The sequence below is a fragment of the Columba livia genome, chromosome 4 (assembly GCF_036013475.1).
Source record: "Columba livia isolate bColLiv1 breed racing homer chromosome 4, bColLiv1.pat.W.v2, whole genome shotgun sequence".
NCBI classification, from domain to species: domain Eukaryota; kingdom Metazoa; phylum Chordata; class Aves; order Columbiformes; family Columbidae; genus Columba; species Columba livia.
In genome coordinates, this window is record NC_088605.1 from 74,206,661 (window position 1) to 74,328,556 (window position 121,896).

General features: G+C 44.8%; 7 protein-coding genes across 9 annotated transcripts; 5 read left to right on the top strand and 2 right to left on the bottom strand.

Moving 5' to 3' along the window:
• Positions 1 to 18,565: 18,565 nt before the first annotated feature.
• C4H4orf54 (chromosome 4 C4orf54 homolog) lies at positions 18,566 to 32,271 on the top strand. The gene is made up of 2 exons (XM_021282982.2): positions 18,566 to 22,981; positions 28,098 to 32,271. Exon 1 carries the CDS (start codon positions 18,566 to 18,568, stop codon positions 22,970 to 22,972), a length of 4,407 nt encoding a protein of 1,468 aa, XP_021138657.2. The 3' UTR covers positions 22,973 to 22,981; positions 28,098 to 32,271.
• Positions 32,272 to 36,726: 4,455 nt separating this feature from the next.
• On the bottom strand, positions 36,727 to 68,192 carry MTTP (microsomal triglyceride transfer protein). The gene is made up of 19 exons (XM_065062360.1): positions 68,072 to 68,192; positions 63,184 to 63,292; positions 57,738 to 57,925; positions 57,058 to 57,201; positions 55,068 to 55,175; positions 54,451 to 54,567; positions 53,622 to 53,761; positions 52,706 to 52,856; positions 49,352 to 49,509; positions 48,297 to 48,465; positions 47,783 to 47,890; positions 46,602 to 46,814; positions 45,742 to 45,953; positions 45,012 to 45,109; positions 44,789 to 44,910; positions 43,846 to 44,073; positions 39,765 to 39,889; positions 39,307 to 39,477; positions 36,727 to 38,380 (listed from the first exon to the last, which is right to left on the bottom strand). The coding sequence occupies exons 2-19, from the start codon at positions 63,242 to 63,244 to the stop codon at positions 38,212 to 38,214; spliced, it is 2,682 nt and encodes an 893-aa protein (XP_064918432.1). The 5' UTR covers positions 63,245 to 63,292; positions 68,072 to 68,192; the 3' UTR covers positions 36,727 to 38,211.
• Positions 68,186 to 81,641, top strand: TRMT10A (tRNA methyltransferase 10A). 3 transcript variants are annotated; one of them, XM_065062363.1, is made up of 8 exons: positions 68,186 to 68,323; positions 69,947 to 70,244; positions 71,212 to 71,374; positions 73,262 to 73,333; positions 73,810 to 73,884; positions 74,849 to 74,998; positions 76,181 to 76,286; positions 80,011 to 81,641. In XM_065062363.1, exons 2-8 carry the CDS (start codon positions 70,024 to 70,026, stop codon positions 80,187 to 80,189), a joined length of 966 nt encoding a protein of 321 aa, XP_064918435.1. In that variant the 5' UTR covers positions 68,186 to 68,323; positions 69,947 to 70,023; the 3' UTR covers positions 80,190 to 81,641. The 3 variants fall into 3 exon arrangements, with proteins under 3 accessions (XP_064918435.1, XP_013226949.1, XP_064918436.1); XM_013371495.3 differs by having other exon boundaries at positions 68,288 to 68,484; XM_065062364.1 differs by having other exon boundaries at positions 68,304 to 69,327.
• A 3,262-nt stretch (positions 81,642 to 84,903) lies between these two features.
• LOC106146047 (uncharacterized) lies at positions 84,904 to 91,830 on the bottom strand. The gene is made up of 7 exons (XM_021283093.2): positions 91,610 to 91,830; positions 89,876 to 90,082; positions 89,250 to 89,302; positions 86,859 to 86,940; positions 86,340 to 86,496; positions 85,993 to 86,035; positions 84,904 to 85,096 (listed from the first exon to the last, which is right to left on the bottom strand). The coding sequence occupies exons 1-7, from the start codon at positions 91,734 to 91,736 to the stop codon at positions 85,061 to 85,063; spliced, it is 705 nt and encodes a 234-aa protein (XP_021138768.2). The 5' UTR covers positions 91,737 to 91,830; the 3' UTR covers positions 84,904 to 85,060.
• Positions 91,831 to 93,910: 2,080 nt separating this feature from the next.
• On the top strand, positions 93,911 to 100,859 carry LOC102098088 (alcohol dehydrogenase 1-like). Its single transcript, XM_065062365.1, is given in 6 exon segments — positions 93,911 to 94,036; positions 95,993 to 96,086; positions 97,174 to 97,434; positions 97,909 to 98,044; positions 99,144 to 99,282; positions 100,482 to 100,859. Coding segments are annotated over 5 exon segments (660 nt in total). The 5' UTR covers positions 93,911 to 94,036; positions 95,993 to 95,996; the 3' UTR covers positions 100,516 to 100,859.
• A 1,530-nt stretch (positions 100,860 to 102,389) lies between these two features.
• LOC102098269 (alcohol dehydrogenase 1-like) lies at positions 102,390 to 107,678 on the top strand. The gene is made up of 9 exons (XM_065062362.1): positions 102,390 to 102,720; positions 103,456 to 103,557; positions 103,761 to 103,902; positions 104,205 to 104,292; positions 105,249 to 105,468; positions 105,584 to 105,844; positions 106,158 to 106,293; positions 106,844 to 106,982; positions 107,452 to 107,678. Exons 1-9 carry the CDS (start codon positions 102,703 to 102,705, stop codon positions 107,474 to 107,476), a joined length of 1,131 nt encoding a protein of 376 aa, XP_064918434.1. The 5' UTR covers positions 102,390 to 102,702; the 3' UTR covers positions 107,477 to 107,678.
• A 6,147-nt stretch (positions 107,679 to 113,825) lies between these two features.
• Positions 113,826 to 119,085, top strand: LOC135579406 (alcohol dehydrogenase 1). Its single transcript, XM_065062361.1, has 9 exons — positions 113,826 to 114,130; positions 114,867 to 114,968; positions 115,165 to 115,306; positions 115,602 to 115,689; positions 116,657 to 116,876; positions 116,992 to 117,252; positions 117,566 to 117,701; positions 118,251 to 118,389; positions 118,859 to 119,085. Exons 1-9 carry the CDS (start codon positions 114,113 to 114,115, stop codon positions 118,881 to 118,883), a joined length of 1,131 nt encoding a protein of 376 aa, XP_064918433.1. The 5' UTR covers positions 113,826 to 114,112; the 3' UTR covers positions 118,884 to 119,085.
• The last annotated feature ends 2,811 nt before the right edge of the window (positions 119,086 to 121,896 follow it).

Genomic DNA, 121,896 nt, shown 5'->3' on the forward strand with positions numbered 1-121,896 from the left:
AGGGCACTGATGGTGTAGGGGAGGCAAAGGGCGGACACAAGAGGTTACAATGGGAGGGCGCAAAAGAAGCTGGTGAGACCCTCCTCAGCACTCGGTACCCCGAGCATCCCCGCACGCTGGAGAATTCCACTGCGGGTGGGTGTGAGGATGCACAGCAGCACCAGCACAGAGATCCTTGCCCTGCAAGGAGAAAGTGAGGCTCGGTGTTTGGAGGAACCACCTCTCTCTGTGGGTCATTTCAACCCAACAACTGCCCGGTCTGTGCGTGCATCCATCCTCCCAGATGCCTCTGAGGTCCCCAAGGATGGGGCTCGTGTGATATTTAGAGAGCGACATATCGCCTTTCCTCAGAGCTCGGGCTGGCAAGGCACAGGAGGTGATCTAGCAGAGGAATTTCAGCCTCCAAGGTCTGTCTGCCCCGTGGGGGTATTTCTGTTTGCATGAACTGCCATGCAGAAGGGTAATATTAAGTGCTGGCAGGTGTGTATGTTAAAACACCCTAAGAAAGCTGAAGTCCGAAGGGGTCCCTGGAGATCATCTACTCCAAAATTCATCCATAAGGCTGTTGCCAACCATCTGTGCAGCTATCAAGGGCTCTTGTATGAGTTTTTCGAAAGTTTTTGTCAGTGCAGTAATTGCATCGTAATTATCTCATTATGTAGGTATAAAAAGCAAGGGTGATGATAAAAATTGGGAGGAATGAGAAGACAAAATTACATCAGAGCTCTAAACTCTTAATCCCCAGCAACACTTGAGTTAAACCATGGCTTGGAATGCTTAATGCCAGCCACTGATATGCGCAGGTTTACAACTAATCTTTTGATTAAGCATTAAAAATACATTATGTATACAAAACTAGTTATGTAGTCAGAAAGCGTGTTGCCTTGATGAGTTAAATCACTCAGTCACACTGGATTTGCAGACCTTATTTTCCAAATAGTGAAGAGGATGTGGAAAAATGCTACTTTTTCTTGTGTGTGTGTGAGAATAGTGAAAGCACAACCTTGCACCGTGAATAACATGATTATTTTAGGAAACAACTGAGGGTCAAACAGCCTTTTAAGACAGGAAATGTGAGACAATGGATAACCAGTACTGTCCATAGGACATGACACAAGAAGAAGGAGAAAACATTAAGGAAGTCTTGCAGAAACTTATTTATTTCAGCATAACCCTTCTCTGTTTTTATACACATATATTCACACATCCTTTTCTAAGAAACCTGTGTTTGCTGAGTAGTACAAGCTTTGTTGCTGATATAGGAAAAGTTGGGGTTTTGTTAATGGTCCAGGAGTGAATAATGTTGCAGGGTTGAATGCAGATGTTAGTGCAGTGACAAGCCAGAGCCCAGCAGCTGGAGCAGAAGGGGGCTCAGCACAGTGTGGTTCTGAGAGCAGATTGGGAAAAAAAAGCCTCAGAAAAAATAACCTGAGCCACAACCAGACGTAATTCGGACAACCCAGTGCAGACATTTGTGCCCTTCCAGTAGCTAATGCATTACGGAGGATAATGAGAGCTGCCTGCTGCACAACTACCCAGAAATGCCATGGCAGGATTGAGCATCCGTCCACCTAAATCCCCAATACTCCTGAATCCCCCCTGTTGCATTATGTGTTTTAATAGCCCTGAGGCCAGCACATAGATCCCCTTCCCTTCTGCACAGCACTATTCACCCAACAGGAGAAATGTTAAACATTATTATTGTTGTTGTTGTTGTTGTCATTGTTATTGTTAATAATAATAATCATCATCATCACACTCTATCAGGGAGCACAAAGTACTCCTCAGTGAGCCGAAAGTGCAGCATGGAAAGGTGCTGAGGAGGAAAGGGTGGCACCCTCGCTCTCCCATATTCTCTCTTCCCTGTCCAGTGAGCATTTTGCTCACTGAGAAAGCAGGTAGTTGGAGGTGTAAATTAAATTTTGGATACCTAATAGCACATCCTAGCTCACCATGTGGCAAGGAAAAATATAGCCCCAGGTTCGGGTAGCTAGCCATTCGAGACAGCACTGTAGTGAGCTCTGCGATGGTACCAGCAGGTAGCTCTGATTTATGTGTGACATAACCAGTGTGGTTTCTTCCCAGAGGGGTATCTGGATCTAAAATTAAACATGGCACAGTTTGTGTTTTTGGCAAGATGGCACAAATACTTTTCAAATTACTCTGTTCGCTAGAAAACAATTGCGCTTCGTCCTCTGACGAGCGCCAGCACCTGCTGCCTTCTGAAGTTTATTTGCAGCGTGAATCATCAGCGAGGCCTTGAAGTGCCATCGGTCCATGTTAGGCTCTGGAGACCCAGGATGCACGAAGGGCTGGCCTTTTATGGACTCCACCTGGAAGCCCATCTTCTGCTGTAGCATCTGAATCTCTGTTTTGTTCCTCGTCCTGTGTCCCTCCCATGGGAAGGGAATAGAATCTGTATATCCAAACGATGGAGCACATGGTGCTGCCATTGCAGTTCCTGTTCACTGAAGGGCAGTGGGAGCTTCATAGGGCTCTACCCGTCTGGGTGCGGAGGATACAGCTTTCCAGCTTGTCATCTCGCCAAGCACCAAGCAATCCTTGCCACCCTGTGGTCTGCAGAGGAAATGAATGAAACGTGATCACATCCATGCTCTAAAAGAGCAGTGAAAGGATATTTCTGTACAAAGACACGTAAGATTTTCTTATCGAAAATGTGGAAAAGGCTCTTCTGTCCTGTTACTTTCAGAGGATGTGTATGTTTTACATTATTCCCCAAACTGCCAGTGGCTTTACACCCATAATCTGGTCTTTATTTCTGCATGCATTTCACCATCTTCAAAAACTATTTACAACATAGAGCTGTAAGCATCATAAATGTCTCTAACCTGGAGCTACAGAAACTTAATACGCCTAAATGCCCTTTGATGTGAACAATGCTGCACAAGAGGCACTAAATGTTATTGTAGTAGCAGTTATTCAGCTAGGCTAGCCTGTTGAACGAGGGGCATGCTAAGAAATATATTGGCACTATGAGTTCCTTAGGAAAGGGTGTGGAAGGCAACTCATGATGTGGCACGTTTTCCCAGGCTGTGGGGAGAAAAGCTGCATAAGTTCCCCGTGCTTGTGTGCCTGTCTGTGGCTGTTTGCACTGGCATTAAATTCCAGGTTTCCTGTGAGTGAAGAGCACACGTGCAAGGGAGCAGGGTGTTGAGATACTAAAGTTAACACCAGATAAGCTAATTCTGGAGTCAGAAGCAATATAGCCACCGCACCAAAGCCCTGTGCTGGAGGTGACTGCCTTGGCCGAGATGCAGGTGGTTGCAGCCCAATATGGTCCTTGCTTCTGGGGTCTGTGCTGCTGTCCGTGTGCGAGGTGTAGATATCTGTAAGGATCAACGGGTTGGTCTCATTCTGCCCTGCCTTGCACAGTGTGGGCACGTTCTGGGTGTCCTTGCATATGTCTCGTTACACATACTGCTCCTGTGTCCAAAGCTGGAGCTTCTCAAATAGCCCCCGAGAGCCGTGCACACACCTTGTGCTCCTGAACCGAGACAGACAGCTGCAATTCGTCTCTCTTCCCCTTTGCCACCTATGGCAGCGAGGCACGGCTGGCAAGGGTTTAGCTCTCCTTAAAATTCCCAAATGTCTTCTGCCTTGAATGAATGTGACCCATGTAGACCTTGATTAGACATCTGCCGCCCCCGATCCTCTCATGCGCGGCATTTCAATATGATTGACTTAAACCCTGAGGGCTTCGAACCTGCTCTTCCTGACATGGATTAGTGCTGCTAAAATATGGGCACAACAGATGTCTCTTCTATCCCACAGGTGCCAATCTGCCCCTTAGGTGCCTCTAAGTGCATCTCTATATGGCATCAAGGGACTCTGCAAGGTCCCTGCAAGACACTGGCCCTGTCTTAGAGAACTACTAAAGCTACATAATTAGGCATTAGCTTGTTTAAAGTGTCATTGCACCATGTGGCATTGCAAGCACTTGCCTGTAAAAGGCAAACACCTAAACTGAACGTAAGCCGTAAGGTACAGCTGGGAGACAAGAAGGTGTTAGAGAAATCTGCAACAACCTGAATTTCTCCGGGAGTTCCCTATGAGGGTATCGGACCAGTCTGAAAAAGTTCAAATAAAGCACATTGCTGTCCTTACCCGGCAAAAGCAAAAGGAGCCTGGCTTTGCTAAAAGTAGCCACGCTTTTGGGCAGCGGTCACTTCTAATCCCTCAGTGGGACGCGGCACCTTCTGTCTCTTTGTACCATATGGAAAGTGTTAATGTAATTGAGCAAAGGACTCTAATTTAGGGCCAGCACAGCAGAAGGGTTGCGACCGGCTGATGAAGGATGCTGAAGCCTCACTGGGACCTCCTAGATGGAGACATTTCATCTCCCTTCTTCTATGACCACACGAAGGACCCAAGCGTGGCCTGGTCATGTTCAGGTGGGAGAGCAAGACTCACAGCCTTGAAATGCAAAAACAGGGGTAATTATGCTGATCACCGGAACAGGTCCTGCTGCTGTTTACAGATGTGGATGTGTCTTTCTGGATGAAATGATGGAAATATGCAGGAAGCTTCAGAATCTGAGAAAATTGTATTTTGCCTGAGCACAACATACACTATTGCAGCCTGCTGCTCAAACCAGCAGAAAAAGCTTATTTTCTTCGAGTGGTTTAAACAAAACTGTGTTTCTTTTTTTCTTATAGGCTGAATTGAAAATGACAAAGGGAGGAACTGTGTCAGACAGATTAAAGCCAAATTTAAAATAAAATGTCCTCAGAGCTGCCTGTTAGATGCCTGCAGTCCAGCAGGACATTTGCCGGGTTTACTCCGATCATTTTCTCTCCTCACCAACTCCATCTCAGCCCTCAGAGCATTTTCTGGAGCTCTTCTGTGAGGTTTGGACTCTGGTTTTACAGCACCTGGCCTGGCTGAGACCCTGTACTGAACAGAGTCTCTGGCAAGGACCACACTATGGGCAAGGACCACACTATGGGCAAGGACCACACTATGGGCAAGGACAACACTATGGGCAAGGACAACTTGCAGCAGAGCACCCGTTCTGCTTGAAACAGCGAAGATGCTTCATTTCAGAGGTCTGCCAACTTGCCAGTTGCTCATCTAATGTGCAGCAATACTACATGGATTTGATGAGCTGCCATTCAGGTTAATAACTTGTAACAAAAAGGAACAGAAAATCGTATACGGTGTTTTGCAAAACGCCAAGTCTGCGTTTTAGGCATCACAAACTCAGAACTATTTGGACCCTGTCTAATGACAGAATATTCTTTTTGGTGGTTATCTGTGCTGCTCGTCAGATGTAATGAGAGAGAAGTGAAAGCACAGGCTCTGTTCTGCTCCACGTGCTAAACTGAGAGTGGTTAAGGTATTGTAACAGATATTACCCCCCATCTGGCAGCTCTGAGATCATGATTTCTATGGAGAGCTCCCTTTCCACATGGAAAGGTCACCTGAACTTCACACTTACTAGGTTGTATTAGCCAATTTTTGACATCCTTCCTGATGTCTCTGCCGCATGGCTGGCTTGAATTCCTCATCCTTCATTAGCAGTGATAATTATGTTCACTTTCACTCTTTGCTCCCAGTTACTACGAAAAACCCTTGACCCTGTAGATGCCTGGTGACTGCTCAGCCTGCATTACTTACACCTGCGTGCAAACATGGTGCATATGCTTAACCTGTGGATTAAAGCTCTCTGAAATAACTTACAGCTTAGACAGTTCACCCTGGAGATTAGGTGTCTGTAGCACCCATAAACAGGTCTGGGTAAAATAAATCCAACCTCAAAGATAAAATCAATAATCTCGCTTTTATACTGACTTTGATGAAACTTGCCCTGGGAGTATTTTGCAGTCAGATTCTCGCTGGAATGTGCCTTATTTTCAAAGGGATACTTCGTATTTTGTACTTGGTGTGCATTTAAACAAAACCCCACAGCTTCATTGTAACTTTGCGGTGAATCAGTGTTGTATTTCAGTTTATGGGTTATTTTTCAGTTTCAGCTTTTATTTAAAAAATTACCTCTGATTTAATAGAATCTGAGAGTGACCACTGGAGGCTCCAAATCAGTACATCCATCTACACTGTTTTCAAAAATCTGATTACTTTTGAATTTTCAATGCTTGGGATTGGCAATACGATTGGTTTTTATTCTAGTGCCACTAATTTAACATGTGCCGTGTCATTATGAATTACTGACAGCTTTATGACCTTTGGCAGCTTTTACCACACTTTGATGTTTTAAATTGATACTGATCAAAGACAGACGCTGCCCGCTGCATTTGGACTTAAACAGTAATTAGCCTTAAGATTGGTAGAAAACCTCAATAATTCAGGGCTTTTATTTTGAGTTTCTGCATTATAGTTTTTTCTAATGCTCCGACTTCTCTAATGGATTTTTTTGCAAGTAACCATTGAAGTATGCAGCTGTTCTGAAAACATCTGTTGATCTTCATACCTCTTTATGCCTCTATAAATGGCCAGTGCAGCTATTGCATCCTCACCTTAATGCTTATGTCAGTATTAATATGACAAAAAATAGTGTCTGTGGATGATACCAGGTTCCTAAGGCAGAAAAATTCAGATGACTGACTTCACCTTCCTGTCTCCTACTGAGACACATTTTAGTCCTGTCCAGTTGACAAGGGATGATGGGGATTATTGCTATGGTGCATTGCACTTAAAATTAGGATGAGGAAAGCTGTTAATATGTTTGATCAATACAAGCCCAGCGTGGCATGTTGCCATGCTCTTTTGTTTAGAAACTTGAAATCCTCTTCTGCTTTTGCGGGGAATGTCTATATGGGAGGAAATCTCCATCTTGTGGCTGGTGAAGGTGCTGGAGCAGCACTGTAGGTTGTTCAGCAGGTAGAGCGAGCCTTTGATTCTGCTTTCATGCTGGTGTAAATACGGAGATACGCTGTAAAGTCAACAGGCCAGCCGCTCCCCTGGCCAAAATGGGAGAAGGTTCACCTTGTACTGATGTGTCAGTGGCACCCAGTCAATGGGAAGTGGCCAGATATGAGCTCAGGACCTGGGTTTATTTCTCTAGTTTCGCAAATAAAAAATTGGGCAAAGTTCTTGTCAAAAGGATGTTGCCTCCTCTCTGTGTGTTTTACTTCTAAATACTCAACTAATTGCGTGTTATTTTAAACACTAATTTTTATTAACAAGTCCGCTATTTTGTTCTGCCTCGCTGACCGGCGGTACAGCCATAAAGTACTGACAACGGCTATGTGTTAGAGAAGATCAGATAATCTGTATTCTGGTAGGTCAGCGGATTGGTCAGGAAAGTACAGCCTTGTTCTCTCGGGTGTTATTGATATTCATATCCACATGAACAGCAGCAAGGTTATACAATTGCAGAGAAAATGGTAAAGCATTACCAGGAATATTAATAGCTCTGCCAACTTTCTTATTGCTAATGGTGAGGAGTGTTGCCCCTTAAACAAAGCCACAGTATTCGACTTAAGCCATATCCAATATGATCTTACTAAGTGTTTGTTCACTGCTTCCACCAAAATTGATAAACGCAATGTCTGAAAATAAGACGTATGCAGAATGCAGTAGAGGACAAATACATGTTCATCTCTTGCAGCAGGGTACTGCGACAGTATTGAATTTTCAGCTACCCAACCATTTCCTGAGTAACAAAGCTTGGGTACCAAATTAATTTGTTAAAAATGAGAATGTAATGGACTTCCTCCACACTCGTACTCAGAGACCCAGCTCTCTGCGAAAACCCAGTGTGACTTGTCTTCAGAGGACATTGACGCGTGTGGGGGCGAGAATGATTTTGTACGTGTATCTATGTCTTGTCTGTTTGGCTTTTGTGCCAACTTCAAAGCCATCTGCTCTGGGGTGGAAAAGCCTGCCTAACAGACGAAGGCAGCTGCCATGAAAGTTTTAGCGTGCTGATCTCTCAGCTACTTCTCCCGTAACCTTGGATGACCATCTTTTCTAGGTAAAGAGAGAGAACATGAACCTCTGGGTTGGGATCTGATAAATCGTGCCTTTCCCCTAAACATTTGTGATTAGTTATATCGCTCCTGGTAAGCAACAGACTAAATCATGTAACTTGAGAGCCTGGCCGCATACGTTAGGGATTGGCATTGGTCTGCTCAGCTCGATCTATGTGCTATACTCTCTGCATCACCACACAGATCTTCTCAGGTTGCCACCATATCCCTGTAACTGTTTTTTGCTATATCTGACCACTAAAAACAACTGTGTAGCCCAAACAGGATATGTGTTAACTAGGGCTTTATCGTCAAGTGGTGCCTGACTTTAGCCCTGATTGCTTTAAGTGCCCACCCTCTTCAACATATTCCCAGCAGGAGTTATGGAGGTTTCAGCTGAGAGCAGTTATGTGTCCAAAGAGATCAGCATGTGCTTCCTTTTATTAGCCAGCAAAAGAAAATCATTGCTCTGTGTTCTCTGCCTGCTTTATGTTCACTCCATATGATTTACTGCATGGAAAATCGAGTGGCTTGGACTGCTGATGTACCAAAATAAGACCTTCATGGACTCCTCTTTTTCCAGCATGGAGATGAACGTGCACTAGTTGAACACACTTGAACCAGGGCTCAGGAGTTCATTTAAGCTAAATATATCATTGCAGTGCTGTTCAAGGTGTCAGGCACTAAGCTTATATATAGATTATTTTTCCATACAGACTCACTTGAATGGTTCCCTACTCTTCCCAAAACCAGCCCAAAGCACAAACTGGTTTTCATTTGCTTTCCCTTTCATCAGATAGGCTCAGCAAGACCACTGATCCCAGTTCAGGTGGAGCTACCCACCTCACAGATCTTTTTATTGAAACCCAGCAGTGGGTTTCTAGCACATCACATACCTTTCAGAGTCCCTAAAAAAGACTTGGGGCAGCGATCCCTCTGGAAACCCCACTTGCTTTTCCTCGTAAATGGGAAGCAAGGCAGTTCTGTTGTGGCCAGATGGGGAAGTTTGTGCTAAAATACAAGCCTTTATGAACCAAAGTGACTCACCCGAATTAAGAAGCTAATTAGTGTAGGCTGATGACAGACTGACTGGGACTTTTGGTGGGTTGGATTCCCTCTTTGCTGGCTCTACAAGGAGCCTGTGCTCCCAATCTGAGCAGCCTGACTGAGTTCCTGGTGTGAAGTGAGATGAATTACAGACCGGTGAACCTGATCCTTTGACCAGAGAGGCACTAAAGTGGAGGAGTCTCCCTGGAGTCTTTTCAGCCTCAAAAATTGAGCTCGGAGATTTCTTAGGACATGATAATTGTTTGTTTTGAATCAGCTGATTTTGGATTTAAGGGTTGGAGAAGTGGTTGTTGTTTTTGTCTTTGTTTTCTGTTCTTCAGGTTTTGGGGAAGAGCCTTATGCTAGAAGCATTTTCTCCCATGAAAATACGCACAGTAATTGTAAAGGGATAAAACTCAGAAAAAGTTTTGGCTTTCCAGTCTTTTAAAACAAAGAGCAGCAGGGGAGAAACAGGTGTTGTGAAAAAAGTCTAGGCGCTTTTTTTCCCCCCGTCTTTTTCATATCACAAACGCTAAAACAAACAAATAAAAGCACTCTGATAAGGAGGATGTTCTTGGGTTTGACCCTTGAGTGCCTTTGCTGTTGCAGAAGGGACTGCAATGTGGTAATGAGACAAAAAATCCCACAGAGGTACCTAAAGGTAAAATGTCCCAGCCCAACTTAACCTCTGTGCTTTTGCAGATGAATGAATGGCCAGTATCTCAGCTAGCTAATTTAAAGCTAGCTCAAGTATCTCTGTGCTACATGGTACCCTGCAGCTAATATAGTTGTTACTCATGTCACTGCTTAGCAATCTTTGGTGTCATCTAGGCTTGTACTAATAGTATAGGAAAGAAAACAATTCTACTAGAGTGTGGCCAAATGAAATTTCCAGCTGGTTGCTTGTTTACTGAAGGTTTCAGACCTATTTATTAATTCAGGTTAAATTCAGCAAACAGTTTAAGTTGGAAAAAGAGGAGGACAAAAAGTGGTTAGTGTTAAAATTTTCTGAAAGGGATGGTCTTCTGGATTTGTTTTCTCAATCTCCATTCACAGTGAGGCTTGGAAACCATTCACAGACAGGAGGGGGAAGCCTTTCCCTCTGATTTCTCTCAACCTAGAGACTCACCCAAAGCAGAAGACAATCCGTGCTCATTTGTTTGATTTCTTGGGCACAGTGTGCCACTGTGGGCAGAGGGGTAGGAGGCTGGGGAGATGTGGTGAGTGTCTGCATGGCACAGGGATCTGAATCGCAGGGATTTCAGAGAGCCGGGGATCTGAATCGCAGGGATTTCAGAGAGCAGGGATTTCAGAGAGCTGGGGATCTGAATCGCAGGGATTTCAGAGAGCTCATCGCTTCCCAGGAAGCGCTCAACACCTCGCAGGACCCGGACCGCGGGCTCGGTGCACAGAGCCCTCCTAAACCCAGCTGAAACACCACCCGCGCTTTCGACATACTGCGGCAAAGGGAAACAGTAGCCTGAGTCAGAGAACCTTGGGCTGCTTGGAGAAAAGAGAACAGACAGTTTTTACATTGAAAATATTCCTATTATTCCTAAATCACTGTCCATTAAAGGAACTGTAGGAAACATGGAACTATATAAGCAAAACCCTAGCATAGCTATTGATAGATAGCTATAGATATATACTATGCTATAACGTATCTATAGCTCTGTAAAACACAGCTACTGTATGTTTTGAAGCTGAAGCTTGGAACTGCAGTTTAATGAAAATGGCATTATGCTTTGGCATGACAAGAACTGCCTGGCTGATGAAGGATGTGTCCAAGGGCTTTTTACAGTCTCCTATAGGCTGAATTAACTCATTGCACAAAGATTAGGACACAGTCAAAAAGAACCCAAACTGGACATTGACGCTGCTTTTTGAAGAAACAGTATTAAGATGAGAAAGATTATTCCGTTGCAAACGAAGAACTACTTTTGCTCTGGTTAGATACACAAGTGTCTGTTCTTAGCGTGCGCAGCTAAAGTTGTGCAGGTTATGTTTGTATGCATCTCTGTTAAAAGGGTACATTTGGCTATAAACCCTTTTGGACAGGCTGTCCTCTCGTACTGCAACAGAGAAATGCAGTTTCTCTAAGTTAAAACTGAGTTAAAGTTTGTGTAACAACCCTTACTATTTCTGTTTCTGAGGCTATCTATTAAGAATTGATGATTCATTATTTTTTTGTGAAGTATAGACACTGAAAAATTCATATAACCTTTCAATTATCTATACTGCAGAAAAACATGTGAAAACTTTGGAAGATAAGATTACAGAATAATGCCTCACATAAATAACCTTTTCTTGCCTCAGTTGTTCAGCTGAATGTGGGAGGCTACTTACACAAGTAAGGATTTCTTATCTCAGTGAGATTTGGCAGGATCAAGGACAAAATTAAAATTAAAAAAAAAAAAAAGTCCAATTTAAATAAATCCCTTGCTCTAGTATTACTTCAGCTGAGCTATCATCTTCCAACCTCATAAAACTGTCATGTCATTAGCGTTTTGGGATGGTCTCCTTATAAACCTGACCTTTACAATGGATTTTACACCTGGTGTAAAAATCTCATTCTTACTCACCCCTGCAGTTGCCTCTTGTACGGACTAAAGGGTTTGTCGGACGGGGGCTGCTTGGATTTATAACTCATAACGTAGCCAGCTTCTCACCTGGAATTGTTTAATTTGTAAGCCAAGCAAGAAACATATACAAAAGTATGTATGTGACCTTAATTCTGGGCAGGCGTATCACTTGTGGTTCATAATGGTGTTTATTGAGCTCCCCTATATATAGAAACCCCAGGTCGAGAGAGGCTTCGCTCCGAGGGCTGCTTGATCCTCCTTTTCATCGCCATGCGGTGGGAGGCACTTTAGCTGCCTTTTACTGTAAGCCCGGGGAGAAATACCCACAAGACATCTGCCGCGGGAACTTCTGGGTGACCAAACATAGGCCCCACGGTGGGGGGACGCGCATAACCAGCAGGGATCGCTTTTCACTGGGCCCTCTCAGCGTTACTTATCGAACGCCGCGAGCAAATCAATGCCAATCCAGCGCTGGCTCCTCTCCAGAGCACGGCGATTTCACCTGACAGCCTCGCCGGACCATACTTGCAATTTACTGCCTGGGCAGGCGTTTGTCTGTAAGAGAATTTCTACATCAAGAAATTGTTGCCAGAATCCAAAACCCCTCTACAAAGCAGGTGATTGCATAAAGAGATGGCATTATCCAATATAAAACCCAGCCTGGCTGTTTGTGTTTCTAATCCTAAAGTAAGTGAAAAGCAATGGTACCACTTTATGTTTTAATGTGGTGGTCCCCGGACGGTTAAAAATACATTCTTTTTAAATAGATTAAAACAATAAAAATAATGGCATGAAATCTATTAATAAAAATAATACAGTAATAAAATAGTAAACTCTGAAAAAATAATCAAAATTATTACATATAAATAATAAAATCTGTTTTAAAATATAATACAAAACATAATAAAAATGCAACAAAATATAATCCAGTCATATTCACATTACTTCAAGAGAGACTTCATTTTTTTTTCATGTGCAAATACCCTGAACTATGAAGAAGACAGGTTTTGAGCCTGAACCTTTCAGCTCAAGTCTTCCTCTATAAATAATCAGTTTCATGTAATTTTCATGAATGGTCATAAATCAGCTCTCTTGTCCCCCTACCAGCTTGGCTGATAACACCTCAAGGAAAGGTCATGGTTTCGGGTTTTGTGGCAATCATGTCCACAGTTCCAATAATCAGATACATCTGCAGTTCTCAGGTTACCTGATAATACTGTACAAAGAATGGGGTCACTGCAGAAAGTTCATTTCCAAAGGCAGGCCCGTCATGGGAGACTTGAGCAGACCCAGTGACCTGGGAGAAGGTGGTCCTGGGCAAGAGGGACCTCGAGAGACCTGGGGGAAGGAGCAGCAAGTTGAGATCAGTTGGCATAACTTCAGTTCCTGGGGAAATACTGGCATAAACGTCCAATCTGTAGGCCCTCAAAAGGTAATATATAAATAACGGGCAATGTGATTTGGGTGAAGTTTGTTCTTGATGAGTCCCTCTAACTTTCTTCTAAAAGAAGGCAATGGTATTTGTAGTGAATTCATGGCAGTCAACACTTGCTTTTGTTCGGTATTTTCGTTAAGAACTGGAGGATGAATCGAAAACATGCTCACAGTAGGGCTGGAACTGAAGGACATGGTCATGCCAATGACAGCAGATGGTACTCAGGGGTGTATGAGCAGGACACAGTCATCTCTCCCCTTTTCTCACCAGGGGTGAGGTTCCACCTTGTGTCTTGTGGTCAATTCTTTGTGCCACACACAGAGACTTGCCAAAGAAAGTCTGAAGAGCAGCAATGGGAGATCTAGCAGGCATGTCCCACAGGTGAAGTGAATTAGGGCTATTACACCTAATGAAAAGATGGAGAGTGCGGGAAAAACATTAGTCACCCTTAAATATGCAAAATCTCACAGCATGGAGAGCGGGAATCATCTCTTCTTCCAACCTGTGGCAGAAATAATGGCTTTACAGCAAGAAGGACTCAAAAAGACCTGAGAAAGCCTCTTCTAATGGTATATGGATAACCGGGTACCAGGGAGGTGGCCTGGGGAACCTGTGAAGTCTCTGCAAGCAGACATTTGTCAGGACAGGCTGGACAAGCACCTGCCAGGATGTTCATGAAGGCAATAAAGTGTTTATAAATAGTCTTATTCAACATGTTCCTGCAGTTTCCATGTGCTATTGCTGTCTACATGTAACAGCCACCAGAATATTCTCTTGTATCAGTGACATTGTAGACACTGTTTAACCTGACATATGCAAAATTCAGCAAGTATTTAATTTATTCAGTCTGAGTAGCAGACTCCCCATATAAATACACTAACTCATATTTAGACTGTATTTACAGCACGACTGAAAAGTACCAAAGAAATCTAAGCTCGTTCTGGGATTACATTCACGCCTGTTTGTTTTGGCATGAAATTTTGGGGTCTGGAAGAGAAGGATGGGTAGCGAGGGGGAGGATCTGTTTTAAAAATATATGCATCTTCTGCAGACCTTGTAAGGCGTCCAGCGGGAGCTGCTTAAAGCGGGGCCGGAGGGAGCTGCGGGCTTGGGTTTTTTTTGTCATTTAACAAGCACTTGAGCCACCGATTCTCACAGGGGCTCAGTTACACAGGAGCTCACTGCAGAGCATAAGGCAATGGCCAGAACATGATCCCATCTCATCCTGGAAGGAAAAGTGGCCTCCCATTCGGAGCGCCGTGCCAAGGCCTTTGACTCCCGCAAGCTCAAACACTCGGGTTGAGGTCCCAAAATCCACTCAGCTCCAGAGTTTCTTTCCTTTGAAAGGTCTGACTTTCACCAAAACAGGTCTGCTAAGAAGGAGCCCACATATGGTTTACATTTGCAGTTTGAGGGTTTAGAAGAGCCCCTCAACCTCCCCAGCAGGCTCAGGGTGGAAAAGGAAAGATCCCCTGGGCTGGTGTAGTCTTCTCTGTGCAGGGAGGGATTGACCTCTCCAGGTGTTGGGTTTCACTTAGGACTTTGTCAGCCAGGCCCTTGCTAAATCCCAGAAGAGATACTGGGTTAGTGCAACCTCTGAAAACCTCATTTTGTTTCTACTTGGGCTCGTTAGAAAGTTTCCGTACCATAGCGCATTCGTGGGTATTATATTTTCTTTCAGTATGTCTGGTAGCACTCAGAGATTTATAATGTGTGCTGGGCTTTGCTGTTTATTGCTAAACCATGAGTGCTATTCTCCTTTACCAAGGTGGGTTTTGCTCCCCAATTCTCAAGCACTATTCCTGAGAGCAAACCAGGGTGCTGGTTATGATTTTCATTTCTCCTTAACACACGCATCTAAAATCTTGCCAAGTTTTTATTTGCTTTGATTTCAAAGACAATGTCTGTCACAAAGCTCACTTTGACAATGCGTATTATCAGAAAACCACTGACAGAGAAACTGAATCCAGCAGTATTCAAATATTATTCAAAGGAGACTAATTGGCCAAAATTAAAGCTTCTTCCTATGACTGTATCAGTCTTCATCTCTCTCTGAACCTATAGCAAAATGAAGCCTTTTGCTGTGTGCGCAGAATGCAGCAGAACCCTTCTGCTGCTTCCTTATTTTCTGCAAAAGTCATCATTTCTTTCCATGCAAAAAGCTTAACCTCTCCAGCAGCCCGTTTTAGTTATTGGAACCATGTCTGTCTTCTCTGTGCAAATAATATTTCAATTTTCTTTCTCTATTGGCCTGATTTTATTAACTTCTTTGTGATTTTTTTTTCCCAACTTCAGTGTTTAAAAACTGTGACCCAGCACCGTAAGAACTGCAATGTGTATCGTGGTGCTAATGTTCGTTAATGTTAATTAACAAATTAATAATTTCCCTTTCCCTAGTCAGAGAAAGCTCAACTAAATCCTTCCCCTCCTGGTATTCCTCTACCAGTTATTCACTTTTCTGTCCACATCCTAGGTAAAGGAAAAAACTCTTATGCCTTCTTCTGCATGGTTTCCTATGCAGACTATAGTTACAGTCTCCTTAACCTCAACCTTAAGGTCTTTATTCTGCTTTTAAGTCCTTCTTCTCAAATCACTTTTAAATCCCACTTCCCTGCTGCTTCCTTTGAGTGATGTATTTTAAGGTGCACAGATAATGCAGTCTGTCTGAATTTTTCCCATCACCTTTACCTGTCTGATCTAACCTTATGTTAGCAAAAGGCAGAATGTGGTTAAACAGTGTGTTGTCATTTTTAATAGTAAGAGTTTACAAGTAGAGTTCCTGTTATGTTATGGAAGGTATTCAACATACAGATTTTATACGGTTGTCAGGACAGCTTCAGTTACACTTTGTGACAGATTTGAATGCAGAAATCATAGACATCAGTGGCTTTAATGAGAGAGATTTAAAGGTGGAAAACACAAAAAATTAACTGCTGTTAATGAATGCCTCAATGGAATATTACTAGGAGCATAAGGATGACATGCATTTGTTACCGATTTCCAACATTATTAAGTAAAATGATATTGATCTGATTATTAATCAGAGATGCTTTGCTGGAGTAGAGCAAGAAATGGCTATTTTGAAGAATGTGTGATGAAGCCACAGTTTTCCTGTGTACTTTTGGTTGGGAGCAAACAGGTCTGTCCCTACTATTGTTTGCTGTAGGGTTTGTCTGGCAACAGTAATAGATGTAGAAAAAGAAGCATCCACACCTTTGCAAAGCTGTTGGAGAACTCCGATCCGTCGCGGGCAGCTCAAGCTTTGAATACGATATATGGAGGTTATTAGGCACCTCTGAAACAGGCTCAACAAAAGCTGACACTAAGGTAGCTAAGAGGAAAGGCTGAGGAGAAGGAATTAAGGCTAAACCCCGGTGGAATTTTACACTTCGCACTGGGCCAGACTCGCAGCAAAGCATCTCTGACAGGCTGGCACCACGTCAGGGCAGAAATTTCTGATTAAAAAAAGAGGAGGCAATCCGTCTCGTTTTTTTCCCCCTTCTCCAACACGCGTGCAGTGATTATTAGAGCACTCAAGCTGGATATTCCAGGTTCACTGTTTTCAATGGGCGTTAGGATTTGGGTGGCTCTGTGCACCGTGGTGACATCTCAGTGCCGTGGGAAACATGCTGATGTGACTGCCTAAGGCAGGCAAGGCCTCTGGGGCCAGCTGTAACTGAAGTGGAGAAGAGATGTGATTTTCTGTATGTATTATTCTCATCATACACATAAATTCCCTGTGGTGAGGATATAGATGTGATATAAACATAAATTTATGAGTGCTGCCAAGGAAAAAACATCTCTGGAGTATAGCGGGAAACTAGATAATGGAAATAACTAAAGAGTTAAGTTTCAGTGCTCGTTTTGGTGGGGATCTTGTTGGGGATCTTGGCAGGAATATGTGGACAACTGTTACAACTTTTAAAAAAAAAGCACAACACTTAATTGTCGGGTTTCATGAGCAAAGATCTGATTTATTGTGTTATTAATGCAGGAAAACCAAATACTATAGAGGAGAGTATGTAATGAGAGACTTGACACCTGAGACCCTGGTTTGGTGGATCAGAGGGTGGGGGCAGTGAAAGTGTGGGGTGGAGATCTTGTTTGGGAGGAGGCGTCTGGTAGAAGAGAAGCAGTGCAGAAGGCAGGGATGCTCCTGCTGCTGGCACTCACAAGGTTATCCAAGTAAAATGAATGATCAGGGTTTAAAATCTAATATGTCTCTGCATCCCAAGTGTTTGGAAAGGACTGTATTTGAGGATCTAATCTTGTCCCATTGCCAATTAAAACCAAGATCTCTCTTTCATAAGGCATTAAAAATATTGTCTTTTTCCAATAATGGCCTGTTTTTGTTATGGATGCTTGGGACAGAGGGGCAAGTCTAAAATGTGTGACACAAAACTTGGTGAAGTTGTGTTTAGGGAACGCTGGTGCCATTTATCACAGCCCCAGGGAGGACTGCACAGTTGCTGCGTGTACAGGGAGAGTAGAAGCTACGTTGAACTTGAGCTAAGGAATTATTAAGGCCGGGTAGGCTTAGTACTCCCAAGAGCTGGTACCTAGTTTCTCATTAAAAGCATGCTGGATGTAGGACAGCCCCAGCAGCTGCAAATTTAGGCTGTTACCTGCATTGTATACCTGATTGCTGCTCCTCAGCATTGGTTGCTTCTCTCTGTTTCTCCTCCTTGGTGCCTAACAGTTCAACTTTTCCTCCTGTGGCTCTGGGGCAGTGTTTGGTGTGTCATCTTGGAGATTGCTCAGTAAAGCCCTTGGCCACCAAAGGTCAGGTGTGCCATAGAAATGCCTGTTAACAGGTCTTAGGTGCTGGTTATGCTTAAAACGGTGTTTCCTGGAAAAAGGCAGCTTGGGTCTGCTGGCTGGTGTTTTCTGGGCTGTAGCAAAAGCATGGGGTGCCCCCCTGCACCGCACCTCTTGCGAGAGGGGACATGGGGCTGACGGGGAGTGGTTTAAGGAAGAAACAAGCTGCTTAGCCACTGCTGCGTGTAAGAGAAGGGTGCATTTGATGTAGGCAAGCCTGCATGTCAGCCTTGGGAGCTGCCTCTTCCAGACGGTGCCGCTGGCCGGCAGCGGCGTTTTTGCGGGCAGGGACGGCTCTCCCCTTCCAAGGGGCGGCCGGGCGCCTTTATTCCGGCAAACACAGACGTTTAAAATAGGATTTTGTTCAACCGGCCTAAGTGACGCCGTCTCTATGAATAGTTCGTGCCTGGGGCCGGCCAAGTGACGTCGCTTCGGCTTTTTCCGAGAAGGGCCAGGGACCCTCTGCTGGGCGACTGGCCACCCCCCTCCTGGCGACCAAGCGGGCGGCCGCAGTCCCGGGGCCGGCTGCGGGGCGGGAGGAGCCGAGCCCAGCACAGCCCGACCCCTCCGCCCCCCGGCGGTGATGCCCGCCCGGGCCGGGCGGAGGAGGGGAGGGAAGGGGAGGGCAGGGGGTGGGCGGCCCGCTGCCCCCCCGTCCCCGCAGCGCTGCCCGGCCCGGCCGGCACGTGCCTGCCCGCCCCCTCGGGCCACTGCCGCGCCCCGACGGCTCCGGCATGGACGCGCCCGCTCGGCCGCCCGCCGGCCCCCGAACCGGCCCCGAGGGCGCGGCGGCGGAACGGGGCCCGAGCCCGGAGGCGGCCATCGAGGAGGAGAAAGCGGCGTACGTGGAGATCCGTGGCTCGCCGCAGGGGCCGGAGGAGAGCCGCCAGCCCTCCGAGCTGGCCCCGGCTAGCGGCGCGGAGCAAACGGCCGGTCCCGCACCGGAGAGCGGAGCCGGCGGGACCGGGGATGTTGGCGGCTCAGAGAGCGGCGGGCCGCCGGGCGAGACCGCGGGATCAGCATCCTCGGACGGCGGGCGGGATCGCCCGCCCTCCCCGGGCGCGGCGGCGGGATGCGGCGCTGGCTCTGGCCCCGGCTCCCGGGGGGCAGCGGGGAGCGGCGAGCCACCGGAGCCGGGGGGCTGCCCAGAGTCCTCTTCCTCCTCCTGCCCTTCGCCGGTGAGCAAGGCGGGCGCCTTTCCCGCAATGGGCGACCCGGTATCGACAGAGGGCAAAACTTCCTCATCCTCCTTCGGCTACGAAAGTGAGGAGGACGAGGACGCGAGGCGCAAGGCGGCCCCCCCCGGTGCCCCCACGGGCATCCTCCCCGGCGGCGGCCGCGACGAGGCGCACTATATCAGCACGCAGGAGATCCAGTTGAGCGAGGTGGACCACGACATGGACTTTGACGCCGGGCTGGCCGCCCGCTGGGACTTCGAGGATAACAACGTGATCTATTCCTTCGTGGACTACGCCTCTTTCGGGAGCGACGAGACCCTGGGGGACACGCCGACGGAGGAGGAGGAGGAGAATAGCTGCTACCTCAGCACTACCACCAGCGACCCGAACAACCAGACGGACAGCATCGACAACACCAGCAGCACCGAGATCGTCAGCGTTACCTCCGAACACGACACCCCCGGCGGGGACAAGCGCGCCAGCTCGGGAGAAAGCCGGTCCAAGCAGCCCGGCCGCCCCGGCGGGAGCCCGGCCGCCCAGCTTCTCCTATCAATCAAAGCCTCTTCCCGGGCTATAAATGAGTCTAGCAACGTGCGCGGAAAGCAAAACACTATTTACCCTGCCAAGCATGAAGGCGACATGAGCCTCCGTGCACCCGCGGCTCCTGAACGCAATGAGAGTTTAAAACCGGACGCGGTCCGCGACCACGCGAAAAAATTCATCGCGGTCCCCGCGCGGCTGCAGACGCGGTGCGGGGCCGCCAGGGCGGGGGAGCACTCGAGCGGCGCCTCCAGCGCCGTCAGCGAGCTGGACGATGCCGACAAAGAAGTGCGAAACCTGACGGCCAGGGCTTTCCGCAGCCTGGCGTACCCCTATTTCGACACACTGCACCCCGGCTCCCGCGCCTCCTCCGCCTCCCTGCCCGACAATGCCCTGGGCATCAACCGCTGGTCCACCTACCTGGACCTTAAGTGCGGCAGCCTGGGGCCGAGAGCAGAGCCCAGCCTGCTGCGCTCCGGCCGGTCGCAGAGCAAAGCCCTCGAGTTCGTGGTCAGCAAGCTCGACGGGGAGATCGCCCACATCGAGGCGCCGCGGCGGCTGCGGGCAGGCTCCCGGGTGGTGACGCTGCTGGACCTCGGCGATGCCCCCGAGGCCGGGCAGCCCCCCGAGGCGGGCGGCAAGGAGCCGCCGCCGGCGGAAGGCGCTGGAGGGAGGTCCAGCAAGATGTCCAAATTCGCCTCCAGCCTCCTCAAAAATGTCATCTCCAAGAAGATGCAGCTGGAGCACGAGTTCAAGATGGAGCGGGGCGAGATCACCGACACCACCTTCACGGGGCTAAGCACCGCCCGGGAGCCGGAGCCCGCCGGCGGCCGGGAGCGGCTGCGGGAGGGCGGCGGTGTGCAGCGGCAGAGCTCCCGGCACTCGGAAGGCGGCTCGGACAGCACCGCGGCCACGGCGGAGGAGGCGGGCGAGGGTGGCCGGTCGCCGGCCTCCAAGGCGTCGACGCCCCGCGAAGGGAGCCGCAGCCTGGACCAAGCGCTGTCGGAGGAGATGTGCGAGGTGAAGCGCAGCGCCTCAGAGGCTATCAAGGCCACCTTCCTCCGCAGCCAGAACAGCGCCTTCAGGTCCTGGAAGGAGCGGGAGGCGGAGAGGAAGGAGGAGAGGGCGCCCATCGGCAAGCTGAAGCTCTCCCCCAGGCACGACTGGCGGGCCAACCTGGGCGAGATCTCTGCCGGCAAGTCCACCAAGATGTCCCGCCTGTTTGTCCCCGCCATCCAACACACTCCTCGGGAAAAGGAGCCGGGCAAGCAGGCGACGAAGTGCTCCGCCGCCGCCTCCTCGTCGTCCTCGCCCCCCACCGCCAAGCCCAAAGCCCCCGAGATCAAGATCAGCCTGGGCAGCCTGCAGCAGCCCCGGGACGCCGCCTTCAGCATCGCCCAGCTGCTGACACCGCAGATCGCGGCCCGGCCGCCCGAGGAGAGCAGGGGCCAGCAACCCAAGCCGCTCAAAGCCGGCGACGGCCCTGACAAGGTGCCGCAGTTTCTGGTACGCGACGTGAGGGAGGGCAAGCACAGAGCTCAGGGGCCGCTCCACCAGGTGCGGGACGTGCGGAAGCTCATCAAAAGCTCCTACAGCTGCGACTCGGGAGATAACAGCAGCGACAAGGGCAGTGTCGCCTCCGACCAGGGCGGCCCCGAGCAGAAGCCGCGGCAGCAGCTCGTCATCGCCGGCGTTCCCAGGTCCCTCTCCCCCGTGGTCATCACCTGCCAGGCGGTCGGCCAAGCCAGCACCAAGCCTATCGAGGCGGGGGCCAAGGCGGCGGGCAGGGCACCGGCCTGCCCCCCGGAGGGCACCGTCCTGGTGCACCGCACCTCGGGCAGGCTGCCAGTGGCCACCATCGCCCCCAACAAGAGTGACCCGCGCCAGCCCGCCGTGCTGAAGATAGTTTCCAAATCCGCCGCGCCCTGGCGGCACCAGCCCCCGCCGCCGCCCGCCGAGAGGGGCCGGGGGCCCGAGGAGGACCCGCGGGAGGAGGGCAAGGCGGCGCCCGTGCAAAACGCGCTGGAGAAGCTGACGGCGGCGGTGCGGAGCATGGAGGAGCTGTACAGCTTCAACAAGCGCGAGTGGAAGCGCAAGAGCGACCCGCTGCCCATCACCGACAGCCACGTCCTCTCCCTCATCGCCAGCCAGGAGCGGGGCGTCGGGCCCCGGCCGACCCTGCCCGCCACCGCCGCCGCTCCACCCCCGCCGCCGCCTGCGGATAAGGCGGAGGAGCCGTCGGGCAAGGGGCCAAGCAACGAGAGGCTGCCCCGTCGCCCCTCGAACAACGCCGCCGATAAGGTCTCGGCCAAGGCGGCCGCCTTCGAGAGCCTAGCCCGGCAGCGGCAGCGCGGCCCGCCCCCCCGCACCGAGCCCGCCGCTGCCCCCCGCGCCCTCCTCACTCTCCGAGGAGCCGGAGGAGCCGGAGCTGGAGCCTCCGCGCCGGCCAAGGCCGCCTCCGAGGGCGGCCTGCGGAGTCAGGCGGCGCCGCGCTCCTCCCGGCTGCCTGCGGGTGGCAGCGATGCGGAGCGCGGCCCGGACTGCGGGAACTACCTGGCCCTGCCCCTGAAGGCGGCCGCCGAGCCCGGCTCTCCCCCCTCCCCGGTGCCGGCGTCGGGGGCGGCCGGCGGCGTCCGCCCCAGCCAGGTGTCGGCAGCAGCGGCGGCGGCGGCGCTGTGCAGCCTGCAGCCCTTCGGTACTTCCAAGCGTCCCGGCAGCCCCGGACCCCCGCCCGGACCCCAGCCCGCCGAGGAGCCACCCGCCGCTGCCCCGCCGCCCACCGAGGGTCCACCCGCCGCTCTGTACCGCCCGCCGCTGCCCTTCGCCGCCCTGCCCGGCACCGCACCGCCGCTCTTCTGCTTCTCGCCCTCCGTGTCCGCCACGGCCACAGCGGCCGAGCCCTTCCCGCAGACGCAGCGCAAGGTGCTGCTGGACGTGAGCACTGGGCAGTACTACCTGGTGGACACGCCGGTGCAGCAGCCCCTTAAGCGGCGCCTCTTCGACCCTGAGACCGGACAGTACGTGGAGGTGCCGGTGCCCCAGCAGCAAGCCATTGCCTCTGTCCCACTGCCTCTCTCACCCCTGGCCCTCAACGCTGGAGCTTATGGCACCACGTACATGCTCTATCCCGGCCTCCTGCCCGCTGCTGCCATGCTGCCTGCCAGTGCCCTGCCACGGCCGCTGTCCCACCCGGGGAGCGATGCCAGTGCCCCAGCTGAGCCCAGCAGCCCCGCAGCAGCAGAGGCGGCCTTCACCGAGAGCCCCTACTACGTGGCCACTGGCAAGGGCCCACCGCCACCGGGACGTGGGGCAGCCGAGGCGAAGCCGGTCATCAGCATCACGGCGCCAGCCACTGGCCCACGGATCGTCGCGCCGCCCTCCTTCGATGGCACCACCATGCGCTTCGTGGTAGAGCACCGGTGAAGAGCGTGGGTGAGTGAGTGCGGGCTGTTAGGCGTGCCGGTCGCCGGTGACGGTTAAGGGCCAACCAGGTTACCTGCCAATTTAGAGCTATGCCACAGCTTCTCCTTGAGGGGGGTAAGTAATGGGACTGGGGGCCACAGGTGGGCCCTCACCAGGACTTAAAATATAGATGTAAGAAATGCAAACGTTACACAGACCTATTGGTGCAGTTTGGTATCCTGTGGAGCAGGTAAATAACCTGTTTTTTTAACTAGGAGCTGGTTTCAGTAGAAGCACATTTTAGTTCCTTGTCATGCAGCCTGTATTTGCACAGCCCTGTCTCACAGAATGTCAGGGATCGGAAGGGACCCGGAAAGCTCATCCAGTGCAATCCCCCCATGGAGCAGGAACACCCAGATGAGGTTACACAGGAAGGTGTCCAGGCGGGTTGGAATGTCTGCAGAGAAGGAGACTCCACAACCCCCTGGGCAGCCTGGGCCAGGCTCTGCCACCCTCATCATAAAGAAGTTTCTTCTCATATTTAACTGGAACCTCCTGTGTTCCAGTTTGTATCCATTACCCCTTGTCCTATCATTGGTTGTCACTGAGAAGAGCCTGGCTTCATCCTCCTGACACTCACCCTTTACATATTTATAAACATTAATGAGGTGACCCCTCACTCTCCTGCAAGCTAAAGAGACCCAGCTCCCTCAGCCTTTTGAGTGCAGCCAGGAACCTCCTCTGGACGCACCTTGCAAGCCATGAGCCAGTTTCTCCACCTTGGCAGCACATCCCCTCTTCCTCACCTCTCATCTCTTCCCTGCAAGGGGAGGTAAGCACCCATCTTTTTGCTCTGAGCCCCTCTTTCTCCTCATCCTTGGTAAGAGCAGGAGAGGGCTCTGATGGAGGCAAACCCTTATTTTGGATACTTCTTGTTGGTGGGAAGAGGGAGCAGGTTGCCATCAGGTAGACCCCGGCATGTTCCCCCAATGCCGTGGGGCTGTGAGCAGGGGCGCCCGCAGCTGCCTGCGCCGCAGGAGGGTTGCAGTGCAGCCTGCGGGCACCACTGCAAATCGCGATTTCGCACGGCTGCTCTGAGCTTGGCCCGCTGCAGTCTCGCCAGTGTCTGGTTACCCAGGGCTGGAGCCTGGGGCTGGCCTCCAAATTTGGGGATGCGTGTGTGGGGGCATTGAGTGCTTGGTCTGGAGCAAGGAGGAGGGCATGGTGCTGGGTGCATGGCACGGATCAAAACCGGGGTGCAGAACGTCTTGCGAAAATTAACCAAGGAACAATGATATTTCATTTAAAAATACCTGAAATTAAGAAAGCATCTTCAGGATCGGTGTTGCAGCTCCTTTTGCCTCTTGCATTAAAACACGTCTCCTCTTTATCAAGAGCAGTAATGCATAGAGCTACTAAGATCTTTCATGGCTTACCAAAGGCTCATGGAGTTTGTTCTTGGTGTGTATCAAGAGGTGAAGAGGAACAGCAGTGACAGTTGGAGGTCTGGGTTTGTCACCAGTTTGCGCTGAGTTTAGTTCCATTGCGTGCTTGAGGGTAAATATTTTCTTCCAGCGTTTGGGTTGTCTTTCTTTGCTTCTGCAGTTCTTCCAATTTGTATCATCTACGAGCCATAGTAGATTATTTATTCATTGAAACCTTACTGAAATGATTTGTGCACTCACTTCTTCTCTGTTTGTAAATATTTTCTCTTGAAAGTGCTATTCTTTTACCACGGATATAAATGAACTTGTTTTCATTGCCCCTTATGGGGTCACTCAGGACAGGCAAAGTATCAATTAAGTTGAGCTCTGCTGTGCTACTCAAGTTGATTTTGTCAGTAAAGGCTTCAAAACAGAAGACTAAAGAGAACAGAATCTAGATAAAATGGCAAAAGCTGTTTGATTTTTCCGTTCGCCCTCAAGGCCGGATTCAGACTGCTAGTACAAGGAATCAGTCCTTTGTGAGATTCAGTTAGGCACTTACCCTTTTAAAAAAGGATATTTCTATCTTACAGCAACTATTTAAACAAAAAGACCTAGTTTCTCAATCTTATTGCACTCTTTAAAAGTGAAAACCATCATATTTCCCGGTGTGATTTGCCCCTCGTTTCCCAGGGGTTCATCCTGCCGTGGCGCACACCCAGCTCTCCTGCAGTGCCTGGTGTCGCTCTGGGGCTGGTGACGCTCTTGGCAAATCGCTCTTTCTTATCGGTGACATTAATAACTGCATCGGTGCTCTGCTGCTTTTTGCATTATGTCAGAGCTCTACTGTTGCTCGCAGGTGCGAAAGCTGCCGCAAAATATCGGCGATGCAGAAACTTTTATACTCGCTACAGAAGGTCATTCAGCAGTTTGAAGACTTTAATCTTTTACCATTCTTGATGCCAAGATGCACGTTGTCTGATATGGACAGGGGTGCCCCCTCCCTGCCACCTCAGACCTGCTGCGGTGGGTCCTGCGGTACATGATGGATGCGGGGCAGGGGTTTGTTTCTCGAGCTGTTCTGAAAGTCAGTGAAATAATAAATCATTTTAACTGTGTGCTGCAGGATGCATTTAGCTTCTTAGCGGACTTGGGTTATTTATACAGTTCGCAGTGGAAAATAAGGTGTATGCCAGAGGTGAATCACACCTGCAGCCTTCTTAGAATCATAGTCACTTTGGTTGGAAGAGACCCTCGGGATCATTGAGTCCAACCATAACCCAACCGAACTCCAGCACTAACCCACATCCCTAAGAACCTCATCTAAACGCCTTTTAAACCCCTCCAGGGATGGTGACTCCACCACTGCCCTGGGCAGCCTGTTCCAATGCCCGACAACCCTTTCCATGAATAATTTTTCCCTAATATCCAATCTAAACCTCCCGTGGCACAACTTGAGGCCATTTCCTCTTGTCCCATCACTTGCTACTTGGGAGCAGAGCCCAACCCCCTCCATGCTCCAAGCTCCTTTCAGGCAGTTGCAGACAGCGATCAGGTCTCCCCTCAGCTCCTGTTCTCAGGCTGAACAGCCCCAGCTCCCTCAGCCGCTCCTCATCACACTTGTGCTCCAGCCCCTCACCAGCTCCGTTCCCTCCTCTGCACTCTCTCCAGCACCTCAGTGTCCTTCGTGTGATGAGGGGCCCAAAACATCCTCTTATCCTGTTCTGTCCGTGTACCTACTCAGCATTTTCATTCCTCTACATAACATTCATGTCCCTGTGGATAATTTTTTCTCCTTTTGTTATCTGCTTTTGTTGTGTATTTTCTCTTCTTTTCCTGTATCTCTTATATCTTTCTTTTCCTAATTAAATGCATCTACTTGGGATAGCTTTTTATCCCCTAAGTAGGACTGGAATATAATTTCATACACATTGGAGGGTGAACTACTGGTCATTTTCCATTCTAGTTGCTTTCAGATCAGTTTTTTTTGTTGTGATTGCAGCAATGCTATGCAGATCCTAAAATGGATTGTAAAATGGCAAGATTTCATCACATTAGCACAAGTTTTGAATAAAATACTGTCCTTTTCAGGTCCCATTTTCTCACTTGCCAAAGTAAACTGAGTGAACGCTCTTTCTTTCCACTCCTGTACTTCTTTACATACGGCACATAGGCCCCCACTTCTCCTCTCCCAGCGCTTCTTTTTGTGGCTGGTTCTCTCTTCTGCATAATCAATGAGATAAAATGGATAAATGAGTTAAAATGGACCATATCAATTTGGGTTCTGGCAAAATCCAAGGTGTGATTTCTGAGCAATTCTTAAATTTTTGATACGCAGCAAATAGTAGAGAATGAGAGATAACACGAGGTCGCTGGTGAGCTTTTAGCAATGCAGTTCTTGCCTGCTGCTCTTCTTCCTTCATATGGAAAGAAAAAATGATGGTAATTTTCATTTTTAGTAAACTTGCTAATCTGCCTGCATGCAAACCTGGGCAGCACCAATCTGTAGTGAGCAGAATGACTGAAAATGTTGGGTTTTCTAGACTTTTGTATCTATTTCCATGTTATACTCTAGGGAGACTGAGGGGTGACCTCATTGATGTTTATAAATATCTAAAGGGTGAGTGTCAGGAGGATGGAGCCAGGCTCTTCTCGGTGGCAACCAGTGATAGGACAAGGGGCAGTGGGTTCAAACTGGAACACAGGAGGTTCCAGTTAAATATGAGAAGAAATTTCTTCATGATGAGGGTGGCAGAGCCTGGCCCAGGCTGCCCAGGGAGGTTGTGGAGTCTCCTTCTGTGCAGACATTCCAACCCGCCTGGACACCTTCCTGTGTAACCTCATCTGGGTGTTCCTGCTCCATGGGGGGATTGCACTGCATGAGCTTTCCAGGTCCCTTCCCATCCCTGACATTCTGTGATTCTGTGATTTCTGCCTTGTGTTAGGTAAAGAAATTAAAAATAACATGTAGCCAAGTCGAAAGTAACCGTAATACATTGCACTGCCAGTCCTAGAAGGATATGTTTCCTTGCTCTGTTCAAATGTGTGCCTAAATGCCACCTTATAGCTACAGGAATAAGTGGGCCATTTATTTTTAAGTAGGCTAATTCAAATATGAGCAATTCTGTCACTAAAGTATGCAAAAATACTTACTGGTTGTGTTTCTTCCTACCTGTTCAAATCCATAGTTACTTAGGAAACGATTACAGTGCTCAACCTTATACCAGTGAAAGTTAAGTGTGAGCTTAATTACTCTTCTTGCTGAGGATGCTTTGCTGGGCCAGTGTTTAACCCCACAAATCTTGGAGCACGTGGTTACGGGTTGTTTTCCTTCCCTTGGTAAGTGAAGTGCTCAGGTCTTTCACTTCTGCATGGATCGCTTAAATCCCGGATGGATCGCTTAAATCCCAGATGGAACACTTTGCCCTTTTTCTACCTGTGTGCGTGGGGTTCCCCAGGACCAGTTTGGGGTTGTAAGGCACCGCACATTTCGCACCTTAAGCAGCAAGGATCGATTCTGTTCAAAACACAAGGCTGCCCAACCACTGACTCGGTTTTAAAAGTCCGGTGCTATTGTTTCATTCTTGGCAGTAGCTTAGGAAATTAATAGCAAGAATAGTGTCATAATGAAGGAGAGATGCTACACGTTTCCCTGGACTAATAAAGATTGCTCTCTAAGTATCTACTTTGTATTAATGATGCTTTTCTGTCTGTTTTCACAGGGGTACAGAAGAAGAATCGCACTGTAATCTGAAATACACTCGGTAACTCTAAACATTCATCCTAAAAACTGCTTCTACAGCTTTTTTTCGTTTCTTTTTGCTTCATCCTACAAAACAAGTGTGTAAGTTTCTCGTTTTCTCCTGCGCACCCCCCAGTTTTGGAGCACGCACACTCCTCACCGTGCCAGCCACGCTGAACCACTGCTGTATTTTCTGCCAAGCTGGTTTTGTGTTGAAGCTTTGGGTGACGGTGGCTGCGGTCTGTAAAATCGCAGGAAAGGAGGGTCTTCCCCATCAGTTTCGGTGCCAATTTTGCGGTCAGGTGTCTATTTTGTACGAGATCTGTCGCGCCAGGGTTATCTTCGGTGTTTAATTCTTGGCGTGGTTCAAAACAGATCGTGTACATGTTGGGAAGCGCATTCGATTGCTTTCATTTTCCGTTTGCTTCTCTGTACTGTGTTGAACATCACAAGTTGCCTTAACTATGGCCGTGTTTAAATACCGAAAGGCCAGAAATTGAATGTAATATTTTAAGATCCTGGTTCTAAAGGAGAGGACAGCGTTTATTTTTCTTTGAGATGGCAGACTGTTCTTCCTTAAAGTGCAAACATTGCTCAAAACATACTCTTAGTGATTCCCATGTGAGAGGAGTTTTTCAATGTTACAGCCCCAATTACATATAGTAATTTCTGTAGTCTGTTGTTTGGCAGGTTTATCTGAGGGCAACATCTGTATTTTCTAAGAAAATATTTCTCTTTTGAACAAGAAAATATAATATTATTCAAAATGCCGTGATATATACATCCAACTCTACTTAAACTGATTCTTTTGTTGCCAGCAACCGGTTTGTCTCAGCAAAATAAAATTGTTATCATGACAGTAAAACTAAACTACAATCGTTTATTCCCTGCCCAAAATTTCAGCTCAGTGTGGAACTTTGGGCAGCTAATAAATGTAAGATCAAGCCTAAATTATTTAGCATAAAACTTTAAATGCAAAACTCCAAAGTCTGTACTTAACCATTTGCTTGCAAGCAGGATTTTCCCCTGTCTGTTCTCAAGGTTTCTAGCTGCTAAGGAAGTTTCGGGGCTTTCCATTCATAAAGAAAGCCCCAAGTCTTCATTTCCATTAGTAACTCCCAAGATAAAGAAACCTCAGCTGCAACTGTCTTGAACCATACATGTGACGTTGTGTTTCAGCGCAATTTATGTGTTTTACAGGCACAAATTGACATTGTTCTCAGGATGAAATGTGCTGCAGGTGTACAGATAGCGAGGGATTTATGTCTTCTCATTTATCTTCATCATTGTGGAAAAACAATGGAAAAATGCTATTCTAACCCTTTTAAAAGAGCTCGGCTCGCCCAGCTAGAGCATATAGCATGTAAAATCAATGCTCTTCGGTTGCACAGTCTACACTTACAAGCTTTATGTTCTTACCAGGATTCAGGCTGAATGCCTCTTAAAGAAAACTAATGCTTCTTCACCATTTTCATGATTGATGAGTCTGTAGACATCACGACTAGAGTATCAGCGTTAAACAAGACGCTGTTTTGGACTGCAGGACAGTGCAGGTACCAGAGTAGCTCATCCCTGTGACATACGCATGTATGATACATACAGTATAATACTAGCATCCACGATTAACAATGTTCCTGTCCTACCTTCTCCTATATCGGTGCTCGGAGCGCAGTTTCACGTTGCAGTTTACAAGATATAGGTTTGCACACACAAACTCAGGGTTTACAGTTTCACCCGCTGTACTTGAAAGGGAAAAAAAAACGCGTAGGAAACAAGTGCCCAATGTTTCAACATTTATTTTTTGGAGGAAAAAATTGCAGGGTTTTTATTTAAACTGCCTGTGGAGATGAAAGCAATGAAGCGAGGCAATACCAACAGCTCTTTATTTGCTCAGGGGAGATTTCTTGAACGTGTCCCTTCTCATGTCAAACAGTGGTTGCTTCATTTTGTCTATTACTAACGAGCCCCCGTGTTCGCATCAAGGGGTCGGTTTCAGAGCTTCACTTCACAGACCCAGCCCAGCAAAGCCCTTGTGTGCATCTCTAACTGCAAATACCGGAGGGGGTGCAGTTTCTTTTGCTTTGTTTGGGGTTTTTCTCTTTTTTCTTTTTTCTCCTTTTTGTCTCTCCTTCCTTCCTTCCTGTCTGCCTGCCTTCCTTCTTGCCTTCCTGCCTTCCTTCCTTCCTCCCTCCTTCCTTCCTTCCCTCCCTCCTTCCTTCCCTCCCTCCTTCCTTCCCTCCCTCCTTCCTTCCCTCCCTCCTTCCTTCCCTCCCTCCTTCCTTCCCTCCTTCCTTCCCTCCCTCCTTCCTTCCCTCCCTCCTTCCTTCCCTCCTTCCTTCCTTCCTTCCCTCCTTCCTTCCCTCCCTCCTTCCTTCCCTCCCTCCTTCCTTCCCTCCCTCCTTCCTTCCCTCCCTCCTTCCTTCCCTCCCTCCTTCCTTCCCTCCCTACTTCCTTCCCTCTCTCCTTCCTTCCCTCCCTCCTTCCTTCCCTCCCTCCTTCCTTCCCTCCCTCCTTCCTTCCCTCCCTCCTTCCTTCCCTCCCTCCTTCCTTCCCTCCCTCCTTCCTTCCCTCCCTCCTTCCTTCCCTCCTTCCTTCCTTCCCTCCTTCCTTCCTTCCCTCCTTCCTTCCTTCCCTCCTTCCTTCCTTCCCTCCTTCCTTCCCTCCTTCCTTCCTTCCCTCCTTCCTTCCCTCCTTCCTTCCCTTCTTTCCTTCCCTCCTTCTTTTCCTTCCCTCCCTCCTTCCTCTCCCTCCTTCCTCTCCCTCCTTCCTCTCCTTCCTCTCCCTCCTTCCTTCCTTCCTTCCTCCTTTTCTCTTTTTCTTTATTTTCTTCTTTTTTTTTCTTCTTTTCTTTCACCCATCAACACAAGGTTTTGCTGAACTTGGCCCAGAGCGCTGCCTGCCTTGCAGACATGAGTCCCGAGTTCTTCACTTTATATATATATATATATATACATATACATATATATATATATATACACATAACCCAGAGCTCAGGGCTCAAGCCTAGCTGGACCCAGCAGACAGCACCACAAAAGGTCTCCAGAAAAAACCCCAGTTATATGGTGCTCCTCCATGTATACCCAGCGGTGAATTTCTCCAGCTGACGGGGTGATGTGTAACCACGTATCTTGGATCAGAGTCAAGCCCTCCGTATCGGGGTGCACAAGCTGCTAGTATTATATGTTTCGCTATAGGGCACAAGCCTACGCAGCACTCGAGTTCCCTCCCAGCCCTGCCATTGGGTTTTGGGGTCTGCAGCAGCCAGCCCGTGCATTTGAGGTCAGGATGCACTTAGAAGTGTGAACAGGACCGGAGTGATGCACAAACGTCATCCTGGGCTTTCGCAGCAGGGTCGGTTTCGCTTAGTTAAATTTAATCTTTGGTTGATTCACTTGATGAATGATTTAAAATGTATTTATGGGTTGTGTGGTGGTTTGTTGTTTCTTTTTTTCTTGTCTGCATTCAAAGCTGCCTTTACTCTCTAGTGTTGATGGCCAAAGTGTCATTCCTTATGCTTATAAACTACGATTAACTTGTGGCTACCTGAACACATACACTACTTTGAAAAGGCTTGTGTTTTTTTCCCCTTTTTCTGGTTGTTTTTTTCTCCTTTCTTTTTTCTCCCTTTTTTAAAGGGACGGCTTATCAGTGTAAAGATATTTAAAACTGCAAATGTGAAGTAAGAATAATGATTGTTAAGAGGATGTGGGTGGTGTGTCTGATGAGAGAGCGGTGGGCTATGAGGCAAAAGGGAAAATGCCGCGAATGCATTGTGGCGATGACTGTGGTGGGGGGGGGAAACTAATTAAAAAGACATATAACTGGAGAAAAATGAACTCTTGGAGCTGCTCTCAATGTAGACGACGCTGTGGCAAGCGCGGAGCCGAGGCCCAAGGTGACCCCGCTGCGGGATGCGGGGACGTGGAAGGGCAGCACTGGAATTGCACTAGCAGCGTGTTGCACGTCGGGAACGCTCCGGCGCGTCACGGCCACACGGGAACGGACTGTCCGACACCGCTGAGTACCAAAGTTCGTAGCTGAATAAGTTAGCATTTGTATTACGTTGAGTTTTCTTCGTTTTGTTGGGGTTTTTTCTTTTGAATGTTATGATAAATAAAATATGTATTTTTCAGTAAAAGACACACTGCAAGTTACGCCTGCCGTTCCCTGCTTGTCGTGTGTTTACGAACTTCCCTTCACTGTTGTGCAGAACAAGTGGTGACGTTACTTGGTTCAATGTGTTAAGCTAACAGAAGAAATCACCAGAGCTCAGATCCAAAGCCCCGCAGGGTCTCCCCGAGTTTGTCCCAGTGTTTAAGTCTCTTTCTGACCTGATCTCACTGTTTATTCCACCCTCTTAGGGGCATCTTTGGGGGCATCGCTTCGTTTGACTCTCTTTCATTAGTATTTTTTTTAAATGAAAAAAGAACTCCTCAGTTCCAGTGGACTGACTTTGCTATATGGGTTTGGGTATCTAAAGAACTGCGTCTATATCTGTTGCAATGTGTTCAGAGAGAGCAATCGATGGGGTGAATAACTTCTTTTCTGCTCATTCTCTATGTTATTTTCATTGTCTAATATTTTGATACAGCCAAAAAGAGGATTACTTCATTAGTGGTTAGCGGTATTTCTTGAATTATTGCTAAGAAAAACCTTTTGCTGCTTTCACGTGTTCCTTCTACCCTAATGGAGCTTGAGTAACTTTCTGAGGTTAAGTCAGGTCTAAATGCTTGAAAAAGCACAAGTCAGACAGCAAAAACTCACAAAATGGATTTAAAAACTGAAATATTAATATTGCAGTTTGAAAGAACTTTTACTTCTCAGTCTTCAGTACGCAAGGGGCGCATTATAGTGCTCTTCCTTTTAATCACATGCCCTAGGTGCTTAAAGGAAAAGAGATTCTCACCTCATTATTTATCTGCAAGTAATACGATCTGAAGACTTGTACTGTGAATTTACTGTACCACTCCAAGACATGGTTACACCGTTCTGGATCCTTTGAAATCTGTCCTCTAGCATTGCATTTAGGACATATCATGAGTGACAATGTATAGTTAGTGATTTCTATACAGAGATACAGATTAATTGGCAGACCCCAAAGCCTTGAAAGAGGAGTGAGAATAGATGTTGAAGGGAAGAACTGGGGAAAGGGGGGGATGAACTGGGGAGAGCACGGCTATACAGGCTTAGCATTGATGTTTTCTCATGGCAGATGGACCTTTGAAGCCGAAACCTCTGCAAAAGAGAGGCCGAATGTAAAGACGCTGAGATGGAACTGTAACCTTTCCCTAAGGGTCCCGCTCTTGCAGCCAGTGTTTGTCCAACAGCAACGAGCCTCGTGCAACGTGGATCCGCTGAAATGGAAAGGAGGGCGTTTCTTATGATACCGTAAATTAAACTCAGAAGTCAGGTGAAATACATCTGGGATTTTCAAGGGCTGGTGGAGAAAATCTTATGAGTTTCTCAATAGTCTTTAAAACATCATTGGTAGAAATGATGAGACCAAAAGGAAGAAATGCAGCATTTTTTGTCAGAAGGTGTGGGAACAAAGGAAATGAGAAGCAGATGCCAGATCTAAGCAAGCTATGCAGGATGAAAGAGCACTTTGTTCTCCTTTTTCCTTTTCCGTTTTTCTCCTCCTTCTCCTTCTCCTTCTCCTTCTCCTTCTCCTTCTCCTTCTCCTTCTCCTTCTCCTTCTCCTTCTCCTTTCTCCTTCTCCTTCTCCTTCTCCTTCTCCTTCTCCTTCTCCTTCTCCTTCTCCTTCTCCTTCTCCTTCTCCTTCTCCTTCTCCTTCTCCTTCTCCTTCTCCTTCTCCTTCCTTCTCCTTCTCCTTCTCCTTCTCCTTCTCCTTCTCCTTCTCCTTCTCCTTCTCCTTCTCCTTCTCCTTCTCCTTCTCCTTCTCCTTCTTTCTCCTTCTCCTTCTCCTTCTCCTTCTCCTTCTCCTTCTCCTTCTCCTTCTCCTTCTCCTTCTCCTTCTCCTTCTCCTTCTCCTTCTCCTTCTCCTTCTCCTTCTCCTTCTCCTTCTCCTTCTCCTTCTCCTTCTTTCTCCTTCTCCTTCTCCTTTCTCCTCCTCCTCCTCCTTCTTTCCTTTTCATTTTTCTCTTTCTTCTTTCTCTTTCTTCTTTCTCTTTCTTCTTTCTCTTTCTTCTTTCTCTTTCTTCTTTCTCTTTTTATTTATTTTTTAAAGAGATGCCTATTTTAGAATCACTGTCATCTTGCATTGTTGCTATTGAGAACAAATAATCTGCTTGCCAAACCCAAACCGTACCCTTAGTCTATCCAGCTGTTTTATTTTTGAGGTCCTTATCGTCTGGTTACCAAACCAGAACCCGATGCCTCAGAACGGCGCCAGCCCAGCTCTGCCACTGCCCCGCTTTCCATTGACCTCTGCTGGACGAGTCGCACGGTTTGAGTTGAAAATGGGCCTAAAAACCTTGCTCAACCAGGACTTCTGTTGATTTTGCTATTTTGAACAAATCCTCCTGTGTTCTAAGGTACAATTGCGGCATGTGTTACATGGGCTCGTGGCTCCCAAATGTAGCCGTACTCAAGCACTGCAGTTCCTTCTGTGCTGTGTGGCCAGATATTCCCTCTCAGATACTCCCAATAAGTCAGAGTTGAGTTTATAAGTGACTTTTTCACTGGAAACCTGGGCTAAGTATTTTACAAGTTGTTGCATGTGTGTCAACCCTAGAACGTTCCACCAAGTATCGGTTCATTTTATTAAAAGAATTAAAATTATGATTTTTTCCCACCAACAAAAGGAAGGGAGATGCTGTCAGCATGATATCAGGCTGTTCTGAGCTCACGCTGATTCACACCCATGCAGCTCCAGTTTGTATCTGTTATTGGTAGGGAAGAATGCATTTACACTGATTATTTATGCAGCAGTTATTTATAGTCAAGTGTTACAAAAATAATGATGTTTAGTCCCCATATCTGCTAACCTATACTGCATGCATGGCTTAATTCGTAACCTGATGAGAATCTCTGCCTTCCACACCATTGATCTTTATATTCCCCTGTGCTTTCTGCACCAGAATATGCTTAGGAGTGGGGTGAGAAAATGAGTCCTGTAATTTGAATATTTTTTGAGGAGTATATTAAAAATACTTTGTAAAATTAGCACGCCTTGAAAGTTTAAGGCAAAAGTTTCAAAATCTCATTTGCAAGTGGGGTGCTTTTTGGACTCGGCTGAATTATCATTGTACTGCTCTTTCTGTGGCTTTCAATTAGAAACAACTGAGCATTTGTTTGCTCCTTTACACTTCATGTATGAAATATTGTTTAATTGCTACCATTGCTGATTATTTAAGTCTGCATAATAGCCATTTTTCAAGACGTATGTTGCGTATTTCATGGATCATGGAATCAAAGAATGGTTTGGGTTGGAGGGGACCTTAAAGACCATCTCATTCCAGCCCCTCTGATTGATCCGCACTGATTTGATAAACGCCCATAGTGTTTGCTTTGGTTGTAACCCCACGTGTGTTTTCATTTCAAACGCAGGCTTAAGTAATGTATTAATTTCACCTTATTTTTAGAAGATTGTTGGTCTTGTTGTTTCCGTAGCTATGGAGCCCACACAAGGAAGCCGTGGCCTTCCATTGCCCAGCTGTTGTACTTAACCCCTCCTGGAATCCCCATTATGTCCAGCTGTTGGGGACATATATCGCTTCTGAAGGAGCAACACAGGGGCTCCATTTGATTTAGTTTCCAGGGATGTTGTCAAAGCCCCAAAATTACCCTTACAGGCTGGTTGTCCTGGTCTGAAAGACCAGTTTTCAGTAGTGCAGATATGTATGTGATTTTACTTAATGAGCTGTGCCAGGGCTTGACGAGTAAATCAAAAAGCAAATTGCACAGAGCAGTATCTCTGTGAGACTTGACGTATTTATATTAAAAAGACCTGCGCGTTTCACGTGAAAGAGAAGCACACCTGGTGTCGTTGGCCAGATACTTGGCAATAGCCAGATTATCTTTCATAATTGGAAAATATTTTATGTTATACATTTTAAGAAGTGAGCACTGATGTTACGTTGGTTTTATGTACCAAAGGGCCCCGTTTTACAGGTGCACATCCTGCAGGTTTTTAGATTTGCTAAACTTGAGAAGGGTAACCCTTGCAGCGGGTCTGCTGGTATCAGACACAGATCATAAGGATACAAACTGCGTTGTCTAGAACCTTTTCATTCTGATTTTGGGTTGTGAAGTCAGAGCCTGGCACACTGTTGATGCTGTTAGGATGTGGAGTTGACGTCGTCACCCGTTGATATCTCCACCACCAGGTGAAACAGCGATAGCAGCTGTTTCTTTGTGCCACTCTTTGTCCACCTTCTATCTCAAGAGTGTCAGATCACTACAAGAGGAGATTCCCTATTTCTACGTGTGTGAATACTTTACTCTGACCTTATTTTTGTTACGGCTTGCAGACTAGAGGAGGAGCCCAGGCCAAATGAGTGTCCAGTTATTGGTTATTGGTTATTGGTTCCTACGTGTTGGTGAATTAAATGGTTCTTCTTGCCCCTATCAATACCATTCCTTCCCCAACAAGAGGTTTTCCCAACTCAGAAGGTAAAGGACAAAAACCAAGACCAAAAACAAACCAGTTTTTTCCCCACTGTATTTTCACCTGTTTATTTGTGCTTTGACTAGAAGTGTGTCAGCATTTTCAGGTAAAACAAGAAGAGTGTTTCATCCCATTGATAGTTTGATTTTTGCAGATTTCTGCGCTCTTGTTTTTTAATAACACAAAATAATTTGGAATTAGTTTATTCTTGTAATACATTTTTTTTTTTTCCTTGATAATCTATGAGGTTTTCCTGCCTGGTGTTTTTTAAAAACAAAACAAAAGAAAACCCCACCAATTATTCCTGGCTTTTTATTTTACTTGTTTGTGACCAGCACTCACCCACCTTGTCTTATAAAAATTAAATCAGATCACGTCAGAGATCAGCTGAGCCAGGATGAGGTATATTCTTTCTTAATCTGCAATGCTGTTGTAAATATAAAATGTATATTTTTCTTTACAGTTACTATGAAGATACTGCTTGAACAAGCAGAAGGGTATAAGTCATTTTAATTGGAGGACTTGTATGAGTAGTGATTACTTTTTTGCCTTGAAGTATGTGCCTAACGTACCTAAAGGAAAATGTTTGGGCTCTGCACAGGCTTTGCTAGGCTGTGCATTCAACGTGGGTTTATTTCAGGACCTTTTCCTTTATCGTGGTTCAGAATTGCCCTAGTGGGTGCTCATTTATAGAAATACACCTGCCTTGATGACACACAAAGACACAGATTTTCAGGAGGCAACGTTGAAGAGCAACCAGTGTTGGCTTAACACTACTCTTGGTGATAACTACAGAAATTATACCATTGATTTCAATGGGAACAGAATTAAGGCAACTGTAAGTACTTCTGGAAGTGTCACCCTGCTTTTTTAATTAATCATATTTAACTATAGCAGTTAATAAAAAACCCCAAAAGATAAATAATAAAAATAGTCACACTCTGACTGCTTAAAAAAGGGGAAAATCCTTTAAAATCATGTAAAATAAAACCTGCTTTTTGTAAACAGGCAATACTGAGTAAGCAGGAATTCATGGTCCTATTTAGATGTTAACTGTACTGGAATATTTGAATGAGGATTGATCATAGGCCTAAAATATGCAAATACTTCAAAATATATTCATAAATAATCATTATTTATACATCATAATTGTTCTTACTGCATGTCAAAAACATGGACTTCTGTACTCCCCAAGAAAGAAAAACGAGGGATTATTTTTGCTTTTGGCACAAAAAAGCAAAAATAAAGAGCTGGCACCACCCTTAAGGGAGTGCGTGGAATCCTACCAAATTGGTCTTTACTTGCCTTATCTTTATTTCACTTTTTTACAAAAGTCTTAAATATAGGTTAATATGTAAACACTGTGCACGCACTGAGAGTTTGATCCTGGCCTGTTGAAATCAATGGCAAATTTCCCATCAACCGCAGTAGTGCAAGATCAAGCTCCCCGTTAGGATGGTACCTACAAGCCTCGAGTCATTGAGGGAGCCTCGGATTCAGGAAAACGAAAGCTCAGGTGCTTCTTTTAAAACCAGTTGCTGGACGAATCAGACTTTGCGCCGAAAACCTTCCTGCACATGTCGGAGTTTTCTTGATGGAGAGGGTATTCGTTACCCGCCAACAGTTCTGCTTTGCCCCTCCGCGCGGTGTAACGTCTGCCGGACCGCAGGCTTTCGTACTTGGTCACGTAGTGCCTGCAACAACACAATGTGGGGGTCTGGTGTTAACAAATTTATGCAAAATTTGTCCCCTGTGTGTGGGACTAGAGAGAAACGCTTCACATACAGATGAGGTTACACTTCCACAATGTGTAGGTATAATCAGAAGGCGGTTTAGTATCTGCAGAATAACAGATGCTGTTTTCCTAGGATTTCCTGGAGATCCTAGAGCTCTTTAAATCCCCTCAGACTTTGCATCTTTTGGAGCAGAAAAGCCTGAACAGAAATCTGGCACAGGCTCTGCAAATGTTATCACCCTTAGGTCTTAGCAAATAGGGATCAGAAGGGGCTAGTAAATCTGGCTTCTCACACAGCAATGCGATTACTGCTCTTTGCCTACCAGAAAGCATCTTTTTAACCTTATTTGCACCTTGTTTAAACCTTGTTTAGCTTTCAGGAAAGTTGGTGCCTTAATAAAATATGATAGAACATGATGTTGCAAGAACTTTACACACCAAGTACTTTTGTTGACACTAGTAAATAGCAGATGAAGAAAACTTTCAACTTCAGCTGGTTTATGTCTACAAACTTCCTCTCGCGAGAGGGTAAGAGAGAACTACAGCTGGCAAAGGTTCAGGTCGCCATCAGAACTGACCATACACAAGAGGACCGGTGTCTTGCCACTTCAGTTAGTTTAGTTGCAAAGCCGAATTAGAAAATTGGACTAAAGTGCACATTCGGAGCAAGTTGTGATCTTCAAAAAGGTTCTTCTGACCCTCGGGGGTGAGGGACAGAGAAGAATGGGTTAGCAGAGAGTTTGGTGTGTCTAACAGCCTATGCCGCACCTGACAGTGTTAGCCTGAAATTTGTTGTTAATTTCTCATGGCTGTGAACACCACAAGTTCCAGATTCAGCAGCCAGCAGGAAGGACACATCATAAATTGTATGTTCTTATATCTTACCTGAATGGAGACTCAGCTCTGTCCATCTGCATACAGACTAGAAATGGGTACTGTGAAAACTGCACCGTGGAGATGAAGTCTAATGTCGTTTCTACTTCCAAAGTGGTTTCCATACCAGTTTTCACAAAGAAGGAATCCACCTCAGTGTTGCCAACTGTAAACATAGCTACCCTGCAAATAAATGCAAGCATTACAATTAATTCAAAGCACATTAAGAGGAAAATAAATTACAGTCATACCATCCGTATATAAAAGCTGCCGTGTTCTTCAAGTAAATGTATATAAATTCAGATGAGATCAGTGGGATCTGGTATTAGCCAGGTAGAAAGGAAAAGAGAAGTACAATGTTCTCCAATGTACGTTAGCTGTTATCTAAGGTCTTTAACATTCAAATTCTTCTCATTGGGACTGCTGGGGCTCAGGAGCCTGAGCTATAGCACACGCTGGGAGTATCTCACCGGTTCTTGATGTTGGTTTTGGATTCCCTGTACCACAGGCTGAACTCCATCCCTCCCGAGATGTCGATGGCCAGGCCACCCAGGAACTCCGTGCTGGCCCTCGGCCCAGACTGCAGCTGGATCTCCTGGAGCCATCAGAAAGCACAGGTAACCCCGTTACTGACCGCACACCTTGGGGGTTTCCTTACCCCCCCTTGCGCTGCCGCCACGCCACTTGTCATTTTGCAGAAACAAAAAGGAATAGAGGGCTTTTCTCAAAGTCAGATTAAACTCCTTAATTGAGCAATGTGGGCCAAACCCATAAGCTAATACACCTTAATTGCCACTGTGAAGTTGCATTTAATGCATTTTATATCAACCATCAAGTGTGCTCGCAGTTTCTTGAAACCTTTGCGGCTGGACTGGAAACGCACCATGTGGAGTCTGTTTCGGAAGTGATAATGTAGCTCAGGGTCATGGCAGCTCGTTGCTTTTGACACACAGCCAAGATTTTAAGGTTCACTCAGCTTGGCAATCTAACTCACTTTATATAGTTGTCCTGCTTGCCTAAGAGCTAGCGGATTACTTCATTCTTTTAAAAGAACCATTAATTTGGGGAAAGTGTATTTTTATCATGTCCCTTGTGTATGGGATGCTCCCTCCTCTTTCTCAGGGGGTTTTCTCCCCCCTCCCGAGTTTCTGTGACTGTGGTGTTCTCGGCACCTGTAATGCTGCAGGCATTTGTAGGACACATGAATACCCCATTTCCTCCCCCATTTTTGGTGTCTAGGCACCTTAAAAGCACAGTGGTTCCAGCTAATGCTGTCGCAAGATTTAAGAAAGAAGCAAGCAGAGGCAGTCTGGTTTCCTAATCCCTATGGCAAGGAGCAACATTTGGGGAGGTTTTTACTCAAAGCATTAAAGTTATCCTGCCGTAATTGAAGACCTGGATAATTACGGTGGCTGTATATGATTACTTCATCTTTTAGGGTAAAGAAACGATCTGTGAAACAATCTCTTTGGAAGAACCAATTTGGTAGTCAGTTGCTGCTGAAGAGGGCTTGAGATTTAACGTAAGAATGCAGTGGGCTGGCTGTGGCTTGTAAATCCAGCAGGCCTGCAGCAAGTGGGGTTAAATTGTGCTCTGGTTTCTTATTTTCACTCAAGTAAAAATCGTGTGTTGGAATTGCGGTCTTTCTGAAATCAAAGGAAGTTTTTCTACTGACTGCAATGAGGCAAGGAATACTTTCCTTGTTGGCCTGTTTAGGTGTGGAGATAAAGCTTGTTTTACTTTCTTTTACTTTGCTTTTAATTGGGACTGCCTTGGTGGGTAGCTGTTAACAAGCGAGAAGGTAACAGTATACGTTCTGGCAGAGACATGTACATGCAACCAGAGGAGCAGATATTTTTAGATGCATTGTCAAATTGCACCTAATAATATTAGAGTAGGCTTGGTTTCCAACGGCTGCACAGCTCAAGGATTTAAAGGCTACCTAGAACTAAAGCAGGTTGGTCACATAAACCAGCAGAGAAGCTAAGGAGCACTTGTCTTGTGTTTTACTAGCTCATCTATTTCCTTATTTAGCGCTCAGTCCTGTCCTTGGCCTCGTGTGCAAATCCAGTGCAGGCTGATGGGAGGTGTAAATCACAGCCACCCAGCCTCCTCAGGAGCAGTATTTTGCTTTCCCTTCCTATTTTAAGCTTTGTGTGTCACCTGCAGTGGCAAATGTGATCTGAAAGTTCAGAATGGGTAGTTTTGTCAATGTTTAAAATGCTGAAACATGCTGTAAGTAAAAAGAGTTTCTTTATGTACTGCACTGACAGTACTACTGTAATGTAACACAGAGACAGCTGAACCAGGAACTTCTTTGGGAACTGGCCATCTTCCACTGGGCTCTGGCTTTCAAATGCTTTCTCTGAACTATTAATACAGTATTTGACTTCTCTGTGCTTCTGGCAGGTGTGTTGCCTAGGAGAAATATTAACACTGCTGAACTTTAATGCAGGTGATTTAGCAGTCTCCAAAACGGTTTCATGAGAGCTGTTTATTTTACAGAGGGAATTGTAATGTCTGGACAGTTATTCTTAGCCCTCAAACACCACTTTGAGAACTGGCAATGGCTGTAAAATACACTCTGATTTCGGTTTGTGGAGTTATGCAAGAAAATAATTACACGTGGTGGGCAGGAGCTTAAGCTTTGGAGGCAATATTATTAACTTGGAAACTACTTCTTGAAAATGTGGCTATTGTGATTACTGCAGTTGTTAATGAAAGGAAGCTGTTTTCAAGGGGGGGCCAGATTTGACAGCACTTTGAGTGTAACTCAGCTTTGATTTCTCTGTGCAAAATGATCCTTTCAAACAACAATAGGAGAGCGGAACTTTTCTAGTATTTAAGAATCACTTTTCTCAAAATTGGGCTGTGCCAATGCAAAAATTGCAACTCAAATATTTCATAAGCTCTTTGCTGACAATTCATTTGCCCCGTTTTTAAGCTCCAGTCTTGGCTTCCAAGCCATCCTTTCGGTGTTGGATCTCAGCTGCGCTGTGCGTATCTCATGTTTGGTTTTCGCCTGGTATCACAGAATGGGCACTGTTTCCCATGCCTGCTTTTCTTCTTTGACAGAAGATAAATCCACGTTTAGCTTGGTTGTCTACGCTATGAATTTGTAAAGGGGCTTATGTTCTGGGAAAGGCCGGTGCATGCTGGCCAGGGAAACTGGAGGTAGTACTCAGCTACTGAGAAGCTTGATTAATTATGGCTCTCTTGCACTGTTTTTACTCAGTTCCAGTGTTACGCCATTCACACTTCCATTCTAACAGCTTTCTGGTAGAGTTTGAATCACAATTCAAGAACTTGACAAGTGAAAGCATCTCTAATGACGCTTAACTGGGTTATGTGGAAGTGCCCAAACCATGCTGATGTTGCTGTTGACCTGGAACGTAGCAGTAAAACCATTCTTAGAAAGATGTGATGTGTTTAAAAGGCAGCTCTGCCTGAAGCCGTGCTCAACAGCGCTTTAAACAATTTTTTGCCTTTCTGGGGTGTAGAACAAGTGTCTTTTTGGTTGTGAATAGACACTTCTAGTCGTGTCCACTGCTTGAGGCCCAAGGAGCTTCGCCAGTTTGTACGCTACATGGGAAGCCCTCTAGGCTTATATACCATTATAAAGGGGCTGAGTTGGGTTCAGGATGGGGACAGCTGTCATGTGCAGAGAGTCTTTCTGTGTAATTTTGATCAGAGTGGATTTTCTCATCATCTGCTATTGGCGTTTTCTTTCGCCAGGAATTAAAAAGGAAAAGTAAAAAGTAAAGTTTGAGCCTGCAGATGTTTCATGACCTGACTGCTGCTGTTAAACCCACTATTTCTGAGGAGATCCCTGCTTGGGAAGAACAAAATATCAAACCAAATGCTGGCCCTGCACTTTCAGAGAGACATCTAGATTTTTAGTCCTCCAATAATACATTATGTAGCTGTTTATATTTGTATATGAGTCTATATTTAAGCATAAAATTAACAGGCCATTTGGGGTGACAGTTGCATATAAACTGCGTAATCCTAATTATAATTCCTGGTTCTGCCTAGCAACAATCATTTGAAATTTGGAGCTCTTAGCATTGTTCCTTGAAGGTCAGTTATCTGGGAAAGCTTGAGTACCCTGTGATTCATTCATTCACTACCTGACAGTTATTGCCTAATTGGATGTAAGGTCTCTGGACAACTTGTGGAGAAGAAAACTTAGGTGGTCGCATGGGACAATACTGCATTACAAGAAACTGTGGGAGGGGAGGCCACGGCTGATAGCAATATGAGTTTTCTGTAGGAAACTCAGTTGGATTTGCCTTTATTCAGTGTTACCTAGTTTTCTACAATAATATCTGTTCTCATCTTTGTTCTAGATTACTTTTCATGTAATTTCATTCTGTTGTTTGATACCTGTGACATTCTATTGCTCCCACAGTATGAGAAGCCTGCGTGACATTGGTCAGGCTTATCAGTATTGAAAAGAAAGAAAATAAGATATCCTACAATACTGGTGTGGGGGAGGGAGCATCTGTGGTTAAGAGACAGAAAAAGAAGCAAACAGTGTGCTATTAGTACCTGTGAGTAATCTGTCAGGAGGATAAGTCCTTTCACCACGCTAATGAGATCTCCAGTTGCTGAGAACATTTTAGACATTAAATCACCGTACCCTTCGAAAAATGTAACTGGCCTGAGCTGGACATCAAACAGAATGGCTGACATGCCAGCAAAGGAGTCCAGGTTTTCCTCGCCTTCATCAGGAGTCGCCGCTATTATGGACTCTAGACCTTGAGCTTCAATCACCACCTGAGAGGCAACAGTGATACAGAATCAATTAAAAAACTCTGCCTGATCCAGGCTGTTAACAACCCGACACATTTTCTTAATGTCTAAGAGTCTAATTTATTAAGTTGTAGATGAAAAAGCATGAGGTTAAGACTTAAGGGAACTAGGTAGAGCAGCTAGAAAAAGGGAAACTAAAATAATCTCACAACGTTTTTCTTCCTTTTAGATGCAGGCAGAATTTGCCCATGCGCAGCTCACAATCCTGAGCCTACTTCAGACAAATTTTCCTTTATTCATATGACTATTTTCCACAGACATTTGGGAAGAAAACCCAAAGACGTTCCACTGTGCAGTTTTTGTCCTGCAGAAACTTAGGAGGGTTATAATATTGAAGGTATCTGCGTACATTTGATCCTTTTATTTCCATACTATGTTATACCTGAAACACAGGACTTTATTTTACAAACTCACATAGCTTTTACTGCTTACATCAGATAAACAGGATAGGCTTTAGCCAGAGACAGAACTTGATAGGTGATATGGAAATAAGCACCTGTGTTTTCGGTGAGGGCAAACGTGAGCCTCACTGGCTGTTGTGGATTTCTTTTTCCCATTATTGGCTTGTTCTCTGCCCAGTGCAGCAAACCTTATGGTCTTAAGCACTAGTTGAATTGATTTAGAAGCTGTAAGAAGAGGAGCACATACTGGCTTAATTTTTGTACCATGGGGCAGTTACCTGGATGGCATGAAGTTCAGAATTTCTGTCAAAAATATGGATGTTCATGTTACTTCTTCTTAAAATGCCAGAGCCTGAATAGAGGATGTCAAGGCCGTATGTGGATGATACATCAGGACCACCTTAATTAAGAAAGAAAGAAGGTACCTGTGACTAAACTAGTGGATTAATCAAATGTTTGGGAACACAAACGGGGTTAAAAGGCAGTTTCATGGTTACATACGTGTAATATAGCCAGAGTAGGCAGAGGAGGAGCCTGGCTTGGAGAAGCGTTCATAGTTATGAGCACGCATGTCCTTCAGAACTTGCCGAACTATTTTGCTGTAGTATTTCAAAACAAACAAACAAATGAAAACACAGAGACACAAAAGCATTACAGTACTAAATGTATTACTGGTCTGTAGAACTGCTGAATTTGAGAGAGGGTGAATGTCCCAGTACAAAAGGTGGTCTTCAAAAACCCTCACGTTTTCCCACTTGAAATCTGCCCTAACCATGAGTCTTTTTTCCAGCTTCAGCTACTGCCTGGAGTCGTAGGTAGAAAGGCAAGCAAAGGTCTTGCTTGAAAATTAGTGGTGTTGAGAAGAGATATTTTCATTATTTTTATTCTAGTCCTGTGATGTTTAAAATTTTTCTGGTTCACTAGTTCTTAAAATATAAAAGCAAGGGCCCCACTGAGAGAATTAAAACCAACAGATGACATTTAGTGCAGTAATGCAAGTTAAATACCTAATTCTTATTTGTACCTCTGAAGATGTGACTATTAAATGAATGCCATTGAAATGCAGAGGTTTATTCTCAAATATCAGCACTTCAAAGTGACACAAAAGTCAGGCATCCTTTTATACTCTCCTTAAACTCTACAGTAGTATTTCATGAGAACTTGTGTATCCTTTGGGTTTCTGCAAAGGAGTAAGGATGAGCTGTATTTATTTATACTGAATTTAATGTACCTTGAAGGCATTTCGAACTGAAGTATATCTTGGATCATGGAGAGCATGTACTTGGTCATTTCCAGAGGCAGTTCACCTATGGAGAGCAGGATGTTTTTCACCTCCATGTGGGATGGGTTACTGTTTAGGATGACAGCAGCTGCAGCAGTTCGCACTGTCTTCTCATGGATTTTACGACTCTGGTGGTATATCCTGTTCATTGTTTCCTTCACCTGGTCAGGAAACAGACTATTCAGTCAGTGCTCACACAGATGACTGGGCAAAGTACAGATTGGAATCTTGTTTATAATATCAGCTTAAGCGAGCTCCATAGCTAAGGCTCATACATAAGGATATATTTTCAGCACCCTGTTTTTCATGGTCCTTTTGGAATGTACAAGACATGTATATCTCAGTGACCACATGAGCAAGTGGGGCATCTGTTATGTTCTCTCAGTCACAGTCCAAATACAGCCTTCCACACTGATTTTCACAGTGGGGCTGGAAATAAGTGGGAGCACTATGATCAAAATACTGTGGCAGTGATAAGATCAAGAGTGAGATTTTCTTCACTGCTAAGGGAAGATATATATAAAAAACCCAATAAATCTTGCAATTTTAATTTTCTAGATAGTGCCTGTGGTGGCATCATGTCCCTGAGAAGGTTGTGATGCATCTTTGTTACAGATAAGTCCATGGAGACCGTGTGGCCCCAGTGACAGAATGGCCTCCAGCATGTTCACAGCAGGACCTCATGTTCCACTGGTTTGTATGTGTGCTCTTACTCTTCTAGCAGCCTCTTTAAAAAGACTGGGACGGACAAATCAACTCTATGAATTTATACTTTATGTTTAATACAGTCTCTGCACTCATTTTCTTACCTCTTTGGTGAGAAAAGAAGGATCGTATCTCTGTAAGGCGGTGACAGCAGCAGTGCTGATGGGCCCTTCTTCTGACTCCGCATACTTCAGAAGCACTGGAATTGCTTCAGGAAGGAGGGCGTTCTTCAGTGCCAGCAGGTACATCCTCACGTTGTCATCTTTCTTTGCCTTCTCCAGTCTACTTAGAATCAGTCTTTTGGCTTCCGTAACAGCCTAAAGAAAATCAAGAGCATGTTTAAATGGTGATCATAAACCCATCTTTTGCCCTTGCGGAAGCAGGAGGGGCAGAGCTGCGTTGCAGCATGGTTTTGTTTCAAAGAATCGTTGCACAGGGTTAGCAAAAACTGTCATTTGTAAACTGTATGTCACTGGCTTCCTTCAAGCATAACCAAAGTGGCTACAGGCACAGTAACACTTGGTCCATAGATCTATCATTTGATAACTCCTCCTGCCCTGAGTCAAGGACTTCAGAGGTCTTACTTGTGGAGCCAACATGTCCCCACTAAAAATGACAAGCGAAGTGTTCTTCAGTGCTTCACAACATAATGTTATGAATGTCTGGTAATTAACGGGGGAAGGAAAAAGGGATTCCTAAGGGCCCTGCAGGTGTTCTTTGTCTTTTCAGTAGTGTGCTGCAAGCCTGAACAGCACAGATCCAGCAAGCAGCAGTGCCTTGTCTGATCATCCTCATCCTCTGTCACCAGTCAGTCCATGATGAAGGTGATAGCCCTCCTCCTATGCACATTTGGGGCAGAATTGAGTACTTGGACCAATTAATTTTCTTCACAGAGCTGAAATAACCTAAGGTGATTGCAGATATTAAATAGATCCTGAGTCTTTCAGTGTTTCTCTGAGGACATGCAAAGCTTTTGGACAGGTGAGCACAAGTCCTGCTTCCACTGACAGATCAGGCAGTGAGAAAAAGTTCTGTCAAATGAGGGAAAATCAGGAGAAATCCACAGATTAAAAGCCTAGATTAAAGCCTAAAGCTGACAAAGTAGATGTCATTATTATTATTCAAGAAAAATCCTCTCCCTATCAAACGTAGGAGTTTATGTGCTTACTTTAAGAAGGGGGAATATGCTGCCCGTGTCTCTCACACTCTCCCAGTAACATCAGCAGGGATCCCTCCCGTGTGTTGTGGCCCAGAACTTGGCCAGCAGCGCACAGCAGATACTCACTGGAAGCTTGCAGCCTCCTCTGTCACACAGCTTTCTGATGAGCGCTCCCATGACAATGACAACAGTTTCTCTGATTTCTTCGTTTGCGATATCACCCTTGAACTTATCCTGTTATGCAAAAGCAACGCTGTTAGTCTCTCTGTCTAAATATGACGAGCCACAGTCTGTAAGGGGCTGAATACCCTCCCTCATTTGTTGTGACCATCGGTGCATTGCAAAGGCAGTGATGACCCCACTCAGGCCCAGCAGAGCATTGCTCTGTCATTAAATATCAAAATCAGTCGCTGTTTTCCCCTTGAGTTACATTCGGCGTTTCAAACGGTAGACTCATTTTGAAGCTATATATATATTTTTTTATGGTTACAGGACTTTGATAAGGCTTTTCATCCTCAAATTGTTTTGCTAACGCTCAGAATGCTGTTTGTTTTCTCAGTAGTAGATTTCTTTCCTCCCTTGACAGGGATGAGGCTCAAGAGTATTAAGTCCATTGTATTTATCTTGTCCTTTGACTTACAGTTAAGGATTTCAGGAGCATTTCACTGGGGTGAGAAGCAAATCCACAGGCATACAGGAATCGCTCCTGCAGGACAGAAGTGCTTGCATCCTTGAAGTCAAGAAAATCCAGTATGGCCTCGAGCGATGCCGGGGTCTGAGCGGAGGTTACAGCATCCACTATCTGCGGACTACAAAGAAGTGGAAATGAACATATCGTTGTAATGAGCTAGAAAATATTGGAAAGGCTTTGCTGCATATAGAAAGAAAGTAGCTAATGTGCTGAAAGAGCTGTTCGTTGCAGGTAAGAGACAGAAATTATTACTCTCGTTGGAAAAAACTGTGCCCCTGAATTCTTCTGCTTCAAAATGGTAGATGAAACTGCAGAAATTAATCATATCCATGGATAGTAATATTTGAATTTATGTAAATATAGGACAAAAATATATTAAAAAGCAGAATTAATCCAGAATGTCTTATAATTTACAGGACAAGGTTGTAAATGGAAAGAAGTGTTTTATTTCTACATACACAATGGCAACTAGAGAACAGGCTTTTATACTACCTGAGTTACTCTCGGTTTTATCCCTATTGTTAACAACTGCTATAATTTATTTGAAAGGTCCTGATTCTGAAATGCTTTCCAAGCCTAGGCGTGAATGCTGTTCATATCCAAACTATAACATTAGGACAATATCCAGGGATGAACCATGCGCCGCTTTGCTGTGTTTCCATTTGAAGGAAACAAATGGGCAAGTCAAGAACAAGTTAAAGAGGCTTTCAAAACAAGCAACGGGGATGAGAACCTTTGGGTAAGCTACAAACCATGTTTGCCTTGCACTGCAGATACAACCTTGGTGGCTGAACAATGTGCTGCAAATATATGACACTACAAAAAGAAACACAGCTTTACCAAAAGAAAAAAGAATGAAAAATGCTTTTCCTGTAGACAACACTGAATACTGGCTTTGCATTGCTAGGACATCACCAGAAGAACTTAATCTGTTTCCATGCAATTTGCCCTTCTGCAGCTTTAAGTAACTTAAACCTTTTGAAAGCTTGTTCACGATGACTTACAGAAGCTCTTTATTTTCACTTCTAATAATCTGCAGTATCTCCTCTTTCGTAGCTTTTCTGATGCTCTGAATAAAAGACAAAAAGCTTCTTGCCGCTTCAGCTTTGGAAAGTTTTTCAGGGTTCATATGTTCTCTGATGCTCTTCCAGTGTTCAGAAAGCTGCGGAATAATGCACATTATGTCAAATCTCTCAGATTGTGGCTTCGGTTCTCAAAATCAGACTTAATAAATACAGGTATGGGGGGCAGCTATTGCTTAAATTAGCTGAAATCCAACAGATTGCTGATCCTTTAGCTAAGTATTATTTAATTTATGATATCCCAGCACAAATATCTTTGAAACTTTTCTATAGCTGTCTCTCTTCAAACACTTCAGTATTTTCCTACTAATGTACATTATCTTAAATGCAAACTATTTTTTAACAAAACATGGTTATTTATACTGTAACTTGAATAAGGTGAATTCTCTTCTCTAGCAAATTTACTGTGCTTTTCTGGTGAATATGGTGTTTGCCTTCTGTTCTGATTTTCTCCTAATTCAGTTTCTTTTAAAGTGGGAGGTGCACAATCTCCAATTCACAGTTTCATCCTGTTTTCTTAAAAGATGGTAATTTTTAAGCAGTTAGTGTGGAACAGTCATAAATGTCCGACAAGCAATTTCCATTTCTTATCCACAAACCTGCATAAGACGGAGAGGGATTTGCGAGTATTGTACCAAAGACAGGTAAGATGGTATTAGAACAGGTGTCGGCTTCTTCCTGTGTTGTTGCTGTATTTATTTAGCACATCACATTTGTGACCTGACTGAGCCAACATGGTACCAAAGCACATTTATCTGTCCTTCCAGCTACACTCCCATAAGAAACTGCTGCAGGTATTTTGACCTTTTGTCTCTCACTTGCCTTTGCCTCTATTATCTCAAATTATCAAGAACATTCCTTGGTGAAAACTCAGCTGTTCTTTGCAGCAGTGTTTACTGCAGTTTTCCTGAGTGGGAAATAACACTAGCACCCATTTGACCTTTAGGAAAATACTTCCCCTCTGCATGGGTTTTGTATTAGGCAATCACACTTGAACCTGCTGGCAAATAGAAGTATCATTCAGCAGTACAGAGGGCAACTTCCATCAACTGTAACAAACAATAATTAGGCAACAATGATTGAGACATAGGATATTTCCTGAGGATTAATGACCAGCTGGGAGGAGCTGGTGTTCTGAGGCACAGATGGGTCTGTTAACCTCAACTGGTGATTAGTACTTAGCACCAAGGTCAGCGTGGCTATTATAAGCTGAAATTGGATAAACATATGGGGCACTTTCTATTCCCCCTGTTGAAGTTGCGCCATAGCCTTGCAAAAATCTCTAACCTCATTCATCCTGTATTTTGCCCTGTGCAGAGCCCAGCTGTGTGGGCTCAGCTTAGAGATGAGCAAGGTGGGAGATATGAGCTGGAGCCACCTCAAGCAAAAGAGACCTAGTCTTCTTCTTTCGGGGGTGCTCCAGCCATTCCACTGCCGCAAGGAGCAGCTGCCATCTCCTGCAGTGACCGTGACTTTGGATAACAGCATTCACAGCTGACTTTTGTGAGGGGCCTCGTTCTCCCGATGTGGATGTCAGGCAGTTTGGACTGAATACCCCAAGGATTCAGGCACAGACACATGCATTTCCACACGGCAACTCAGAAACAAATCTCTCTCTGACAGAGAGATCAGACCTGAGGTCTCATGGGCACGCTAGGAAAATTCAAGCCAAATCAAGAGGTCCTAAACCAAGCAGGAGTTGGTTTTGAGTGTCAGTGCCTGACAGCTGCTCTACCAGCCCACAAAGGTTGGCTGCACAAGGCAGAACAAACCCACCTCCATTTCAGAAGGGGCAAGAAACCGTTCCTGTGGGAACCATGAGCAAAACAAAATGTAAGAACCGCGAGCTCTTCTGAAAAGAGCATCCGTTATGGTATCTACACACAGAAATCTAGGTCTAAATTTAAGTGTAAGTGTTGGCCATAACCTCACAGGAGCTGCCATCTGTGAGGTGGAGATAGTAATGGTTATTTTAGCAAATTCATAAAGATAGAGATAAGACCTGTTATGATTTTTAAAGGGTTTTGAAAATGTAAAACTGCAGGGTATACCATGTCAGCATGGCATTAATGTATACCATGATATATAAGCACCAAATGTTATGTTGCTGCTTTGGATACAGTGTTCTGTTTATAGACCCCATCTTTTCATAGCAGTTACTGTAAAATACAGTGAAAAAGCAGGACTTCATTCTCATCGTGCCATTAGGTTTATAATGACATAGCTCAGTCCCCAGGCGGTGCTATGGAATCATACCCTATGTTTATTATCTTGGTCTGGAAATTATAACTATTAAGACTTTTTTTTTCCCTCTTCTCTGCAGCTCAATAAGCATTAGACAAGATAAGTTATTACAGTGCAATGCTACTTCCAAGTAACTAGCACAAGTTCTAATATAGTAAGGTATTTCTGCTCATAAGGAGTATCTCTGGAGGATTAAAATCATGTGTGCTGAATAGAAGCCTATCTTGCTTATCAAAAACTGACACAGAATAATAATCTTTAAATTAATGTTCCCATTCTCTGCTAAATTCATTCCACAATGGTAATAGCATTAAAACTGTTTGCTAACAATCACTGTAGCAATTTATATTAGTTTATGATGAACAGTATCACTAAAACAAAAGATGGTGCGTTTACAGTACCAAGCTCTTAGTAGTCTTTAGGTGTCTTAAATATAAAAAACAAGGTTTTGTTGTTGGTTTTGGTTTTGTTTTTTTTTCAGGGCGAAAATGAGAACAGTAGTGGACTTGGCAAGAAGACTGAATTCCCATTTTATACTTATAAAATACCTATAAGGTATTTTAAATAAAATACTGCTTTCAGGCTCAGGCAGTAAGAAGAGGCTAGATATATTACTAACAAATGTTTAGGAATGGCTAACCACCTTTAATTTCTCCTCTATGACAGAATTGTTCATAAACGCTGGCCAGACATCTTCAAGTCATTTCCCACTCCATCACCCAGAAGAAATAAGCTCCTGCCAACTCAAGGTTGGCAAAGATGAGATATAACAAAAGTGTGTTGTATTTTCTAGTGGTCTTGAGAAATACTGCACTGAAACTTTGAAAGGGAGCAAAAACGTTGGTACTTTCAGAGGTAGATTTTCAAACACCCTTGTGTGGTGGAGCACCTTTGCATCACTACCATGTTCCCCAGAGCATATTATATTGCTATGTTAGACCTCTCCTAGTGGGCTGCTCGGACAGAAACCTCTTCCACACTTGTTCTGTTCAACTAAGCGTCCCGAAGTCCAAGGAGCCCACGCTTACTCACCGAAGGACACTTCTTGCATTTGGATTCGACTGGCTCTGCTACCAGTGACATGGCAACGTAACTGGAGTCCAAGTTCTTCACAACGTTGGCTGCTTGCTTCTCAGCGATCAGCCCTGGGCCAGCTTGTACTGACTTGAGTTCCAGTCTCTGCCTGTGTGACCATACAGGGAAGACGTGGTCAGCAAAACCAGAGAACACAGACTTATCGAAGTCTTACTTCAAAATGTTCAGAACATGGCAAGTCTATGTCTTTTTTAAGGTAACAGCAGAATTGCTGCTAAGAGGTATGTGGTATAAAATACCTAAATAATAGACTTTCTAAAGTTTTATAGTACCTGCTAAACGGCCTTCAGTAACCATATATGTTCTGAAAGGTTTCATATATTTGTTCATAAGATCTGGAAAGTGAGATTTGAATGTACAGTTTTTAAATATCATAATACTAAGGAGGTGCCTGAATCATTTATCTTGTATGAGTATCTCCAGACTTTCAGTGGTTTAGCGTCTGGAGTCTAACACAGATCTAGGCTTCATGGTTCTTTCCTTTCTGCGTAGCAGATTTTGTATTCTATACTTCCGAACTTTCATATACTAGAAATGGAGATCCATTTGAAGTACTGAGAAGTGAAAAGACACAGAAATGGAACACCTGAAAAAGTAATGTGTTGCTTAAAATATTTTGGCCAATTCCAGCTGTTTCTATTTAATTTCTTATGAATGTCATTATTTATTATTCGCAGTATGGTAGAGACCTTAATCAAAATCGGACTAGGTACCATATGGATACAAAAGACACCTCAATCCTTACCTGGAGAGTTTAGAGCCTTAGATCTTGATGGTATAAGACATACGTATTTGACCTGACTTGAACCACTAGTCCTGCTACTACCAAAGACATCCAAATTACCCAACTTACTTTGAAACTATTTTGGAACTTGTTTTTCGTCGGTAATTCAGAAGCAAAACGATATTTTCTTCTGCCTTAATGGATTTAATGAAACTGTCTTCCAGCACATAAATTGTGGCAGATGTGGCTTTTGTACTGACATCTAAAATCTGAAAATAATTTAAAAATAAAGCAGAAAAAGGACCGATCAATAACAACAGAATAGGAAAAGAGCTCACATTGGGGCAAAACTCGTAGTGAAACAGAGCCAGATAAGCAAAGTGCATGTGGGTTGGCAACACCTCAAGCTAAGCCTACAAAGCACTTAGAAGAGCATTTAGTAGTAGTGATGGACCACAAAGGGCTTTGACCTTCCAGGCAAGCCTGACAGGGCTCCGTTCAGGTATCAGCATCTCGCCCAGTGTTTATTGTGTACACTAAATGCTGTGACCTAGGAGCTGGGAAGAAGGTGACAATTGTCACTATGACTGTGATTGTATATAGTGTTTTCCTCCAAAAAAATAAGCAGCCTTGCATTGATTAAAAATTCGGTACAGCCAGGATAAAAGTGCTGTAAATCTGCATAGAAATTAAAATATATTATGGATGAGACTCAAAAATGATGAGAATTGGTGTGCTGCACTTAATGTCAGCTGAGCCAAGGTGGTTTGCACAAGAGGAGAATCCATTCCGTGTTCTCCGCATGGGTACTCCATATCAAACTTCTGCTAGTAATACTACAGAATGCCCATGCAAAATTTGCTTTCTGTAATGCAAGAAAGGAGAAAATTAGTAATAGCTACTAAGGATATATCTTTAAATAGGCAGGACGGATTTTATTTTGTTACAGAAATCATACCTGGTTGTGGCTGGTAAATCCTTGTTTTTCTATTTCACAGGAGTCCAGGGCTTTTATTTTAGTCACTTGATCTTGCCGCACATGGTAAGTAGTATTGCATTTACCAGATATGTCCACCTTGAAAAAAAGGGTTAAATTAGGACAATTGCTTGAATTTATCTTTGGAACCCTGGAACACCTTCCAAAGATGAACCATTTTCCCCAGTGTTGGAATCTTTTCCATGAGATGCTGCACTGTTTGGGCTTATTTACCAGTTTTGAAGGTATCAGTGTTTCTAACTACCTGCTTCGGATAGAGAGAGGTACTTTTCATTATATAACTATAGAGGAAAGTAACAATGTTTGTTTAAACAAAAAAAGTCAGGAAACACATAGCAGCAGGTGCCACACTTAAGAATTTGAGTTAAATTCCAGCTTTGCCCATGTGGACAGTTGTAAAAATTTAACAATATAACACAGGTTAAATGGATGTGGCTAAACCATTGCTAACTTTGTGTAGATACCGGGTTTGATTTTAAATGGTCTAATCCATTGAACTGAGTTTAGGAATCCACTGACTTTAAACATCAGTACAATCAGCCTGTTTCTCCGATGACGATCGTCTTGCAGCACCGTACCTCTTGGGCAGCACCGGAGTGCAGCTGTAGCTGGAAAAGGCTGGCCAGCCCTCTCTTGATGTTCTGAGTAAAAACAGGTTCATTTTGATAGGAGTAGAAGTTTTTGACCTGTAGGAATGAAAGCCAGCTATATAACAAATCTGGTTAAGTGAGAAAGGAATCGTGAGGATACCCCGTAGAAAAACTCCCTTTATTTTTTATTTGGGCCTATTTAAGCAAACTGCAGGGTTTGCAGGGCCTGCCAATAACACTGCAAACATGTTTCAGGCTTTAGCTATACCTAAATACAGTTTCAGCACAGTGAGCATCTTTCCTGCCTGTTAATTTCAAATGGGAAACTTTACATAAATTCACAAGGGACTAATTTTTCTGCATAATCCTCAAATAATCCCTCCCCACACGCACATAATATCTGTTGCCCTTTAATCACAGATTACAAAGACACAGAATGAATCATAGATAAATCGCAGTTAGAATGATTTAAATGACGTGTCAAACACATCACAACCTTTGCACAGGGTCAACTGTTTGTGCTTGAGCCTCTCCTCTGGTAACAAGACTTTGCACCTCCACTTTGCATTCGAAGTGCTTTAAAAGTGCACTTTTTTTCAGGAACTCTAAGTACAATCAGTGTGTTATCTCGGGGCAACCCTGAAAAGTTAAATCACTGTACCAGGGATGAAAGTATCACATCACAGAGAAATCAGGAATGGAGGGTGCAGACCCTATTACCTGAGAAGAAGCCCAAGTTTTTAGTACTACATCTCAGCATGTGAACTGCTTAATGCAGTCGGAGCAGATGTATTTTGACCGTGTTCTTCTGATACCTCTGCCCTCAATAGGGATGTGTACAGTTGGGAGCCAGTGCTGTCCTGTTTCTTTTTATGTTGTGTAAAACTGATGACAAGGCTGAGTCTGAAAGCGACTGAGCCAGGCCTGGGAGCAGCTGCGGTTCAGCAGGCTGAGCTGGCGGCCAGGGTATGTGCTCAGTGCCTATTTACAGCCGGAGGGAAAGATCCTGCCGGGATAAAGTGTCACAGCCCTCACTCCGCTCCGCAGGAGAGAAAAGGGAGTGTGACCTTCAACCTTCCTCGCTGCGCATTGCTGGGGCTGGGGACCCCGTGCAACAAGCAACGAGAGGGTGAAGAAGCGTGGAGAAGGAGGCAGAAGCAACCACGGCTCCAGCCTCGCTGCTCCCTGGCCAGAGCTGTAGTCTGAGCGCAATGGGACGGGTGAGCGGCTCTGCAGGGAAAAAGAGGGGGAGATGGATTTACTTGAATCCCCTTTGAGCAAAACTGGGGCTCAGAGCTACAGTGGGGGCCCCTGCGGTGGGACTGTGCTTTGTTGGTCTCTCAGGGCAAGCTACAAAACCCAGGAACACACAGACACTCCTGCTCACTGTCCCTTCTCTTCTGAGTTTTGGAGACAGTTCCCAGTAGGGCAACAATATGAAATGCTGTTTCAGCATTAAGCTCATTAACTTGGGAGCGCTGAAACTGTAGGTGATACTGAAGTAAATAAGCACATCAGAGAGGTGGGAAAAGCAGTCATGCTAAAGTATTTGCTGAGGGTTTAAAGTGATTAACACTGTTCCTCACAGACTCAGTATAAGCCCCCTCATGACAGACTGTATCTCCTTTTCTGCTTTCAGACCTTGGATAAAACCCCGGCGTCCCTGAAGTCAACAGCACAAATTTTACACAGCAATTGTGTGCATATTTGCATCTGTACCCATATGTTTGTGGCCAATCTGCTGTTTACGTCGATCCTGGATGGTGTTCTCAACACACAAGAGTCTTGGGCTGGTAGGGCCCCTTGTACAGGTGAATTACAGTCTGCTCTAAACTATCTTATCTTGTATAGAAAGATAAGACATGATGGCATATCAAGAACACTGAGAGGATAGTGAGTTGGTAAATTCCCCAAGCCTGTAAGAAAAGGTTTGTCTGAGGTTTCCTCAGGGACTGAATTTTGAAAGACGGGGTCTTACTTTTCCACGAACTAACTCAAGAACCATGGGTCTCTGTAGAGCGTCCAGATATTCTTTCCCGATTATCTTCTCTGTGCTTTTTCCTTTGAAGATGTTTTTATCAGCTGGACGTTCATTCACATTTTCAACTTCAACATCTCTTATCTAGCAAAGGAAAAACAAAGAAAATCCATGTAGAGAGCAGTCTAGCATGGGCCTGGATAGAATAAATCACCTAATATATCTTTTTTATTTCTTAATTTCTATTTCTCATAATTAATATTCCACGATTACTACGTCTATGTTTTCAAAAGGAACAAGCACTCACTGCTAGGAAAATAAGTGGCAGAAAAACTCACCATAAAGCTAAATAAAAAATCTGGCTTGTATTTAAAAATTACATGATTTGCAGCTAGAACCAAGGACTTCAGACAACCTGATGTAGGTGCCTGCACACCAGTTGTTTAAAGCTATAGAAGCTGTATGAAGCTATTTCAAAATATAGGAGATATTCTGAAGTTCTGGCTTATGATGTTAGATATATTCTTGTGAAGTCTTATTCCACAGGGATCAGCTTATCAAGGAAGCTGGTTTCAGTTGCTGAGACTAGAGAAGAATAAAAGATTTAGATCATCTTTTGAAAACAAGTTAAATACAGAAAAGATTTGGCATGTTTAAAGTTATCGGATGGCATTAATTACCGTAACTTTGACCAACTGGTCACCATCATTGTCAGGATTTCTCCATAAGAGGTTGACATCCACAGCAGAAGAAATCCGGTAGCCTGCACTTTTCTGTAGTGATGCTTTTGCCTGATCAACATACACTTCAGCTGAGTAGGCAAATTTATATAGCTTGTCATTATTTAAGCTGGGTCCAGTAGTGTGCCCTGTTTGGAAAGCAAAGAACCAGACTTAGTGGTTTAGAATTGGCTAACTGATATAAGATGTCATTTTCTCTAACAAACACCTTTAGAAAAATTAAAATTGTAATCGCCAACAGAAGATCTATAGGTCTGTTCCTGCCACCTTTCATTATAGAGGCTGTCCCACTACATCAGCTGGGGTTCTTTTGTTTAAGTTGACACTCATCTCATATATTTACAATAAGAACATCCACAAATTCCTGTGTTCTAGCTCTACGTTTAAATAGAGTCAAGTTCTTTACCCGGGTATGTTAGCATTAGAAAGTAATCCTAAATTATTTGGAACTCAAACCACTGTAATTAATCATGCAATTTTTGTGCTTAGCAATTTGAAATGCACTGCTGTAATATGTTGGAGCCAACAGAAACTGTCCTCTGCACCTCTTGCGTGTTTATTGGAAATCTTTCCATTGAGAGTCTTGGCCAGGGGTGACATGAATGTAATGAAGACATTGGGAAAATATTTTTTAGATTAAATAATTAAGTGCTTGTTCTTTAAATAATTGTCCCCAGGATCCTGGGGTCCTCTGCTGTTAACTGATGTATTTTAAGGGATGTAAAAAGCCAAATTCTAGCATAAATGCAACTTGCATTGTCCATTTAAGGTGCCATTTCTATCAGAACTAACAACAATTCAGAGACACTGTTCCTTCCCTAGAGATTCAGTTGCACTCGTTAGTGTAAATGCAACCAGTACTATAAAAACAGGTTCCAGTATAGGTTGGGAGATTACATATTAGAGAGCAGTGTAGGGGAAAGGGACCTGGGGGTCCTGGTGGACAGCAGGATGACCATGAGCCAGCACTGGGCCCTTGTGGCCAGGAAGGCCAATGGTACCTGGGGTGTATTACAAGGGGTGTGGTCAGTAGATCGAGAGAGGTCCTCCTTCCCCTCTACTCTGCCCTGGTGAGACCACATCTGGAATATTGTGTCCAGTTCTGGGCCCCTCAGTTCCAGAAGGACAGGGAACTGCTGGAGAGGGTCCAGCGTAGGGCAATGAAGATGATTAAGGGAGTGGAGCACCTCCCTCATGAAGAAAGGCTGAGGGAGCTGGGGCTCTTTGGTTTGGAGAAGAGGAGACTGAGGGGTGACCTCATTCATGGTTATAAATATATAAAGGGTGAGTGCCATGAGGATGGAGCCAGGCTCTTCTTGGTGGCAAACAATGATATGACAAGGGGTAATGGGATCAAGCTGGAACACAAAAGGTTCCACTTAAATTTGAGAAGAAACTTCTTCTCAGTGAGGGTGGCAGAGCCTGGCCCAGGCTGCCCAGGGAGGTTGTGGAGTCTCTTTCTCTGGAGACATTCAAAACCCACCTGGACACCTTCCTGTGTAACCTCATCTGGGCGTTCCTGCTCCAGCAGGGGGATTGGACTAGATGATCTTTTGAGGTCCCTTCCAATCCCAAACATACTGTGATACTGTGAAAAACAACTAAGGAAAATCAATTTATTCTTGAATACCCTTTAGATATTTTGTCATGAAGGGCACGCATCCCTTTTCACTGCTTTCAAGGGCTTCCCACCTCTGGTGCGAGTGGCTACAAAGGTCTCTTCCACACAAGAAAAACTGATTAAGTCAGTTTGTAGAGGGAAGGGAAGGGAGGAGAAGCTGCCTGTACTCAACGTGCTATTACATCTGCAAAGTAAACACACACACAGTGACCTTAGGTGCTGTCTGTGAGCAGCACGGCACTGGCCTCTCACACCCCAATGCTGCACCGCTGAATCCAATGGGAATTTCTCCACGGAGTTCAGGGTGTGTAGAGAAGAGACAAAAACTTCACAGCAGAGTTAATCTAAGAAAAGCAAAGTTCTCTCCTGCGGGAGATGCATCTCAGTCTTATGACAAATACAGAGGGGAAAAGAATAAGAAAAAAATCTATCGAAACATGTCAGACGGGTTCTTAAGCATGCTGTAATGTAATCAGTGTGTCCAAAGTCCCATGCAGAGAATCAACAGGCTATCTTGATTTATGTCACGTCCCTCAATGTTTTATTTGACTCTGCTAAATAAATTTTAAATCACTGCGTTGGTAAAAAGGAAACCCAAAATCTCCTCTTGCTTCACTCTCAGATTTTAAATCCCAGTTGGGTAGATGCACGGTGTAGTTTGAACGCAGCTGAACAGGTATATTCTGCAGTGCTCCAAGAGTCCCCAAAGCCCTTTTCTTGAGGTTTTACTCGCTTCCTTCCCCCGGTCACTCGGATGTCATAGCGGTAGGTTAAGCTCAGCTTCAAAGAACCGTTCCCTGAGGAAAACGGTGACCCCACCGAGTTTGGGGTGCAACTTGTCTAAACAGGCAAAGCTGCCCAGAACTGAGCTGACTCACCCTTTACACCAGCTTTACACCAGGTTTGGTAACCGCAGGAGAACGGCTTGTTTGCACGTGAGGGCTCAAATCTGCGACTATTGATTGCTTTGCAGAGAGGCTGAAGCATTAATGCTGGCACGGAGCTTTTCTGGTTTTGCATGTCTTGTGTGTCTGCTTCAAAAAATGTCACTAAGAGGAATACAACCCTTACTTTGCATTTACTGAGAATTTCCCAGCCATTCCCCCAATTCCCCTTACTCTTGTTGGCTTTAAAGCCTCTGGAGAGCAGTGCCTGAGCCCTTCAGGGACACCCCAGTTCCTTGCAGTGCCTCGGAGCTGGTTGCTCCCTGGTTCAAAACGTCCTTCACTTGCAGCAGAAGCGTCAGTGCTCGTGATTTAGTATTGACTGAGATTTTACAAATGCCGCCCACTAGGTGCTTTCTAAACACAGAGGGTGACACAGTTCCATCTAAAGATAAAAGGTGGGGGGGAAAGCACGGCCAAGAAAAATGATATGGGTGCTGAGAGACGTGTCTAATTAGTTAAGGTGGATGTTTGTGGTTTTGCTCCCTCTCTCTTTTCATTCAAAAGCGCCTTTCACCTATCCTTTTCCACAGCTCAACACATAGACCTTTTTTTTCCTTTTACAAGAATTCCTTCCCTCTTCCTCCCTTTGAGCATTTGCTTGTCCCCACAAACAAAAGAGCTGTTCCCTCCTGAAGGAAACAGAGGAGCAAGTGACACAGCAGCTAGTTGCAAGTGTCATGGAAGAGATTAATAATTGCAAAGCATTTCTGGGAGCTACAAGAACTTTAGGTTCTGAAAGCTTTCACCATTTCACACGCGGAAAACGCCGCGGGGGCCGGGGCAGAAGACGCTTTTACTTGCAAAACTGGTGTCAGTGGATCACAATGAGAAACAGCAGGATGAGGCTGTACTGAAGGCAATGGGGAAGCCGAGAGAGGCAACTGGAGAGTGTGGTCAGTTTGAGAGGCGAGTGGGATATTGGAGGCTGAGGGACAGAGACATGGTGTCACTGCCCAGAACCAGTATTCAAAACAGCATAATTAAATTTTCTTGACATCTTTCATGAAGAAAACGCCAGTACTGTTTAAAAAGGATTATTCCTGCGCCTTTCTCGTATAAACTTTTGTTACAAAACAAAACCAACAAGCCTGCCTTTAGAAGCTCTTTCCTTTTTATTCTGGGATCCTTGCTGCCCATTTAGCCATTGCCATTTCAGCTGGTGGCAAATGTCCCACTGACGGAGAGGGGAGGAAAGATGGACACAAAGTCTGCAATCAGCCTTGCTCTCTTGGGGTCAGAAGTGCCTGCTTTCAAGGTGGAGTGTATAGCACATAGTTGGACTAGTAATGTTAAGTGTCTGTCATTAAGGGTAGCATGCCAAGTCTATAATTAAATCATGATACTGTATAATACAGAAGGTTACACTGCATGAGTAGAGACAGCTGTCAAGTCCTGTGCCTTTTATTAATACATATGGCATGCACAGCATGTGCGTCTCTAACTACTTGCTGGCTCTACCTTCATAAATTATATTTGCCACTGTTTCTGATACCGGATAGCTTTAAAAACCAAAACCCATCCGCTTCTTTGAAAACATTTTTCAAGCGGAACTGCAGTAGGGAAGTTTCATGTGTGCTGATCTGGCTGATTTAAAAGAATATTCCTTCAGTATTTCCCAAAGGCAGCATGGCCTGGTGGAAAGGGAAAACACACATCCTGATCCCAGCTCTGCCACTGAGGCACTAAGTGGAGTTTGGGCCAGTAATTTAGCTCTCAGTCTCTCTGCACAAGAGAGACAAGACCTGGCAGAGCTGAAGGGAGGACTAATTAATGAGAAAATGCTTGCTTAGTACCCCGGGGATGTAAAGTGATAAGCAACTTCACATCAAGAAGGAGCTTTGCTTAATTGATATTAAGGAGAAGCTGAGAAGGGCAGACACCAGAAATGTGGCACGTCAATATCTAGCTGTAAACATTACTTGGCAGTCTCGTGAAATGCACTCATGGGCAGAACAACTGCCTGCAAACGTCTCTGCTTTGTAACTCCTGTCCTAAGGGGGTATGGAGGCAGGGAGAAAAAGGTTCCTGCTCTGTGCTTACACGGATAGTGTCCTGGATCCCCTGCAGCGACCATGAGAGCACTTCTACAGCCTTTTTAAAGTTTCACTTAGGATGGTGTGCCCTCCCCCTCGCCTTCATCATGATGAAGATATCCTTGTTAAACTAAAAACTGGGTGTATGCCCATGCTTTAAGGTTGCTGATCCTCTAAATTTAATGTCAGGTTGTACATGAAGGGCGTCTACTAAAGACACCTTTCCTTGCTTCATACACTGGCACCTCAGAAGCGGGCAGTCTCCAGATTTTATATCCTTGACCTTTGTCAGGACACCTGAGTAAAGCCCTGCTCCCAGGGCTTGTGCAGACATCCAGGTTTTCATGCCTTGCTGCAGAGTGAGCTCCCCATGAAATTAATGGGATGCTTGTTATTGACTCCAGTGGTAGCTGAGTCAACTGGAGAGCCCTGAGCACTCTGGCTCTGCTCCACCACAGCACTTCGGTGTGTTTAACTTCTGACCATGCGAATAGTCCCTTTCAAGCTGGTACCCCCACAGCATGTCCTGACTAAGCAAGGTGAAGATCCCAGGTCTCCTGACTCACACCACTCGCCCTGTACACCTGAAAACATTGTCTTCTCCATCCCCCCTGCCGACACAAATGCTGCAAGCGCTTAAATCATTGCAATTCCTAAATATATTTTTAATTACTCAAGGATGGATGAGTAAAGAGGATAATTTTTGATGCAAAATAGATCTGCGTACACACGCTGGTTATGCTTTTGCTGAGCCAAAAGCTGAACCAAGCCTGGTACAGACCTACCTTTAACAGAGGCTGAGTAGGTGGAGATGATGCAAAGGAACAGCACGGTAAGAAGAATCATGCTGGACTCCCCCGAGCTCCTGCCTGCAGCATGAAGTGTGAGGGGCGCCTGCAGAGAGAGCCGCCGGGCCGGCCACACTGTTTATCTAGATGTAGTAAAGGTCAGATTCCAAATTCCACACTCAGGTACTAAGTTCATCAAAGGACTTCCAGTTAATTATTAAGAACTAAGGTTACTGGTGGTTTCTACCCCATTTTATCGATCCCCTCGGCTTTCATTTTTGAATACGGAGCCCACACGGCCACGTTTCTGAGCGGGGGAGCCCACCTCCCGTCCTGCAGGATCAGGAGATCCTGCCACTCCTCCTCTGCCTGAATGAAAGAGCAATCGGGTCTGTTGCTGCCAGGGGCCAGATCCTGACCATTGTCGCCACTGTATCGTTTCAACTCTGTGATCAACCCCAGAGGCAGATGCTTTTTAAGGATCTTCCTGGAAGCAGAAGTACATGGGATTTACCAGTGCCATCCCAAAAAGTGATGCTACTTTGTTACAGAGACTCACGTGCAATCAGTTCCTTCTATATTTTATCATACCAAATAAACTCTCTTGCAGCAGCCTCAGCCCCCCATGTTACATCATTGTAGTGGCAGAGGTTCAGACTGAAAAGATGAGATAAACCAGCCATTCTGTCCTACCTCGGTGAAGAATACCTGCTTGGGTCTGGGAGCAGGGCAAACCAAGCCCACCTTTTCACCCCTATTTTCCTTTTTTCTCAATGCTCGCTCCACCACCTTCCCTGAGAAGCCCATGGCCGACTAACCCAAGTTCTTCCCCATTTAATCCAAGAGTAAATCCCAGGCCGTCTTGCACTAAGCCTCACGGCCACAGGGCTCTGTAAAGGACGTCCTTGTCCCTCAGGTGACAGTGGGGCAGCAGGTCACGTCCCCCCACACACATTCTTTGTCACAGCCTGCGAGTGGGCACCATCTCCCTTGGCATACGGAACCTCCCTGGCTCTGCGAGGAGGGAGAACTTGGTCCTGCTTGTAGAGAAGCCTGTGAGCCATCTGTGAGGCACCACTGCTCTCCTTCACTCCACTTCCAGAGGCTGCTCTTACAAGACTGTGAGCTACAAACACCCCAACTGTTGGTCTGACATCTGGAGAAAAGCAATTGTCTTCTTCTTATACTCTTAGGACACAGGAAATTTATTTCTTCCTTGAAATAAAGGGTTTTTTTTAAAAGGACTCTCTTAAACACTAGACTATCAGAGGCCAGACTCCCTGTTAAGGTATATTAGTGTATCTCTTTGGACAGCACTGTAGTAGTGCCAATTACAGAAGGAGGGACATAACCATTATGTAGAGAAAAGATGTGCATACATTCCCATGTGTATATACGTACATACATAGCCATAACAGATTCTTCAAATGTCTTAAAAATAGGAGGCCTGAGCCTCACCTCAATTATGGCTGGAGAAAATCAACAGTGACTTCCTTGAAGTCAAATTACACCAAAGAAAGAGATGTGCCCACCAAAGTCCATCACACGCAGAGGCTGCAGGATCAGCCCCTAATGTACACCTCACGCCATGCTGGCGTTATGTACCGGGGTCAAAGTATTACTGTTGCTGCACATTCTCCAGAGTCCAAACTATAAGGCTCATATCTTTATATGACCTAATAAAACTAATGAGATTTCCTCACATTTTCTAAGGTCAACAAAGGTCTCAATTTTCAACTCAAACTTTCAGCTGTGTGCACCGAAGCACCCAAGTCCATTTTTGCCCTGCAGCTGGTGCCGGTGGGCCCCAGCTCCCACTGTTTGGGTGAATAAGACACCCCCATTTCTGCCATGGGGGACGGAGATGCCCAGCCAAGCTACTGCCTAAACGTGAGTTGTGCCTGTCACTCGCCCACAGAAAGTGACGTCTGTGTCCACACCTGAGCTCCACAGAGTATCTTTTATCCTCTTTCCATACTCTGCCCCTTGACCCGCAGAGCTGCTCATACAAAATGCTTTAATATGCAGCTTTAAGCCACAGGGTGCCGAGTTTGTTCTGTTGCTGGGGGCGAACTCACCGTTTGGAATGACCTATCAAAATAGTGAAATGCAGTTAGGTGGCTCTTTCTCAACATTTGCGACTCCTCAGGACTCAATTTTGCTTTGTCACCACTTGGCAGACTTCAGAAAACATTGCATTACCCTGTGTTGGTGTTTGAGGACAGCACTGAGCAACACCGCTGCTTCAGAAAGTGCAGTATAAGGAAAACAGATTTAAAAATCAAAATGCATAAGCAGTTTCTTCATTCTATGAAAAAACACGTCTGAATATTATGTGAATTTGTTAGATGCCTTTTTACTTTTTAAAAAAAGCAAGCAAACAAAGGGGCTTCTATCAGTAACTGATCTGCAGTCTTTTAATGCCCAAATGAAAATATTCTTCCTAGGGACAGTGGTGCATTCAGACTTGTGTGATGCTGGCATGCAAGGCTAGATATTAATAGTAACGTGTGAGGTTTTAAATAGATGCTAGCAAAAGCAAATGCAAATCTAGCTATTTTAAAGGTAATGCAGGGCATAGGAACCACGAATGAAACAAAATATTACAGCAAATACTAAATACCAACAGCAGCTAAAGGTCAGTGTCTTACTATAGTGACACCACAGTTTTGTGACTTTAACATAGCTGTAGTAAACCTGAAACCAGCACTAAAACTGAAAGAGTGTGTATATCTGGAACTAATGAAACTTGAGATAAACATTGATGCAGATGAAAAGGGTATTATGGTAGCAAGCACTCGTATGTTTGCTAACTTTGTGTGCCTCATTAACCAGGGGCGAACAGATATCTACATATTTAGGCTGCCCAAAATATACTTCTCTCATATAATATAATCCCGGTCTCCAGAACTGACTCTTGTACCAGGGCAGCATTCTTTCATGAAGTCATCTGAAGGCGAAATAACGTCGCCCTTCATTGAGTATTGATACTAGTGTTGAAAAAGCTTATTGGCGGTGGCCTTTAAAAAGATGAAGCGTGAAGGCGCGTACCCCTTTTTAGGGGGCAGAGGGAACACAGCATTGCTGGGGGACCTTTGGAGCTAGAAATCTGCTCCGAGCAATGTCACCACTTAAAAATACATTGCTGACCCCTGTGTGAACTCAGCAGTGTCGTCAAAACCTTCAGATAAAAATAAGATTTTCTTACTTTTTGCTCCTCACCCGTCCTGCCGCCACGGCAGCGATGGCAGCAGCAGCCGCTTCTCAGCATTTGTTGTAATCAACGACGCACAAAGGAGAAACCCACCCAAACCATGACTGATCTTCAGTGTTCTTTTTTGGGTCCCTCATCACACGAAGGACACTGAGGTGCTGGAGAGAGTGCAGAGGAGGGAACGGAGCTGGTGAGGGGCTGGAGCACAAGTGTGATGAGGAGCGGCTGAGGGAGCTGGGGCTGTTCAGCCTGAGAACAGGAGCTGAGGGGAGACCTGATCGCTGTCTGCAACTGCCTGAAAGGAGGTTGGAGCATGGAGGGGTTGGGCTCTTCTCCCAAGTAGTAAGTGATGGGACAAGAGGAAATGGCCTCAAGTTGCGCCACGGGAGGTTTAGATTGGATATTAGGGAAAAAGTCCTCCCAGAAACTGTTTTCAGGCATTGGAACAGGCTGCCCAGGGCAGTGGTGGAGTCACCATCCCTGGAGGAGTTTAAAAGGCATTTAGACGAGGTTCTTAGGCACATGAGTTAGTGCTGGAGTTCGGTTGGGTTATGGTTGGACTCAATGATCCCGAGGGTCTCTTCCAACCAAAGTGACTATGATTCTAAGAAGGCTGCAGGTGTGATTCACCTCTGGCATACACCTTATTTTCCACTGCGAACTGTATAAATAACTCAAGTCCGCTAAGAAGCTAAATGCATCCTGCAGCACACAGTTAAAATGATTTATTATTTCACTGACTTTCAGAACAGCTCGAGAAACAAACCCCTGCCCCGCATCCATCATGTACCGCAGGACCCACCGCAGCAGGTCTGAGGTGGCAGGGAGGGGGCACCCCTGTCCATATCAGACAACGTGCATCTTGGCATCAAGAATGGTAAAAGATTAAAGTCTTCAAACTGCTGAATGACCTTCTGTAGCGAGTATAAAAGTTTCTGCATCGCCGATATTTTGCGGCAGCTTTCGCACCTGCGAGCAACAGTAGAGCTCTGACATAATGCAAAAAGCAGCAGAGCATGGATGCAGTTATTAATGTCACCGATAAGAAAGAGCGATTTGCCGAGAGCGTCACCAGCCCCAGAGCGACACCAGGCACTGCAGGAGAGCTGGGTGTGCGCCACGGCAGGATGAACCCCTGGGAAACGAGGGGCAAATCACACCGGGAAATATCACAGAATCACAGAATGTCAGGGGTTGGAAGGGACCTGGAAAGCTCATCCAGTGCAATCCCCCCATGGAGCAGGAACACCCAGATGAGGTTACACAGGAAGGTGTCCAGGCGGGTTGGAATGTCTGCACAGAAGGAGACTCCACAACCCCCCTGGGCAGCCTGGGCCAGGCTCTGCCACCCTCACTGAGAAGAAGTTTCTTCTCATATTTAAGTGGAACCTCCTGTGTTCCAGTTTGTACCCATTACCCCTTGTCCTATCACTGGTTGTCACTGAGAAGAGCCTGGCTCCATCCTCCTGACACTCACCCTTTATTTATCTGTAAACATTAATGAGGTCACCCCTCAGTCTCCTCTTGTCCAGCTCCAGAGCCCCAGCTCCCTCAGCCTTTCCTCACACGGGAGATGCTTCACTCCCTTCAGCATCTTTGTTGCCCTGCGCTGGACTCTCTCCAGCAGTTCCCTGTCCTGCTGGAACTCACGTGCATTTGTTACTATTGTACCTTTTTTGTGTTTTCTGTGTTTGACTGGAAGCCGGTGCCGGCGGGACCGGAGCAGGCCCAGGGACCGGAGCAGGCCCAGGGACCGGCGCACAGCGCAGCCGCCGCTCCCCGTCCCCCGCCATTCGGGTCTCGGGGCGGGGCCCGTTGGGGCCACGTGACCGCCGCCCGTTGCTCGCCGGGATTTGAAGTCGCGGCGCTGCGCACGCGGTCTGCGGTTCTTCCCGCCCCTCCCGGCGCGCGGGGCGGCTCGCGGTACGTGACAACCCCGGGGCGGGAAGGGAAGAGGGGCCGCTCGGGTTTCCTCACAGGGAGGGGGGAATGGCCGCCTCCTCACACCGCCGCTCACCCCCGGCTGTCGGTGCCGCCTGCGCGGGGGTCACGGCCTTTCCCCCCCGCTCCCGTTGAGTTATGAGGTACTTTGGCGCGTGAGCAGAAATAACGCGTGTGTTTCTCTATATATAACGTGTGTATACATAGATACGCGTGTATATATAGCTGTGTGTGTGTGTATGGATACGTGTCTATATATACACGCGCAGATGTACGTACAGCAGCCGGGCTGTGTGGGGCCTGGGGCCGAGGCCCCGGGCCCTGTGTCCTGATGCCCCCACACAGGGAAAGCAGGTGCGTCAGCTAAAACGCGTCTGGTTTTCCCCTGTTGTGATGTTTCCTGGCTCTTCCGTTACTGAAGAAGCCGGAGGATTGTTTTGTTCTGCATGTTGGCTCTGTGGATGCAGCGTCCAGAAGAGGTGAAGGGTTTGGAGGGTTGAGCGGCTGAAGTCACTGGGTTTGTTCAGCCTGGAGGACGCTGAGGTGACACCTCATGGCGGTTACAGCTTCATCACAACGGGAGCAGGAGGGGAAAGTGCTGAACTCTGCTCTTTAGTGACCAACAACAGAACCCAGGGAATGGCAGAAGATGTGCCAGGGGAGGTTTAGGTTGGACATTAGGAAAAGGTTCTTCCCCCAGAGGTGCTGGACACTGAACAGGCTCCCCAGGGAGGTGTCACAGCCCCAGCCTGACAGTGTTCATGAAGAGACTGGACAACGCCCTCAGACACGCGGTGTGACCTGTGGGGTTGTCAGTGCAGGGACAGGAGTTGGACTCGATGGTCCTTGTAGGTCCTTCCCAACTTGGGACATCCTGTGATTCTCCAGTGAAGCAGTTATCCTTGGAAGACTGTGGCTGTTGAGCGCAGCAGCACTACTGCTGTGAAGAAAATACTACTTGTCATTGAAAAGAAAAGGGTATAATTGTAAGTGCAGAACGTTTTGCTGAGTAACAGTTCAGGCTATCCATCCCCTGACTTGCTGTGTTCTATCTGCTGACAGTGGCCAGTGTCAGTGTTTGGCCAGTGTCTTTGACTCTCAGAAGAAATAAACATTGATTTGCAGGTGTACAGCTTACTCAAACTCTATTTTTCCCTCTACAATGTCTTTAGTTTCTTTAAAATTATATTTCTCTACCATGCTGCCATAGCTATATTGCAAGATACCTTTTAATTTTTTTCTGTTTGTGTATTTGAGAATAGTTTGTGTACACGTAATAGTACTGCTAATGTTTTTTCTTTTATGTTTAATCCAGTATGATTTCCTACTTTTGTGCAGTTGTGTTTTCAACAAGTTTTGAATTGGAAACTGTTAAATAGCTGCAGGTGTAGCCAGCAGAGTTTTAGACATGATCCGAATACAGGTCCTAATCTTACTAGCATTTTATATATTACTGTTTGCAGAGGCACTTATCTAGCTTTAAACAAAAAAAGGCCATCTCTTATTTATTATTTTTTCTTTATTCAGGTTTACGGTAGATGTAGAGTGATATTTGTTCTAATTGAACATCTTGTTAATACACTTATGCTGTTCTGTTTCTTACAGAATTGGTGAGAGAAGAGCTTGTTTTTGAATATTTATCGCGTGTTAAGAAACAAGTCACTAAACCCAGCCCAAAGCTAATGTCGTCAGAAACGCCAACGGAAAGTCCAGAGGTATCAGCGGAAAATACCATGTCCCCTGAAATTCCGGATGTAGAAGAGAAGGTGAAGTCAAGTGACAACCCAGTAGAAGGACGGGAGGCCGGCTCAGACAAGGAAGAATGCCTGGAGCCCATGTCTAAGAGACAAAGGAAGAAGCTGTTGAAGCAGAAACAGTGGGAAGAACAGAAAGATCTACGCAGGTATGGTTTCCTAGGATCATGTGTAGTATTCAGTGCTAATAATAAAGATTTGTCAGCAGAATTGCACAGAGGTTGCTTTAGCAAATCAAGGCAGTTGAACGAGTTTTTTTCTGTGCCAGGTTTAAAGCAGTAGTCACAGGCTACTCCATCTACCTATGAAGAAGCTATAAAGGTAAGCATCCTCTCTTCATACTAGAAATGTTCCTCAACTTGAAGAAGATGTCTGACATACTCGTATGTCAGAAGAGAGAAATAATGTGCGCCCTCTTTCCATGGTGCTGTCAAGCTTGGTGAATCTTACAAAGGCAGTGAATAAAAAGAAATTATTTTTGACACATTAAGTGGTGTGCTATAAGTTATGGTGACGTATAATCTCTTAAAATAGTTTTGGAAGATGGTGAGCTTCTGTATCACTGTGTTGTTGAGAGAAAGCAGATCTGCAAATGGTCATGGTTTATCCTAGTCCTGTTGAACGTGAAGTGTTCCTTCCAAGGTAGTGGCTGTTAAGGTGTCTGTCTCTGAAATTTATCTCCCACTGCCCACTTCCATCAGGGGAACGGGGAGAAGAAACAATGGCTTCAGAAGCCTTTTGAAAAACTGCACTGAAACAGGAGGTAAATTGCCTTTCACGTTCTGACACTGCAATGTTGGTGATCATTTTGATTGCTTCTGTTATGAGACCTGACTGGGAGCGCCCTTAAATCCATTAAATCCACTGTGACTTCCACTTAATTGAGTTTGTGTCGCGTTTGTCTTTCATAGGTATATACAGAACTTCACAAAGACAGGGTCTGTGTTTCGTGCTGGGATGAGCCTAGCACAGATGCAAGCAATAGGATAAGTTTAAACTATCGCAGTCATCAGACAGCCACCTTGATCATAGAAGCATGCATTTATGTGCCTAACATGTACCTCAGCAGATTTGGCACTGCTTTTTGAAGATTTATTTGGTTTTTTGTTTATTTAGGCAGAAACGAAAAGAAAAACGCCAGAAGAGAAAATTAGAACGTCAGTCAAAATTGGACTCTGGTAATGAAGGGAATGACAGAAAGCGTATGCGAAGGGAAGTTGTTCCTAGCACACTTCGCCTCATCGTGGACTGCAGCTTTGATGACCTGATGGTGCTAAAGGTAAAAGAAACTTGCCCATCACATACAAATGTGGAAGGGTTCTCCAGTGATGGTGTTGATGCAATGTCAGAGCACAAAAAACAGAGAAACTTGTAGAGGACAATTAGTGTGTTTCAGACAGTGATGGCTCGCAGACCTGCTTATGTCACTTGCTGAATTTTTTAGGATTTAGAATGTACCCTTATGTTAGTTTGCCAAATATTTTGTTTGCCTTCATGGAGATGCTCCAGGTTGCTTGATTCCAAAACCAGGAATACAAAAAGTTTGTGCCGTGCTTTCCTGTGAAGTTAGATGCACTTCTGCCTCAGAATGCTTTTGCTAGAGGGGGCTGCGAATGCCACATCTAGGTGCTTTCTCTTTCGAAGTGGGTTTGAGGGTCTGAACTGCGTTAGTAAGTATCTGTGGAAATGATAATTTTTATCAGTGAGGATACTGAGCTTTTTCTCTCAGTCACATGAGAGGCAGTTGGGACAGGAGGACACTACCCCATCTCTTTAAGATTTTAGAATGGATGAAAGAACAGGTGAGGTGATTGCAGGACAGGTAAATATGAGAAAGATCACTGTGATACCCAACCACTGGTCAAGATGCTTTGTGTGGTGTTTTGAGATCAAAACAGCTTTAACTCTACGAGGAAGGTACGTTAACCTGTACGAGTGCAGTTTGTGGTTTCTGAGGCAGACCTCTCCCTTCCCTGTTGCTGCGAGCCCTTCTGCTCCTGCCGGGACTTCACTGCCCTGCCAGACTGCTTCAATTTGAGCTTTTGCAAAGCCTGTCTGGCCAGTTCTTGAGTGTAATGGTATGGCTGCTTCTTGAGCCTAATGCACAGCATGTATAGCACTGATGTAGGGTAGGGCTGCTCACTGCAAAATTTTGGGAAGCTCCAGCTGGCATTTTGGAACTTAGGTCCCTGAGGAGCCCTTCAGCAGTGCCCCAGAAGAGACCCCCTTGATAGTTTCAGAGATGCTGACTGGGTGTTTCCTGCTGAGCCGCTGCTTTTGAAAAACATGTTTTCTTCCATGGTCAAGCAGAGCCCTTGTTAGGCCTGATGTAAAATCTGGCACTTCTGGAGGTGTTTAGGAAGGGTGAAGCGTTCTAAGTGAGGATGGTTGTGGCCTTTAGCGATGGGGTTTCTCTAGTGTCTGTAAAAGCTTGCATTGCAATATTGTAGTTATAAAGCCTAGTTTAGGTTCAGTCCTTTGGAGATATCAAAACATTCTCAAAGCATTACATGATTCGGAGCAATATAATGATATTTCATCTTAAAATGGGAATCAGTTATATTTACAAAACACTGCATTTGGGTCACTGAGAATAAAGCTATGTAAATTACCTTATGAAAACCATAATTGGCTAAAAATTAAGTCTGCTGCATTTTAAATAGTACTAGTTAACTGTTGTCCAAATTATCAGGTCTAAATGCCAGAGCCAGCCACTAAATTAGTTGTGTTGTTCTGGGGGTCTTCAGGTTAATTATGCATCTTTAATTTTCTTAAATATATATTGTATTTTCTTAGCATTTTCCCTGAGTATTGTCAAAGTGATAAATCTGCTTGATTTCTCAGATTAATTTTGAGCATGTTATTACATATAATTAAATCCCAGTGATTTTTGTTTGATTGCTTGGTTTGTTTCCTGGAATGATGCAAATCAGCCACATGTATGAGGCGTCTAAACACGCTCTTGTGGAAGACGCGTGTGTTTCCTTGTCAGCATAACACCTTCGAAGTGGCTGTTTTGAGGTCTGATGTCCACACTCTCTCGGTAGTCACTTTTGCCAGTTAAAAGCTTCCTTTTTCTCTCTTTAGCTTCTGAGTGGCTCATGGTAAAGCATTTTGTGGTGGTCTGTCTGAAGGACTATGTAAAAACAAATTGTGTTGTATACAGGATGTTAAGAAGCTCCACAAGCAAATTCAGAGATGTTATGCAGAAAACCGCAAAGCATTTCATCCTGTGCAGGTACGTTTAAACAAACTGAGTGCTGACTGTATTGCCACGTACAAAGCATGTGAGAAAGGCAGCTGTGACCCAAGTGGTCAGAACTGTAGTAGAAAAATATATTTAAGCTGCCTCTTTTTAATAAGAAAATTACTTTTATTGTAGTAGATTTATTTTTTCAACCCGTGTTATAAAAATCCCCATATTTATTAAAATGTATGTGCATGCAGATGAAGAGTGCCAGATACTGGTGTGTCAGTAAAATGCTGTTGATACTCAGTTTAATCTGTGACAGATTAAAAAAAAATTGCCTAAGTGCATATTTGTCTTTTAAAGGTATCACTAACTGTATAAATATGGCATTAGTACCATTTTCAAATAAAAAATAATTAAGAGTTTGTTAGTAGTTAAGAGTAGAAAAAGCCTTCTACAGAGAAGAAACAGATTGACATATCAGCATTTCCGTGTTTTGTACCTGTTGTTTGTTCTTTTTGAAGTTTTACTTGACCAGCCATGGAGGACAGTTGAAAAGAAACATGAATGAAAATGACAAAGGATGGGTGAACTGGAAGGTGAATAATTTACTATGTCTATAAAAAGAAAAAAGAAATCATGTTAATAGTTGCCAGCAAGGTCGTTAGCTGTGAAGGACCTGTGCTTTTTCCACGGGGGTTTTCCTAAGACATCAGAGCAATAGCATTTTAGTAATAGCTTGGCTCTTTGTGCTTTTAGTTAATTTAACTTAAATATGCCAAACCAGCTTGTCTTGAATCTAGATTTGATTTTTTTTTTGCTTGAAAAACCCCACACATGCCCATTTTCACCTGGTTTTATTGAATAGATTCCATTCTCTGATAGACTGAGCAAGACTACTTGATTTAGGCAGTTCTGGCAGTTTTCTGTCGTGACAAGTGCTCTTCTTTTCTTGGGGAAGAGTAAGACTTTGAATTCATGAGGTGATTCTCTTGCATGCACCTTCATTTCCATTATGTTGCCTCTCAACACTGAAGTGTTCTTTAGAGAAATAGCTTGTCTTATAGTCAAACTCATGTTGGTTTTCCTTGCTGTTAAACCAGTATTCCAACAGCTTCAAATGAAGAACACTTTGTGTAAATAAACTGTTCTACTTTCAGCATGTCTTGTGCAATAGCTGCTTTGCAAAAGCATGGCATAAACCTCTGGTATCAAGCAAGTTAATGTTAACTGTTTACTTCTGGTTTCACTTTTTTTGGAAGGGTGGATTTGAAAATTATGTGGACTCCTAGCAGAAATGTGTTAACAATTGCATAAAATCACAAGATTTTTAAGGATTTGTAAAGTGATTTTGGGGTTTCAGAAAACTTCCTGATGTTTTTATGAATGAGTGTTGTAGACACTGTGGATTATTTATGCAGAGGTCGATCTGCAATATGCTTATGTACCTAAACATGAAGGAGGGAGGTGGAATGACTGCATACTGTTGGATTTATGTTTGCTGTAAAGCTTGTCTAGGAATTCCTCAGTTGAATGTAACTTCTGTTGGCTACCTTTTTTGAGGATATCCAAATTAGAACAGAGCACTACAGTGAGCTAATAAAGAAAGAAGACCTAGTCTATCTTACCTCAGATTCCCCGGACGTTCTCAGTGAGCTTGATGAGAAGAAAGCCTATGTGATTGGAGGACTGGTGGATCACAATCACCACAAGGTAAACTGTGGATGTGTTTCTTTACAGATCTTTTTTGGCACCTTATTTGACATTAATGCTGTTCATGTGTAAACTGACAAAAATAAATAACAAGAAAACTTATGCAAAAAATACTTCAAAAAATTTTGAAGAAATGAGGAAAAAACCCAACTTTTGGTAGCAGTGGCTTGTGTTCCCCAGTGCAGACATGCTGAACTTTTTAGGATTTTATCTTTTGATTTTAAATATAGGAATGGAATTCATAACACTGCTCAGCTTACTGAGGGCTGTATTTGCAGACAGAGGGGTTTGGTTTCTGTTCATGCACTTGTGTGTGTGTGCATGCACTTGTATGTGCACGTGCCCAAATATAGATAAAGAACAGCGCTTGAATCTCGGGTGTTCTTTTTTGATAAGTTTGCTTGGCAGGAGAACTTGGCTAAGTAACAAACATGCCTGGGGATCTGGTTCCATACCTGTACATGGGATCGTGCTGTGTGGACCTGGAATGTCATAGAGAATGCAGCTGGGAAATTAAAGCACTGTTACTGCTTTTCTTCAAAGGCCCTCCTATGTAATTTCTAGTGACATTTAAATTTCAAAGTGATGCTAAAAAAAGGGATGGATCTTAAGCCTTACCAAATAGTACTTCAATACTTAGTCCACAGTTAAAGGCTAGGAGGGAGTTAAAGCAGATCCTTTATGTAGTCATGGTATGAATTGTTTACACATTTTTAAAGGTGAGGGGTTTCATGTGGTTTTGTTTTGTTTTGTTTTTTCCCATCTTGGGCCCAGGACTTGCCAGGTTTTAAAAAAAGCAAGATATTTTTTTATCCTTTATTTCCTTCAAAAAAATACCCAGTTACTTCAATCTGAGTAACTTTGTCCTTAAGCATAAATACACCTTTTAAAACAGGCTCTGGCTGACACGTTCTAGAGCTGCAGCTGCACAAACAAGTTTTATTTATGATCTTTTTGACCATACGTCACAATCTGAGGTATATCCAAAGTAGTAATTTTTCCAAAGGTAGCCCTTGAAGCCCTTGTCCAACTGGGGTAAATTTCCTTTTGTAAATATCTTCTAAAGCAACATCATGGCAGCACTGCCAAGACTCTTGCCAGAAAATGATACTTGTAGTAATGTGTATGGGCTGATCTGAAATGGTCATTCTTAGTCCAGTTGTTTTGGTGTCTTTCGTACAGGGAATTACTTATAAAAAAGCTGTAGAGCAGGGAATTGGTCACGCACAGCTCCCGCTTGGAAACTTCGTCAAGATGAACAGTCGCAAAGTATTAGCTGTCAATCATGGTAAGTTTTAAATCACACAATAATGATGTTATTATAGAATATACCTGTGATATTCAGAATCTGAACCCCTATAATGTACACTATAGTGCAGATACCTAATTATTGTTTTATTATGTTACTATTTCTTGAACCTAGTTGCCTTTGGGATACAGTAATTGCTCTGACTTTTAAACATTTTAGATATGGTTGAAGGTAAAGGATGGTGTCCTAGCCACTGAGAATTGCACCTCCTATTCTGTTGGCTTGTCTCATGAGTATTTTTAGCATTCTTACCATCCTAGTCTTGTTTCCAGGCTTAATGTGTAAGTGAGTAAAGTGTTGGGAACTATCCCATGTATTTTATCCCAGGGGAGGACAAACATATGTGGACATTTTTGTTTAGCAGTTAACTACTTAGGTACCTGTAGACTCGCCTCATTTGGTATCGGCAGTACTCCGTGTGTTGAGTTTTCATAACTGTATTTTTTACCTGGTTTCCTGGTTCTGATTGAAGTATACAATTACTTAACCAAGGCTTGGATCCCACTCTTTTAAAACTTTTTGTTTTATTATTAGATTGTATTTTAGTGTCATTAAACAAAAATACTTGCAAAATGGAGCCTACTCAGACCTTTATGGAAATTTTTGACATGGTGTCCAAGTCTTTCTTTTGCTCCACTTGAGTTTCTTTTATTTGATCTTACCTTGCTTTATTTAAAGTTTATTTTATTATGTAACTCATTGTTTGTTGCTAACTTTATTTTTTTAAATGTAGTTGACTGATGAGGTATGTTTTTGCATGATTATTTAAATGTGGAGAATATAGTATATCATTAGTATTAAAACTTGTCAAAATCCATGTATATGTAAGATCGTACGCATTTCTAAAACTTGATTTTTAGATGTTGCTTTATAAATGCAGGAATAGAACTTTGTGTTATTCATCACAAGTTATGGTAGCTGTAGCTTTCTGCTGGATTTTTTCTGCAATAATCTTATACTGACCTCTAGTGTTAACATTTCTGCAGGCTGTCTTGTATGTGTTTAAGCACTGGGTGTAAATTGGATCACATCAAGGCTTTCATTTATCTGCTTTATGGCTTTGCATATATTGCTTCTTCCAGACTTTTATGCACCTGATTTCACTGCAGTTTGGCAAGATTTCATTTTGTGTGAGCTTGTCTTCCCTTGCCCTTCTAAAACATTTTCAAATTGTGTTTGAAAGGCTCTTAATAGATAGACCCTTTTTAAGGTAAAGATTATTGTAGAATAATAGAATAGTTTGGGTTGGAAGGGACCTTCAAAGCTCATCTAGTCCAACCCCCTGCCATGAGCAGGGACATCTTCACCAGCTCAGGTTGCTCAGAGCCCCGTCCAGCCTGGCCTGGGATGTCTCCAGGGATGGTTCATCCACCACCTCTCTGGGCAACCTGTTCCAGTGCTTTACCACCCTCAGTGTAAAATTGTACTATATCAGTATTTTGCTTAAGGTTTTGGGGCAGGAAAATAAAACCAACACCACCACCAAAAGCAGAGGTACATTTAATATTTGTAATTAAGTCTCTGGTGTATATTGTAACCCTACTAGCTCACCACCTAAACCTGAAAAGACAGCTTTCATGAGAGGTGCTACTTGGCATGAGTAAGGTGGACAGAATCAAGATGCCTCTCAGATCTCATACTACACATTTTGTGGAGGTGAGAAGGAGATTTGCACTGAGGTTTTTGTATATTGCTGTGAGTACATCTACCTCACTGCTTTGTGTAATTGCTCACCCTTTCTGTTTTGCTCTGGGTTCCCACCCTCAATGCAGCAGTTGAAGCTCAGAGAACACAGTACGGGCTCAACAAATGGGACTCTGGGATGTTCCTGGTCCCTGTGGAACTACTTTTGATAGGTGTGAATTTGCACAGTCCAGTGGAAGAAGAAACTATTTCTGAACTGCCTTGTCAGTCCTCGAGGCGCTTTAATTAAATGGGCCCTCTGGTGATGGCAGATTGACTGCATTTTTAACAGTGGAATTCGCTTGTTTCTTTTCACTTAATAATTTATAATCTTTCTCTCTTGGGATTGAGTCTCTATATATTTCCACAGGTAGTTCAGTGGCTGCATTGCCATGTTAAAATGGCATGAGGAACACACATATGTGTGAAGTATTTGATGCTAGAAAACTGAAAAGCCATAAGGTGATGGTTTTTTTTAACTCAATCTGGAATTTCAAAACTTGGAAGATTTGAGATCCATGTAAAACACTGTATGCAAAACACAACGGCAGTGGTAGCTGAGAGAGTTTGTTTCCTGCTGTTCAGGTTTGTATCCCACAGCTAATGCTTTGTAGTGTGTGTCACAGGACCATATTGCTCCAGTCCAGTCTGCAATGATGTCTACCAAGTGTTCTCGCTTCCTTTTTCTGTCCTTGCCTAATATTTTTGTTGCTATTGCAGCCCATCATAGACACCTTTCTTCTCCTGTGGAAGCCACTCTCCATCAGTTCTGATTCTACTGTGCAGATAAAGGAAGTTCCAAAGCAAGGGAGAAGAAATGTGTTTCTTATACTCTTGTTGTCTCTTAAGCCAGCATTTTTGCTGCAGATGCTTTCTGCAGCACCGTACAGTGCTATTCATATAGTCCTTTGAGAGCTCATACCTTCACAGTACGTTTCAGGTGAATAACCTGCTTGGTGAAATGGCCAGCTCTTCAGCAGCAGTGTCACAGAGAGCAGCCGGCTGTTCAGTAAACCTGGATCCAGGAAACCTCTAGTAAATGTGACACTTCTGTAACTTGACTCTGAGCTCCATGCTGCTTCTCCCTTTCTGAGCGCCTGCCTAACCCTGTGTGCCTAACCCTCCACAGCTCCTTTGATCCTTTCTCATATGCTGTCGCTTGGCATCAAGAACACATGTGCTGGGTGCATTCTTTGGTGCTGTTAGCACTATTCCTGTAGCCCCGAGCTTGAAAAGCCACCCTTCTGTCCTAGATTTGTCATCCAAGTCTGGCTTACCAGTCGTAGGGTCCCCTCCTGCCTTCCCTTCTGCTGTTGAGCCACAATCTGTGTTGAGAGGTGTTTTTGATAGCCTGGGATTTTTCTAAATAAGAATTTGCCAGTTCGTTTTCTGTGTAATGCAATTTGGAGCTATTGTCAATTAGGGAAAGTTTGAGGAGCTGAAATAGGAGGAGTAGGAAGGTGACTGTATGGTTAGCATTATAGAAGAAGCAAGAGTGTCACAGAATTGGAGAATAATAAGGATTTTTACCATAATCTCAGATGGAAATGAAAAATAAAGCTAATTATAATAGGTTTTAGGAAGACTTTGGGCTGTCCATATTTTGGGGAAGGCAATGAAGTCATTGTTGAAGTGCATCCACAGCAGTATTCCTGTCCAACATGGGAAAGCATTAGTGCCTCTTCTGAAGGCCCTGGTGAGACCTGAAGTGCTGGGGGGACATTTCTCTCTGTCTCTGAAAGAAGTTGATTCAAACTGGCCACTGCAGAAAAGCACTGCTGCAGTAACTGAGAGAACAGAGGATTTGCCTGACAACTGCACACTCAGTGCGCTTGGCTTTAAACCGCAGCAGTAGCAGAATTGCCTCATCTGCTTCTGCCTGTACTTTATCGGCTTAACTCTGACAATGCCACAAGTGAATGCATGCAAACCTCTGTAAAGATGGATTTGGGGGTGTATTCCTATCAGCAGTTCACTTATCTCCCTGCAAGAGAGCTGATGGTCTTTCTTGATGTTGCAGTGTTTGAGATCATCCTTGCATACCTGGAGAAGAGAGACTGGAAGGAGGCCTTTTTCAGTGTCTTGCCACAGCGGAAAGGGGCTGTTCCTTTGGGAGAAGCCAATGACCCGTCCAAACATGCTCTGTCTGGAAAAGAAGATCAAGACAATGACTCGGACAGCAGCGAGGCTTCAGAATAAGAAGATGGGAAAGAAGAGACACACGGTTCATGGGATGAAACTGGGATGTGCAGTAGTTACACTTCAAAGACCATCTGCTGCCCTTGTGATACTCAATTGTCTCAGTGCTCATAGTTCCACAGTTGGCCCAGAGCTGTTTGTGGACACAAAGGGTAAAGATAAATGCAGGTTTTTACCCTGAAACTTCCATTTTAATAGCTTTAAACAAACAAACAAACAAAATTAATGGTAAATGCAGAATTTATGTTGTTTCCCAAGGAAGCTTTTTTTTTTTTTTTAATATATACCAAGTTGGGTGTATTACCCAAGAGCATTGGTAGTTACTATTTTAATGTATGCATTCTCCATTTCTGCTCTAAGGTTTCTTAAAAGCAGTTAATGACAAGCGTTCCTGTTACCTCAAAACCTGCTGCTGCTAGTGTCTGTTGCAAAGTGTCCATGACACTCAAAAAATAAAGAAAAAAGTCTTTTTTCTGAGCATCTCAGCAGATGGTCACAAGCAACTGAACGGCCTTTATCAGCTGAGCCACACTGATTTCTGTACCGTGTTTAGTCAGCCAGGGTCAGTAGATGAAATACGACTGTGGAGTTAAGCCAATGCTTACTTCGGCTTGAGTAGGATGGAAGTCTGCACAAGTGCCTTGGCTGGCACGTGGTGCACGTTGAGTTGAGGTGACACAATCCATTGTGATTACTCCTTGATCCTCTTAGCGAAATTTATCGCACAGCCTCAGAACAATACCGGGAGACAGGAACTCTTTCTGACAAGTCACTTGCTCAGTTTCTGTATACCTGTTTTATCATATGATCCTCCATGTATTGTCTGTCAAATATTTTTTCCTTTTAAAAAAAAAAAGTCATAGTCTCCATCTTGGCTGGATATTCTGACTCAGCTTGTGTCTAACTGACTAGAGTGCTTTTGCAATCAGTTTTAGAGCAAGTGCAGCTTTCACATAGGTTGGCTGAAGAGTGTAAGAACATGTCATCATAGCTGTTGATCTTTGCTGAACTGGAATCAGAGGGCTGATCCTGTATGATTTGGCTTGTATCCATTTGTATTCCTCCCTCTGTTGCGACAGCTTTCAAATGGAAACTAGAAGTGGGATCCCTGCAGGTCCCTAAGGTCTGTAAAGGGTTGGCAACCAACCGGTTTTGACTCTATGCACTCACTGCGCTTCTCTCTATACTTTCCAAGTAACTGTAGAAAGCTGCTTCTGGTAAAAGTATGGATTGTGTTTTGTTGCTCAAGTAATGTGGGGGGTTTTTTATAAAAGTATTGCTGGTTTTATTTCCATAACAAAAAGTGCAGCATAAGTATGCCCACCATGTATTACACTGATTCTTGGATAGAAATGTTTAAAGCAGTGAAATTACAAGGAGTTACATCTTTACAGCTGAGGTTCTGCGTGTTGATGCACATAGCACCTATTAAACCTGAACTAAGACTCTTCAGTCTCTTTAAGGTTTTCTTAAGACTATTTCATACATGTGCCTCATTTACTCAGGATTGAGAGTGCAAGAGCAGGTTGCACAGACAAACTGGGGGCTTTGGAGATCTTCTGAAAGAAGCCAAAAGTATCTTACGGGATTGTTTTGTGCCTTAAAACACAGCCTGAGCCTGTCTTACGTATTTTCCAGTTAAATTAGATAAACACGCACCCCCATGTGTGTGCACTTGTTTTTTTTTAAGTCAAACTGTTGCAAATCTGAAGCTTACCTGTCTATGGAGAAACAGAATAAAAGGATGGTCTGGTTTGTTGCTCTTGGAAGGTCCTAGTGCTAACTCCACCAAGTCACAGCAGCTTGGTGAGTAGCTGTTGCCTGTGCACCTGTGTTGCTTCTCCCGGATCAGCTGGTTTCAATCAGCTTGTCCTCACTGCTACCTTAACCAGTAGTCATCAGTCATTGCTGCTGCTTGTCTTTTCTGCTAACCTGATGAGGTGATACGAGGCTGAAGCAAGCCTGTTGCCACGAGCTGTGTCGGCAGGATGCTGTCCTCAGGATGTGGTAACTGGTGGGGTTTTCATGGGCACAGCCCTCTGACTACTGCTGCAGTCCTCAGCCTTTCAGTATCCTACAGTTCTGCAGCCACCTAGAAAAGGCTCTTCTTGGCAGAAGTGGACTTGTACTGATGAGACTTCAAGCTCTTTTCTAAGAGCTTGAGATGCTTGGCTGTTCATTGGTGGAATTACCAGCACTAGACACAATCATATGAGAGTACAGTGGCGATTTGCTTTCAGGCACCTGTGTGGAAGTTGTCAGGGAGAAGTGATGGTGCGAGACACCCTGAAGGGCCATTCTTGCAATGAGTTCAGTGTAAAGTTATTGGTGAAAACAGTTGAATTGGTTGGAGAGCATGAAAATCACTCCAGCATCAGATCAAGTGCGAGAAACTGAAACTCATTTGTGAGAGGCTGAGAGAGTAGCTTGTGAAGGCAAGAGGGCTCGTGCAATCTGTGACACCTCCAGTCCCTGCCAGGATGCCACAGCTCATGGCAGACCCACAAGGCAGATCTCCTGTCTTTCCAGCATCTTTTTGCAATGAGAAAACAGATTTCACCCCGATCCTGAAATACATACTCTGAATTTCACCTGCTGTGTCTTTTTTTTTTCCCTCCCCACCCCTGAATGTTCCTGGTTGTCCCTGTGAAGCAGGACATGGGCTTCCCAAGTAGTACCTCCTACCTCTGCAGCAATGGACAGCTGTTTGAAAGCGGTCAAGTGACCAGGAATCTGTATGATGGCATTTGTGAGAAATTACGGATGTGTGGCTTTCATGTTCATTTAATTGTAGTGAGGGACCTCTAGGCATCCTGCATCTGGCATTTGGTTTTCAGTATTTTTAATCTATCGTGGTGCAGGGAATATGTGTTAGGTATTTTTTGCTGTTGTTTAATATAAAACTGGTGCACGGTGGGTTGGGTAAGACAGTTCAAACCTGATTAAATTGTTTAGTCCAGGTGTTTGATGTGACTTTTTTATCTCTGGAAGATGCTGTTAGTGTGTTTCTCCTACCTTCCTTCCATCATCAGATAGAAACAATGTGTTTCTTTACTCACCTACTGTGAATAAGTTATACAGTAGAGTTGATAATACTCAATGTTATTCTAGTGCTTTTTATTCTTAACTGCTTGCTAAAATTGTTTTAAATGCTGTACAGCTACCTGAGTTCAAGTCCAGGGTGTTTTTCTGAAAGCTCTGAAAACGTACTCATATTTAGTTAAAATGATAAAGCATATAACTCATACTTATTTGTGTGTTCATTGAATAGTGCAAAGATTTTACGTATTTATTGAGTGGGCCAGATCTGCAGTGACAGGGTAACCTCTCTGAAGAGCAGTAAGTAAATACTTGCAGACAAATATTGGTTTTCAACCTGGGCACTTCACAAAGCATTTAGAAATACTTGGCATGGCTGCGTGCCTGTTTAAATTGGTGTGCTATCCAAACCTTCTCAGTAACGGCAGACTGATCCTAAAGACTGCAGACTCCCAGCTGTTGGGGGTAGGGACAAGTGATAGTTCAGAGATGTGGCATCTAATTTCATTACAGGACATTACAAGCTGCCTCACCAGAGTAGTCTTAAGAGTTTTTCCAGCTCTGCTGCACCCTGACGTGGCTGTAAAATCTGCCTCAGCTCCTCCTGCTAGAGAATCCAGATCACAGACGAAACAGACAGGTAGGACAAAGTAAGGAGTCAGAGGACATGCACAGCTTAAGTTTAGGATGAAAACCTGATGGGGCAACAGCAGAGCTGGGTCTTGGGATACTCCTTTCTGCAGCGGGAAGTGGGAACAGAGCTGGTAGTTATTATTGTAGGCGTGATTTGAAGACAGGGCTTTTGGAAAGAGTACACTGAGCTCTGCTCTGAGCTAAACTCCCCTTAACACTGTGCTAACAGGATTTTTCTCCTTCCCCCTCAAACAGCCAGAAGTTTTGAATGAGCCTGTCTGCACTGAATAGTCTTGCTCTGGAAAATAAAAGGAAGTAGGGTTGGTTTATCACCTTCCTTTGGTTTTGTGAGAATAAATTGACAGAGGTATGTTTAAAACAGATAAACCCCAATTCTTCTACTTTCACAGTTCACTTGTAAGGCCTGAAAAAGGGCCAGATGCGTCTCTGTCATTGTTGGCCTCTTTCAATGGCTTGCGGTTTGCATGGTGGTTTAATGTTCGTTTGGTGGTGTGCTGTCCATGTCCTGTCTCCCCCCAGCATTGGATACTACAATTTGTGGTGCTTCTCTGCTAATAATGAGAGCTATGGAAGCAAATTGTAGCTTGCTGCAAGGCAGACATCTGCAGTCACTTTGCAAGCCAGATTTTGAAAATCCAAGGTCTTTTTTTCTCCCAGTGCCTCGGGCTTGACGTGCATCTCTGCAGACTGTGTGTGTGTGTGCCCCTCTTTTTACCCCAGTGTATCTGTGACCACACAGTCAAGTCTGTACACAGGAGTTCTTTGTGCAGGCCTGGCTGAGTCTCACACAAAGATGAATCTGATGCCAAAAAGTGTTGCCTCTGTCCTTTTTTTCATTTAGCTCACTTCTCGTCTACCTGCACAGCATGGTTTGGTTGAATCACTTGAGGACTAAATATATAAGAAGCATTAAATTATTTTAATGGAGAGTCTGAACAGATATCTTTATCTAAGTGCTAAGATTACATATTTCTCTATGTGAAGGGGACTGGGAGATGACTCAGTGGCTCTGAACAGGGGGCTCCAGTGAAAGGGGGTTTGTGTTGTCTGGGGTGGCTGTGGCACAGGTGAGACTTCGGCAGACGGTGAAGCAGCATGGTCTCTTGTTTCCATATCGCTTTCTCAGTTGCAGTTCTTCCCTGGGAGCTGTGGGGCTGCTAGCGCTAGACCTCTGTTTCTCAATGTTGAGAGCAAAAGACACTGTTTCTCCTTTGCTGGAAAACATTTTGAAAAAGAAAGCTGTATATTATCAGGCTAGACTTAGCGTTATGTTAGACTGGTTTTGCAGCTGAGAGTATGGAAGCGCATCGACTCTAGCAAGGAAGCCTCCCTGGACACCGCTTTGAAAAGCAGAGATTGTTGCTTTGGAGGCTGCTTCTTTTTCCTTCTTGTTCTTATGTAGGATTACTTTTCACCCACGCTTCCTGTAGAGTTATAAACAATAGTAAATGCTGGTAGCATTAGAGCTGGCATGACTGGCTTTGTTAAAATGATAAAGTGCTCTGGGACTGGCTTTTGTTTCCTGTGTGCCTCAGAAGGGACACAAAGAGGTGACAGTGGTGTTTCTTGGGAGTACCAGTTGGTGTCTTGCCCTGACTGGGTAGAGGATGCAAAAGTGGTAGCTGAAAAAATCTGAGAAAGCCTGATTTAGCAGGCAAAGAGTGAGGGACATAGATTAGGTGAGAGCAGATCCCAGAGTTCATCGGCAGATGGAGTTTCAGCTTGTGTATAACTTACAAGAGCTGATTTTCCTGAAGAGATGAAATCAGTACCTCTTGCTGCTATGTAGGTTCTTTCTAGCAAGAGGCAGATGCAGTTGTACACATGTCCCTCACCTTGCTGTATTTCTGAGGAGAAGGTTTATATTAATGTCATACCGAGAGAAACCAATGGAGTGGCTGCAAGAATAGAGTGTCTTGGGTATCTAACTTTTAGACAACTTATTATAAATTCAGAGTTCAGATGTAGTTTGTCATATTGTCACTGAATTCTGTGATTCTAATTTGGGTCCTGCTGCAAAGATAAAAGTTAGAGCTTCTGAATATTCGCATTCCCTGTGCTGTTTGGTGACTACCATGGTGTTTTAACATTTACAATGTCCATTACTCACAGTTCTTGTGTTTTGACTTGCCACTGATTCTCGCGCCGAAGACCTGAGTGAAAAAGAAAGAATTTCTATCTGTACAACTAGTATAAACTGTGTGCTGCAATATACAGGACAGCGCCCCCTTTTCTCAAAGGTTTCAAGTGCTCCTAAAACTTTGTGATGTTCCTATAATAACTACATTTGTATCAAAGAGTGTGAAGTTGTTTGTAGTGAGGAACATTTTTTAATTAAGGCTGTACGTGATAAACTTCAATTACAAAGTTGCATTTTTCACCGGAGGAGAAACCAGAACTTTGTGATTATGAGGTTTAGCTTATCCCTAATCCTAGCAACATCACTGCAGATTTTACCTGGACTGACTCCTTATCCCTTCTGGACTTCTCTGAAGAGGAGATAAAGGCTTTTGCAGACTCGGGCTCCTCATGGTCTCTGCTGTACCTTCCTTAGAATTCAGCATGCCTTCGTCAGTTGGTTCTGAATATATCAGCCTGAATATGTCATCTTTCTCTGAAATGTGAAGATAGCAGAAATTTTATTAAAGTTCCTGCTTGCTGATCTGGATGTTTAGGGGTGAATTCGGGAGCTCCTTTATCTCAAAGGGCTTAAGGGCATAAGAGAGACATGTTCCGTTGGCTTTCTGCCTTCCCCCAGCAGCCCAGAGCTCTAGTGCGCTGAGGTCTGAGTGACTAATTTCTGTGTGCTGTCACCTCACGGATCAGCATGGCCACAGCTGGGCCAAGCACACTTCACTGCATCCTGTTCCTTTCCCCTCAGCAACCCCACTCAGTTCAGGTCTATGAGAATTTCAGGGCTTTACACAAATGTACAAGAGTGTGTGCTTTTCAGAAACAGATGCAGATGTTTGTTACCTTTTTCACTTGCAGTTGCGAACCATTTTTGGATCTTGGTAAGCGAATCTGTCTGCAAAATTTTGCTGAGTTTTCCCAGCACCTGGAAGATGTATATGATAGTTACCATGAAGGAAGAGAAGCTGATTGGTGACAGTTTACACATTTGTTTTAGTTTAGCTCTGGCTGCATGAGTGCGCAGTTTTCCAGCTGTGCATATTGCCCAGCCTAAGATGTCCCATCTGTTTTGCCACAGTGTGAGCTAAGGATGCCAGTCTGCAAAAGCTGATGATGAGTGAGTGCTGTGTACACAGCACTTGAGAGATGCAGGAAGGAAATCCTAAGCAGCGGTTACTGTACATAAAGCCCCTCATGTGTGACATATGGTATTTGCAGGCTGTTTTTTGGAGAACAAGTTCCAGCCTGTGTGCCAGCTGCATTGCTCCCCCACTGATGGCCAATAGCAGCTCCCAGTTAGATGGAAGGAACTCAAGAGGAAATGCTAAATTCACAAGTCAGTAGATTCCAAACTGGGGCAGCAGTGGGAGGAAAATTTGACTACTAAAGTCCCACACCATCCTCAAGAGCACTAAAAACGTGTAACATTGTAGGAAGCCGTATACTGTAGCACTCATGTCTTACTTTTCTTTCCCGATCCAGGTAGCTCTGGTCAGAATTCACGTTCTGGATGTGAGGACTGTAATGCAGGTTGATGAATGGACACAAAGACTGGATGTGAGGTGTGATGTGCATTCTCTGTCTTATTTGTGGATTGTGCAGAGGCTTGGAATTGTTTTTTCAAAAGCTTTTGCAAAGTAGAAAACAATGTGTAAAGGAATGGCTGGACTCCATTCAAGCAGCAGCTAAAGGCGGTGTAAAGTATATGACTGTCATTTCAGTGGTGCCCAATGACAGGATGAAGGGCAACAGGCATGGACTGAAGCACAGGAGGTTCTGTCTGAATATGTGGAGAAACTTCTTTACTTTGAGGTGCCAGAGCCCTGGACCAGGCTGCCCAGAGAGGTTGTGGAGTCTCTGGAGACATTCAAACCCACCTGGACACATTCCTGTGTGACCTGCTCTGGTGACCCTGCTTTAGCAGGTGGGTGGGACTGGATGATCTTCCAGCCCCAACCATTGTATGATTTATTCTGTGCTTACATTAGTCCCCAGCAAGGTATGCAGCAGAAACACATCTAAAACTGTTATTCTGTTGAAAATAACCACCTATAGGTTAATTTTTACAGCTTCTAATATGCAGTCACTGATAATAATAACAGATATCCATGGCATAATATGTAATATTGAATGAGAATGAAAGCTAGGTAGCTACTAATGGAAATCAGATGAGGAAGGGATTAAATCTGGGCCTCTATGGTCTGTTTGCTTTTCCATTATGGGTTTGTGGTGTGCTGCTGAGCCATGACTCTTCAGTTCTGTGTGCAGTCTATTAAAAGCCCAGGAATCAAAATGTGATTGGCAGAAGGTTCCGTTTGTAAGTACAGAGAAAGTGCAAAAGGCAGCTAACAGCTCTTAAGAAACAGCAGTTTCGTGAGTGTGGCTATATGGCAGTATCTGTCTGCTGTGTAGTTATTTTGCAGTCAAACTACAGTAAATACAAAGAACTGTGTTCTGCGTGTATAAGGGAACAGTAAAAATAAAGCATGGTCTTTACTATACCCAGCTCAGGAACCAAAGAGCGACATTTAGACAGACCTCAGCTACCCAGTTGAAATAGAGAAGTTAGGAGAGAGTCCTCATTTTCAGCATCTTTACTATAAAACTTCTTCATAGTGCCCTCTGCTGTCCGGTACCAGTGCAGCAATACGTGTGTTCTGGTTTTCTCAAGAGCATGCAGTGCAATACTATTTTAGCCCTCAGGTCTTGTATGGTTGCAATAGGGAAGAGAAGTAGCTAGACAGCCTGCAGCTTGAGAGCTATTGCAGAAAGAATCCTCTGCTGGAATTCATGAACACAGCTGCAAAATTGGGTCTAAACCCCAGTGTGCTGCTAGTACAAAAGAGTGTCACCTAAAGTAAAGCCTTTGGCAGTAACTAATCTAAAGAATCTTTGTGTTACGAGGCAGGAGACTTCTGTGCTTGTTTGTTGTATATTGTGACATTTTTCCTGAGCAGTTTGAAACAAAGTGATTTTATTTTTCCTGTTTTCATTGGGTTGGATTGTTTTTCTTGCTAACAAATCACAATGACATTAGAGAGCTGCAAGTGATACAGTTACAGTTTAATTATCACCCTACTTGACACCATCTCCCTTCCAAGCTCTCCTGTCCTACACAGGGGATCCTCACGTTCCTCTTTTTGGTTCTGCGCTGTCCTTTGCAGCCTGAAACTGTCAATTCAGGTGAAGTGCGAGAGCGTCAAACTAAAGAGCTGTGCCTTTTTTTCCCCTTACCTTTTCAAATGAAGGGGTATTTTGAGTCATTTCAGGAACATGCGCACGGCCTTCTGGAAATCAAGAGGCAGAGTGTTTTCTCAGGTAGAAAAAAAAAGGCCATAAGATGTACCTTATGTTATATCAGGGTGGGGGGCATATTTAATTACAAAAATGCACAAGCTGTATTTTAGGTATCTCTAAGGGGGTGTATTTCTTTTGTTTGTTTGTTTTTACTACCTCACATAGTACAATAATTCAATTATTTGCCTAAGAAATCTGAAGAAAATACTAGAAAGAGTATTTCATAGATATACGCTTATAGTGCTGTGTAACCACTACTGAGGAATATTTTTAATGGATGTAATAATTGCTGATAATTGTGAAATTATTAGATGTCTAGTAAGGATATAATCTCTAAAAGCTATAAAGATGCAAGGGTAATTAGTAAGGAGAAATCTTGTAAGATGTGGTGACTAACACATACAGAAGGGAATAAATACTTGTATTTTAAATATATGTTCATTGCCCTGTGTTCCCTTTACCCGGGATGACACAGTGCCCTGGCTGAGACCCAGCTGCACCTTCAGCAGCTTGGGTTCCTCCTCTTCTGCTGTATCATAGGGCAGTTTGGAGCCTGCACTCACGCGTCAGGGACTCTGGAGTGCGTAACTCCCTCCGCACAAAGCCCTCGAGCTTTGGGAGGCAGCGGTTGGCAGATGTGTTGCTTGTGGCGTTGCCAGTTAGCACATGTTCTTGATGAGCTTCTTGCTTGGGGACGCCTGTGTCAACAGCAGATGGGTCTGCTCTTGAAAAGCTGGTTCTTACGAAACAGATCAGAGCATTGTTTATTCCTGTGCAAAAAACAAAGGATACAGTCTTTACTGCGATAAACACAGATAGTACATTTTGCAAGTCATAATACAGGGCGTATGGAATGGTGTGTAAATAGTGAATAAACTTGGCATACTTGAATAGATGGCAGAGGGCTGTGAGCAGTCTGTGACAGAGGATGGTGTGATCAACCACGACCTGAACAGTGATGATGTTCTGGATAAAATCTGGAGAGCGGCCAGGTAAAGTGAAGCGCACTCATTTAGCAATGCCAATCAGGAGATAAGTATCATTCTTCTGCCTCTCTTAAAAAACATGTGGTTTTCAATAAGAGTCACAGCATTTAATGAAAAATTAGAATCCTCCTTCCTTAGCCAGGGTAAAAGAAATTTTATAAACAACCACCCTTTTTTAATCATTAATGTAAGTCAGATTGGATCGAACATTATCAAGAGGCAGTGCTATTAAACAGCTGATGAGGTTTTTCAGAACCTTGATTCTTTTTAGTATCTGATGTAAGAAAAATATTAAGCAGAAAGTAATTATAGCTAAACATTATGTTGCTGAGAGTTCAAAGATATCCACCAAATTAATCTGGCTAAGCTGTGTAAGACTTTGGTCTTTGCTGTTTGTGGTCAGCTTGGCTTTTTTACCAGGTTCTACATAAAGAGAAGGATACAAACACAAATACGTACTGTATTTTGTATGTGTTGTACATTTTTACTTTAGGGACATTATATATATATATATATATGCACACATAGACACACAGAATTGTGTATGTTGTATGCTGGGTGGTCAGTCTAAAAGGAAGAGTCCTGCTTTGTTCCTTCACAGGCATCCCTTCTGAGAGGCAAGCAATTCAGTTTTATTCAGAACTGATTTGGTCCTGCATCACCCTTCATCCCTTATGACAAAAGTTATATCACCAATTCATCAACTACCAATCCCAACCCTGATGCAATATCTACTTATTCTAACAGTCCCCAAAGAACTTGGTAGAGATATTTTTCCTTGCGTGACCCTTCTGTGCTTTGTGCAGTGTAAATCTGTCCATGTTTCAACAGTTTTCTTTCAGCTGCTGCCAGAAAGATGTCTTTGTGCAAACATTCAGAAACAGAAGCCCATCCCTAGCAGTACTGTTCCTTCTGCTGATGCAGATGGCACGCTGATTTTGGCTGTATTCCTTTCAGGGGTAGGCAGAGTAATCACAGCGAGATGTAGCACACAGCACGGTGGTTTTAAACCACCAGGTTACTCTTATTAAATGCTGCATTGTGTGATATGTTGCTTCTGGAAAGGTACAAGAGTTATTTTGGTGAAAGTGAAATAGAGAAAATCATAGTGACAACCTGTCTTCGGTGTTTACAGTACAGTTGTGAGCACAGAAGAGGAAGAAATTATTTTAGCTTGAAAGAAACTATTTTAGCTTAAAATAAATCCCAAACAGTTGTCTTGGTGAAACAGTTTCAGTTCACTCGCATTTCTCTTTGTGCTTGCCGGGGCAGTTGTCCAGGCCAAGCGTGTGGCCCCTCAACAGTTCTCACCTCTGATGTGACGGACCATCTTAGGATGGGGGTTGTTCCTGGAGTCGTAGTACATTTCTGCCGAGCAGCCGGACTGAGAGTGCTGCTGGTCCTCCCACATGTTGTGCTTCAACTGAGGTTCGTACATTGACTTGAAATGGGTATCTGTGTGTAACCTGTCTTACTCTCTTGTGGCGTGTCTTTCTGCAGAGCAGGTTGGCTCTTCTGCTGATTGCCCGAGGCCAAACGCTGGAGGTGAAGTAAAGAACATGAACTCACATAGAATGAAAGGTAGCAGAAACTTCCAGTTACTGTTTTTCCTGTTATTTTATCTCTTCCACGTACAGTTTGGAGAGGCTCTAAGCACAAGAGAGTGGAAGCACGTTACCTGCTGCTCCATTCCTAAGTAGTTACCTTGGGCAACTAATGCTGCTCATGGGCACTTCCCAGCTGTTTTTATTTCCGTTTCTGCTCTGGAGCTCAGCCGCTCATTGTGGTGCATATCTGAGACCTTTTAGTGGTAACAGAGTATATCAAAGCAGGGAGAGTGAATTGCCTTCTGACTTGTGACAAGAAGTGCAGGGACAAGTGATGATGGCAAAAGAGACATCCAGGCCTTTTTAATGTTTGTCTTTACTAAGGGCTGTGTATGCAGAGAGGCAGTCCCATGTCTCCTAATATTTGGTATCTGTTATAGATTTTGGTTTAGATTGAATAATAAACTAGTAGCTAATATTACCATTAACTTAGTGGGTTTTTGTTGGCTTGGTTTGGTGTTTTTTTATTTGTTTTGGTTGGTTGGTTTTGTTCTTCCTTTCTTACAGCAGCTGTCGCTAATGTTCACAGTGTTCTGTGCCTCTGGCACTTGCTTAGGATACTCAGTACCATAATGTCTAAGACTGGGAACAAACCTCCTAAGAATGGCGATTTATTGAAGGCACCTTGCACATTTCACGCAGAGGATTTAGCTGATCTGTTTCTTGATTATCCAGAATTAAGTACATCAAACTAAGAAATTCACCTGTATGAGTTGCTGGCTGTAAGAGCCTGGATGGGCTGAGAATGGAGTAAGCATTTGTAGCATATTAGATAGCCTATGTGGAGAAAAGAGGGCTGGGGAAGGACAGGACATCTTTGGAAACAACCCTTAATGTTCGGCAGGGTTATATTTTTATTCCATAACTATGCCTGACCAGGGGAAGAGCTCAAGTGAACTGACAGATTTCGCAATGTGCACAGAAAGTCAACAGACACGATGAGGCTTGCCCATCTGAAAACAAAAAGTATAAATTCCAGAGTTGAAGGCCTTGTGTTAAGAACAGCCTCTGCCCTGGCAAACCAGCCAAGGCAAGGGCAGTGCGTGTTGTCCGTGAATTATCACATTTCAGTGCACGAGGAGGCAGAGTGGAAGCTACAGGTCATAGAAATGGTTTGTAGCTTATGGCAACCTCATCCTTTTTTTTTTTCCAATTTAAAATACCTGTATCTCCTGATATCAGAAGTAAAAATACACGTCTTCTGATTTTGGTTGTAGTGGATTGATTGAATAATTGAAATAATGAAAATGGCTATTTTGTGTAACATCCTGATTGCATTTGTGTTTCTCAGCCAACTTTTATAACTAGCTTTTCTAAAGCCCTATGATTTTTTTAAGTGTATAGTACATACCATAAAATATTCTCTCCGTATGCTTAAGATTAAATGCATACTCAAAATAAGTTTATAAAGTAACTTGTAGGAACAGCAAATACTTTATTGTTTTTCTGGGGCTTCTGATTTTCTGCATAATCCTACTTATGTTTTTATGGTGCTTACCTATAAATGACTAACTATACCTAACAAGTTTTTAACAATGACGTTCATGTGGGAGGGTGCTCTTCTTTACTAAATTGTTTAGTGGATTTTCTTTGTTAATTTAAACTGCTTTATGAAATGTACTTATAGAATCTCACTAAGTTATTTAGCAGCCTCAAAGAATTATATACAGTCATTGCTGCTACTCTACGTTTTGGGGATGTTAGGGGTGCTACTTTACCAAAATAGCAACTTTCAACATTGTTAATAGTTAAATCAGTAAAGTTAAATGCAGCGATACCACAAACAATTGGACATTTGGCAGGTATTACCAGCCAGCACTGTCATTTTTATATTGTAGATAAAATCACACCAAAAATGTTGTTATTACAGTATTCAAAATACTTAAAGACTTACGAACGATGTGTACGGCAGTTACCTAGAGTAGTCTTATATCTGACCGTGCTAACGGGCTCTCGAGAAGAAATGTAACTTGTGGTGTTTCTTGTTTTTTTCCCCCGTTCTCAGTCGGTACCCGGAGAGCGCGTAAGCGTTGGTGTGACGGACAGCGAGGTCTCGCTACCTGAGGAGCTGTAGGTGATCTCCTTCTGGGCAGGAGGCCGGGCTGGCAGCACCTTTTTGCTGGTTGCACAGGTAACGCTCTCCCTGTTGTAGGGACCCACGTCTTTCTGGGGTTTGGGGTCTGTAGCCAAGCGAGGGTGGCCCAGCTGGTCTGCACTGGTGATGCAGGGAGGCTCTAGAACCTCTAGAACCGCTCCTGTTGATACGGCCGAGCTGCACGTCGCCATGGCAGCCGCATCTTTCCCCTGTCGTTAGCACAGGGAAGAGCTCGTGTGCCTCCAGTTCATCCTTTATGTTTTTTGCACTCCTCTTGAACGTGAGAAGAATACTCTGATTCCTGTAGAGAATTAATATTTGTATGTGGACACAGGAAAAGAAAAAAAAGGCTGTTCATAGGACTATAAAATCACTTGACCTTGGGGTGTTGTGTTCAAGAAAATTCATACTTTTTGACAAGATTTTAGGGATGATTTTTTTCTAGACTACAAGTGCTACATAGTTTCAACAGCTAAAATTGTCATCATCAAGTAGGGTTCATGGGGTTAAATGAGTAAGAGTCAAAATGCATTTTTGGGCAGGTACCAGTTAGGATCTTAAATGTAGCCACGCAATTGCTGTTTGAATTTAGTAACAGGCAGAAACTCTAGAAATCTACATTGTGATGTGGCCACTGGTTATTGCTAGAGATGGATCCAGTGGTGCTTCACCCACAAAAGTAAGATTCCTGCTGTACTGAGGTTGCAACACCTTTCAGGTCTCCTTAGAAATCCTCCAAGCTTATAAGTGTTATTACATAGACTCAGTCACTAAATCAGAAGATATTTTGGGCGTCTCAGTTTCACAAGCTCTTAATTCCTTACCACTGCTCATAGTCCAGAAAGCCCAGCTATCAGTGATGACTTTTCTGTGAGCGTGCACTAGAATCAGTACTTTTGGTCCCACCATAACAGCTCCTTAGCTTGTGGTCTCCAGGCCAAACTAGTTCAGGACGTTGTACCTGCAAGTCACTGCTACCCATTTAGTTTTTTGTTGGTTTTGCAAGCCATCTTGGGAATAAAGAGGAGGATAAAAGCTTTGACTCTGAGGTCAATACATTGATTTTCTTGTCATGATTTTAAGGCCTTTTGCAGAAAAATGGGCAGCCTCTCTTTTTGTACTCACTAGAAGTGGGAATATATGACATTGTCCAGAAGAAGCTGGAGAAAAGCAAAAAGTAGAAGTGTGGGGTGGTTTTTTGGTACATGGAGGGGAAAAAGAGGAGTGTGACTGGTGTGACTGTCATTACGACAAAACTTACAGGTTAAGATGCTGTTGAACCTTTTCAAGAAGAAGAGGCAGCTGACAGCAGAAGCTCTAAGAAAGGGTCCATGCAGCTGTGAGCCTCTGATCCTGCTGCCCAAAATGGGCTCTTACCATTTGCTTTGCTTTAAGGCCCATGCAGAGAAGAGGCCGTTATCACGAAGGCACAGAGGTAGCATGAAGTGTGGGCTGACTCTGAGTTGTCACACACCACCACGAAGCGTCAGGCCTCCTGGGGCATGTGTTAAGATGTGTATTTTGTTTCTAAAAGCACTTTTATCACTTCTTTTTAAACAAAGCCAACAAGGTTGGCCTGAAATGGTGGATCTGGTTCCTCGTGAATCCTCTGTGTCTATGGACAGGGCAAGAGCACAAGAGAGCCAGAGTTAACAGAAAATACCTGCATTTTTGCTACGTGTAAGAGACATCAGGGCATTGTTGGAAGGAGGAATTCAAGAAATTCAAAGAATTTGAAAGGGACTGCAAGGTAGAAGTCTTTAATATTGCTGTTTAATTAATTTTTGAGTAAACTCTGACAACGAAATGGCTTCCTGGGGACCATGACTGTCTGCCTACAGGACAGAGTGCACGGTGCAAACCTTGTTTTTCCCGTTAAGAAAGAGATCTTGAAGGTGGCGTTTCTAAAATTCTTAGTGCTTGAGGATAAGATTGGAGAAACTTGAAGAGTTTCAGCATTTCTTTGATTTAAATAGAACTTTTTCTTGCTAGGGATATGTTGTGGATCCAGCATGCAGCTCATGAGGTAACCATGCGGAAGATCAGAGGTTTGCTGCACTGTTCGTGGTATTGGTTCGTGTTACTGGTGTATAATGAAACAATATATTTTGTCAGCTCAGTACTGTTAGCAACGCACAGGAGAAATTGCTTGTTACTTCCATCAGATAAAATCCACATGGTTAGAGGCACGGTGTCCACGTGTGAGCTTGGCCAACACGGTTTATCTGAGGTTCCTCTGCCTTAGATGTGCCACAAAGATTATGGAGTTCAGAAGGCTTTTAAGCACATGTTGTAGGTGCTGTATCGCGAGCAGTCATAGCTTATCGGCAGCATTAGCATAAATCAATACATTTATGAAATGAGTTTCCCTATGAACTTTGAGATGACTTGGCAAGTGAAATATCTGTTTGTCTGTTACTCTGTACTGTCAGGAAGCAGCAAGAGAGATTAATTCTGGCCAAAAAAAGGCAACAATATGTTGTTATGCTCTAAAAACTTGTATTACACTGGGTGATGCAATGTTTGGAGGCTGTCTTGGGCACAGCTATCACAAAATGAAGTTTTTGATTCTAGAAGAAGTCAGGGGGGGATCAGCAGAACTGCTGCCTTGCATTTCTGGAGGGCAGACTGGAGATACTTAGAAGACTTCAATTCAAAATTCACTAAAAATACTTATTACCATCTAGTAAGTTTTCTCTCATAGCCTTATCACCCCAAGAAAATAAATGTTACAACAGAGCTGATTTGTTTTATTGTATCTTAAGGCTAGGAATACATGGAGACCTATAAATGGAACACTCATCATTTGTAGCAATACATGAATGTGGCTTTTAGATCTGGCACTGTCTCCACTGGGATGACAGTATGGATCTTAACACCACTGGAATAGAAAGCATCATAAAAAAAAATGTGTCTCTAAACCTGAAGCTGAGACATGTAATGAAAACCCGGTCTCACAAACGTATTTTTGGGACCATTTACCTTAGTCACATGTAGGATTATAACAGTAGGGCTGGCTACTACACTAGTACAGTGTGCATGAGCAAATTCCTTCTCAGCAGGTAATCTCTCAATTACACAAACTGGCTTAAGTGAAAACATGTTGATAATAAGAAACTGCATTGTACTTTACCTAGACTAACAGTATGCCATGTTTCTATGGTTTATTATAGATGGAACCAGGCTCCACCTGTGCTGTTTTTGGTGTCGGAGGAGTTGGCCTCTCTGTTGTCATGGGCTGCAAGGCAGCTGGAGCTTCTCGCATCATTGCCATTGATATCAACAACGAGAAGCTGGCCAAGGCCAAGGAGCTGGGAGCCACCGACTGCATCAATCCTCAGGACTTCAACAAGCCTGTTCACAAAGTGTTAATTGAAATGACTGGCTATGGTGTGGACTACTCATTTGAGGTTGTCAGCCTTATCGAAACCATGGTATACAACAAAAGATGTGGCCAAATGAGGGGTGAGCTTGTTAGTTCTCTCTTTGCTGACCCACTGAGCACCAAGGGTGAGCAGCTGAGAACTCGGCAAAACGTCAAGCTGACTTCAAACCAGCTATCTGCCGCTGAGATGCAACGATAGGAGCATGCTCAACAATTTAGGAAAGGCAATGCACTCCCCTGGCCTAACCAGGGTGGCTAAATTTCACATAGCCCACTATCTCCTTTCCAACAGTGGCTTATCTTTAATGACTAAGACAAAATGGGGCAGCGGAACAACGCTAGGACGTAGCTAACCCGGGACAGCAGAGACAGCGTGAGTGGATACAATGGAAATTGTTTGAAGGGGTTTCAGTTACAAAAAATGAATTACAAGCTGAGCCCTGAGAGGAGAAGGAATTCAAACTTTGGTACCCCAGGGACAAATGTTGCATGACTCTGGGGTGTCCCTGTGTTTCCAACACAGACTGCAGCTCTGGCCTCTTGCCAAAACAACTACAGACTCAGTGTGATGGTGGGAGTGCCCCCCGCGGGATGAATGATCACTCTGGACCCCAGGCTCATCTTCATGGGCCGCACCTGGACAGGGTCCATCTTTGGAGGTAAGGACTTGGAAAGACGTGATTTAACTGGTTTGGGAAACCTGTAAATCATCTTGAATGAAATGGGATATATCTAAATTCATTGCTTAGCTTGTCCTATTGCAAGTAATATTAATAGCACAAGGGGGAATTAATTGTGGGACTTGTTAGTTAAGGGCAAGAAAAGGAGAAAGAAAGAAAGAGAGGAAGGGGGGCAAAGAAGGAGGAGAGAAGAAGAGCAGAGAAAGGAAGAGATAAAAAGACAAAAAAATCGAGAAAAAGAGGGGGGGGAAGGGGAGAAAGAAAATAAGAGGGGAAAATTAGAAAAAAAGGGAGTGAGAAAGAGAAAAAGGTAAAAGAGAGAAGGGAAGGGGGGAGAAGAAGAAAAATAGAGAAGAGAAAAAGCAAAGGAGAAAAAGCAAAGGAGAAAGATAAAAGGACAAAGGGAGAAAAAGATAAAACGAGGAAAAGATTAGGAGGATGAGGGAACAGGAGAGAGGAAGGGAGAGAAAGAGACCAAGAACAAATAGGAGATTGAGAGGGATAGAAATAAAGAGAGGAAGAAAAAGAGCAGTAGAGATGGAGAGTCAGGACCCTAAAGGACACCAGGGGTCAGACCCACTGGATTTCCACAGAGGTCAGCGCCCAGCTCAGCCCCTTGCCGGCTGCCATCCACCCCAGTTCTGTCTCTCTTCTGAGCTCTCCCAGGCAGGTGCCACACTCAGCAAGCCCAGGCTTACTCAAAACAGAGCTCAAGGCCACAGAATACTGACATCCTACAACAGGTTTTATCACTCACAACCAGTCCCTCTAATGTATTCAATAGATACCTGAATGAAACAGCAGAAACAAATCAGGTTTGTGGAGCGGCATCCTGCTATTTGAGGCATCTTTATCTAGTACCACTTGTAAGAAAAAAGCATTTACTGTGTTTGCCCAGTGTAAAATAGCTGCTCTTTGTCCCTTGTTTCCTGCGGGCACTCTGTGTTACAAAGGTAAAGACAATTCATTGTGGTATACTGCTGTACAAAGTTTATTTAAAAATTTAAGCTGCCATGAGTTTTATCTATTTTCACAAGCATTTAATGTTTCGTCATCCATTGTCTGTGGGTTTTTTTAAGCTGGAAGAGTAAAGATGCAGTCCCCAAACTGGTTGCTGACTACATGAAGAAAAAGTTTGTTCTGGATCCATTAATAACCCACAAGCTTCCTTTCAATAAAATCAACGAAGCATTTGATCTGCTAAGGACAGGGAAGAGGTAAACATTGTTAAATTGTAAAGGTTCTATTTAAATAACCTAAAAGAGCTGTTTGGTAACAGGGAGTAAGTCCCTGCCCACCAGCCACTGGAAAAGAGCACACAGCCAAGGGAGCCTGGCAATGCTAAGCTGTAGAGTGCCAGGCATTAGCTACATCGCATCCCAACAACCACTTTAAGAGGAGCAGCAGGAACACAGAAATAGCCTCTGTTTACTGGAAGGGCGGCTCACCATTCCTCTCCTGACTTAAAGAACAGAGGCCGAGTGCAATTAGGCCTCAAGACACTGGGCGGTTTACCTTGAACTTCAGAGCTTTTCAAAAATTAAAGCACTTGGTGTATATATACAGCTAGTAGTTGCAGACTCGGAATTTAGCTCTCATGCATGCCTCAGACTGTTTTCATAGGGTGTTGAAATCAGAAATACTGTTTGCCAGAGACATTTGAGAAGATTAACGATGTGAATAATTGAAATAGATTTGTATATCTTAGTACATGTGGGGACTACCCTTTCTGAAGGTTTTAGCTGTTTATAACTTAGACAGTCTGGAGAAGTACATTAATATTTTCTTTCCATTGTCATTTGCTAGCAGTTATTTTAGGTGCTACTTGCTCTAAATACAAAAAGCATGTAACAGAAGAATTTAGCCCCTGAGATTTGTTCTCAGATCCTAAATTTGCAGCACACATTCATTTTTTGACTGTCCTTATTACAGGCATGCTGTAAATGTTGGTTTTAAATTTTAGTGTGACAAACAGAGAAGCGGTGAGGACAGCCACCAGCTGTGCTAAAATACTGACAGTCAACCTGAACACAAAGGCCTCTTGCAGTTGATCATTTTTACTAAGTGAAACACTTCAGTGTTTCAGCACAGACTAAGCTTTACTGTTCCGAGCTTACCCTCAGCGCCAGTTGTAACTGGAAAGCTGTGTCTAAGCACTCCTCCAAGGACTTCCTGGACTATATTTGGTGATTAATTGACAGCAGCCCTGGGAATCTTGAGTGAAGGCTTTGCAGTCCTGCATGGATTTTGTTCTCTGCATCTGCATCATTTTGCTGCGAGCTTGGGCTAGACAGGGGCAGGGAGGGAGTGCTCTGATTGACAGCTACAGCCTAGATTTTCACATCAAACAGCAGTATTTGCTGATGTTAGCATAGGGGCTTTTTTACACTCACTAACTTGTCATTTTATATTGCAGTATTCGCAGTGTCCTGGTGTTACCGGATTCCTAATTGTTAAGCAGCAGATGGCTTATCAGCAGTTCAAACTTAATTATCCTCCAATACAACTGATATGAAATACAAACCAAGACATTTTCAAAAGGTCTGTCACCACCACCACCCTTGAATAAAAGGATCAGACTCCAAGCACAGTGTTTATAAATTAAATAATCTTTTCCCTCTTACTTCTTACTCCTGATTCTTGCTTTAAATACTCTGTATTACGCTGCAATTTTCTTTTAGTAGACAGTTATGAATTACAAGACTTGCTGCTATCACAAGTGTTATGAAAGGTTTGGATTGTTTTTGTATGGCTTTTAAGATGCAATCTTTTAATAAAATGAAAACAAAGGAAACTGTTTCTTTGAGCCTTCATTACAATGAGAGCTCAACAGTTTTGTGCATGCAGGTCGCACAGAAAACCTCTAGGTCAGACCTATACATCCATCCGGAATGATCTGAGCATTCCATTACCTGATAGACAAGGAAATTACTGCAGAGATTAAAATTTAAGGTCACCATGTGTCTGAATTTTCAGTAAATGATATTCAAGTAAAGCATAGACTTCAGTGCTGGAGAAGACTTCACCACTGAACATCTTACCAACTTAACACTTCCAAGCATTTCATAGAAAACAGATGTGTTGTGATTTGTTTTTTCTTTCACTCTGTATCTCTCTCTTGGGGATGTTTTAGTCATTTGTCAGTACGGGTTTAGATCTTTTGCCAGTTTACACAAGGCCATCTGATGCTTGGGAAGCAATATGAATAAATATGAACAAACATCAAGAAGGGTTAGTTGCTCCCATTAAAGAAAGGGAAGGTTTGGTAACCTTTAAGTGTGAATACAGAGTAAATGGGAAGAAACAGGCAACTCCTAACAGTTTGCACAAAGTCAAACATAAAGCATCTTACTGCTTTCTGCACTGGTAATGTGGAAACAGGAGCAGAGGCTCTTTCTATCTCAGCAAACATGGGCAACATTGACTTATCTTTTGCAAGTACTAATCAGAGCTGGCAGGCTCTCACGTGTGTGGGAACTGGGTAGAAGAGGCTGGCAAATAAGGGGACCGTGTGCTACTGAAGACTTGTTTGTGTCAACAGGAAGAGACATTGAGCAGCCCAGCTATGTTAATGATTCAACGAGACGTTTACCAAGAGATTAGACTTAAACATAAAAGATCCTTAAACACGTGTGTGTATAATCAAATCAGTGTGCAAAGCAATTAAGCCCCTAACTTCACTCATTTGCCTCTGGGGGGTTACCTTTGCAGACACAGCTCAAGATTTCTCCTGGACCATAAAATAATTGAAGTGCAGCCCGTTTGAAGACTTCTGATCTCTTTCAAGGCAGGTTGTGTGTGAACTGGATCACTACTCAAAACTGAGGGGGTTTGATTCCACTTTATTGATCTCACCTGTGCTAGCATGGATTCAGCAGAAACAAGAACATAATAATTTGTCCATCCTCAGAGTATTCTAACCAAATGTTTTTGGTGGAGACCAAGCTAGTTTATTGTAGCTGCTAAGGTACATTTATCTCCTGACATAAACAGAAGCCAAAGAAGGCCTGTTTAAAACGCACTTTTGAAGACAGAAAGGAGTACAGAGCGGTAGAGTATCCTTCATATACCAGATAAATTTTTTTTGCCAAGGCATTCACTGTTATCTGAAGGGTGGAGAATTTAACAACAGTCTTCCGACTTTCACTCCTTTCTCAGTTACTTGGGTTGAACCACTGCCAGGTGAAATGCTAAACCTTGACAACAAGGACACCCGAGCAGTGCCCTGAACCTCCTCCCTCCACATGTGCTCAGCCAGATTTCTCTCTTGTTTTGCTGCCTGTCAGGCAGGGAGGGCAGGGCAGAGCACGGCCCGAGGGCAGAGCCACCAATAAAAGCCTCCCTGGAGGAATTCTGCCCACTCCAGTGCAGAGCAGCTGCCACCCATTGCCATCTCCCTGCTGCCACCAGCTCCTGCACTCAACACTCCCTGCGCTTCTCTGCGTCCTGCATCAGACACGGATTAACCACAGCCCTCTGGTGACTGTCCCACACCAGGACTCCCCACGCTCCCTGCGGCTGCCCAGGAAGGCTCCTGTTCCACAGCCAGGACATTTCGCAACACGGGGCTTTGGCCAGACGGCAGCTACCCTCCAGCCTGCTGCACACACAGCAACAGCTGTGCTAACAGAGACCTCATGGCCACTTCGGGAAAAGTAAGGACAACTCATCTCCCTTCTTCGTTCCTCAGGGGGCCTGTTCTTGGGGAAATACTCTGCAAATGGCTCAGCCTGTGCACCTCTACTGCACACCCTCTTTCCTCTATCATTACTCCACTAACCCCTCCAAACTCCTCCAGTCACACAACCTTCTGCTTTCATACAACCGCACATGTCGGTACCTGCCTTAGGCAGTGCCTTCCTCTCCCGTTCTGCCCAGCAGCTCAGGAGTGGAAACGCTGGATCGTTCCATCCTGAAAAACACCCTCCTGCTCAGCCCCGCTGTGTGTTCCCACACTGGCAGGCAAACGCAGCTCTTCAGAGGTGCAGTCTTGCTCCGCTCCACTCCACTCCTGCATTCAACTGTTTCCTTGCCAAAACCACTTTCTAGCTGAAAGCTGAATTTTCTGCTATCAAACCAGCTCTGGGGTTTGGGACATGCCACACACAAATCACCCCTTTGGCAAGGGAAAAAATCATCCAGCTTCCAGACAGACAGGGACCATTCCATAAGGGTCTTAGAGACCCTCAGTCCTTTATCTTACCAGACCAACAGCAAAGCTCCTAACAGGCATTTCCCTGGCACTAAAAGTGCTGTCCCTCTTGCCGGAAGATCCAGCAGCACATGCATTGCTGTCAAATCTATGCAGTATACTTGAGACTCTTCCCTTCAGGGATAATCTCCACGTCACCTACCAAAGTCAGCAGCACAACCCTCTCTGTTGCTTCCAGGTCATCAGATGCAGAGCTGCTGTTGCCTGGGCTGCAGGCAAACCCCTCTCTGTTGAGGAGGTGGAGGTTGCACCTCCAAAGGCAGGTGAAGTTCGTATCAAGGTAAAAATGCATTCCTTTTTTTTTTCTATCTTGTCAGAATTGCTCTTCCTGTGGTTATTATACCTTGAAAATACCCATCAGGGGTCTGTGTCCACCCATAAGCCTTAATATTCCAGACTAGAACTGTGAAAAATCCTTCCACAAAACGCATTAAAGATGCCGGAGCGTTTCTAGAGCTCAACTGCTCTTTCTTCTCCAAACAGATTGTAGCCACTGGCATCTGTCGCACAGATGACCACGTTGTCAAAGGCTGCATTGCTAATGTGGAATTTCCAGTTATCCCAGGCCACGAAGGAGCTGGGATTGTGGAAAGCATTGGAGAAGGAGTGACCTCTGTGAAACCAGGTAAAACACACACACACCCAGGAGTCAGCTCTTAAAGCACATGATGTTGCCCAGAGTTCAGACATTCAACCACCCTGCTCCTGCATCAGTGGCTCAAAACCTGAGTGCACACTGGTTGCACTGGGCTGCCTCATGCACATTCCGGCTCTATTCCCCATGCACACGAGCGCTTCCTCAGGACAGAGAGAGCAGAGGGTTCCTGGTAGGATGCTGCCATGGGAAAGCTCCACAGAGGCTCCAGCAGGCAGCACCCCTGAGCCTGCTGAGCAAGCAGCACCTAACAGGGATCTGCTTTGTTGCAGGAGACAAAGTCATCCCCCTCGGTATTCCTAATTGTGGGGAATGCACCTTCTGCCTGAACCCCGAAGCCAACTACTGCGTGAAGTTCCAGTGAGTCTGCTTCTCCCTCCCCTCTACTCAAATGGGGTCAGCTGTCTCTCAACCAGTCTGACACCTCCATGCATGTTTTACTTGAGAAAAACAAATAATGACACAAAACTGGTAGGAGTGGCTGACACGCCAGAAGGCTGTGCTGCCATCCAGAGAGACCTGGAGACTTGGGTGGGGAAAGATTTAATGAAACATAACAAGGGCAAGTGTCATGTGTTGCATCTGGGCAGTGACAACCCCAGGTTCCAGTATAGGTTGGGGAATGACCTGTTGGAGAGCAGTGTAGGGGAAAGGGACCTGGGAGTCCTGGTGGACAGCAGGATGACCATGAGCCAGCACTGGGCACTTGTGTCCGGGAAGGCCAATGGTACCTGGGGTGTATTAGTCAGTAGGTCAGAGAGGTTCTCCTGCCCCTCTGCCCTGGTAAGACCACACGTGGAATATTGTGTCCAGTTGTGGCCCCTCAGTTCCAGAAGAACAGGGAACTGCTGGAGAGAGTCCAGCGAAGAGCAAGAAAGATGACGAAGGGAGTGGAGCATCTCCCGTGTGAGGAAAGGCTGAGGGAGCCTGAGCTTGGAGAAGAGACTGAGGGGTGACCTCATTAATGGTTATAAATATGTAAAGTGTGACTGTCAGGAGGATGGAGCCAGGCTCTTCTCAGTGACAACCAATGGTAAGACAAGGGCTAATGGATACAATGCGGAACACAAGAGGTTCCACTTAAATATAAGAAGAAACTTCTTCTCAGTGAGGGTGACGTAATACTGGAACAGGCTGCCCAGGGTGTTGTGGAGTCTCCTTCTCTGGAATTATTCAAAACTCACCTGGACACCTTCCTGTGTAACCTCATCTGGGTGTCCCTGTTCCACCAGAAGGATTGAACTACATCATCTTTTGAGGTCCCTTCCAATCCCTGACATTCTTTGATGCTGTGAAATCCATGTGCCTCCCAACAGCTTCTCAGAACCACAGAACCTGATGCCTGACAAGACCAGCCGGTTCACTTGCAAAGGGAAACAGATCCACCACTTCGTGTGGATCAGCACCTTTGCAGAATACACCGTGACACCCGAGTACGCCGTTACCAAGATAGATTCTGCTGCACCCCTGGACAAGGTCTGCTTGCTCGGCTGTGGGTTTTCCACCGGCTACGGGGCTGCCATCAACACTGCCAAGGTTGGTATTCAGGCGTGTCGAGCATCAGCCCCATGGCTGCTCTCGCACCCTCCCCAGCCCTGTGTGACAAAACCTCCTGTTCACGCTGGAGACTCACAGGGCCCCTGTTGTGCAGGTAAAACCAGGCTCCACCTGTGCTGTCTTTGGCCTCGGAGGAGTTGGCCTCTCTGTTGTCATGGGCTGCAAGGTGGCTGGAGCTTCCCGCATCATTGCCATTGATATCAACAAGGACAAGTTTGCCAAGGCCAAGGAGATGGGAGCCACTGACTGCATCAATCCTCAGGACTTCAACAAGCCCATCCAGGAGGTGGTCACTGAGATGACCGGCCATGGCGTGGACTACTCCTTTGAGGCCATTGGGCATGTGAATACCATGGTAGGTGGCATTTCAGCACGTGTCCTCTCTCCCATGTCATTCATGGGCTCCCGCCAGGGCAAAGTTCAGCCCTGCAGGCACTTTCCTGCCCACTGCCTGCACTACGGGACACCCCTTTGCTCAGGAAGGCCGCCTGTGGGCTTTGGGAGAAAATGATGTATGAGTCTTAAAATAGATACTGAGCTCTGCACGTCTGCTGTGCCAGGGAGTCAGTGTGTTCAGATTACAAGGAGGGGCAGACAGTCACACAGAAAGAAAGCTTTTCTGACAAACTCATCAGCGTGTTCTCTAATTAATTTGCCTGTCCCATTAGATTGCTGCCCTGGCCTCCTGCAATATGAACACTGGTGTCTTCGTGATGGTTGGGGTAGCACCTTCTGATGCAGTGATTTCTGTTGATCCTCTGCTTCTGCTGACGGGCCGTACATGGAAGGGGAGTGTACTCGGAGGTAGGAAACTCAAGACAACATTTTAGATATTTCAGTCTTTTCCCTTCACGGTAATTTCCAATTCACAGTATCACTGAATGGTTTGGTTTGGAAGGGACCTTTGAAGGTCATCTAGTCAAACCTCTCTGCTGTGCACAAGGACATCTTTCACTAGAGCAGGTTACTCAAAGCCTTGTCCAACCTGACCTTGAATACTTCCACTGATGGCACATCCACAACTCCTCTGGGCAACCTGCTCCAGTGTCTTACCACCTTTGTCATTAAAAACTCTTTTATCCACCAGTATCATCTAGTCTTTCACAGTTTAGCCCCATCCTCTTAAATTTGATGCATTACGAGAAACAGGTACCATGCATCACAAGAGCGCAGCCTCAGGTATATTTTACGGGTAGGCACAGCCTGGCAGATGGGACAAGCTCGTTTGTCAGCTCTAATATTCTGCTCAGAGGAGAGCTACTACACTGTTGGCACCAGAAAACTCTATGAACATTACATTATCAAAACAGCATTTCTCTGATTATTCATGGCGAGTGATTGCTCCTCTTTCTAGGTTTTAAGGCAAGAGATTGTATCCCCAAATTAGTTTCCAGCTATCTGGAGAAGAAATTCAACTCAGACTTGCTGATCACGCACACGCTGCCATTTGCTAAAGTGAACGAGGGATTTGAGCTGTTACGTGCAGGAAAAAGGTGAGATCCTGACCAGCACAAGTGAGGTACAGCACACGACACATCCACCCAAAATTCAAACTGCCCAACCCCTCTGGCAGGCAGAGCACGCAATGTTCCCTTCTCAGAAAGCATCCGAGACTTTTGAGTAACAGGGACGACCGTTTGTAAGCACAGGACAGGCAAAGGAGAATGAGGAGTAAGGGGCATCCTTGGCAACGACAGCATAAAAGCCAAAGGAAGGAGGAATGTATCTGACAGTGGCAGCACAAGACTTTGGGGAGGGACAAGGTGCCTTAGCTCCCGAGGGGTTCCATTCAGCAGGTTTGGAAGGCTGCCCCGTTGCTGCACGTCACATGCAGCAGAGTTAGGACGACGCTGGATGAGAAAGACGCAGCCGGTCCTCAGGCACACCTGCCTGCCCCGCTGCCTGCTCCTGAACACTCCCAGACACAGCACTTGTAACTCCCCCCTTCTTTTCCCTTTTCAGTATTCGCACTGTCCTGCTCTTTTGAAGGACACAACTGTGGGAGGCTGAGCAGAGGGACCAGCACAGCAGACCACCTCCCTCCTCACCCAGCACCTCACTTCGTGAATGCAAACGAAGAACTGGCCAACACTGGTGCCACTGCCAGCTCTCCCGTGCCCAGCCAAGACCCAGGAGGACGCCTCTCCCGAGAAAATGCTTTTAGCAATAAAGGCCTTCAGTCAAACTTGTCCCATGCAGTGCACTCCATCAACAGAGTCCCACGGGGCAGGAGGAGCTCTTCCTCATACCACAGGCCCTTCCATCACACCCCTGGTCCCAGCAGTGAACAACTGCCTCTGCACCCTCCACTACTGCTGCTTCCCACCGTTACCCACCTTACACACTTATGCCCACACGTCTCAGTCCCCATCTCAGCTGGGTGAATGCTGCAACTTCAACCATAGTACAGCAGGGAAATGACAGCTGCTGCTGTTCTCTGCTCTCACTCGCGGGTCCACAATATTATTTGCTGCATGATGTTATCCTCAGGTAAAAGCTGACGCTCCAGCCCTTTTCATATAAACATGAGGTTTTCTTATCAAATTATTTTGCCCTATTGTCTCCTAATTTTCACTTCTTGAATTCATGTTAGGTGTATTTTTAGGTCTTCTCACCTCCGTCTGGTGGATTTTCTCCTAATCTATTTTTATTCTTGATAACAACATCAGAGAAATTTACAGACTAGAATCAGGAAGAGAAATTTCAAGTGCATTTATGACCCATGACACATAAATATAGGTGCCAGAGGTACTATACATAGGCTTGCAGGCAGTAAAAAGCAAAAGCCCTCCTCACATGGCAGGAGTGCAATTCTATAGGAGCTCCCAGGATCAAACCAGTCTGGCAACTCAATTTATTCTATGCACAAAAGGAATGCAAGTATCTGATCCTTACAGGTCTCTTCCAGCTTGAGACGTTCTAGGATTCTATGACACCACGGATTCAAAATTAGGAAGTGCTGTAAAATTCCTATTCTCTATTTTATCACTTTTTTTTCCTTCAGCCATTCTCCTTCACTAGGGTAAATTATCAGTCTTGCTAACAAATGCAAAGCCATAGCTGCTAGGATATAATCTGGTTTGTTCTTCATAGTAGAAATGCAAAGATTGTCTCTGAAAACGGTGCCCAGTTACACTGAAGACAAAAGTTATAACGCTGAGGCATTAATAAGGCATGAATATCTGCCTTTGTCTTTTAACTACAAATTACTGAAGGGTTTCAAGTCCTGAAGGCAGGGGATGAGATAAGATTTGTACTTTGTCCTCATAAGTGCATTTCAGAGTCTATTCCACAAAGCGATTTCTGACAGGAATGCGGACACCAAGGGGCCACAGCACTGACTACGGAGACAAGCCCAAGACCTTGAGGCCTGTGTCCATCTGTACAAACATCTCAACCAACAGATCACTTATTAAATCTTACCTGACACATGAACACATAGAGCAAGTCAGGATACGAAATATCGTTGAATGCAGATATACACTATCTGTCATTAAAAAGCTACTCATTAAATCCATGCCTGCTGACAAACAAGTTTGATTTTATTTTCCCTCTATTAATCGGATAAGAAGAAAAGTCCTTCCCTAAGGTGCACACAAAGCCACACAGCAACAGGATCTCAGGATCAACTCCCCCCAACATCCACATCCATTCCAAATGTTTGGCAGAGATGCCAGCTCCCCATAGCACTTCACAACTGCGAGCAGGGAGCCAGCAGTTCTGAAATCTGTGTTGTCTTCACGTCAGTGTTGGGTTTGGGACTTTGACGGAGGAGAGCAACACATGGGCGTTTAAGGAAAAATAATACAACACATTTGAGAGACCTTTTCACAACCATTTTGTAGACTATAAGCTCACCAGCAGAGACTGGACATGTCCTAAGAGGCAGGGAATACCAGTACATGTAGCACTGTTCACGTTTATGTCCCTATGTGTGAGACGAAAACATAAGCCACATGTATTAATGTTATCTAGGAAGCAACTGAATGATTACATTATCCATCACAGTATTTGTAAAATTTGTTGTTGTAAACTTCAAACACTAGCAATCATACGGGAAATCAGCCATACAGCATTTGTCCTCTGGAATTGCTCTCCAACTCTTGCACCATGCAGAAAACTGAAGAGTGACCAAAACCAACTAAAAAAAGGCTCAAAAGCCGTGTAAAGTGGGTCTGTCTGAACAGATTAAAGAATATTTTTTTTTTCAGCTAAGCACTTAAACATCAGCCCACTTCCAAAGTGGAGTGAAGATTGCAAAGCACATGAAAGCAACTAATCCTGGAGAAGAACCACATCTTTGCACCACCAAATCCGGGGAGAGAACTGACAGGATAAGAGGCATGAAGGACATGTGAATCACCTGTAGGGATGGGTGGCCTAAGCAGGAGTCTGCACAGCGATGCCTTCCTGATCAATGAATGCTGCATTTGTTTTCTGATCAGGACTATGGGGTTTTTTTGCATCTTAATAGATGCTCACAGTTGAGGGTATGATAAATCTGGTGATTCTAGCTGGTTGCCAAATTACACACGACTATGTGCATCCAATATTTTAACACCACGTGAGACTGGCCACATATGCATTTAAGAAAGTGCAGCTCACACAAAATTGAATGGTTTGCATCGAAAGGCAATAAAGGACAGTAGCTAGCGCTATATTATTTGAAGCATATACAGAGCAGTAGATAAATTATCATGTAACATTTATACACATTCCATGGATGTGCTCTCCTTCTTGCAAATGCTGTTGTACTTTTCATAGATTTCCAGCACCAAGTCCCACATAGTATTACAGTACAACTGTGCAAAAACTTTTCCAGAGAACACAATTGCCACTGTGAGCAGGTCATTCTGCTAAACAGACCCTTCTTTTGCTGCTGAACATTGGACCCATAACACTATAATGCCTTTTGGCCTCTTTTGAGCAATTCTGATCCCAATCCGTAGCCCTCTGAACTTCTGAAAAGCCCTCAGCTCAAACAGCAATTACACAGCACATCATGAACACACAAAAAAGTTATCAAGGATTAACAAATTCCATATTGTCTGCCAAACTACAGTAACTTTTGCACATGGAACTCACTTTACCCTGCTATAAAAGTTAAAACTGATTCTCTTTACTGGCATTTAACCATATAATATCGATTTGTAACCTCTTTGTCCATCATCTTTCTGTTCCTTTTATAAGCACTCCTTGGCAGCAGCTCACAGTTGAGTATATGATAAATCTGGTGATTCTAGCTGGTTGCCAAATTACACACGACTACGTGCATCCAATATTTTATCGTGTGGTATTTCTTTCCAGGGTAGCAAGGGAAAGGACGCATTGCTCTTTGCAGTAGTTTCTGTCATTTAGTTTATCTGTTTCAGCTACAATTCTATTTTAATAAATTCTACTGCTCAGTTTCCAAAAATAAATTAAGGGTATAAACGCTAAACAAGGGGAAAGCTTTTTGCTGTAACTGGCTTTGTTTGCACAGGAACAAATGGGATAAAGTAGCCTAGAAATCAAAAGAAGACTAATCAGATCAAACAGATCAACAGAGTCCCATGGGGCAGAAGGAGCTCCTTCCTCATGCCATGGGCGGCTCTGCCACACCGCTTGTTTCAGCGGAGAACTGCCTTTGCCCCCCTGGTGAATAGGCTGCCCAGCAGCACTTCCATGCAGCTGGAGCCACTGTCACACCACAGGGCCACCATTGCCCAAGCAAGAGCTCAGCCACCTGCTGGGGCATTGTACAGTTGCCGGTCTGCATTGGTGAAGCCAGAGATGGGCCCAGGAGATTTGGGAGCTGGGGGTCCAGCCCCACAACAGCAAGTGCTGCTGCTGCTGCTCCTGCTGACCTTCTTCTTGCCCCATGAACCAGGGCTGGAACACGCAGTAGCCCGTACCAACACAAACCTCTCCGGGCAGCTCCCTGTACACATAAGCATGGGTGATAGGTCACATGCGGGATGGTCATCTTAGCCTGGTCCTCCAACAAGGTCCCTTTCATCAAGTCTCTTATAAATTACCTTATCTAATTCCTCAGTACAAAACAGCGCTGTGAGAACTAGGAGAGCCCAGGGCCCCCACCCTTGCAAAACTGGTTACACATGAGGCAAACGGCTGCGTCCTTAGAAACCTCCCCGATTCCTGACAAATTCTTCACTTACTACCCAATCAAAACTCAGCACGGGAAACCTCTAGGTCAGACCTATACATCCATCCGGAATGATCTGAGCATTTCATTACCTGATAGACAAGGAAATTACTGCAGAGATTAAAATTTAAGGTCACCATGTGTCTGATTTTGAAGTAAATGGCATTGAAGTAAATAACAGACTTCAGTACTGGAGGATGTCTCACCACTGAACATCTTACCAACTTAACACTTCCAAGCATTTCATAGAAAACAGATGTGTTGTGATTTGTTTTTTCTTTCACTTTGTATCTCTCTCTTGGGGATGTTTTAGTCATTTGTCAGTATGGGTTTAGATCTTTTGCCAGTTTACACAAGGCCATCTGATGCTTGGGAAGCAATATAAATAAATATGAACAAACATCAAGAAGGGTTAGTTGTTCCCATTAAAGAAAGGGAAGGTTTGGTAACCTTTAAGTGTGAATACAGAGTAAATGGGAAGAAACAGGCAACTCCTAACAGTTTGCACAAAGTCAAACATAAAGCATCTTACTGCTTTCTGCACTGGTAACGTGGAAACAGGAGCAGAGGCTCTTTCTATCTCAGCAAACATGGGCAACATTGACTTATCTTTTGCAAGTACTAATCAGAGCTGGCAGGCTCTCACGTGCGTGGGAACTGGGTAGAAGAGGCTGGGAAATAAGGGGACCGTGTGCTACTGAAGACTTGTTTGTGTCAACAGGAAGAGACATTGAGCAGCCCAGCTATGTTAATGATTCAATGAGACGTTTACCAAGAGATTAGACTTTAACATAAAAGATCCTTAAACACGTGTGTGTATAATCAAATCAGTTTGCAAAGCAATTAAGCCCCTAACTTCACTCATTTGCCTCTGGGGGGTTACCTTTGCAGACACAGCTCAAGATTTCTCCTGGACCATAAAATAATTGAAGTGCAGCCCGTTTGAAGACTTCTGATCTCTTTCAAGGCAGGTTGTGTGTGAACTGGATCACTACTCAAAACTGAGGGGGTTTGATTCCACTTTATTGATCTCACCTGTGCTAGCATGGATTCAGCAGAAACAAGAACATAATAATTTGTCCATCCTCAGAGTATTCTAACCAAATGTTTTTGGTGGAGACCAAGCTAGTTTATTGTAGCTGCTAAGGTACATTTATCTCCTGACATAAACAGAAGCCAAAGAAGGCCTGTTTAAAACGCACTTTTGAAGACAGAAAGGAGTACTGGGCAGTAGAGTATCCTTCATATACCAGATACATTTTTTTGCCAAGGCATTCACTGTTATCTGAAGGGTGGAGAATTTAACAACAGTCTTCAGAGCAGCAGCAGAAGAAATAAAAAAGCTAGGGAAGAAAGAACAACAAACTTGCTCGTTTCTGTCCTCTTCAGGATCATGCAAAGCCCATTTCTTTTGTTGTAATCCATCAAGCATAGTAAACACATGCTGTTACTATCTTCGTTTGGATTGTTGCTGGGGTTCAAACCAATAAACTCATGAAATCATTCTTGTTAGGGACATTTTATAAGGCAGCAATCTAGTTTTGTTTTCACATGGAGGAATGAAGTGGCTACTGACTGGGGAATAACAAGTAGTTCGTACTGTCCTAGAGTATTTCTCCCTGCAGATCCCCATCCACACTCAGCCGAAGATTAATTTGGGTGTGTGGTTGTGCAACTCTGGAAAGAATGTTTCTGACAGATCTCCGAAATGCCTCTGACCCTGAGGTTCCCCATGTAAGTTCAGGGCCACATGCAGCAGCTCTGTGAGAACCAGGAAAGCCCAGGAGAGCACACACCATGGCAGAAGTGGTTACACACGAGTGAAACTAAAATGTCTTTAGAAAACCGCCCCCTTCCTGACATATTCTCCCATTAAAATAGCTGCAATACCACAGACAGTTAAGCTTCACTCCAAAACAGCATGAGGGCTTGTCCACCATTACATGATTTCACTTTCTTTTTTTTCTTGTTTTAATTTTCACTCCTTTCTCAGTTACTTGGGTTGAACCACTGCCAGGTGAAATGCTAAACCTTGACAACAAGGACACCCGAGCAGTGCCCTGAACCTCCTCCCTCCACATTCACTCAGCCAGATTTCTCTCCTCTGTTTTGCTGCCTGTCAGGCAGGGAGGGCAGGGCAGGGCACGACCCGAGGGCAGAGCCACCAATAAAAGCCTCCCTGGAGGAATTCTGCCCACTCCAGTGCAGAGCGGTTGCCACCCATTGCCATCTCCCTGCTGCCACCAGCTCCTCTGCTTAACACTCCCTGTGCTCCTCTGCGTCCTGCATCAGACACGGATTAACCACAGCCCACTGGAGACTGTTCCACACCAGGATTCCCCACGCTCCCTGCGGCTGCCCAGGAAGGCTCCTGTTCCACAGCCAGGACATTTCGCAACACGGGGCTTTGATCAGACAGACGGCAGCTTCCCTCCAGCCTGCTGCACACACAGCAACAGCTGTGCTAACAGAGACCTCATGGCCACTTCGGGAAAAGTAAGGACAACTCATCTCCCTTCTTCGTTCCTCAGGGGGCCTGTTCTTGGGGAAATACTCTGCAAATGGCTCAGCCTGTGCACCTCTACTGCACACCCTCTTTCCTCTATCATTACTCCACTAACCCCTCCAAACTCCTCCAGTCACACAACCTTCTGCTTTCATACAACCGCACATGTCGGTACCTGCCTTAGGCAGTGCCTTCCTCTCCCGTTCTGCCCAGCAGCTCAGGAGTGGAAACGCTGGATCGTTCCATCCTGAAAAACACCCTCCTGCTCAGCCCCGCTGTGTGTTCCCGCACTGGCAGGCAAACGCAGCTCTTCAGAGGTGCAGTCTTGCAGCCGCTCCACTCCACTCCTGCATTCAGCTGTTTCCTTGCCAAAACCACTTTCTAGCTGAAAGCTGAATTTTCTGCTATCAAACCAGCTCTGGGGTGTGGGACATGCCACACACAAATCACGCCTTTGGCAAGGGAAAAAATCATCCAGCTTCCAGGCAGACAGGGACCATTCCATAAGGGTCTTAGAGACCCTCAGTCCTCTATCTTACCAGACCAACAGCAAAGCTCCTAACAGGCATTTCCCTGGTACTAAAAGTGCTGCCCCTCTGGCCAGAAGATCCAGCAGCACATGCATTGCTGTCAAATCTATGCAGTATACTTGAGACTCTTCCCTTCAGGGATATTCTCCATGTCACCTACCAAAGTCAGCAGCATAACCCACTCTGTTGCTTCCAGGTCATCAGATGCAGAGCTGCTGTTGCCTGGGCTGTGGGCAAACCCCTCTCTGTTGAGGAGGTGGAGGTTGCACCTCCAAAGGCAGGTGAAGTTCGTATCAAGGTAAAAATGCATTCCAATTTTTTTTTTTTCTATCTTGTCAGAATTGCTCTTCTTGTGGGTTACACCTGTCAGGGATCTGTCCCCACCCATAACCCATAATAGTCCAGAGCAGCACTGTGAAAAATCCTTCCATAAATTGGGTTAAACAAATGCCAGAGTGTTTCTAGAGCTCAACTGCTTTTTCTTCTCCAAACAGATTGTAGCCACTGGCATCTGTCGCACAGATGACCACGTTGTCAAAGGCTGCATTGCTAATGTGGAATTTCCAGTTATCCCAGGCCACGAAGGAGCTGGGATTGTGGAAAGCATTGGAGAAGGAGTGACCTCTGTGAAGCCAGGTAAAACACACACACACCCAGCTCTTAAAGCACATGATGTTGCCCAGAGTTCAGACATTCAACCACCCTGCTCCTGCATCAGTGGCTCAAAACCTGAGTACACACTGGTTGCACTGGGCTGCCTCATGCACATTCCGGCTCTATTCCCCATGCACACGAGCGCTTCCTCAGGGCAGAGAGAGCAGAGGGTTCCTGGTAGGATGCTGCCATGGGAAAGCTCCACAGAGGCTCTAGCAGGCAGCACCCCTGAGCCTGCTGAGCAAGCAGCACCTAACAGGGATCTGCTTTGTTGCAGGAGACAAAGTCATCCCTCTCTGTATTCCTAATTGTGGGGAATGCACCTTCTGCCTGAACCCCGAAGCCAGCTACTGCGTGAAGTCCCAGTGAGTCTGCTTCTCCCTCCCCTCTACTCAAATGGGGTCAGCTGTCTCTCAACCAGTCTGACACCTCCACATGTGCTTTACTTGAGAAAAACAAATAATGACACAAAACTGGTAGGAGTGGCTGACACGCCAGAAGGCTGTGCTGCCATCCAGAGAGAGCTGGAGACTTGGGAGGGGAAAGATTTAATGAAACATAACAAGGGCAAGTGTCATGTGTTGCATCTGGGCAATGACAACCCCAGGTTCCAGTATAAGTTGAGGAATGACCTGTTGGAGAGCAGTGTAGGGGAAAGGGACCTGGGAGTCCTGGTGGACAGCAGGATGACCATGAGCCAGCACTGGGCCCTTGTGTCCAGGAAGGCCAATGGTACCTGGGGTGTATTAGAAGGGGGGTGGTCAGTAGGGCAGAGAGGTTCTCCTGCCCCTCTACTCTGCCCTGGTAAGACCACACCTGGAATATTGTGTCCAATTCTGGGACCCTCAGTTCCAGAAGGACAGGGAACTACTGGAGAGAGTCCAGCACAGGGCAACAAAGATGATGGAGTGGAATATCTCCCATGTAGAGGAAAGGCTGAGGAAGCTGGGGCTCTGGAGCTTGGAGAAGAAGAGACTGAGGGGTGACCTCATGCATGGTTATAAACATGTAAAGGGTGAGTGTCACAAGGATGGAGCCAGGCTCTTCTCAGTGACAACCAACGGTATGACAAGGGGTAATGGATACAAACTGGAACACGGGAGGTTCCATTTAAATATGAGAAGAAACTTCTCAGTGAGTGTGACAGAACACTGGAACAGGCTGCCCAGGGGTTTGTGGAGTCTCCTTCTCTGCAGACATTCAAATCCGCCTGGATACCTTCCTGTGTAACCTCATCTGGGTGTCCCGGCTCCATGGGGGGATTGAACTAAATCATCTTTTGAGATCCCTTCCCTTACTTGATGAAAAACAAATGCATGTGCCTCCCAACAGCTTCTCAGAACCACAGAACCTGATGCCTGACAAGACCAGCCGGTTCACTTGCAAAGGGAAACAGATCCACCACTTCATGTGGGTCAGCACCTTTGCAGAATACACCGTGGCACCGGAGTGCGCCGTTGCCAAGATAGATTCTGCTGCACCCCTGGACAAGGTCTGCTTGCTCGGCTGTGGGTTTTCCACCGGCTACGGGGCTGCCATCAACACTGCCAAGGTTGGTATTCAGGCGTGTTGAGCATCAGCCCCATGGCTGCTCTCGCACCCTCTCGCACCCTGTGTGACAAAACCTCCTGTTCACGCTGGAGACTCACAGGGCCCCTGTTGTGCAGGTAAAACCAGGCTCCACCTGCGCCATCTTTGGCCTCGGAGGAGTTGGCCTCTCTGTTGTCATGGGCTGCAAGGTGGCTGGAGCTTCCCGCATCATTGCCATTGATATCAACAAGGACAAGTTTGCCAAGGCCAAGGAGCTGGGAGCCACTGACTGCATCAATCCTCAGGACTTCAACAAGCCCATCCAGGAGGTGGTCACTGAGATGACCGGCCATGGCGTGGACTACTCCTTTGAGGTCATTGGGCGTGCGGATACCATGGTAGGTGGCATTTCAGCACGTGTCCTCTCTCCCGTGTCATTCATGGGCTCCCGCCAGGGCAAAGTTCAGCCCTGCAGGCTGTTCCCTGCCCGCTCTCTGCACTACGGGACTCCCCTTTGCTCAGGAAGGCCGCCTGTGGGCTTTGGGAGAAAATGATGTATGAGTCTTAAAATAGATACTGAGCAGTGCACGTTTGCTGTGCCAGGGAGTCAGTGTGTTCAGATTACAAGGAGGGGCAGACAGTCACACAGAAAGAAAGCTTTTCTGACAAACTCATCAGTGCATTCTCTAATTAATTTGCCTGTCCCATTAGATTGCTGCCCTGGCCTCCTGCAATATGAACACTGGTGTCTTCGTGATGGTTGGGGTAGCACCTTCTGATGCAGTGATTTCTGTTGATCCTCTGCTTCTGCTGACAGGGCGTACATGGAAGGGGACTCTGGTCGGAGGTAGGAAACTCAAGACAACATTTTAGACATTTCAGTCTTTTCCCTTCACGGTAATTTCCAATTCACAGTATCACTGAATGGTTTGGTTTGGAAGGGACCTTTGAAGGTCACCTAGTCAAACCTTTCTGCTGCGCATAGGGACATCTTTCACTAGAGCAGGTTACTCAAAGCCTTGTCCAACCTGACCTTGAACACTTCCAATCATGGCACATCCACAACTTCTCTGGGCAACCTGTTCCAGTGTCTCACCACCTTTGTCATTAAACACTCTTTTATCCACCAGTATCGTCCAGTCTTTCACAGTTTAGCCCCATCCTCTTAAATTTGATGCGTTACGAGAAATAGGTACCATACATCACAAGAGCGCAGCCTCAAGTATATTTTACAGGTAGGCACAGCCTGGCAGATGGGACAAGCTCGTGGTCAGCTCTAATATTCTGCTCAGAGGAGAGCTACTACACTGTTGGCACCAGAAAACTCTATGAACATTACATTATCAAAACAGCATTTCTCTGATGATTCACTGCAAGTGATTTCTCCTGTTTCTAGGTTCGAAGGGAAGAAATTTTATCCCCAGATTAGTTTCCAGCTATCTGGAGAAGAAATTCAACTCAGACTTGCTGATCACACACACGCTGCCATTTGCTAAAGTGAACGAGGGATTTGCGCTGTTACATGCAGGAAAAAGGTGAGATCCTGACCAGCACAAGTGAGGTACAGCACACGACACATCCACCCAAAATTCAAACTGCCCAACCCCTCTGGCAGGCAGAGCACGCAATGTTCCCTTCTCAGAAAGCATCCGAGACTTTTGAGTAACAGGGACGACCGTTTGTAAGCACAGGACAGGCAAAGGAGAACGAGGAGTAAGGGGCATCCTTGCCAACAACAGCATAAAAGCCAAAGGAAGGAGGAATGTATCTGACAGTGGCAGCACAAGACTTTGGGGAGGGACAAGGTGCCTTAGCTCCCGAGGGGTTCCATTCAGCAGGTTTGGAAGGCTGCCCTGTTGCTGCACGTCACATGCAGCAGAGTTAGGACGACGCTGGATGAGAAAGACGCAGCCGGTCCTCAGGCACACCTGCCTGCCCCGCTGCCTGCTCCTGAACACTCCCAGACACAGCACTTGTAACTCCCCCCTTCTTTTCCCTTTTCAGTATTCGCACTGTCCTGCTCTTTTGAAGGACACAACTGTGGGAGGCTGAGCAGAGGGACCAGCACAGCAGACCACCTCCCTCCTCACCCAGCACCTCACTTCGTGAATGCAAACGAAGAACTGGCCAACACTGGTGCCACTGCCAGCTCTCCCGTGCCCAGCCAAGACCCAGGAGGATGCCTCTCCCGAGAAAATGCTTTTAGCAATAAAGGCCTTCAGTCAAACTTGTCCCATGCAGTGCACTCCATCAACAGAGTCCCACGGGGCAGGAGGAGCTCTTCCTCATACCACAGGCCCTTCCATCACACCCCTGGTCCCAGCAGTGAACAACTGCCTCTGCACCCTCCACTACTGCTGCTTCCCACCGTTACCCACCTTACACACTCATGCCCACACGTCTCAGTCCCCATCTCAGCTGGGTGAATGCTGCAACTTCAACCATAGTACAGCAGGGAAATGACAGCTGCTGCTGTTCTCTGCTCTCACTCGCGGGTCCACAATATTATTTGCTGCATGATGTTATCCTCAGGTAAAAGCTGACGCTCCAGCCCTTTTCATATAAACATGAGGTTTTCTTATCAAATTACTTTGCCCTATTGTCTCCTAATTTTCACTTCCTGAATTCATGTTTGTTGTATTTTTAGATCTTCTCGTCTCCTCACCTCCGTCTGGTGGCTTTTCTCCTAATCTAGTTTTATTCTTGATAACAACATCAGAGAAATTTACAGACTAGAATCAGGAAGAGAAATTTCAAGTGCGTTTATGTCCTCTTTGTCCATCATCTTTCTGTTCCTTTTATAAGCACTCCTTGGCAGCAGCTCACAGTTGAGTGTATGATAAATCTGGTGATTCTAGCTGGTTGCCAAATTACACACGACTACGTGCATCCAATATTTTATCGTGTGGTATTTCTTTCCAGGGTAGCAAGGGAAAGGACGCATTGCTCTTTGCAGTAGTTTCCGTTATTTAGTTTATCTGTTTCAGCTACAATTCTATTTTAATAAATTCTACTGCTCAGTTTCCAAAAATAAATTAAGGGTATAAACACTAAACAAGGGGAAAACTTTTTGCTGTAACTGGCTTTGTTTGCACAGGAACAAATGGGGTAAAGTAGCCTAGAAATCAAAAGAAGACTAATCAGATCAAACTATCATAAATAATCTTAATGGCAGTAAACCCCTCCTAATTTTAGTGCAGAACATGACAGGTTTATTCTAGGTCTACGTGATAGTTCCTACAGCAGCAAAGGAAGAGACTCAGATGTACTGCAATTGCATCCTGTATTCAAACAGAGCATTTCACAGAAGAAATCTGTCCGGTCCCTCAGGGACATCATTTGGTGCACAACATTCATCTAGGGATGTGCTGCTGTTCCAGGCACTGCTCCATTGATCCTGTCCTGCCCAAACCGCTGTGCAGGATCACACGACTCTGGGCTGTGTGTTGCATGGAAGGCCTTTGCTGATTCCTTTGAGTTCAGAATGGAAATATACTGAACACATACTCATTTCTCCTAATTTCCGTTCCTTCCTTCTGTATTTGCTGTGTGATCAAAGTTTTACAAAGCCTGAAGTACAGAGAAGCCTAGCAACCACCTCGATAGTCAGCAGAGCAGAAATAACTCCTCTGTCAACAACTACTTAAGTTTTATACCTGTGAATGAGCCCTTTGCATGGACACTTGTAATGCAAACAGCTTTTCCCAGAGATGGCAGTTGCTCTGAGAAAAAAAATACCATCAGCACAGATCTGCCATTTAACTAGCAACATGTCCGGTGCTTTTCTTCTGTTCAGCAGGTATCCCTCCAATCCAGTGGACTGTTGGGGCACATTTTATACAGTATTCAGAGTATCCAGGTTATTCATATTAATGTATCAGTATATTAGTGCTCAGTGCGGTGGCTCTATTTAACTTGGACAGGGTACAGAATATTCAGCAACAATTAAGCATTTGAGAGGTGTTCTATATTCAGTTAATTCCCTGTACTTTCCACTTCCCTGGGCAGCCTGGTCCAATGGCTGACAACCCTTTTGGTGAAGACGTTTTTCCTAATGTCCAATCTAAACCTCCCTTGGCGCAAATTGTGGCCATTTTCTCTTGTCCTTTTGCTTGTCCCTTGGGAGAAGAGACCAACCCCCCACCATGTTCCGGCCCTGGGGAACACCACGTGAGACTGGCCACATATGCATTTAAGAAAGTGCAGCTCACACAAAATTGAATGGTTTGCATCGAAAGGCAATAAGGGACAGTAGCTAGCGCTATATTATTTGAAGCATATACAGAGCAGTAGATAACTTATCATGTAACATTTATACACATTCCATGGATGTGCTCTCCTTCTTGCAAATGCTGTTGTACTTTTCATAGATTTCCAGCACCAAGTCCCACATAGTATTACAGTACAACTGTGCAAAAACTTTTCCAGAGAACACAATTGCCACTGTGAGCAGGTCATTCTGCTAAACAGACCCTTCTTTTGCTGCTGAACATTGGACCCATAACACTATAATGCCTTCTGGCCTCTTTTGAGCAATTCTTATCCCAATCCGTAGCCCTTTGAACTTCTGAAAAGCCCTCAGCACAAACAGCAATTACACAGCACATCATGAACACACAAAAAAGTTATCAAAGATTAACAAATTCCATACTGTCTGCCAAACTACAGTAACTTTTGCACGTGGAACTCACTTTACCCCGCTATAGAAGTTACCCATAATTCTCTTAACTACTTTTAAAGGATAAAAGGATAAGGTCAGAGGTAATGAGATAACACCAAAATGACTCGTTAAAAGTTTTGAGTTTTAGCACTTCCCTACCAAGAAAACACTAGAATAAAGTTCTTCTCAGTAAACAGTGTGTTTCCCTAATACTTCATGTGCATCTGCACAGCCTTAATTTGATTCCAGTGACAAGTCTCAAAGAAAGTAATGAATTAGCCCTGCAGCTCTGTAGTAAATATAAACACATAATAGGTTTGTGCAGGGTTGGGAAAAAAATCCCACCATACCGATGTATTAGAAACAAACCACCTTCTCCGTC

Bases quoted from the DNA above. Each gene is read 5' to 3' on its own strand.
- C4H4orf54 (XM_021282982.2), top strand. From the start codon at position 18,566: ATGGACGCGCCCGCTCGGCCGCCCGCCGGCCCCCGAACCGGCCCCGAG.
- MTTP (XM_065062360.1), bottom strand. From the start codon at position 63,244: ATGATTCTTCTTACCGTGCTGTTCCTTTGCATCATCTCCACCTACTCA. The intron at 57,202-57,737 runs GTAATTAATGCC...TTCCTTTGCTAG, and splicing joins ACCAGTTGGTCAAAGTTACG to ATAAGAGATGTTGAAGTTGA. The intron at 38,381-39,306 runs GTAAGATATAAG...GTGTTGTTGCAG, and splicing joins AGAGCTGAGTCTCCATTCAG to GCACTACGTGACCAAGTACG.
- TRMT10A (XM_065062363.1), top strand. From the start codon at position 70,024: ATGTCGTCAGAAACGCCAACGGAAAGTCCAGAGGTATCAGCGGAAAAT. The intron at 70,245-71,211 runs GTATGGTTTCCT...TTGTTTATTTAG, and splicing joins GAACAGAAAGATCTACGCAG to GCAGAAACGAAAAGAAAAAC. The intron at 74,999-76,180 runs GTAAACTGTGGA...TCTTTCGTACAG, and splicing joins TGGATCACAATCACCACAAG to GGAATTACTTATAAAAAAGC.
- LOC106146047 (XM_021283093.2), bottom strand. From the start codon at position 91,736: ATGTACGAACCTCAGTTGAAGCACAACATGTGGGAGGACCAGCAGCAC. The intron at 86,941-89,249 runs GTAAGGGGAAAA...TACATCTTCCAG, and splicing joins ATACCCCTTCATTTGAAAAG to GTGCTGGGAAAACTCAGCAA. The intron at 86,036-86,339 runs GTAAAATCTGCA...TTTTTCACTCAG, and splicing joins GGGATAAGGAGTCAGTCCAG to GTCTTCGGCGCGAGAATCAG.
- LOC102098269 (XM_065062362.1), top strand. The intron at 103,558-103,760 runs GTAAAAATGCAT...TTCTCCAAACAG, and splicing joins CAGGTGAAGTTCGTATCAAG to ATTGTAGCCACTGGCATCTG. The intron at 104,293-105,248 runs GTGAGTCTGCTT...GCCTCCCAACAG, and splicing joins AACTACTGCGTGAAGTTCCA to CTTCTCAGAACCACAGAACC.
- LOC135579406 (XM_065062361.1), top strand. The intron at 117,702-118,250 runs GTAGGAAACTCA...TCCTGTTTCTAG, and splicing joins GAAGGGGACTCTGGTCGGAG to GTTCGAAGGGAAGAAATTTT. The intron at 118,390-118,858 runs GTGAGATCCTGA...TTCCCTTTTCAG, and splicing joins CTGTTACATGCAGGAAAAAG to TATTCGCACTGTCCTGCTCT.